The following is a 144,179-nucleotide window of genomic DNA, read 5'->3' as shown; positions in this document are numbered from 1 at the left end:
GAATGTTCGGAATAAAAATCAGAATCACCGCAGGAATCGAACCAAAGCATTCTGAGTGGCAGTCAGGTATTCTACCACGGAGCCATGCCAGGTCTTAAAACTGCCTTTGAAAAAAAACCTTATCCACGCGTCATGTTGGTGCAACGTCAATTGTCGTTGTAGTGCTGGCTGTCTGATTTTATAACAAAGGAATAAAAATTACACATGTACTCCTATGATACAGGTGTCATGTCGGATTGACGTCAATTATGGATACAGTGTTTGATCCGCCTTTAGAGCAGTCTAATGAACAATAATTTGTATTCCTATAATTTAGCAAGCTACATTCAAGCGTTGCTGGACCCCGGAGGAATACACTAATGAAAGTTACGTATGATATTCACATCATCGCACCGTAAAGTGTACTTCGTTTAAATAATACTAACGTCTGCGCTCTAACGGGAGTTCTGCCGCCATAAGTTACCCTTTAAACGCCAGTGTTGTCGATGTTCCGGTAAGCCCACGAGGTGGACGGAACTATGCTACAGTTACAAGAACGCGGGGATCCAGCTCGTAACGCATGGCGAAAAAAAAATGCAGCACAGATAATTACTCGCCCAGTGCTTCACAAAAAACCGCAAGTGTTGAAGATTGGGCGAGTTGGTTCGTCGTACTTGAACTGGTATAGCGCATTACGGGCAAGAAACGGCCAAGGAGACCGACACAAGAGGACAGTGCGCTCTCTCTCCTTTTGTGTCGGTCTGCTCGGCCGCTTCTTCTTCCCCGTAATGCGCTATACCAGTTCAAGAACATGAAACCGATTGCCGCAAGGAGTGCGAACTGCAGAATTTTTAATTTATGTCCCAAGAAGAGCACATATCAGGCTCTTTCAGAAGCTGATCCCCATTCGGAAATATCCTGTATCCACCCCTGCCACAACACGGCGGTTAGTGGTTATGGCGCTCGACTGCTAACCCGAAGGTCGCGGCCGCGGCGGGTGCGTTTTCGACGGAGGCGAAAATGTTCGAGGCCCGTGTACTTATCCCTTTCAGCCCTGGATTTTTTATTTTGGCCGGATACATTTTTTGTGCATGTTTTCCTAATAGTTGGGACCTCAGAAGGCCAAAAACGAAAAATTAAGCCAGTGGTGCAAGTATTTATGGATTAATTAGCATGCAATCAAATTAGGTAATCAGGGCTCAGTGGTTGTGAAATTAGGAAAATGATTTTTTTATTTATGCTACTCACTAGAGTACACAAAATGTGAACCAGGTCTCATTTTTCAGTGTGATATTCCTTGAAACAGCTTCTGTACGACGTCCCGAAAACGGCGCTTTGCCGCCTCACCTGACCCGCCACGGCGTCAACGATCACGTCGGTCAAGGTTTTTCTTCTTTGTGGCTCCCAGCTCAGCAAATATGTCGCAATTTTGGTGTCAGTCACAGTGGGGATCACTGAAGAAGCATTTCCCCAAAAATGAGCAGTTTTAGTTTCATTTCCGAGATGCTAGGGGAACTTTTGTGCGGTGTCGTCAATTGACGACGCCAGGGCCGGAAGGGTTATATTTAGGTGTACGTAAAAGAACCCCAGGTGGTCTAAATTTCCGGAACCCTACACTTCGGCGTTACTCATAAACATATCATGGGTTCGAGACGCTAATCCCTGATATTTTTATTTGTATCCACTCTAAGTGCTATGAAACGTTAACAGCTGCTTGTGTGGCACTTATGGTATCAAACTGAAAAAAATGCTGTTTGAACAAATGCGCTACACTCGACAGTGGGTGCGTTACTGTTGCTTACGCGCAGAGGTTGTTTTGCAAGATTTCTTTCGGCGACGCAACACTGCCCCGCGGAAAACGGTTAAAATTCTAAGGCGCCAGTAGGCCCCAAAAGCGAAAATGTGAATGCGAATATTCTTCGAAGCACATGTCGGAAGCCTTTTCTACAAAATACGAGCCAACCGGCACCACTTCTTGCAGAAACTAACACTTTTCATATTCACTATTGAAGTGCATGAGAAGCGGATCTTTCTTTATTTTAATCGTGCGGTATACCTCTATACATAACATAAGTCGATGACGACAGCAGCGAAATATTTTTTGCTTCAAAAATACAAAAAGAGGATAGCGTTTTATTTAAACCTAAGAGCACTATACATCTGGTCGACGTAGGCTGTCCAATATGAAATATGCTTTAAAATAGGTCAACAGCCATTTCTTACCGCCATTGCTGTGCTTACCCGTGTCGCGCGCTGAAAAACTCCTCCCAACCATCCTACACTACAAGCATGATATTCAGATAGCTAACAATGCTTGATTCGCTACACTGAAAACAGTCGACATTGATAACCTAGCGCTAAGCTTCATTCTCAACGACGACGGGCTTACATGTGACTCAATGACACAACTTGTACCGTCTTCTCGTTGTAAGGCTGTTATTTACGCGTTATAATTGTAAACGTAATAGCTAGGAAATGCCGGCAACGTGTGCAGGCACTTACACACTCGTCTGATGCTTATATGCCCCAATTGCCCACTATCAAAGCAGATACAAGCAACATGCTATAGCAGCGACAGCAATACGATTCGGACGCAAGCCTCCACCATGGCGCCGAATCGATAGCTTCGTGAAACCTCCGACAGATGGCAGCACTTTTGCATAAGGTCTATAGATTGGAGCATTCCATTTGGGCTTCAATTAGCTCGTAAAAGAAGTCTAAAACAATTCGAATCTACGGTATAACAGTTGTTTGTATGAATATAATATCACCCTTGTGCTTCCATCGGTGCCGTCCTCTGTCGCATGCGAAGGACGTACTTGAAGAGCGGACTTGAGATCACTAGACTTGAAGAGCGAATGGTTTTTCCTAGCAAAAGGCGCAATGTTGAATCTGCCGCGGGAGACCCAAGCCGCGCAGAAGATGCGCGAAGAAGCGGGCGTAAGACGGGGCTGCTCGTGAGCACGGAATAAAAGAAAAAGAAGTGACAACAGTATGAAGTTGGGAATGTTGGTAATGCATAACTCATCACGTAGATATATGTGTACGCTTCTCGAAATAAACCTTGTTGGAAGTAAGCGCTCGTCTTCGTCCCTTCTCTTGTCCAGTGTCAAATTTTGCGCTACGTGATCAGTTATAAAAAAAAGAAGTGTTCAACCAGAGCAATGCGGGTACCGCTCTCTTCTCTGTCTCTATACGCACTATTCTGGATTGTCTGCAGCGCTGTATTGTTCTTGGCATCTATTGAAGGCCTTGGAAAATGCTACTGTTCTTCTTCTGAGCTCGTTTATTGCCGGGCCGTTGTGGGCCACTTCTTCTTTTTCAAAGAACAGACCGGGGCCCAATTTCATATTTCATATGTCAATTTCATGTCTTTTATTTGAAATGCACCGTCTAGGAGTGGAAGAAGGACATGATACTGTTACGTTAAACTCGAAAACGAGCGGTAAGAGGTCAAAAAGAAGTAGTAAAGTCGGCCTCTTTTCTTTATATTCAAGTTTTGCCCTACAGCATCATGTCCTTGAGTTAGTGCCAACTCGCCCTTGAAAACTAATTGTGCAACGTAAACACGATAGCAAAGCAACGAGGACACAAATGAAACAGATTGGATGAGACCACGTTGGTTTCTTTGGTCAAAATTATTTACGCAGCGCTGGTTCAATGAATGTGGCTCAGTTTGATTGAAATAGGTGCAGCATTTGGCTTATTTTTTTATTAAAAACTGCCTTTTTGAGTCCACGTTACCATCAAGAATTGCCCCATTTTGATTCCAAATGTTTTGGAGTTAAAGATAGACGTACTTTACCCTCCCGTGGAGTGTAGCAAAGTTTCGGTTTCTGCATTTAGCTCTTCAAAAAAAATGCCTAAAATGTATTTCTGAGTAAGCAGAATTTCGCGTGCATCGAAAAAAAAAGGTCGAGTGCGCAAGGGAAGGACACTTCACGTGAAGCAAGATTCAGAGGCGGTAAAGAAAAGCCAGAGAACTGCGAGAGTTGTTGACTTTGAGAGTAAGAATCATTTTGCTATTGTAATTCACTATATTGACACCGAGATTGTATCTTTGCAACAAAAAAATCAATAAATATTCTTTCGAGTATTCGTCAAAATAACAGATTGGGTGGTTATTTCATGGCCCTAGGATGTGCAACAAATTTTCATATGTCGCAAAACATGCGCGAGAACACCCACCGCTCCGAAATAACATGTATGTGTGTAGAGGTGCATACCACTTGATTGAAGAATGACCATGCGCACATATATAATTATCCCGTAATGATTGTATTCGTTATTCAACTCAGCTACATGCGCAGCACTCCAAGGTCATATGTAGTAATTTTGTGATAAATGTGGTCCGCAACTGCTAGGTGGAACACACAGAAAGCGACGGCACTATACCTGGCGACAACTTTCTGTGGCAGCACAGCCGACGCTACGGAGCCGAAGCACGCACTTTTTTTACTACGCTTTTGCATGTAGTCCGCGAACGCTAACTTTTCTATATTATGTAGCATAAAACAAAATAGAAAAGAAATAGGTATTATGTTCAAGAATATTAGCGTTTTAAATGAAACAAATCCTATCCTGTGAAGGATTTTTATTCTAAAAAGGCGGGGCGTGCAAACACGGACACAAGAGAGAAGTTAGGCCACCACAAACGCCGACTTACAACTGAAGAGACGCACAACGGCGGAAAAGAAAGAAGGCACGAAAACTTATCTGCCCATGCCCATGCAATAGGCGAACCTATAGATCCGGCACGCGTGGGGGTCTAGGTGGAAGATAACTGTTAAGACATTTGATTTTATCTTTGTGCACGTTAATCGACGGTTGGCTCACGCATGCGCTACCACTATTCTCGATATGCCATGCTTCAATCATAAGGTGCGTTTCTTCATTTCTATGGTGGTACAGTACTGCGCATTCATCTAATTTTGGCGTGCACTTACAATCTCGACAATGTAAAGATAGATTAGAAGGTGAGCCCTCTGCTAGCCATCTCTTATGTTCCAACAATCTCTGGTTAACGCATCGGCCCGTCAGTCCTACGTAGAAACGGCCACAGCTGAAAGGGACCTTATACACCACTCTTGTACGGCAATCAGTGAATTTATTGGTGTGTTTTACGAAACAAATATCGATCCGCTTCTTGTCTTTTACTCGCTCATTCTTCCTCTGCCCATCGGCACAAATTTTACCTAGCCCATTGGCAGCCGTGAAAACAACATTAACGCCGTATCTACTTCCTACTTTCGTTAGCCTGTGAGATACGCAATGAATGTACGGTATACATCCGAGACTTTTTTCCTATCGCTTTCTTTTTTCTTTGCACGATTTTCATTTGCTGCTGTTTCTGGTTTTCTGGTCTTGTCGCGTCAATTTCACGTTTTCCTGCCCCTGTAAACAACGATGACGTGGCTCTGCTGCGGCAGGTGCACATCGAAGCTTGTAAGTGAGCATGAGAGCGTGTTTGTGAGGTCATCTGTATTCATCGAACAGAAAGAAATTAATACAATGTGCGCTGTGAAATATCTTGGTCGCCCCGTATAATCATAAAGGAAGAAGTTGTGTGCAAGTCATAACGCCAGCGCAAGTGCGTTTCTCATCGCGAAAGCTCCTTTGACGTCGGCGACGTGGAAATCTTCAGCAAGAAGGGTTCTTTGAAAGCAAAACGGCGATTGGAAACAGCACATAAAGAAGACGACCAATTTCATAAATTGAGTTGCATACATGATTGGTATTTCGGTTGGTTACTACTGGCGATACAGTAACGTTGAAGATCGCATTCTGTAATGGCCGTCAGCATCTACGGCGGGAGTTGTTTTTGGCGCTTGGTAATCAGAGCGGTGAGAGCACTATACGGTAATAAGATTACGAGTGCAAAGGTTTGCCTGGGTAGCAGACGCGTTCGTGTCTATTATGGGGTTGACAGTGTGCTCTTCGCTCTGCAAAATAGCGTTCTTGAAACGGCGGGTAAGAAGCTCGTTTTACCTGCTTGGAACTACAAACGGGAAATGCTCGCGCCCGACCGGTAGTGGCTCAGATTTCTGCCGCCTGTTTATGCCTTCGCTTCCTCTGACAAAAGTAACGTAAGCGTCTCCAGAAAATTATTGCATCTCCAAAATTAGGGAAATGACGGTGCCGAGACGAAACTTTACAAATGTGTTGTTGTGTTTGCATATTATATCCAATTGCGCATTTCCTGCTTGGCCGCTGTTCACTGTTCCCCTTTTTTTTCATAAATAAAGCCGATCACTTCATAGAAGCCGCTTCCTGCGTTCTTTCGCAATTCAAAATACTTTACCGTTTTGAAAAATGTAAACATTACATGAACCACTAGTAGATTGCCGTTTTATGATGCGATTTGCGGAAGACCTCAGTAGTTACTGCGGACATCTGTTCGTTCAGGGATGCTTTCATAAGTGTATCGAAGTTTGTGGCAGCTTTCGAATAAAGTTATACATATAACCTAGCTTTCATAACACTACTTCACAAATACCTTCACAGGCCGTGGGTCTTCGTACGAAAGCGCACTTGTCGGATGCGCATGCGAAAGCAAAATCGAAACCACCCGCAAACGGACTACTTGACACAATGACACATGTGCAGAAGCTCCGCCATGTAGTTCTGGATGTGCTGCCACATAAAGTGGTTTCGATTGCTTGTTTTCGATTGTGGAGTTTGGAGTGTGGAGTTTAACAAGGTAGCATTTGGTGGGATGCTTGGTGCGCGTATTGCTTCACGATGCATATATTTCAAGCATTTCTTGTGATATCACTGCCAAATTCAGAGGCCCGGCCCGGATGGCCTGACCGCACCCCCCCCCCTCCCCCCGTTACTTTTTTTTGAAGCAATGCATTCTTTTTCGAACCTAAAGCACTTTGAACGTTTCTATCTACGTATCTATCCATCTAGCCGTTTACGTCTGGGTGCTATCATGATCGCCTCCATAAGTTGGTGTAGCCCAAAAATGTTGTAGGAGGGTTTGACAAATATGACTGTCTGGTCATGACCTGAATAACGTGTAAATCCTGTTGCGTACGTCCTCAAACCCTTTCTCCCGCCCCGTGTGGCACATGCCCGTTTACCACGGGCAGTTGTATACGGGCATACGCCACTGGCGATTGACAGTTATATCTATCCAGGAATGGCGATAACAGACATTGCTAATTGAAGTGCGAGAGCGTTAGGAAAAACCGCCATATGCAGCGCGTACGCGACGAATGTTCGGAATAAAAATCAGAATCTCCGCAGGAATCGAACCAAGGCATTCTGAGTGGCAGTCAGGTATTCTACCACGGAGCCATGCCAGGTCTTAAAACTGCCTTTGAAAAAAAAACCTTATCCACGCGTCATGTTGGTGCAACGTCAATTGTCGTTGTAGTGCTGGCTGTCTGATTTTATAACAAAGGAATAAAAATTACACATGTACTCCTATGATACAGGTGTCATGTCGGATTGACGTCAATTATGGATACAGTGTTTGATCCGCCTTTAGAGCAGTCTAATGAACAATAATTTGTATTCCTATAATTTAGCAAGCTACATTCAAGCGTTGCTGGACCCCGGAGGAATACACTAATGAAAGTTACGTATGATATTCACATCATCGCACCGTAAAGTGTACTTCGTTTAAATAATACTAACGTCTGCCCTCTAACGGGAGTTCTGCCGCCATAAGTTACCCTTTAAACGCCAGTGTTGTCGATGTTTCGGTAAGCCCACGAGGTGGACGGAACTATGCTACAGTTACAAGAACGCGGGGATCCAGCTCGTAACGCATGGCGAAAAAAAAATGCAGCACAGATAATTACTCGCCCAGTGCTTCACATAAAACCGCAAGTGTTGAAGATTGGGCGAGTTGGTTCGTCGTACTTGAACTGGTATAGCGCATTACGGGCAAGAAACGGCCAAGGAGACCGACACAAGAGGACAGTGCGCTCTCTCTCCTTTTGTGTCGGTCTGCTCGGCCGCTTCTTCTTCCCCGTATTGCGCTATACCAGTTCAAGAACATGAAACCGATTGCCGCAAGGAGTGCGAACTGCAGAATTTTTAATTTATGTCCCAAGAAGAGCACATATCAGGCTCTTTCAGAAGCTGATCCCCATTCGGAAATATCCTGTATCCACCCCTGCCACAACACGGCGGTTAGTGGTTATGGCGCTCGACTGCTAACCCGAAGGTCGCGGCCGCGGCGGGTGCGTTTTCGACGGAGGCGAAAATGTTCGAGGCCCGTGTACTTATATTTAGGTGTACGTAAAAGAACCCCAGGTGGTCTAAATTTCCGGAACCCTACACTTCGGCGTTACTCATAAACATATCATGGGTTCGAGACGCTAATCCCTGATATTTTTATTTGTATCCACTCTAAGTGCTATGAAACGTTAACAGCTGCTTGTGTGGCACTTATGGTATCAAACTGAAAAAAATGCTGTTTGAACAAATGCGCTACACTCGACAGTGGGTGCGTTACTGTTGCTTACGCGCAGAGGTTGTTTTGCAAGATTTCTTTCGGCGACGCAACACTGCCCCGCGGAAAACGGTTAAAATTCTAAGGCGCCAGTAGGCCCCAAAAGCGAAAATGTGAATGCGAATATTCTTCGAAGCACATGTCGGAAGCCTTTTCTACAAAATACGAGCCAACCGGCACCACTTCTTGCAGAAACTAACACTTTTCATATTCACTATTGAAGTGCATGAGAAGCGGATCTTTCTTTATTTTAATCGTGCGGTATACCTCTATACATAACATAAGTCGATGACTACAGCAGCGAAATATTTTTTGCTTCAAAAATACAAAAAGAGGATAGCGTTTTATTTAAACCTAAGAGCACTATACATCTGGTCGACGTAGGCTGTCCAATATGAAATATGCTTTAAAATAGGTCAACAGCCATTTCTTACCGCCATTGCTGTGCTTACCCGTGTCGCGCGCTGAAAAACTCCTCCCAACCATCCTACACTACAAGCATGATATTCAGATAGCTAACAATGCTTGATTCGCTACACTGAAAACAGTCGACATTGATAACCTAGCGCTAAGCTTCATTCTCAACGACGACGGGCTTACATGTGACTCAATGACACAACTTGTACCGTCTTCTCGTTGTAAGGCTGTTATTTACGCGTTATAATTGTAAACGTAATAGCTAGGAAATGCCGGCAACGTGTGCAGGCATTTACACACTCGTCTGATGCTTATATGCCCCAATTGCCCACTATCAAAGCAGATACAAGCAACATGCTATAGCAGCGACAGCAATACGATTCGGACGCAAGCCTCCACCATGGCGCCGAATCGATAGCTTCGTGAAACCTCCGACAGATGGCAGCACTTTTGCATAAGGTCTATAGATTGGAGCATTCCATTTGGGCTTCAATTAGCTCGTAAAAGAAGTCTAAAACAATTCGAATCTACGGTATAACAGTTGTTTGTATGAATATAATATCACCCTTGTGCTTCCATCGGTGCCGTCCTCTGTCGCATGCGAAGGACGTACTTGAAGAGCGGACTTGAGATCACTAGACTTGAAGAGCGAATGGTTTTTCCTAGCAAAAGGCGCAATGTTGAATCTGCCGCGGGAGACCCAAGCCGCGCAGAAGATGCGCGAAGAAGCGGGCGTAAGACGGGGCTGCTCGTGAGCACGGAATAAAAGAAAAAGAAGTGACAACAGTATGAAGTTGGGAATGTTGGTAATGCATAACTCATCACGTAGATATATGTGTACGCTTCTCGAAATAAACCTTGTTGGAAGTAAGCGCTCGTCTTCGTCCCTTCTCTTGTCCAGTGTCAAATTTTGCGCTACGTGATCAGTTATAAAAAAAAGAAGTGTTCAACCAGAGCAATGCGGGTACCGCTCTCTTCTCTGTCTCTATACGCACTATTCTGGATTGTCTGCAGCGCTGTATTGTTCTTGGCATCTATTGAAGGCCTTGGAAAATGCTACTGTTCTTCTTCTGAGCTCGTTTATTGCCGGGCCGTTGTGGGCCACTTCTTCTTTTTCAAAGAACAGACCGGGGCCCAATTTCATATTTCATATGTCAATTTCATGTCTTTTATTTGAAATGCACCGTCTAGGAGTGGAAGAAGGACATGATACTGTTACGTTAAACTCGAAAACGAGCGGTAAGAGGTCAAAAAGAAGTAGTAAAGTCGGCCTCTTTTCTTTATATTCAAGTTTTGCCCTACAGCATCATGTCCTTGAGTTAGTGCCAACTCGCCCTTGAAAACTAATTGTGCAACGTAAACACGATAGCAAAGCAACGAGGACACAAATGAAACAGATTGGATGAGACCACGTTGGTTTCTTTGGTCAAAATTATTTACGCAGCGCTGGTTCAATGAATGTGGCTCAGTTTGATTGAAATAGGTGCAGCATTTGGCTTATTTTTTTATTAAAAACTGCCTTTTTGAGTCCACGTTACCATCAAGAATTGCCCCATTTTGATTCCAAATGTTTTGGAGTTAAAGATAGACGTACTTTACCCTCCCGTGGAGTGTAGCAAAGTTTCGGTTTCTGCATTTAGCTCTTCAAAAAAAATGCCTAAAATGTATTTCTGAGTAAGCAGAATTTCGCGTGCATCGAAAAAAAAAGGTCGAGTGCGCAAGGGAAGGACACTTCACGTGAAGCAAGATTCAGAGGCGGTAAAGAAAAGCCAGAGAACTGCGAGAGTTGTTGACTTTGAGAGTAAGAATCATTTTGCTATTGTAATTCACTATATTGACACCGAGATTGTATCTTTGCAACAAAAAAATCAATAAATATTCTTTCGAGTATTCGTCAAAATAACAGATTGGGTGGTTATTTCATGGCCCTAGGATGTGCAACAAATTTTCATATGTCGCAAAACATGCGCGAGAACACCCACCGCTCCGAAATAACATGTATGTGTGTAGAGGTGCATACCACTTGATTGAAGAATGACCATGCGCACATATATAATTATCCCGTAATGATTGTATTCGTTATTCAACTCAGCTACATGCGCAGCACTCCAAGGTCATATGTAGTAATTTTGTGATAAATGTGGTCCGCAACTGCTAGGTGGAACACACAGAAAGCGACGGCACTATACCTGGCGACAACTTTCTGTGGCAGCACAGCCGACGCTACGGAGCCGAAGCACGCACTTTTTTTACTACGCTTTTGCATGTAGTCCGCGAACGCTAACTTTTCTATATTATGTAGCATAAAACAAAATAGAAAAGAAATAGGTATTATGTTCAAGAATATTAGCGTTTTAAATGAAACAAATCCTATCCTGTGAAGGATTTTTATTCTAAAAAGGCGGGGCGTGCAAACACGGACACAAGAGAGAAGTTAGGCCACCACAAACGCCGACTTACAACTGAAGAGACGCACAACGGCGGAAAAGAAAGAAGGCACGAAAACTTATCTGCCCATGCCCATGCAATAGGCGAACCTATAGATCCGGCACGCGTGGGGGTCTAGGTGGAAGATAACTGTTAAGACATTTGATTTTATCTTTGTGCACGTTAATCGACGGTTGGCTCACGCATGCGCTACCACTATTCTCGATATGCCATGCTTCAATCATAAGGTGCGTTTCTTCATTTCTATGGTGGTACAGTACTGCGCATTCATCTAATTTTGGCGTGCACTTACAATCTCGACAATGTAAAGATAGATTAGAAGGTGAGCCCTCTGCTAGCCATCTCTTATGTTCCAACAATCTCTGGTTAACGCATCGGCCCGTCAGTCCTACGTAGAAACGGCCACAGCTGAAAGGGACCTTATACACCACTCTTGTACGGCAATCAGTGAATTTATTGGTGTGTTTTACGAAACAAATATCGATCCGCTTCTTGTCTTTTACTCGCTCATTCTTCCTCTGCCCATCGGCACAAATTTTACCTAGCCCATTGGCAGCCGTGAAAACAACATTAACGCCGTATCTACTTCCTACTTTCGTTAGCCTGTGAGATACGCAATGAATGTACGGTATACATCCGAGACTTTTTTCCTATCGCTTTCTTTTTTCTTTGCACGATTTTCATTTGCTGCTGTTTCTGGTTTTCTGGTCTTGTCGCGTCAATTTCACGTTTTCCTGCCCCTGTAAACAACGATGACGTGGCTCTGCTGCGGCAGGTGCACATCGAAGCTTGTAAGTGAGCATGAGAGCGTGTTTGTGAGGTCATCTGTATTCATCGAACAGAAAGAAATTAATACAATGTGCGCTGTGAAATATCTTGGTCGCCCCGTATAATCATAAAGGAAGAAGTTGTGTGCAAGTCATAACGCCAGCGCAAGTGCGTTTCTCATCGCGAAAGCTCCTTTGACGTCGGCGACGTGGAAATCTTCAGCAAGAAGGGTTCTTTGAAAGCAAAACGGCGATTGGAAACAGCACATAAAGAAGACGACCAATTTCATAAATTGAGTTGCATACATGATTGGTATTTCGGTTGGTTACTACTGGCGATACAGTAACGTTGAAGATCGCATTCTGTAATGGCCGTCAGCATCTACGGCGGGAGTTGTTTTTGGCGCTTGGTAATCAGAGCGGTGAGAGCACTATACGGTAATAAGATTACGAGTGCAAAGGTTTGCCTGGGTAGCAGACGCGTTCGTGTCTATTATGGGGTTGACAGTGTGCTCTTCGCTCTGCAAAATAGCGTTCTTGAAACGGCGGGTAAGAAGCTCGTTTTACCTGCTTGGAACTACAAACGGGAAATGCTCGCGCCCGACCGGTAGTGGCTCAGATTTCTGCCGCCTGTTTATGCCTTCGCTTCCTCTGACAAAAGTAACGTAAGCGTCTCCAGAAAATTATTGCATCTCCAAAATTAGGGAAATGACGGTGCCGAGACGAAACTTTACAAATGTGTTGTTGTGTTTGCATATTATATCCAATTGCGCATTTCCTGCTTGGCCGCTGTTCACTGTTCCCCTTTTTTTTCATAAATAAAGCCGATCACTTCATAGAAGCCGCTTCCTGCGTTCTTTCGCAATTCAAAATACTTTACCGTTTTGAAAAATGTAAACATTACATGAACCACTAGTAGATTGCCGTTTTATGATGCGATTTGCGGAAGACCTCAGTAGTTACTGCGGACATCTGTTCGTTCAGGGATGCTTTCATAAGTGTATCGAAGTTTGTGGCAGCTTTCGAATAAAGTTATACATATAACCTAGCTTTCATAACACTACTTCACAAATACCTTCACAGGCCGTGGGTCTTCGTACGAAAGCGCACTTGTCGGATGCGCATGCGAAAGCAAAATCGAAACCACCCGCAAACGGACTACTTGACACAATGACACATGTGCAGAAGCTCCGCCATGTAGTTCTGGATGTGCTGCCACATAAAGTGGTTTCGATTGCTTGTTTTCGATTGTGGAGTTTGGAGTGTGGAGTTTAACAAGGTAGCATTTGGTGGGATGCTTGGTGCGCGTATTGCTTCACGATGCATATATTTCAAGCATTTCTTGTGATATCACTGCCAAATTCAGAGGCCCGGCCCGGATGGCCTGACCGCACCCCCCCCCCTCCCCCCGTTACTTTTTTTTGAAGCAATGCATTCTTTTTCGAACCTAAAGCACTTTGAACGTTTCTATCTACGTATCTATCCATCTAGCCGTTTACGTCTGGGTGCTATCATGATCGCCTCCATAAGTTGGTGTAGCCCAAAAATGTTGTAGGAGGGTTTGACAAATATGACTGTCTGGTCATGACCTGAATAACGTGTAAATCCTGTTGCGTACGTCCTCAAACCCTTTCTCCCGCCCCGTGTGGCACATGCCCGTTTACCACGGGCAGTTGTATACGGGCATACGCCACTGGCGATTGACAGTTATATCTATCCAGGAATGGCGATAACAGACATTGCTAATTGAAGTGCGAGAGCGTTAGGAAAAACCGCCATATGCAGCGCGTACGCGACGAATGTTCGGAATAAAAATCAGAATCTCCGCAGGAATCGAACCAAGGCATTCTGAGTGGCAGTCAGGTATTCTACCACGGAGCCATGCCAGGTCTTAAAACTGCCTTTGAAAAAAAAACCTTATCCACGCGTCATGTTGGTGCAACGTCAATTGTCGTTGTAGTGCTGGCTGTCTGATTTTATAACAAAGGAATAAAAATTACACATGTACTCCTATGATACAGGTGTCATGTCGGATTGACGTCAATTATGGATACAGTGTTTGATCCGCCTTTAGAGCAGTCTAATGAACAATAATTTGTATTCCTATAATTTAGCAAGCTACATTCAAGCGTTGCTGGACCCCGGAGGAATACACTAATGAAAGTTACGTATGATATTCACATCATCGCACCGTAAAGTGTACTTCGTTTAAATAATACTAACGTCTGCCCTCTAACGGGAGTTCTGCCGCCATAAGTTACCCTTTAAACGCCAGTGTTGTCGATGTTTCGGTAAGCCCACGAGGTGGACGGAACTATGCTACAGTTACAAGAACGCGGGGATCCAGCTCGTAACGCATGGCGAAAAAAAAATGCAGCACAGATAATTACTCGCCCAGTGCTTCACATAAAACCGCAAGTGTTGAAGATTGGGCGAGTTGGTTCGTCGTACTTGAACTGGTATAGCGCATTACGGGCAAGAAACGGCCAAGGAGACCGACACAAGAGGACAGTGCGCTCTCTCTCCTTTTGTGTCGGTCTGCTCGGCCGCTTCTTCTTCCCCGTATTGCGCTATACCAGTTCAAGAACATGAAACCGATTGCCGCAAGGAGTGCGAACTGCAGAATTTTTAATTTATGTCCCAAGAAGAGCACATATCAGGCTCTTTCAGAAGCTGATCCCCATTCGGAAATATCCTGTATCCACCCCTGCCACAACACGGCGGTTAGTGGTTATGGCGCTCGACTGCTAACCCGAAGGTCGCGGCCGCGGCGGGTGCGTTTTCGACGGAGGCGAAAATGTTCGAGGCCCGTGTACTTATATTTAGGTGTACGTAAAAGAACCCCAGGTGGTCTAAATTTCCGGAACCCTACACTTCGGCGTTACTCATAAACATATCATGGGTTCGAGACGCTAATCCCTGATATTTTTATTTGTATCCACTCTAAGTGCTATGAAACGTTAACAGCTGCTTGTGTGGCACTTATGGTATCAAACTGAAAAAAATGCTGTTTGAACAAATGCGCTACACTCGACAGTGGGTGCGTTACTGTTGCTTACGCGCAGAGGTTGTTTTGCAAGATTTCTTTCGGCGACGCAACACTGCCCCGCGGAAAACGGTTAAAATTCTAAGGCGCCAGTAGGCCCCAAAAGCGAAAATGTGAATGCGAATATTCTTCGAAGCACATGTCGGAAGCCTTTTCTACAAAATACGAGCCAACCGGCACCACTTCTTGCAGAAACTAACACTTTTCATATTCACTATTGAAGTGCATGAGAAGCGGATCTTTCTTTATTTTAATCGTGCGGTATACCTCTATACATAACATAAGTCGATGACTACAGCAGCGAAATATTTTTTGCTTCAAAAATACAAAAAGAGGATAGCGTTTTATTTAAACCTAAGAGCACTATACATCTGGTCGACGTAGGCTGTCCAATATGAAATATGCTTTAAAATAGGTCAACAGCCATTTCTTACCGCCATTGCTGTGCTTACCCGTGTCGCGCGCTGAAAAACTCCTCCCAACCATCCTACACTACAAGCATGATATTCAGATAGCTAACAATGCTTGATTCGCTACACTGAAAACAGTCGACATTGATAACCTAGCGCTAAGCTTCATTCTCAACGACGACGGGCTTACATGTGACTCAATGACACAACTTGTACCGTCTTCTCGTTGTAAGGCTGTTATTTACGCGTTATAATTGTAAACGTAATAGCTAGGAAATGCCGGCAACGTGTGCAGGCATTTACACACTCGTCTGATGCTTATATGCCCCAATTGCCCACTATCAAAGCAGATACAAGCAACATGCTATAGCAGCGACAGCAATACGATTCGGACGCAAGCCTCCACCATGGCGCCGAATCGATAGCTTCGTGAAACCTCCGACAGATGGCAGCACTTTTGCATAAGGTCTATAGATTGGAGCATTCCATTTGGGCTTCAATTAGCTCGTAAAAGAAGTCTAAAACAATTCGAATCTACGGTATAACAGTTGTTTGTATGAATATAATATCACCCTTGTGCTTCCATCGGTGCCGTCCTCTGTCGCATGCGAAGGACGTACTTGAAGAGCGGACTTGAGATCACTAGACTTGAAGAGCGAATGGTTTTTCCTAGCAAAAGGCGCAATGTTGAATCTGCCGCGGGAGACCCAAGCCGCGCAGAAGATGCGCGAAGAAGCGGGCGTAAGACGGGGCTGCTCGTGAGCACGGAATAAAAGAAAAAGAAGTGACAACAGTATGAAGTTGGGAATGTTGGTAATGCATAACTCATCACGTAGATATATGTGTACGCTTCTCGAAATAAACCTTGTTGGAAGTAAGCGCTCGTCTTCGTCCCTTCTCTTGTCCAGTGTCAAATTTTGCGCTACGTGATCAGTTATAAAAAAAGAAGTGTTCAACCAGAGCAATGCGGGTACCGCTCTCTTCTCTGTCTCTATACGCACTATTCTGGATTGTCTGCAGCGCTGTATTGTTCTTGGCATCTATTGAAGGCCTTGGAAAATGCTACTGTTCTTCTTCTGAGCTCGTTTATTGCCGGGCCGTTGTGGGCCACTTCTTCTTTTTCAAAGAACAGACCGGGGCCCAATTTCATATTTCATATGTCAATTTCATGTCTTTTATTTGAAATGCACCGTCTAGGAGTGGAAGAAGGACATGATACTGTTACGTTAAACTCGAAAACGAGCGGTAAGAGGTCAAAAAGAAGTAGTAAAGTCGGCCTCTTTTCTTTATATTCAAGTTTTGCCCTACAGCATCATGTCCTTGAGTTAGTGCCAACTCGCCCTTGAAAACTAATTGTGCAACGTAAACACGATAGCAAAGCAACGAGGACACAAATGAAACAGATTGGATGAGACCACGTTGGTTTCTTTGGTCAAAATTATTTACGCAGCGCTGGTTCAATGAATGTGGCTCAGTTTGATTGAAATAGGTGCAGCATTTGGCTTATTTTTTATTAAAAACTGCCTTTTTGAGTTCACGTTACCATCAAGAATTGCGCCATTTTGATTCCAAATGTTTTGGAGTTAAAGATAGACGTACTTTACCCTCCCGTGGAGTGTAGCAAAGTTTCGGTTTCTGCATTTAGCTCTTCAAAAAAAATGCCTAAAATGTATTTCTGAGTAAGCAGAATTTCGCGTGCATCGAAAAAAAAAGGTCGAGTGCGCAAGGGAAGGGCACTTCACGTGAAGCAAGATTCAGAGGCGGTAAAGAAAAGCCAGAGAACTGCGAGAGTTGTTGACTTTGAGAGTAAGAATCATTTTGCTATTGTAATTCACTATATTGACACCGAGATTGTATCTTTGCAACAAAAAAATCAATAAATATTCTTTCGAGTATTCGTCAAAATAACAGATTGGGTGGTTATTTCATGGCCCTAGGATGTGCAACAAATTTTCATATGTCGCAAAACATGCGCGAGAACACCCACCGCTCCGAAATAACATGTATGTGTGTAGAGGTGCATACCACTTGATTGAAGAATGACCATGCGCACATATATAATTATCCCGTAATGATTGTATTCGTTATTCAACTCAGCTACATGCGCAGCACTCCAAGGTCATATGTAGTAATTTTGTGATAAATGTGGTCCGCAACTGCTAGGTGGAACACACAGAAAGCGACGGCACTATACCTGGCGACAACTTTCTGTGGCAGCACAGCCGACGCTACGGAGCCGAAGCACGCACTTTTTTTACTACGCTTTTGCATGTAGTCCGCGAACGCTAACTTTTCTATATTATGTAGCATAAAACAAAATAGAAAAGAAATAGGTATTATGTTCAAGAATATTAGCGTTTTAAATGAAACAAATCCTATCCTGTGAAGGATTTTTATTCTAAAAAGGCGGGGCGTGCAAACACGGACACAAGAGAGAAGTTAGGCCACCACAAACGCCGACTTACAACTGAAGAGACGCACAACGGCGGAAAAGAAAGAAGGCACGAAAACTTATCTGCCCATGCCCATGCAATAGGCGAACCTATAGATCCGGCACGCGTGGGGGTCTAGGTGGAAGATAACTGTTAAGACATTTGATTTTATCTTTGTGCACGTTAATCGACGGTTGGCTCACGCATGCGCTACCACTATTCTCGATATGCCATGCTTCAATCATAAGGTGCGTTTCTTCATTTCTATGGTGGTACAGTACTGCGCATTCATCTAATTTTGGCGTGCACTTACAATCTCGACAATGTAAAGATAGATTAGAAGGTGAGCCCTCTGCTAGCCATCTCTTATGTTCCAACAATCTCTGGTTAACGCATCGGCCCGTCAGTCCTACGTAGAAACGGCCACAGCTGAAAGGGACCTTATACACCACACTTGTACGGCAATCAGTGAATTTATTGGTGTGTTTTACGAAACAAATATCGATCCGCTTCTTGTCTTTTACTCGCTCATTCTTCCTCTGCCCATCGGCACAAATTTTACCTAGCCCATTGGCAGCCGTGAAAACAACATTAACGCCGTATCTACTTCCTACTTTCGTTAGCCTGTGAGATACGCGATGAATGTACGGTATACCTCCGAGACGTTTTTTCCTATCGCTTTCTTTTTTCTTTGCACGATTTTCATTTGCTGCTGTTTCTGGTTTTCTGGTCTTGTCGCGTCAATTTCACGTTTTCCTGCCCCTGTAAACAACGATGACGTGGCTCTGCTGCGGCAGGTGCACATCGAAGCTTGTAAGTGAGCATGAGAGCGTGTTTGTGAGGTCATCTGTATTCATCGAACAGAAAGAAATTAATACAATGTGCGCTGTGAAATATCTTGGTCGCCCCGTATAATCAAAAAGGAAGAAGTTGTGTGCAAGTCATAACGCCAGCGCAAGTGCGTTTCTCATCGCGAAAGCTCCTTTGACGTCGGCGACGTGGAAATCTTCAGCAAGAAGGGTTCTTTGAAAGCAAAACGGCGATCGGAAACAGCACATAAAGAAGACGACCCATTTCATAAATTGAGTTGCATACATGATTGGTATTTCGGTTGGTTACTACTGGCGATACAGTAACGTTGAAGATCGCGTTCTGTAATGGCCGTCAGCATCTACGGCGGGAGTTGTTTTTGGCGCTTGGTAATCAGAGCGGTGAGAGCACTATACGGTAATAAGATTACGAGTGCAAAGGTTTGCCTGGGTAGCAGACGCGTTCGTGTCTATTATGGGGTCGACAGCGTGCTCTTCGCTCTGCAAAATAGCGTTCTTGAAACGGCGGGTAAGAAGCTCGTTTTACCTGCTTGGAACTACAAACGGGAAATGCTCGCGCCCGACCGGTAGTGGCTCAGATTTCTGCCGCCTGTTTATGCCTTCGCTTCCTCTGACAAAAGTAACGTAAGCGTCTCCAGAAAATTATTGCATCTCCAAAATTAGGGAAATGACGGTGCCGAGACGAAACTTTACAAATGTGTTGTTGTGTTTGCATATTATTTCCAATTGCGCATTTCCTGCTTGGCCGCTGTTCACTGTTCCCCTTTTTTTTCAGAAATAAAGCCGATCACTTCATAGAAGCCGCTTCCTGCGTTCTTTCGCAATTCAAAATACTTTATCGTTTTGAAAAATGTAAACATTACATGAACCACTAGTAGATTGCCGTTTTATGATGCGATTTGCGGAAGACCTCAGCAGTTACTGCGGACATCTGTTCGTTCAGGTATGCTTCCATAAGTGTATCGAAGTTTGTGGCAGCTTTCGAATAAAGTTATACATATAACCTAGCTTTCATAACACTACTTCACAAATACCTTCACAGGCCGTGGGTCTTCGTACGAAAGCGCACTTGTCGGATTCGCATGCGAAAGCAAAATCGAAACCACCCGCAAACGGACTACTTGACACAATGACACATGTGCAGAAGCTCCGCCATGTAGTTCTGGATGTGCTGCCACATAAAGTGGTCGCCTCGTACAACAACAGCTCACGCACGGCGCCACTGTGCCGCGAATCGGAAGTCGGCGCACAAGGATGCCGCAGCACACAATCTTTGCAAAAGTCGCGTTTTTGCTAGCCACCTATTCAAATGACATTTCGATGTCACCGCTGAGTACACACCGTGTTACATGCCCATATGTGTTTTTTAATGCGAAAATGCTTTATGCAGGGGTCCACCACGGCTCCACTGGCGTATTTCCGTCATGAATATGACGTTGTAAAACATATACACTCACAGATGGCAAAGAAAATATTACAAGAAAAAGTCCCGCCGCCGGGAGTCGAATCTACGAACCCTCGCTCCACAGCGCGAACCAACTCGACCACGGACGGCCCGTTCTTCAGCGTACTAACGGCGAGCTATTTATATATACCATTTATCGCTAGCGCTAATCAGAGATCGGTGGTACTTCAGTGCGTTTTTGTTATCACTAGCGAGGTGGCGCGAACGTCTCGAAGGGCGCGCTTTAAAGGTCGTCGCCCCGCGCGTTGCGATGGGCGCGCGACTCAACAGGAAGTGGTCGCTCGCGCACGCGCGCTTTTGTCGTGATGCGGGGTAGTTTGTACGTCTTGCGCTATCACCGCAAGTTTGCGTTGAAGTTGTAGAGTCCACGAAAATCACTACGCTCACTGCAGCAGCCGTTTTTGCGAAAGGTGTACGCTGCTCACACCTAAATAAGTCACACCTAAATAAGTTACAACATTGACAGTTATTTCACGCCCATGCTTTGTATACTTGTGCGTTCGTTTTGTGCGTTATCTTTTGTGTTTGAGCAGCGCGCTTTAACCGTCGAGCTGTGACAGTTGTTATTTCGCGTTCATCCTGCGTATGTTCCTTCCTTGCGTTCCTTCTGCTCGAGCAGCGCGTTGCAAGTTTCGAGCTTCTTGCGGTTCTTCGCATGACATTTCAATTTGTTGCTATAGCATTCATTCGTTCGCCCTCGTTCCAAAACAATGCATTAAAACGCTCACTCACGTCTGTTAAGACACGTTTCACTTTAGCGTTATACCGATTTCTATGTAAGAGGGATCAGCTATGCTTTTTTGCAGTTTCTAACAGAATTGTTATTGTTTTACACACTCAGCTGCCACTTCCAAATCAGTGGAAGATCATGCAGTAGCGCGAAACACATTTTGTCACCTTATTCATGACGCACCAGAAGTGCGGCGGCTCCCCCGCGCGTGTATAGCTCTCGGCGATGGCGTGGTGGCGAGTGCCGAAATGTGGAGGAGGAGTCGGCTATGCCCACCTCTGGAAGTACACTATCTCCGTGCGATTGGTACGGCCGGAGAGAAAGCTGCCAGCGCGCTCTCTCGGAGACCATGTCGAACAATGCAGCTGGGGCCGTTCAGAGAAGCGGTCCACCCGGATCCTTGACTGCACCCCTGCAACGCAGGGCATCACCAGGGCATGTGTTCATTGCGCTAACTTCACCGCAGTCTGGGCATGTTGGATCCATCTCCGCCCGTATTATACTGAGGAAGCCCTTTGAGGAATTCGAAACCGCTTGGAGCATATTGAGCGTGATCTACTAACTTTATGGTGAGTAGATGGGAACACCAGTCCAATCCCCCTGTAGTTCGAGGTAATCTCGCGAAAGATGACTAGTGAATGGCCGAATTCGAGCCGCGGCATTGGAATCCTCGCGCACAATTATGAGCTTTCTCATCGGGGTTCGGTTCGGTACAATATGGTTTATACGTGAATCGAAAGAGCAACGAATCACACAAGAACTTCAAATTGCATCATAATGCAGACAATCAGCAATCTAACCGTATGAAACACGCGCCCTTAAAATCTAAACACCGCAAAAGAAAAGACACGAAAGCAGACGAATTGACGAGCTTGATGTAGTTTTCGTAAACTGTTGCGCGTGAAAGAAGTAGACGGGGAACACAAAAAGACACACACGGAGCGTCTGTGTCTTTTTGTGTTCCCCGTCTACGTCTTTCACGCGCAACAGTTTACGAGAATGACAAACCAACAAGCCCAAGTCGACACCCTTCTTGATGTAGCTCTTGCTTACGCTCGTTTACAAATTTTTAAAAATAACAGTCCATGTCAGCCGTGTTCATACTCCGCTCTGCAATTTTTCCGGTTGATTCCTTTTGAAATGCGGTGAAGCCTGATTTTACAGCGAAAGCTGTAATCAGATCACAACGTCAGTGGGGTAGTTGTCCGCTGCCACCGCCGGTGTCCGTAACCATTATCGCGCGAAATAAGAAAACAAATCAAATAAATAAAGAGATCTAGGATTGGATGGGATTATAACTCGGGTCCTCTGCATGGCAGTCGAGTATTCTACCACGGAGCCACGCTGTATTTCTTTTTTTTTCACATGCGTAGAAAACCGGAGACAATAGATCACGTATTTTTGCACAGTTGGGAAGAGGTCTACTTCTGGGATGTTTTACAGAGAACGCTGAAGAAAGTTTCCTCTGCATCCACTTGGAATCAGGTTCTTGCAGATAGAAAACTAGGATGGGATACCTTTTGACATAATTATGCTTGTTGCCCTCCACTGCTTATGGCGGGCGAGAATGGCCGGATTTTACTGCGACCCTGAGAGGCTACCTGCAAGTGTGCTTTTTCGCGAGAGCATTGTTCAATACATAGATGTGATCCAATACTTTGTCCTGTCTGGCTGGCCAGGGTTAAATATCTGCCATACCTTAAGGAATTTTGAAGATGGCTGGTCTCGTTTTTTGTTCCCGTCTTCCTTATTTTTGTTGGGTAGGTTGACATTGTTGCAGTATTGTGTATTACTGTAACTGGTGTCTATTATTGATGTACATGCGACGTTAATAAGCCCGTAATAAAAACAAACAGAGCCTCGCAGGTGTTGATTCTCTTTTGCAAAAACATCCTATACAATTAAAAATATGGGTCAAGGAATTGCTTTAACATGTGTAATATAGCTCGTAAGAAGAGTAGAATAACAACCCGGAGTCGCACAATGCTAATTCCGCACTGAGTGTGTGGTTTAAACCTTCCCGCCCTCTACAAATTGCTCAACCATAAGTCTTTATCGTCATTGCCCACAGGCAGCATGAAGAAAGTTCACATAATGCCTTACAGATGTGTAGCGGGTACCTCGCTTATCCGCAGAAAGACGAAAAATGGCATAGTGAATTCTTCCCTACTTCACAAAAGTTATGATTTGTGGCGTAGTGGGTACCTTGCAAGTGTACTTATATTAGTTTCCCCAAGAGAGTTTAGAACGGGCTCTGGAAAGGCCGCTGTTCCAGTTTTCGCTGTGACCGCGCTGGGCGCTCCGCGCAGGCCCGGCGTTTTTAGATGCGAAGTATCTTAAGGCGGAGCTCAATCCGGTGGTGGTGGTGGTGGTGGTGGTGTGCGTTCTGACCACCCTTAAATGTAAACATTTCGACAGAAGTCTGTCTGGCTGGGTAGAAGAATTAAGAAGTTGAAATACCTCCAGCCACAAATTCTTGGAGGAAACCCGACGTTTCGAGACCGGCTTGGTCTCTTCTTCAGGGGTGACTGTGCTGATCAGGGGGGCTTCGTCGCAGCTTGTTTTTGGCTCCGCCTTTCTCTTTCCCTCACATTCCGGAGGCCGTGCACGTAGATCGGAGGCATTGTTCTGAGGGACCGGTTCACATTCGCAGGTGTGTTCTGGATGTGCCACGACTCGAGTAAGAGCCTCCTTCCCAGATTCCTTTCCGTTTCTATGATGGAAGCGCCCTCGAAGTCAATTTTGTGGTCGTGCTTCTCGCAATGCTCTGCAAGGGCACTGCGTTGCATTTCCATCTTTCTGACGTCGTTTTTGTGTTGGCGCATTCTTTCCAGGAAGCACTTACTCTCGCCTATGTAGCTCGCTGGACAGTCGGCACATGACACTTTGTAGACCACGCCCTGGTGTTGCTCCCGGGATGGTCGATCTTTCGGCCGCGGTAGTAAGCGAGCGAGCGTTGAGGCCGGCTTGTGAACCACCGTGACCCCAGCTTTTCCGAGAACCCTGGCGAGCTGTTCGCTAGTTCCCGGAACATACGGGATGACGACTCGTTGGGCTGGTTTCTTCGATACCATTGTATCCGGTGGGGTGGCCAGCGTGGGAGGAGGGTCGCGTTTGTCGTTCGCAGGTGCGTCTCCGCGGTGGGGAAGCTGATCTCTCGGCATGCGGCGTGCCACACGGCGGATGAAAGCTGTCGTGTATCCGTTCTTTCTTAACTCGGCCACGATCCTCTCTTCTTCTCTCTTTCTCTCTCCTTCTGATGTGCAAATGGCTCTTGCTCGTGAAAAGAGTGCCGACACCACGGAAGCTTTGTGGGCAGTGGGGTGACTCGAGGTGAAATGCAAATACCTGCCGGTGTGCGTTGGTTTTCTGTACACCGAGAAGGTCATGCGTTCGCCTTGTCGTCGTACTAAAACATCGAGGAACGGTAGCGCTCCGTCTTGTTCTCTTTCCACCGTAAACTGGATTGCTTGGTCGACGGAGTTAAGATGTTCGAGGAAGCTGTCTACCGCTGTTCTCTTCATGATGCAGAAGCAGTCGTCCACATACCTCACAAATACTTTCGGCCTTTCAATAAAGGAACGCAGTGCCGCCTCTTCTACGTGCTCCACTGCGAGGTTCGCAGCTGTAACGGAGACGGCTGCTCCCATCGCGGTCCCGTTGGCCTGTCTGTAGAAGTCCCCGTTGACACTAAAGTATGTTCCCTTGAGGCAGTACTCCAGTAGGCGGCACACCTCATCGGTGCTCAGGCAGGTTCTTTCACTCAGGAGTTCGTCGTCATTCAAAGCTGCCCGTGCGCAAGACACCGCTAGTGTTATGGGCACGCTGGTGAACAGGGACACGACGTCGAACGAGACGAGGCACTCATCACTGCTCACGGTCACTTCCTTCATGCGCTCCACGAAGTGGCTGGCGTTGCGTATGTGGGTTGGTGTTTTTCCCACGAGCGGCGCCAGAGTCCGGTGGAGATATTGGGACAGCGCACGGAGTGGAGAAGATGTAAAATCCACGATCGGACGGAGCGGGATGGTGCCATTTGCACATCAGAAGGAGAGAGAAAGAGAGAAGAAGAGAGGATCGTGGCCGAGTTAAGAAAGAACGGATACACGACAGCTTTCATCCGCCGTGTGGCACGCCGCATGCCGAGAGATCAGCTTCCCCACCGCGGAGACGCACCTGCGAACGACAAACGCGACCCTCCTCCCACGCTGGCCACCCCACCGGATACAATGGTATCGAAGAAACCAGCCCAACGAGTCGTCATCCCGTATGTTCCGGGAACTAGCGAACAGCTCGCCAGGGTTCTCGGAAAAGCTGGGGTCACGGTGGTTCACAAGCCGGCCTCAACGCTCGCTCGCTTACTACCGCGGCCGAAAGATCGACCATCCCGGGAGCAACACCAGGGCGTGGTCTACAAAGTGTCATGTGCCGACTGTCCAGCGAGCTACATAGGCGAGAGTAAGTGCTTCCTGGAAAGAATGCGCCAACACAAAAACGACGTCAGAAAGATGGAAATGCAACGCAGTGCCCTTGCAGAGCATTGCGAGAAGCACGACCACAAAATTGACTTCGAGGGCGCTTCCATCATAGAAACGGAAAGGAATCTGGGAAGGAGGCTCTTACTCGAGTCGTGGCACATCCAGAACACACCTGCGAATGTGAACCGGTCCCTCGGAACAATGCCTCCGATCTACGTGCACGGCCTCCGGAATGTGAGGGAAAGAGAAAGGCGGAGCCAAAAACAAGCTGCGACGAAGCCCCCCTGATCAGCACAGTCACCCCTGAAGAAGAGACCAAGCCGGTCTCGAAACGTCGGGTTTCCTCCAAGAATTTGTGGCTGGAGGTATTTCAACTTCTTAATTCTGACCACCCTTACTGCGCATGCGCATACCCTCTCCAAACACCTCTCCCCTCCCCTCTCCACACCTCCTCTCCACTTTCCCTCTCCCCTTCCCCTCTCCACTTTCCCTCTCCCCTTCTCCTCTCCACTTTCCCCCTCTCCCCTCCCCCTTTCCACTCTTCCTCTGAAACGCGGGCCAGACATGCCGAAATTCTCTCCTGCTCAACGCCGCGATGAGCTCGAGCGCATGCGCGTCCCCTCCCCTTCTCTCTCCTCTCCTACGCTGCCCCCCTCTCGCCCGCCTGTAGGCCGCGTTCCCCGCTCGCCCTGTGAGAATTAACGGCCAGGCTAGATGGAAGATACGACGCGCGTAGCGTCCCTCTTCGCGTTCCACAACGCGAGGTCGGTAGCATGCCCAACGAACGCCAACGGAACGCGATCGTGCAAGTGCTCCGGCTTCGCATCGCCTCATGGTCCCCTTTAGCGGGAGATGGTGTAATTTTTCATTCACAGCTTGGCAATCTCCTTCGACAAGTTGTAAATATGTTTGTCGAGTGGATCGCAGTCCAACAAATGAGACATCCTCAATACTAGCTTGTCGCCAAAGGAGTGGAGAAATTTGCCTTCTGTGGAACTTCTGCGCCGGCCCAAGCGACCACCCACACGTTTTCTGCCTGGAGCAATGTGGCTGTCGTCGGCTTCAGCGGCGGCGCGCCGCCTCCACTCCAGAAGTTTTTTTGAAACCTCCTTGACTGGGACACCCGTTACGGGCCGAAATGGGGCTTTAAAATTCTTTTTAAAAACTGTGGTCATGCCCAGATCGTAGTTAGGGCTGAAACACGAGCTCTGCGACCAAAAAAAAAAACACCTAAAAATATTAACGAGCCAGCGGGAGTGGAACCCACCACCTCGACGCACCGTTCACCCTTAGTCTGATACGTTACCGCTACGACACACCTGAAAGATGAGAGTCAATCTCTTATTTACTTATGTTATAACTACTTCCGGTAGCCAGTATATTCATTTGTCTCGTTTAGAAGCACAGATTTCAGTCTGTTTGTGCTCGCGAGAACCTTTCTTTCTTATGTGCTCTCTAGAATCAGAACGTCTATCTGGCACGTTATGTCGCAAAAATTATTAGCGTAACCGCAGATGTGTTGCGGCAATCGCACCGACTCGCTAAGCAGTTAGTCATACCTATGTAGAAAACAATGTTTATCCTAACTGCACACTGAACGCTTTAGTTTTCGTCACCCATTTGAACATATTATCCGTCCGCTTGGTTTATGTTCCGCGTAATATACACCCGCAGTAGTTCACCCTGGCCGAACCAACCGTTAGGCTTAGAGCTGTACTCCGTGCGCCACGATCGCTGTGAAGAACGTGGATATTCAAGTACAAAGAATGTAATAACCATTCAAATGAAGTTTCGATCATACCTGACTGAGGCGGTGATCGCGCTTTCGATTACACAAATCAGAAACTAAAAACGCCGAGATTGAGCGTTACATTGGCTCACTGTTGCCGGTGACGTGCGGCCATGGTGCGGCTTTCAGCGGTACGAGCCCCCATGGAAGGTACAATAGATTGATGTTATCATCAGACGAATACTAATGTCATATTTTGTTGCGAATGATCAGTTCTTTCGATGCAGTTATAAGAACTACAATCACGACACCCGATCACACAGTTCAGCGAAAGCGCGCGCGCTCGACAGATGATTGCTTTAGCGTATACGTCCGTCCGTCCGTCGCTTAACTAAAGCTAAAGCAAGATATGTGTAGGACACAGAATAGAATGATGGTTTGAAAATATTGGATAAGCTTTTCTTTCGACTTCTCGCGACCCAATACCAAATTTTATACGAATTCCACAAAGCGCGCCCAGTTTTTTTTTCAGTGTGCTGCCAGTGTTCCCAGTACACTGGCAGACACTGTAAAGCATGCCCAGTGCCTCCCAGTGCGCTGTAAGACACTGGGACATTGCGTACAGTATTTCCAGCGTCTTTCAGCGCACTGGGCGGCACTGGCCACGCTGTACAGTCTGTCCCAGTGGCTCCCAGCGCGCTGTAGTACACTGGGAAACACTGTACAGCGTTTCCATTGCCACCCAGTGCGCTGAAAGGCACTGGTAGGCACTGGAAACGCTGTTTTTTCCAATAGGGTCCCTTTACCCATCCGTCCGTATGTTCGTGATATCTTTAAACGCGGCATTTATTATAACTGCTGTTAGAAAAGCAACTGAATCATCATTGCTTAGAGCAAGTATTTCCTCCTGCGGCGTATACATAAGTTCTCGGAATATCTCCCAGTTGTCTAAGTGTACCATCCAGCAAGGAGTCTGCGGCAAACATTCATACTGCTTTGTTGCGTTGAGGAATATAAGAAAATGATCACTGCCGTAGGGATTTTGAGGAACTTTCCGCTACAACAATGGTATAAGTGTAGGGGAAACAATATTAAAATATGTGGATGTGTAAGTCTTTCGTTCAGTACAGTAAAATGTAGCCGATTTCTGACTCAGCATGCATGCTTCAGCAGAGGAAAATAAAGTTTTCTATTAATCGTCCTCTCGCATGACAATGACAGTCGCCCCACAGGGTGCTGTCTCTCTTTGAGGTGGCAGTTCTACGGTTGCCATCGCGCGAAAAGTTCTATCCAAGCCACCAGAAGGCCCCACTTAGTCAGGAGCAGGAAGACAACATTTGGGGAGGTGAAACTTTCAAACTTTTGCCGGCGCGCTACACTGGAGGAGGAGGAGGCACGAAGTTTGATGTTGCGGTTAGACGAAATGAGGCCCTGAGCGGCTAGGTTTCACATCGACATTATTGTAATGAGGTGGGAAACTGCTTCCTGGTGGGGAAATACAAAAGCGACAAGAAAAAACCGCTGACAGCGTAGTTTATAGATAGCTGTCACGTTAAGCACCGATAAAGTCCCAATAAATTGTTTGGAATGAAAACAATATACTTATTGTAAGAACACAACACTTACTGAGACACTAATACATATTTCATTCAAGTTAAACGAGGTTGGTCGCAGTTATGAAATTCTAAAGCAAACACTTCTGACCATAGGCGTTTGCTGCAGCATTATATAGATCTATAATAGGAATGTATCTGTTTATCGAAGTTTGTTAAGATTCAAATTGCAAGTATCGTATCGAATACAATCATGTACCTGAAATACTTCTTGCCCGAGTAAACTGTATTGTATCGCGATACAATATCAAAACATCTGTGCCCACCCCTGCATGTAAATGGGTAAAATACACTGAGGGCGCAAAAGAAAAGAAATTCCGGCATATCCCACGCACTGTGGGAATCGATGTAATGCGAATCAGCCAGCAAAGAGAAACAACGACTTCTTTCTCTTTGAGGAAAATCAAGTCATTCATGCAATGACCTCAAGTTCACTATATATCATATGTTTGTCATGCATGCATGCATGCATGAACATATAATTTTTTATACAATGAAATGTATATTCTGGTGTGTACAATGCATGACCTGGCATTTATGCTCGTCACGCACTCATGTTATGTCGGAGCAATTTTGGTGTATATCCAATTAACAAAACGGCCGGAAGAGCACCAAGACAGTGTCATGTATATCATGCTGTACACGACATGCATGTCCTGATTTTCATGTTACCAAGTGTCATTTATATTCGTCGTACAGTCACGACAAGAAATACCAATTTCGAGTTAAACAAAGCTAGCGAAACAATCGCGAATGCACCATGACCATCGCATGTAAATGATGCCCTACAAAGACAGGCATGTCATGATTTTTATGTTATCACCTGTCATTTATGTTCCTTTGCAGTCACGTGACGAAATAACAACTTCGGGTTATACCACGCTAGCAAACCCACCGCGAGCGCACCTGAGCATGGCATGTAAATCATGCTGTATATGATATGCATGTCATGATTGTCATGTTACCACCTTTCATTTATGTTCGCGATACAGTCTCGTCACGCAATGCCAATTTTGGTGTATTTCAAGCTAGCTAAACGGCCGCGAGGGCACCAACAACATGGCATGTATATCATGTCCTACACGTCATGCGTCTCATGTTTGACATGCTACGACTTGTCATTTACGTTCGTTTCATTGTCACGTCACGCAATGCCAATTTTGGTGTATATCAAGCGAGCCAAATGGCCGCGAGCGCTCCATGAGCGTGGCATATAAATGGCATCATAATGTACATGACACGCAAATCATGATTTTCATGTTACCACCAGTGGTTTATGGTCTTCAGGCAGTCACGTCTTGTTATACCAAATTTGGTACATGTCAAGACAGCGAAACTACCGTAGCGCAAGCGCTCGATGAGCGGGGCATATATCTAATGGCGTACAAGACATGCATATCATGATTTTCATGTCACCACCGCTCCTTTGTGTTCGGCATACAGAAATGTCTCATCATACCAGTTTTGGTATATATTGTCACGTGGTCGTGACGTCGACGAAGACAGCAGTCGGCGTTTACAGGATGAAACTGTTTATTTGGCCGAACTGTGGCCGGAAAATGAGAACTAGAACTACAGCAATACACGCTGTACAATGATAGCGGCGAACAGGGCGTCGTCCGTCGATCAACTGACAAGCGGTCAAGCGCGTCGGTTTTATACAGGCGCTATCGAACTTTCCACCAATATCGCTGGTGGCGGCATTATCTCTCGACAAAGCTAGAACATTCACGGGCGGCGCGCAATCTTCACAAAACGATCTACTACAATCGAGAAGCTTCTCGAACACTGCTTTGCGGACAGCGTCGATCCTTGATAAACGTACTTGCTGGTCGAACCCGAATAATTCAAAATAAAACAAGAAGTGGGCGTGGCATTGCCCCCCTCTGAAAAAAAGCATCGTCCCGATGCTTGTGAAAGAACAAAGAAGAGAGAAAAAAAACAAGTGCATATATAAATAAATTACCATAACAAAGGAAAAGTAGAGTCCCCAGGTTCGCTAACGCGCAAAAAACGGCTTAAGGCGCACGACATGAACGACTTCAGGTCGTGCGCGGCGTCGCTGGGAGTTCGTAATGCCGTCCGGGATGACCTCGTAGTCAATAGCGCCGAGGCGTCGTAGAACCTTGTATGGCCCGAAATATCGCGCAAGGAGTTTTTCGCTAAGCCCACGTCGGCGTATCGGCGTCCAAACCCAAACACGGTCACATGGTAACATGGCGTCGAGCGTCGTTGCCGGGCTCCGTCCGTAGACCAACTTGTACGGCGTCATCTGCGTCGTTTCTTGCACAGCGGTGTTGTATGCGAAGGTCACGTACGGAAGGATGGCATCCCACGTCTTGTGCTCGACGTCCACGTACATGGCCAGCATGTCGGCGATGGTCTTATTTAGCCGCTCGGTGAGGCCATTGGTTTGAGGGTGGTAGGCAGTGGTCCGGCGGTGGCTTGTCTGGCTGTACCTCAAGATCGCCTCAGGTAGCTCCGCTGTAAACGCCGTACCTCTGTCGGTGATGAGGACCTCTGGGGCGCCATGACGCAGAACGATGTCTTCAACAAAGAACTTCGCTACCTCGGCAGCACAGCCTCTAGTTAGGGCACTTGTTTCGGCGTAGCGGGTCAGGTAGTCGGTAGCTACGACGATCCCCTTATTACCGCTAGTCAACGTTGGGAACGGCCCCAGGAGGTCCATCCCGATCCGCTGGAACGGTCGCCGAGGTGGCTCGATCGGCTGAAGAAAGCCCGCTGGTCTTGTTGGCAGTGTCTTGCGTCGCTGACAGTCTCGGCATGTCCTTACGTAGCGAGTGACGTCGGCGGCAAGGCGCGGCCAGTAGTACTTTTCCTGTACTCTTGCCAGCGTTCGGCAAACACCGAGGTGTCCTGCTGTCGGGTCGTCGTGCAGGGCCTCGAGGACTTCTGGTCGCAATTCTGGAGGCACCACGAGAAGGTACTTGGCTCGATGTGGTGAGAAGGTCTTCTTTTGGAGAATGCCGTTGCGTAAGAAAAACGACGCCAGTGCTCGCTGGAACACTTTCGTAACGACGGCGTCCTTGCCCTCGAGGTATTCCATAACGCCTCTGAGTTCCTGGTCGGTTCGCTGTTGCTCAGCGAAGTCGTCGGCACTTATGGTTCCCAAGAAGTAATCATCCTGGTCGTCTTGCGGCGGCGGGTCCACGGGGACACGAGAGAGGCAGTCGGCGTCAGAGTGTTTTCTTCCAGACTTGTAAACGACGTCTTCGTCGAAAGGCGTCGTTTAAGTTCTTGAAATGCCTCCATTTGCGCCGTTTTCCACTTGAATGGCACGTCGGTCTTCCTGAGCTGCGTTAGTGGCTGGGCTATTCGTCTGTAGTAGGCGCACAAGCCGAGAAAACGGCGTACGGCCTTCTTATCGGTGGGTGGCGAAAAGGCAGCGATGGCAGCTGTTTTCCGCGGGTCCGGGCGAACACCATTTTTGCTGATCACGTGACCCAAAAACAACAGCTCCTCGTACGCGAAGCGGCACTTTTCAGGCTTCAAGGTGAGTCAGGAGGTCTTGATCGCTTGGAGTACAACTTCAAGGCGCCGAAGGTGTTCGTCGAAGTTTGAGGAAAACACAACGACGTCGTCCAAGTACACAAGGCACGTCTGCCACTTCAAGCCGGCCAGTACTGTATCCATAACGCGTTGGAAAGGCGCGGGCGCCGAGCAAAGACCAAATGGCATGGCCTTGAACTCGAACAGGCCATCTTCTGTTATGAAGGCAGTCTTTTCTCGGTCTCTCTCGTCGACTTCGATTTGCCAGTAGCCAGTCTTGAGGTCCATCGACGAAAAGTACTTGGCGTTGTGGAGTCGATCTAGGGCGTCGTCTATTCGTGGGAGAGGGTACACGTCCTTCTGCGTGACCTTGTTCAGGCGACGATAGTCGACGCAAAAACGTAGGGTTCCATCCTTCTTCCTCACTAACACCACAGGTGACGCCCACGGACTCTTGGACGGCTGGATGATGTCGTCGCGTAGCATTTTGTCGACCTGTTTCTTGACGGCCTCATGTTCTCGCGTGGAAACTCGGTACGGGCTCTGACGGATTGGTCGGGTACTTTCTTCTGTTATCATGCGATGTTTCGCGACTGGGGTCTGTCGAATTCTTGACGACGACGAGAAGCAGTCCTTGAATTGTAGGAGCTGGGTTTTTAGCTGGTCTTGATCGTGCTTCGGGAGGCTCGGGCTGACGTCGAAATCTGGTTGGTTTCGTGGATTCGTCGAAGCAGGTTCAGTAGCATCGAAGAGGGCGAGAGCATTGCTAGATTCCACGAATTCGTGGATGTAGGCGACCGTCGTACCAATGTTGAGGTGCCTATATTCGTGGCTGAAATTTGTCATCACTACTTTTGCTTTGCCATCACGCAGCTCGGCTATGCCTCTTGCGGCGCAAATCTGACGGTTGAGAAGTAGGTGCTGATCGCCCTCGATGACACCTTCAAGGTCTGCGTTTTCTTCGGTGCCGATGGAAATGATGATGCTGGAGAGAGGCGGAATGGTGACGTGCTCTTCTATCACATTCAATGCGGGCTTTCCTGGCGTCGTGTGTGGCGGCAGCGCTTTTTCTGAGGTTAGTGTTATTGACTCAGATCTCTGGTCTATTACGGCACCGTGTTCACTTAGGAAGTCCATCCCAAGTATCACGTCCCTGGAACAGTGCTGCAGATAAGAAAGCTCGCAGTATAGTTTCGGTCACTGATGCTTACTCTTGCTGTGCAGACTCCAGCCGGCGTTATCAAATGACCTCAAGCAGTGCGGATTTCAGGACCTTCCCAAGCAGTCCTAACTTTCTTCAACTTCGCGGCGAATGACCCACTGACGACGGAATAGTCGGCCCCAGTGTCGACGAGAGCGGTAACGTTGTGTCCGCCGAATAGTACGTCGGGGTCGCTAGTCCGCCGTGTTGCGTTGCGTGTACGTCGCGGCGTCGGGTCACGGCTACGTCGGTTTGCACCGCTGCTTCCGCGTTGCGTCGTCAGGTCTGCTTCCACGGGTCGCAAAGTTTCGTCTTCAGGATGTCGTTCGGCGTGCGGCGGGGGCTCGGAACTTCGTCGCTGCGTCGGCGTCGACGGCGGATGATCTTCAACGTTTCGTCGTACAGCAACCGCACTTCCATCGGTTGCTGCCCTTGGTATTCCGGATACGGGCTAGGCGACCGACCCCGGTTTGGGCCAGTGTACTGTCGGCGGTGCGGTGACATGTAGCGGCCGGGCGACGGCGAGCGGGAAGGTCGTCGTTGTTGCCACTGTGTGCCGGTGAGGTAGTCGTCGATGTCGCGAGGCCGTTCGCCTGGCTGCGGGTGCGGCGCGTTCACGGCGAATCCGCGTAGCCCCATCTGTCGGTACTGGCAGCGGCGGTACGTGTGGCCGGCCTCCCCGCAGTGGTAGCAGAGCGGGCGGTTTCAGGGGCGCGCCAAACGTCGGTCTTCCTCGGGGTGTAGTGCTGGCCGCCAGATGGGCGGTAGGGCGTCGATGTTGTGGCGGTGTCTGGCGACGGAAATGCGTCGATGCGGTGTCTTCACGCGGGCGCGGCGGGGAAGCGTAGCGTCGGGCTGCAACAGCGTAGCTCAAGGCTTGCGGCTGAGGCTGTGGCGGTTCAAGGGTGCCCAGCGATTGCTGGATTTCTTCTCGAACGACGTCTGCGATGGAGTCCACTTGAGGCTGGGGTGAGGGCAACAGCTTGTGCAGTTCCTCTCGCACGATCTCTCGGATTGTTTCGCGCAGGTCGTCGGAGCCGAGCGCATGAACAGCGGGGCTGTCTTGGATTGATCGGCGATTATATTGGCGGGTGCGCATTTCTAGCGTCTTCTCGATGGTCGTGGCTTCTGAGACGAATTCCTGGACGGTACTCAGTGGATTCCTCATAAGTCCAGCGAAGAGATTTTCCTTTACTCCTCGCATGAGGAAACGAACCTTCTTCTCTTCAGGCATATTGGGGTCAGCGTGGCGGAACAGCTGGGTCATTTCCTCCGCGAAGAGCGCCACGTTTTCTTTCGGCATCTGCACGCGGGTCTCGAGCAGAGCCTCAGCCCTCTCTTTGCGAACGACGCTCGATGATGATGATGATATGTGATGTTTATTGGCGCAAGGGCCACTTGATGGCCAAAGAGCGCCAGGTCATCGTAACGGATATGAACAATGATTATGGTAAGCGGCTGTAAAAGGGCCTTAAAATTCCACGCGCGAAAGGCGGGTAAAACATATATGTAATAAAATCATGAGCGTGACGTGATATGTATGGGTAGTGGGAATGAATAGCGAGAGAATTAATAGCGTAATAGAACTACGGGTATATGGCATGAGCACGAATGCCTCGTCAACGCCCTTGAGACCAAGGGCTGCGAGGCCGGTGCTTCTTTAGTGTGACTACCGCAGCAGCAGCCTCTGTTAGGAGGCCATGCTACGGAATGCCTGGGTAGATAACTTGAAAGTTACGAACTTCTTCTAAAAACGCGAATAGTGATTGGTGTTTAAAAACCGGTTCCCTACCGATGAACATTGATGGGTGTAATGGAATTTGTTGTTGGTAGGGCAGTGGAAAGTGTTTTTTCCTAAGTGTGTCTTATTCTTTACACTGTATTAAAATGTGAAGCACGGTTAGTGCTTCACCACATCGTGCACACAAAGGTGGATCGCCACCAGACAAAAGGTGTGTGTGTGTACTATGTGTGTGACCGATTCTAAGTCTGCAGAGTGTAACTTCTGTGTGGCGTGACTTCGATACTAGCGGCCAATTTCCCAGATGCGGTTTGACAACGTGTAGTTTATTTTGTGTCTGAATGTCCCATGTGTTCTGCCAAAAGGCCCTGAGCTTTCTTTTGAGGAAGGGTTTTAGGTCTAGTGTGGGAATAGCTATGAATGTATTGGGACTGTTTTCGTGGGCGGATGCTGCTAGCTGGTCTGCCAACACGTTGCCTTGAATCTCGCGGTGCCCTGGCACCCAGCACACTACGACATGTTGCTCGAGTGTGTATATCGTGCATAAAAGAGTGTATAGCGAGACAAGTACAGGGTTTTTGTGTTTCTGCAAAGTTTTTAATGCTTTGACCACGCTTAGGGAGTCTGTGTATATAACTGCCTTTTGTAGTTTTAATTGTTTAATGTGTTTAACGGCCCCAAGTATCGCGTAAGCTTCTGCTGTGAAGATACTTGAATTAGGTTGCAGAATACCGAAATCGGAAAAGGATGGACCAACGGCTGCATAAGACACAGAAGTATTGGACATTGAGGCGTCCGTAAAGAATTCTGGACAAGTGTATTTGTGCTGTAGTTCGAGAAAGTATGTACGGATATGTGCAATATGCGCGTGTTTCGCTACTTCCACGAAAGATACATCGCAATCTATGAGCTGCCGCCGCCACGGCGGTAGTTGTGCAGCAGGAGCCATTAGAGAGTGTTCGAAAAGTGGCACACCCATTTCCTCGGCTAAGCCCCTCATGCGAAGTGAGTAGGGCTGTCTTACCGAAGGACGGTGGTCAAAAAGGGCAGAACTGGATAAATCATTAATTGTGGGGTGTGATGGGTGTTCCTTGTCTGCGTTCACTTTGAGGTAATATAAAAAAGACATGTAAGATTGCTGCAGGTGGAGCGACCACTCGTTTGCTTCGACGTAGAGGCGTTCCACGGGGCTGGTGCGAAAAGCACCCGTAGAAAGACGAATTCCCGAGTGGTGGACAGGGTCAAGCATCTTCAACGCGCTCGGTGTCGCAGACTGATAAATTACCGCCCCATAATCTAGACGTGTGCGTATGAGGCTTTTATAGAGATTCAACAGGCACTTCTTGTCACTACACCACGTAGTGCGTCACAATACTTTCAGAATATTCATAGTTTTTATGCATTTGTTCTTAATATACTTTATGTGTGGTATGAAGGTAAGTTTCGTGTCTAGGATTACGCCTAGGAATTTGTGCTCCGTCTTCACAAGTAGCCGGTTACCATGCAGCTCAATGTCCGGATCCGGATGGATGCCTCTCTTCTTTGAGAATAATACACAAGTGCTTTTTTGCGGGTTAAGGTTGAACCCGTTCTCCTCTGCCCATTTGGTTACCTTGTTCAAACCAAGTTGCGCCTGCCGCTCGCACATTGAAAGGTTGCAAGATTTATAACCGATCTGCATGTCGTCGACAAATGTGGAATAAAATATGTTACGCGGGATTGACAGGCGCAAGGAATTCATTTTGACAATAAAAAGTGTACAACTCAGTACCCCACCTTGCGGCACTCCCGTTTCTTGGACAAATGTTCGGGAGAGTACATTGCCCACTCGAACACGGAATGTTCGATTGGACAAGTAACTTTCTATTATATCTAACATTCTTCCACGTACACCTAAGTGGGACAGGTCTCTTAATATTCCAAAGCGCCATGTGGTGTCGTAAGCCTTTTCCATATCGAGGAACACCGAAAGAAAAAAATTGCTTGTGGACAAAAGCGTCGCGAATTTGTGCCTCGATACGGATAAGGTGGTCAGAGGTAGATCTACCCTCTCGAAAACCGCACTGGTATGGGTCAAGCGATTTGTTTGCTTCGAGGAAATGTATAAGTCGGCGGTTTATCATCTTTTCAAAGAGTTTACAGAGGCAGCTTGTCAGTGCAATGGGCCTGTAGCTCGCAACGGAGGATGGGTCCTTGCCCTGTTTTAGAATCGGAATGATAATGGCTTCTTTCCAGGCCGAGAAGATCTCGCCGGAAAACCAAACAGCATTATACAGTGAAAGGAGGGCTTTTTGAGTTTCAGATGGCAAGTGTTTCAGCATTTCATATACAACACGGTCAGAGCCTGGGGCGCAATTATTGCAGCAATTAAGCGATGCTTGTAGCTCAGCTATGCAGAAAGGTTCATTGTATGCTTCGTGTTTTGTGGGTTTGCGCTCCAGTTTCTGTTTCTCGATTCGTGTTTTGTATCGTTGGAAAGTTTCAGAGTAGTGCGACGAGCTCGACACCTCTTCGAAGTGTGCGCCTAGGAAGTTCGCCTGGGCTTCCAAGCTGTCGCCTTGTGTGTTTACTAGAGGAAGTGAATGTGCTTGTCGACCTGCTACCCTGCTAACCATGTTCCACACTTTGGCCTCCTGTGTATATGAATTAATGCCCGATAGAAACTTCTGCCAACTTTCCCTTCTTGCCTGTCGGCGCGTTCTCCTGCCTTGAGACTTTATGTTTTTAAAACTGTCAAGATTCTCGGCTGTCGGAGAGTCCCTAAGCAACCTCCATGCTTTGTTTTGTTTTTTGCGTGCATTTTGACACTCAGTGTTTCACCACGGGACACGTCGTTTCCCGGGCAATCCAGTTGTTTGTGGGATGCACTCAGTTGTAGCATCCGTGAGAAAAGCTGTGAAGTACTCTACGGCTCCATCTATGTATAAGCCACACATATCAGTCCAACTTAAGCTAGAAACTTTGCGAAACTTTTCCCAATCGGCTTTTTCAATGTTCCATTTGGGAAACTGTGGGGGGCATTCATACGTTATCGGTTCACTCAGAACTATTGGAAAGTGGTCGCTTCCATAAGGATTATTACCGACTTTCCATTTGAATAAAGGTAGAAGTGATGGAGATGTAATGGTGAGATCTATGGACGAGTAGGTATTGTTAGCGAGGTTATAATATGTTGGCTCTTTCAGATTCAACAGACACGCACCGGAAGAGAAGAGGAACTGTTCAATCAGACGACCTCTTTGCATCGCAGCGAGAGTCGCCCCATAGACTGCTATGTGCATTAAAGTCCCCAAGGACCAGGTGAGGTTCTGGGAGTTCATTTATTAAAGACTGAAATTCATGTTCTTGCAGTCGGTAGTGTGGTGGTATGTAGAGCGAGCAAATGGTGACCAGTTTGTTCAAAAGAACCGCTCGAACAGCCACTGCCTCGAGGGACGTTTGGAGTGGTAAGTGTGTACATGCTATTCCTTGATTAACTACAGCGGCTACACCACCGGATGACGCCATGGCATCGTTCCGGTCCTTTCGGAAAATAATGTAACTACGTAGGAAGTTGGTGTGTTTCGATTTTAGGTGTGTTTCTTGTACACACAGCACTTTTGGTGAGTGTTTGTGTAATAGTTCTTGGACATCGTCGAGATTTCTAAGGATTCCTCTGACGTTCCATTGTATAATTTGTGCTTCCATATTGGAAGTTAGGTAGTGCTAGAACTTCACAATCGAGAAGCTTCTCGAACACTGCTTTGCGGACTGCGTCGATCGTTGATAAACGTCCTTGCTGGTCAAACCCGAATAATTCAAAATAAAACAAGAAGTGGGCGTGGCAATATCCATCTCATTAAACGACCATCACCCTGAGTCCATGTCATGTAAATCATGCTGTACATGCCATGCGTGTCATAATTTGCACGGTAGAACCTGTGTCACTTATGTTTCTAATACACTCTTGTCACGTCATACCAATTTGGGCATATATCAAGTTAACGAAATGGCCAGGAGAGAACAGTGTTGTATGTGGATAGATAGATAGATAGATAGATAGATAGATAGATAGATAGATAGATAGATAGATAGATAGATAGATAGATAGATAGATAGATAGATAGATAGATAGATAGGCTCTAAGTCGCAGATGTGTGCTATGAAATGCTTCGCATTTAGGTATTTGGCAGGTCCCATGCATTGCGGGAATCGGTTTCATGCGAAGCAGTCAGCGTGTAGCTCGCTGTGCTGCATTTTTTTCGCCTTTTAGTCTATCTTTACGCGGTGCATCCACATGTTTTAGTAAATGTTGTAAATGTTTAGTAAATTAGGCATGTTGACTACACTGACGTTTCAAGGGTGACTTATGGTCTTACGTGACGTCGGCAATCTTGTTAAAGCACAGACGTCGCCAATATTCAAGCGACGCGCACGCTGAGGTTCGATTCACATTTCATGTGCCATGCTGTGAATATCATACGTTGGATTCGTTAGTGCATTGTTCCGGGAGTGAGCGACGCTTGAATATAGGTCGCTGAGCCATAGGAGTACTTATGTAATTGTATTCAACTGTTACAGAGAGGGATTCTGAAGAAAATAGGAAAAAATGCGTCTCGATACCCTATGCGCACGAAATAGCACACAATCTGAACAAGGTTGCCAGCAGGTACGGCTTAAATGGCGTGTTTTCTGCGCCAAACAAACTCTGCAAAGATGGTGCCAAGCTGGCTCGTAAATTGTCAAAAAGGATCTTTTCAGTGCAACATTAAACATGCTTCTTCGTTTGTAGTGTGTAGGACTGCAGATTATTGTTTGCATATGTCATCTGGAAAGATGTACAGGTCGATCCACTGTTAGAGGGAACACGCGAGCGCGTGGCTCGCGCTCCGCGCAGCGCCACGTACGTGAAGCGGCGAAAACCAAGTGCATGCGCGGAAATGTGAAGGGGGCTGTGCATGGCGAGCGTCGTCTGCTTGCGAACCACCCCTTGGCTTAGCTCGCGCGCGCCGGCGTTGCTTCAGCCCGGCCGTGCAGTCGCATTTCAGTTGATGCGAAAGTTTTGAGTGACACTTTAGTATCTTCCGGCTGTGATACAAAATGGGAATTTGAATATTTATTGAAACTTTTCAAGAACAAAAGAAATGAACGCACAAGATACACACACTGATGACCTAGTAACGCATAAAGTCTCCGTTCACGTCCAGCACATCCCTCATTCTTCGCGGCAGGGACTCATACAGTGCTTCCGTGAGCGTCGCGTCCATTCTCACTCGATTCCATTCATATTGGACCGCTTTCCATAGCATTTCGGCTGACGCCCCATGCATGCTTCGGCATGCATGGGGCGTCAGCCGAACACATTTTCAATGATGTTCATGTCAGGCGACTGCGGTGGCCACTCTAGGACAGTGACACCATGGTTTTGCAGCAGTTTCTTTGCTTTTTTCGATGTGTGTATCGGAGATCTGTCCTGCTGAAAAATAACATCATCCTCACGAAAGATGCCGCTGGTGAGGTGTGGGAGCGCTACGTTCTCCAACAGGTCACAATACTTGTCTGCAGTAAGCTTCCCTTGTATTCGCAAGCGTGGCCCAAGGCCTTCGCTTGTGATGCAGCCCCACACAGCAACACTGGTTCTTCCGCTTGCTGTCACACGCTTCACGTATTCCGGGTTGTAGCTGGAAGATAGAAAAAAGAGTTGGGCTGTTTTTTGCTCAGCTAGTTAAAAAGACGTAAAATGAATTTAGCTAGCGCGATTTGCGTTGAAGGGCAGGAATGTATTATTCTCACAATTTGACGTCCCTATGCCCCCTATAAATGCAGGAATCGATGTTTGGCGTCAGCCTAAAATGTTGCGCGTGCGCAACACAATCAAACTGTATTTAAACTCGGTGGGCATGACGAAAATGAACAGTTATTATTAGCACCAGTTCTTCATCTGCTCTCCTTTTCTGTGTGCTCGTAGATTTTTAGCGCGTATTATTTTAGTGTTCATGGATAGCCAACTAGCCCAACAGTCTGTTCTACAGAAACGTTCACCATTTTCACTCAGCAAGAAAGTAAAAATAAATATTCGCTAGTGAACAAACGTAAAGCGAGAATAGGGCCAAAGACGAGGGAAGGGGGCGAGTACTGCAATCAGTCACATATCGCCGCTTCTAACAACTCTTGACAGCCAGAAAATTCTTACCGAGCATTTCGAGGTCGCCAACTTTCTGCTGTTGATGGCAGTCTGTCGTAAACATCCACACGTCGGTGAACACCACTAGCTTCCATTTTTGCACGGTCCAGTCACGGTGTTCTTGGGCGAACAGCAACCGTCTATTTGTTGTCGTTCCGCAAAAGCGGCTTTTTGACGGCAGTACAACTGCTCAGACCTGCTTCAGCAATCCATCGCTTCACCGTCGTTTTCGACGCTTGAATCCCTAAGTTAGCACGGATTTCTTGAACAGAGGCGCTTGGCTTATCAACGACATAAGCAACTTTTTCGCGATCTTTCTGATCTGTTGTCGCATGCGATCTAGGCTTAGGAGTAGCGTCCTTAATCTTCGCTCGTCTCTGTAGGCCTTCACGATCCTGTTCACCGTCTTAAGTGGTCGATTAGTCATGGCTGAAATGGCCCGTTGTGTGTAGCCTTGAAGAGACAGTTCAGCGACTTGTCTTCTTTGGTGGTCGGGCACCCTCCATCGTGTAACTGTCGAATTCCCAGGAGCAAAAAGCTGGTTTGCGAACATAGGCTTCCTTACTGGCATACCATAAAAACTGAAAGCAATACCTTCGAATGCTTCATCTTTAAATACAGATTCGTGTCACGTGCGCACGCTGCGCGCCGACAGAGCGAAGAGGTGGTTCACAAGCAGACGACGCTCGCCATGCACCGCCCCCTTCACATTTACGCGCATGCGCTTGGTTTTCGCCGCTTCACGTACGTGGCGCTGCGCGGAGCGCGAGCTACGCGCTCGCGTGTTCCCTCTAACAGTGGTGCGACCTGTACACCGGTCAGTCTGGCCGTTGCGTTAACACAAGGCTGTCTGAACACAAGAGATCACTAACAAATAATGCATATTCTCACATTAGACGGCATTGCATGGATTGTGGTTGCAAGCCGCTGTTCTCTGAAACGGAACAATCACAAAGATCAGCTGACCAGGGAAGTGACCGAGGCCTTCCATATCACAAAAAGAAAAGATGATTGCATCAGCCAAGCATCCGTAGTTCGTAGAGATAGTGAAGTGTCTTTTTTGGAAAATTATCGAAAACCGTTGTAACTTGAAAGTCATGGACACACGTGGTACACCTGTATGTATGTTTATTAGCTATGTTTTCTTCGAAATAAACTAGTTGTGAGCGCAGCGGTCGTCCTGTCTTTCTTCATTCCTTGTCGTGCCTTGTCTAAGTGCGCTGCTTCCCAAGTAAACATGAACCATCATGAACACTCTCAACTTTCTACTTTTCTCAACTGTTACAAAAGCGGAGCCTGCACTGAATCAAAAATTGACGTCATGCCAACATGACGTCTGTATCGTAGAAGTACGCAAGTAATGTTTCTTAGCTTCTTATAAAATTAAATAGCCAGCACGGCAACCACAATTGACGCTGCACCGACATCATTCTTGCGCATAGGTCCTTTTTCCAAAAAAGGTTCAAGACGGCGTGGCTCTGCGGCATAATACTTCACTGCCACGCAGAATGCCTGCGTTTGAATTCTGCTGGGATCCTGATTTTTGTTCTTTGTATTTGTCCGGGTAACGCGGTTAATGCCGCATTTTCTTGGCACTCTCTTTTAAATTAGCAATGTCTGCTCTGCCTTTCCAGGGTACTTTTAAAATGTGAATCACCGGTGGCGCATATCTGCATACCACGGCCCGTGGTATACCGATGTGCGCCACAGGCCACTCGAAAAAGGGTTTCATCAGATACACGCCAGGATTTTCGTTTCATTCATAATAAGACCAGACAGTCATGTACGTCATACTCCCGCACCCTCCTGTGCCAATTTTGGTCAATAGCAAATTAAGGAGGCGATCATGAGAGTGCCCAGACGCAGGCGGCTAGATAGATGGATAGATAGATAGATAGATAGATAGATAGATAGATAGATAGATAGATAGATAGATAGATAGATAGATAGATAGATAGATAGATAGATAGATAGATAGATAGATAGATAGATAGATAGAAACGCTCAAAGTGGCTTTCGTTCGCTAAAAAATGCTTCACATAAAAAAAGGACTATTTGCAAGTCTTTTGGACTGTCTTTTGCCACTTCAACTCCTAGGGTTAGTTCCAAGTTTTTGTCCCATGCAATTCCAATGCACGTTGTCCATATAAGTTATACGTTGTAGGTATGTTAAAATTGCAGTTGGATGCGTGTCTAGTGTTTCGTGATAGTACGATGAGCATGGTTATGCTGATTTATACCCGTTTACTGTCGCGCACTGGTAACTAGGTTATAGGGGCACCGCATCTGAACTGACATAGACAACGAACACAAGAGACAACGAAATTTGTTTTATCCTGAGGAGCAACGTTCAGGGCCCCCTTGCGAGAGGCCGTTGTGACCACTGGCCGCACCCAAGTAGAGGATAGAACGCCGTGACGCTCCACATTATCTTTGGCCCTGTTGATAGCCTGAGCTTGCTTTCGGAGAACTGTGCTTCTGATGTCCTCCTCCCATTCGGCTTCGCTGGAGAGAACGTCGTTGGGCAAAACCGGATATCGCCAGAGAAATTAAGGTAGAGAGACTAACTGATATGAAGACTTAGGTAGCGATCATTATAAAATAAAAACTGCGCACTCGGCAACTTTTGCAGGCAGCAGGAAACACAGTATAGTAGATTGGAATCTTTCCGCTAGATCTGTGAAGACGGAGTGTGCTGGCAGCACTTTGCGGATTTGAAACAGAACTGGTCTGGGGAAGTTAAGAGGACCACGAAGGTCCGAGAGATACAGCTAGAGATCGGGACCATGTATAACAAACTTGCTGACCTCTTTGAGAACAGAAATGGCCTTAGGGAACGCTGGAAACAGAAGCTCCATCTACGGTAAAGCGAACAGTCCATGACTTAGGCCGTGCAGCTCGAGAGAGCGCGATCGGGGGAGACGCACAACATGGTACATGGGCAAATGCGTGTTGGATGAAATTGAAACATACGTAAACATTTCATAGGACAAGAAAAAGGCAAGGGTAGTCAGCAGAGGGTACTTGACCGCATAGTCAGCGTGCCTCTCAAAGACAGCTTAGAAAAGTTTGCGACATGCGTGAAGGCAAACATTTGCCGACTACAGGGGTGGAAATCCCTTCGCTAGCCACCATCTGTAGCGTGCGTATGCAACGGCACCTTGATAAGAGCATCAACACAGCTGAACTTCCGATGGCAATAATTGATGCCATTGGGATGTCGGCACCCGTGGATGCCCAGATCACGAACAAGGCTTTGAGGAACTTTGGTGACGTCTCATTTGAACTTCTCACCGAACTTTTTAATGACCGTTGAGCCAATGGCGCTTTCCTCGACGAATGGAGGCATCCGGAGGTGGACCTGATGCCTAATCAGGGCAAAAACCTCAGCGTTGACAGTCTCCGCGCCACCTAACTTACATCCTTTGTTGGAAGGTCTATGAGTACATTTTGAACAACATGTCTGCGTTTATCTTGGATGAGGGTCTCCTCCCTCGGGATATGTTGGGTTTCCGTCCGCATATCTCAACGCAGGGCGTTATGTTTCTCCTTTAAGCTCACTGGTGACGCCAGAGCTACAATTGTTGTCGGTCCGGATAAGGCTTTTGCCCACTTACCTCATGCCCATATTTTGAAATTTTTAAACATCAACCTCGGTGCGCAGTTTTATCCTTTTTTCGAGGCTTTCCTCAGTGAGCGAACGGCGACTATTAAGTTGATGGAGCTGAAAAGGGACAACTGCGAATTATGTTCGCGTGGAGCCCCCAGGAAACTGTCGTCAGCGCACTTCTTTTGAATATTAGCATGCTTCGCCTTGCTCGGGAACTGGGGGAAATCGAGGACCTGTTGCGCCCTCTACGCGGAATGAATCACGGTCTGATTTCGAGGTGGTGTGGTAGGGCACCTTGGCCTATTGCAGTTACAATATGATAATTATTTTTTGGGAGTGGAAGTAGTTCGACTTTCTGCCACTGTGAATGATTCTAACGTGGTTCTAGGCGGATAGCGGCGATAATATCTGCGGTTTAACGTCCCAAAACCACAATATGATTATGAGAGACGCCGTAGTGGAGGGCTCCGGAAATTTTGACCACCTGGGGTTCTTTAACGTGCACCTAAATCTAAGTACACGGGCCTCAAACATTTTTGCCTCCACCGAAAACGCAGCCGCCGTGGCCGGGATTCGATCCCGCGACCTTCGCGCCAGCAATGGAGCGCCATAACCACTAGACCACCGTGGCGGGGCACGTGTGCAAATGAAGGACACATACGTGTATATATATATATGTGTATATATATATATATATATATATATATATATATATATATATATATATATATATGTGTGTGTCTGTGTGTGTGTTGTGTACTGCACAGCGACTGAGCTGCAGGGCCCGCGGCGACTAAGCGGCACCAGGACGCTCGGACGCGGCTTCGTTTCACATGCACCGCTTTAGCGCGGCGCGTGCCACTGCGATGCGCATTGATGGTTGTGAAAAGCGCCCGTTACCAGCGGGCTTCCTTTCTACGAGTTCGCTTGTTTTGGTGCACTTGGCTTGCTAGTTTCACCAGCCTTCTACTTCGGTGCTCTGTTTTCACGCGCCTAAACATTGAGTGATGAAAATGTGCAGTGTATCAGAGTACAATCAAGCAACTATTTATTTCTCAATCAAGAACAATTTATTTCTGTTCCAGCGTTCTTTTTTTTACCACGCAAGTGTTGTTGCACGCTCATAAACTTGGCCACGGAAAAGCAAAACAAAAATAAATTGATTTTTGTGGTTTAAACTTTCACAGCGCTTTCAGTGGCTTTTGCTCTCGAATGCCGCAAGACGTTGGTGCGCCTTCTGGGCCGCCAACCGGATACTAGAGGCCCAGTCGACGATATTGGGGGTTTGTGAAGGAGCTCGCATTTGTCGTCTTCGGGGTACGTGACCATACAAAAAAAAGAAAACAGTAAACTATTCGAACGTGCCGGGCCAGAGTAGTAAAAAAACTGAAACATGTGCTGCGAACAACAAGTGCGCACTGCCGTGGGGTCCTCCTGTCCGGACCTGTGTTGGTGCCACGATTCGATAAAGATACATGAGAACAAAATGACACGTGCAAACGATTTGTCTGCTCTGATGGAAGCGCAGTAGAGAGCAACAAAAGGAAAAGGACGGTGTTTCTACACTGCCAGTTCGTTACAGCGAATGTCGTCTGCTACGAAAGCGAGTTCCTCCTGGCGCACGCGTCCGCTCCTCGACTCCGCCCCGTGCATTGACGTGCTCCCTGTGAGGGATAAGGTTCGGGTAATCACGGCAACTTAAAGAATTGTTGCCGAGACGGACGAAGACATTTGCAGCTTGACGTTATAAGGCTCTAATGCCACAAAATGATGATGAAGCTTGGCGCGTTACAATGCAACAGCGACGAACTGCCCCATAGCTACTAGCACGACACACGTTCTTGAAGGACTCAAGGTCTGACCCTCAGCGTAGTCCCCCACTGCACTACACAAGATTTGTGTGAACACTTCACCGTGTGACGGTCGAGGGCAGATCAGTCGATGAGTTGTGCTGCATCTTACGCCGACAGCAGCGATGACACAGGCGTGGTCGGAGCGGAGCGTGCGGCAAAGCCGATGTGGCAAAGACGTCCCGGACAGCCAGTAGTAGGCCCAGGTCTGTAGCACGCCCGGGTCCGAGAACAACGGACCGGCGCCAGCTGCTCGAGCGCCTGGTAGACGGGAGCCAGGCTCGAGCGGTCACCAGGCACAGGGTAGGCTTCGGGACCAGGACCCGACAAGCGCTTCACCCTGCGACTGCTTCGTTCGGTTTTCGTTCCCGAAGCTCTCCTCGTCTTCTTCCACTTCTCTCTCTTCCACACGGCTTGGCTTGACTTGGACGACACGACTCCGCCTTTTTCATGTCTCGTCGTCGTCTTCGTCTGCGCACCGCACATCATAAAACACCAACGCCGTGCACCAGATGGGACTACCGCGCACACCATGACAAAAGCCCCCCCTTTCGAAAGTTTTTTTTCCAAAAAAAAACTGTCCAAAGTGCGCGGGAGACAAGACTTACGACAAACAAATGTACAAAACTGTTGCACCAAGACAATAGTCTGTCTGTGGGATTCCCTAGGCACATGGTACTTAATTACATTAATGTTTTAGAGCTAGCACCTACACCTGTAGCCTGCTCATATAATCAGCACCCACGTTCTCTGATCCTTTGATATGCTCAACACGAAAGGTGTACTCTTGCAATGCGAGACTCCAGCGTAAGACCCTGCTGTTCAAATGCTTGGCTTGAGAGAGGTATCGTAGCGGTTGATGATCAGTCTGAACGACGAACGAGGTTCCATAAAGGAAGATATGAAACTTGGCGATCGCCCAAGCTAGCGCTAAACACTCTCTTTCAATTGCAGAGTATCTCTCTTCCCGGAGCATAAGTTGGCGGCTGGCATATGAAACCGGGTGAAGAAGACCCTCGTGTTCCTGCATAAGTACAGCGCCTATACACCTATCAGAGGCATCTGTACGTAATACGAAAGGTTTCTTTATGTCAGCTGCCTTGACTACTGGTACAGATGCCAGAGACTGTTTGAGGGTTTCAAATGCCTCTTCTCTTTCGGTATTCCACACTAACTTGTTCTTTTCCATCTTTCTTGTCATTTCAGTCAGTGGTTTCGCTTTCGCGGCATAATGAGGTATGAGGTCTCGTAATATCCCGCCAAGCCGAGAAAAGAGCGAAGCTGCTTCTTCGTTTCCGGTCTTGGGGCTTTAGCGATCTTCGCTATCGTGCTCTCTACTGGGCGGATTGTACCCTCTCCGAGTTAATGCCCAAGGAAGATGACGGAAGTCATTCCGATCTCACATTTTTGAGGTTTGATCCGTAACCCTGCTTCTCGGATCCTCTGAAACAACTGGTTCAATGTCACTAGATGCTCCTCCCACGTAGCTGTGGCAATCAGAACATCGTCTATGTAATGCACTGTGTTTGGAATGCCGTGCAGTAGTGTCCTCATCAATCGTGTGAATATTGCCGAGGCTGTCTTAATTCCAAAAGGCATATAGAGAAAGTGGTAGTGTCCAGATTGTGTTGAAAAAGCTGTTTTCGGACGAGAACTTTCCTCTAAGGGTACTTGCCAATAGCCCTTTGTAAGATCTAACTTTGAGAAAACCGACTTCGTGCCGACTTCAGCAAACATAATGTCAGTTCTGGGTATGGGTTCAGCATCGGACACCAGAACATCATTAATGCGACGGAAGTCAATGCACGCGCGAAAGCTGTTGTCTGGTTTCTTAACAAGGGCCAAGGGTGAATTATACGGCGAGTGGGATCGTTCAATAACTACCAACTTCAGCATATCTTGAACCTCATTCTCTACTATTTTCTTCATTGCAAACGGCAGCGGATACTGTGACGTGCTGATTGGTTTCGTTGTAGTTAGCTCTAGCCGACACTCTAGGAGGTTCGTCTTCCCAGGAACTTCGGAAAATATGTCTCGGAATTCGTCCAAGAGATTGCACAGATCAGCGCGTTGTGCTTCGTCTAAACTACTTCCGAACGTGACCGACTCAATACCTATTCCCTCATTTATTTTAAATGTAGGGAGGGGTGAATCTGATTCTCCTTCTTCGACTACGACGAACGATGAAGCCTGACTAGTGACTTCTGGTTGACGTTCTTCGTAACGCTTGAGCATGTTTATGTGAAACAGTTTCGTGGCGTGTCCAAGGTCCAACCAATAGTCGTGGTCACTCTTTTTTCCTGCAACCGGAAATTGCCCCTTCCAGTGCATAAGAAGCTTGTTTTCCCTGGTTGGGAGCAATATAAGAGCCCGGTCACCAACTTTGAGCTGTCGTGTTTTGGAGGTTCGGTCATAATGCTTCTTCTGCGAGCTTTGAGCTGGGGCGAGATTTTCTTGAGCCAGCTTCAAGGTGTGTTCAAGACGTTCTCTCAGATCCAGCACACATCCGTAGGTAGTCTTGATATCTTCCTCTAGGGCTTCTCCCGTCCAGAGTTCCTTAAGAATATCCAGGGGTCCTCGGACGTGCCGGCCGTATATCAGTTCAAAAGGTGAGAAGCCCATGCTGGTCTGAGGTACTTCTCGATAGGCGAATAACAGAGGCGCAAGGAATCGGTCCCATGACTTCGGCTTCTCTTGGCACAACTTGCGCAACATCTGTTTCAAGGTGCCGTTGAACTTTTCGACCAAGCCATTGCATATAGCGTGGTAAGGCGTCGAGCTCAAATGTCGAATGGCAAGCAGAGCATTCACTTCCTCCATCAGGCCTGACGTGAAACAGGATGCTTGGTCACAGAGAATCTCCCGTGGGAAGCCTATACGGGAAAACATTTCCAGTAGCCCATCTGCTACTGTTGCCGAATCAATTGCGGGCAAAGCCACCGCGTCCGCGTACCGAGTGACGAAATCCACCAGGGTAAGAATGTATCGATTGCCCTTCTTTGAAATCGGCGTCAGAGGTCCAATGATATCAACGGCCACACGTTCGAATGGCGTGTCAATCAAAGGCATTCGTCCAAGAGGCGCTTTGCCTACTTTGCCTTTGGGATATGTCCTTTGGCATGCGTCGCATGATTTAACGAACCTTCGGACCTCCTCCTGTACACCGGGCCAATAAAACGACTCCAAAACTCGGTCCTTCGTCTTCTTGATACCCTGGTGACCAGATATCGGGGATTCATGTGCCAAGTTCAACACTTGGACACGCAACGCCTTTGGAACCACCGCTTGTTGAAATGATTTACCTGGAGCCAAGTGGTAAACGCGGTACAAGATTCCTTTCTCAAACATAAATGAGTGGTATATGGCTCCTTTGCCGCGGATGATGGTGTCGACTTTCGCCCTACAAACATCCAGCGACCGGTCTTCCTCTTGTTTTTGGCGAAAGGACTCCTGTGTCACCTCTAAGTTTCCAAATTTAGCAGTCGTGAGCTTCTGGTGATGTCCTTTGCTTGAAACCCCAACCATGATTGTGCTATTCGTCCCGCATCCATCCTTGGGTTTGTCTTCAGACTTGAATGCCTGATTAGTCACTGACTTCTGGCTCGCTGACTCCTTCCACGTTGAGTCGGGGTCATTAGCGTCACGGGCGCCGGGAACATTTCCTACGATGACATCATAAAGTGGTGACGTCATGCATTTGACTATCGCATTTCCGGTGAAATAGGGCGATAGAATCCGTACTTCTGCTTCCGGTACCTCGATGCAACTACCATCAGCCAATAAAATAGTGGCGGTAGTACCCGTCAACGCATCATCGGGAACAAGGGACCGGCGCACGACCAGGGTGTTGCTTCCAGTATCTCTCAAGACTGATACAGTATGTCCAAAATCTCCGTAACACCGGCAAGTTTCGTGTAGCTGCGGCGTTGCGTGTTCGGAGTGCGCTGGCAACGTATTCGTCTTGTGGCGAATCATCGGCACAACCGGGCGTCTCGGACTTCTGGTCAGTAGACACGATGCAAGATGTCGTCTTCTTTGACCCACCGTTGTTTGGGCATGCTCTTGCATCATGGCCTGGCTTCCGACAGTGCCCACAGAAGACTCGTTGGGGTTTCGTGCGGCAATCAGATGCTCTATGCCCAGTTCGATCACAGACGAAACATCTAAGAGGAGTCTGGGTATATGTACATTCATCTTGCTCCTTAGGAATGTTTCCGGACTTGTTAGAAATACCAACAAGTTTGTTTGCCGCTGGGCCTCCAAGAAGGTATCAGCCGCTTCTGCCATCTCTTCCACTGTCTTGCATTTCTTCTCCCTTAGGAAAAGTGCCAGGCGATCGTGACAGTTATTCAGGAACTGCTCAGCTACAATAAGGTTGCGCACGGATGCAAAGTCCTTGTCTGTTTTCGACATTTCCAGCCATCTATCGAATAAGCTGTGTAATCTCGTGGCGTACTGTTTACCAGTCTCGCCGTCTTCCGGCTTGCTTTGCCGAAACTTTTCGCGATAGCCTTCGGCTGTGAAACGAAACCTCTGGAGCAAGGCCAATTTCGCACTCTGGTAATCCATCGAGTCTTCTGGCGACAGACGACCGAAGACTTTCAACGCTTCCCCACTGAGGCATAAACTAAGCGCTGTAGCCCACTTCTCCTCAGGCCACTCTTGACCAACAGCTACGCGTTCGAACCTCTTGAGATACGCATCAAGATCGTCACGCCTCTCGTCAAACACTGGAATCAGGTTGTGAGGATTGATCAAGCATCGGCGGCTTTGACTTCTCTCAGGTTCTTGGTCTCGCGCTGCTGGCTCTCGGCTACCTTCGACCTCAGCTAGTCTGATTCGCAGTTGAAGAGTTCTCTCTTCTATCTCCAAACGTTCCTTCGCCGCCTGCCTTTCCGCGGAACGCTCTTCACGCGCTTGCACAGATTCCTCATGAGCCCGCTCTAACCGCGCGTCTACCCACGTCTTTAGTTCGGCTCCTTGAAGCCCCATGCGTTCCGCTAGCGTTATAAGCTCTTGCTCACTCATCTTCACTACAAAGGTTTTACCTCAGTGCAAACGGCTTCGTCCTGCCTCGCGGACGCCAATTGTGAGGGATAAGGTTCGGGTAATCACGGCAACTTAAAGAATTGTTGCCGAGACGGACGAAGACATTTGCAGCTTGACGTTATAAGGCTTTAATGCCACAAAATGATGATGAAGCTTGGCGCGTTACAATGCAACAGCGACGAACTGCCCCATAGCTACTAGCACGACACACGTTCTTGAAGGACTCAAGGTCTGACCCTCAGCGTAGTCCCCCACTGCACTACACAAGATTTGTGTGAACACTTCACCGTGTGACGGTCGAGGGCAGATCAGTCGATGAGTTGTGCTGCATCTTACGCCGACAGCAGCGATGACACAGGCGTGGTCGGAGCGGAGCGTGCGGCAAAGCCGATGTGGCAAAGACGTCCCGAACAGCCAGTAGTAGGCCCAGGTCTGTAGCACGCCCGGGTCCGAGAACAACGGACCGGCGCCAGCTGCTGGAGCGCCTGGTAGACGGGAGCCAGGCTCGAGCGGTCACCAGGCACAGGGTAGGCTTCGGGACCAGGACCCGTCAAGCGCTTCACCCTGCGACTGCTTCGTTCGGTTTTCGTTCCCGAAGCTCTCCTCGTCTTCTTCCACTTCTCTCTCTTCCACACGGCTTGGCTTGACTTGGACGACACGATTCCGCCTTTTTCATGTCTCGTCGTCGTCTTCGTCGGCGCACCGCACATCACAAAACACCAACGCCGTGACCAGATGGGACTACCGCGCACACCATGACACTCCCCACGTCACTGCTCTCCCATTGGGTTCCTTGGGAAGACGCTTTACCGCAAGCGAATTTTTCCAACTGTTGCGAAGAAGATGGCAGCGACCAGCATTCGCTGTAAAACATGTTTTCGGGCTCCTGCAACTGCAGCCGCTCCGCTCTTGGAGCGAAATCGCTGTCATGTGAAACGGGCTATAGGCTTTTATTCCGGAGCTGTCCTGTGTGTCACTTCTCGCTGCTGGGCTCTACCATCTGAGGACTTGGTTACCTAGAACGCGTCTTTACATTTGGTGGAGGTGCTGGGTATTTCGACACCTGGAACTCCGAAACCGGACGCTCCTTCCTGTACCTGCGATGCCTGAGAGCGCTAGCTGAGCGACCCCCCCCCCCCCACCCACAGGCATAGACTGCAGTCATCTATTCAGGTACGCGACGCCAACCAGATCCTCCCACCTTCAGTACAGCTGAAGATCAAGACGTCGACAAATGGTTTTTAATATACCACAAATTTAGCGTAGCTAATACATGTGTCACATGTAAGAGGTGACAGCAAAGACGCGGGAAAAGAAGAGGAAGATGCCAAGGGTAGCATGACGTATAACCGCACGACTAGAAGTAGAGGAAAACGATGTGACATAAAAAAATACACCATTTCCCGCTAAAGGGGACCATGAGTCGATGCGAAGCCGGTGCACTTGCACGATCGCGTTCCGTTGGCGTTCTTTAGGCATGCTTCCGACCTCGCCTCGTGGAACGCGAAGAGGAACGCTACGCGCGTCTTGTCTTCCCTCTAGCCTGGCCGTTAATTCTCACAGGGCGAGCGGGGAACGCAGTCGGCAGGCATACGAGAGGGGGGCAGCGTAGGAGAGGAGAGAGAGGGGGAGGGGACACGCATGCGCTGGTGCTCATCGCGGCGTTGCGCAGGAGAGAATTTCGGCATGTCTAGCCCGCGTTTCAGAGGAAGAGTGGAAAGGGGGAGGGGAAATGGAGAGGGGGAAGAAGAGAGGGGAAAGGGGATATATGGAAGGGGAGAGGGGAAGTGAAGAGGGTATGCGCATGCGCAGTAGGGGTGGTCACGCCACACACCACCACCGGATTGAACTCCGTCATAAGATACTTCGCATCTAAAAGAAGGTGAGGTGGCCAGAGGGGCCCTGAGTGTTCGAACCGCAGCGCGTGAGCTTGGAAAGCTGGGGACGAGCGTCGCCGGCCTGTGTTCCGGGCGCTCCAGCTCTTCCTCGTGCTACGGCATCGTACGGTAGCCACCGCCTGTTCGAGGACACGTCCACGGACCTGGGACTACCAGCAACGCCCAGGATGCGCCATCGCCTGTTGGTCCGAGCGCACCGACCTACGGCCCCGCTCCGTACGCTTCGACCGAGCCAGTTCTCTTCCCGGGAGACGCTGGCCATCTCAAGGACCTGCGACGCCCAGGTCACCGAACCTTGTGCTGCCCACCCTCACCCACAAGGCCAGCTCGCATTCTGCCACAGTGGCGAAAATAAGTGGCTAGCCTGCCAGGATCATTTTACTTATTTTGGTCACGGATCTCCGGACAGCAGTGGGCCAGAAAGAACGGACAAGGCAAGAGTGTTATACACAACTATTTTTAATTACACTCAAAAGAAAACACACCTTAACCCAAAAAACCCCTGCAAACACGAAAATGGAACACACTAAATAGAGCTAGCGCTAAACGTAGTTATCGCTCAAAGAACAATTGAGTAGGAGAAACAAACAACTAAAAGTACGAGGCGTGCATCGCGTACACCACTCACAGCGTTCTGTCCCGTTGGAAGAGACGAGGCGTTGCGGGGGGCACAGGCGTTGAAGCAGGCGTCCCAGTCGATGCCCCAGACTTTAACTGTGGCAGTATGTGGGCTGCCGTTGTGGGTGAGAGTGGGCAGCACAAGGTTGGGTGACCTGGGCGTCGCAGGTCCTTGAGATGACCAGCGTCTCCCGTGAAGAGAGACTGGCTCGGTCGAAGCCTACGGAGCGGGGCCGTAGGTCGGTGTGCTCGGGCCAGCAGGCGATGGCGCGTCCTGGGCGTTGCTGGTAGTCCCAGGTCCGTGGACGTGTGCACGAACAGGCGGTGGCTACGGTACGATGCCGTAGCACGAGGAACAGCCGGAGCGCCCGGAACACAGGCCGGCGACGCTCGTCCCCAGCTTTCCAAGCTCACGAGCTGCCGTTCGAACACTCAGGGCCCCCTTAGGCCACGTCACCTTCTTTTTTATATGTCACACTTCGCTTTCCTCTTCTTCTAGTCGTGCGGTTATATGTCATGCTACCCTTGGCATCTTCCTCTTCTTTTCCGGCGTCTTTGCTGTCACCTCTTACATATGACTTCATGGAATGATGCAGATAACCTCAGCTATGTCAGCTTCTAGCTCTCCGGAGTCACCAATATCTGGTTCCACAACCATGCATCGGAGTTTCCTACGATGACGGCGCTGAAAGGTAGAGTCCAAGATGTACTCGGTTGCCCAGCCGTCGGCAAGCTCCGGGCAGAGTAGCCGCTGCGAACCCGTGCTCAGCAGAATGGTGAAAAATCCACCAGCTACATTTTGTATGCGGTTGACATTCGCCAGCGCATTAACACTAACATGACCTGAAGACGAGAAGAACATCATAAAAAGCATACAGGACGACGCCTTCCAAACGCTGTTCGCGAAGAACCCTCAGGCGGTTAACGAAGTAATCACTCTTTGCCAGAGCTAACAAGAACTGCGCAAGCAACGACTTTATACGCGCCGCGATTTCACATTATATCCCGCGCTTTCAGCTCTTACTAACAATTCCTGTGCTGTACCTTCCGATCCGTCGTTTTTCCACCAAATAAAGATGTTTGTGCAAGAAGTCGGACGCCAACTGTCTCTCCTGCCATCTACCTAAGCGTCCTAGTCCCTCTTTACTCCTGAGATCCTTCAAGTCATACGAGAGCAAGTGGCAGACATTGTGCCACTTGCTCATCAACCGACTCATCATCATCGTCATTTATTTGACCCTTAAGGCCCCCTTAAGGGCCAAATAAGGGGGTAGGACATTTTGCTGAATAAAAAAATGAAAAAAAAAATAAAAAATAGTAGAAATACACGAGCAATACTTTTGCCAGTGGCAGTCGCTTGCTTACGCTGCCGCGTAAGAACACGCCACCCCCTGCGACTGTGCCATACGCACCTACGACCACCTTTAATTCACCTTTACCCGCGGCTGCGAATTATACTCTAAGAGACTACTGTCCGCCATCGCAACCCCTTCGCCCTACTCGACAATATTTCTCTCAATGTGCGCCTCCTGTTTTCAACCCGTGGCGCATCCGCGACAGTCGGCCCATCTGTTTCTCACGAAATGCTCAAGACGTCATTTGTTCGCTTCGAATTTATTTGCAGTATATGCCGAAGATATTGCCGCTCACGCGCTTGTCGATACGGGAGCAGCGTTATCAGTGATTTCTCACCAGCTTCGCCTTAAGCTTCGAAAAGTTGCGACGCCGTTTCCAGCAGTTTCGTTACGTACAGCCAGCGTCGAACCAATTGATCCCTTGGGAACGTTTACCGTTCGTGCTTGCATAGAAGGCACTCTTTATCACATTGAGTTGATCATTCTGCCTCGCTGCTCTCATGCCATAATGTTGGGATGGAACTTCCTGTCGTCTGATCATACCGTTATCGATTGCGCCCGTGCGGAACTTTCACTGTCTCCATTCGTTTCCAACATTTTTGAAGATTCCTCTGCCGCTTCTGGTCGAGTGTTAGTCACCACGGACACTACCATTCCTTCTTTTTTCAGCTTTTGCTCCTGTCCCCTGCGCTGCGTTTTCTGACTCTACAGCTCTTTTCACGCCGTCTAAGCTTCCTACTGACCGTCAGCCATTGTTTCTTCCTTTTGCCCTCCTTACCATTCGACAGGGTGTCAGCGCACTTTCTTTCTAACATGTTTTCTGGTCCAGCCAACTTGCATCACGATGAGTGCCTTGGTCGTGTAGACGAACTTGACCCAAGCTTTGTCTACCGTGTGCCTGACGACTCGGCTCCTCTACACGTTGACACCGTGGACGTTGACATTGCTCGTGCGCAGCCACATCGTGAACTGATATTTCCTCGATGCATTGATCCCAACCTCACTTCCAGTCAGCACATCCAGATTTCGAGCCCCTAGACCATTTCGTACGCCATTCGACCTACAAAAAGGTCCTTGAAGCAGCATGTCCACCGTTGCCAACCACGTCGACACCGAAGACCACGCGCCATTGCGTGAACGACCGCTTCGTGCGTCCGCAACGGAGCGCCAAATCATCGACGAGCACGTCGAAGACATGCACAAACGCGGCGTCATATAACCTTCGCACAGTCCCTGGGCCTCTCCTGGAGTGCTGGTTAAATTGAAAGATGGTAGAACTCAGTTTTGTGCGGATTACCGCCGGCTCAACAAGATAACCCGTAAGGGTGTGTATCTGCTCCCCCGTATTGACCACGCGATAGACTACATCCAAGGCGGCGAGTTTTTCTCGTACCTCGACTTGCAATCCGGCTACTGGAAGGTCCCGGTGGCTGAGACAGACGGTTTATATGAGTTTACCGTCATGCCCTTCGGCCTGTGCAATGCGCTTGCAACATTCGAAATATTGATGGATAACATTTTGTGAGGACTCAAGTGGCAAATACGCCTTTGCTATCTGGACGATATTGTCACATCTCCGCTGGACTTTCGTTCTCACGTATTTCGACTCTGGTGCGTCCTCACATGTATCGCCAACGCCGGCCTCCAGCTCAACTTGAAGAAATGTCCCTTTGCCGCTCGTCAGGTAGTCATCCTCGGCCATGTCGTATCAAAAGATGGGGTACTCCCTGATCCGTGGAAACTGCAAGCTGTTGCTGAATTTCTACAACCAAAGACCTGGAAACAACTTCGCAGCTTTGTCGGGTTACGTTGATAATTTCGCCGTTTCATCGGCAACTTGGCCACAATAATAGACCCTTTGATACAGCTTCTTCGTGCCGACCACAACATTTCGACCTGGCTACCGGCTTGCGACGCTGCGTTTACAACACTACGTGGTCTTCTCACCTCACCGCCGATCCTGCGCCATTTCGACCCAAGTTCTCCGGCAGAAATACACACGGACGCCAGTTGTGTAGGCCTTCATGCCGTTCTTGCTCAACAAAAGGCAGGCTTCGACGAGTAGGTCATCGCTTTCGCCAGTCGCCCAATGACGAAGCCTGAAACTAACCATTCCTAAAGAAAAAGAATGCTTGGCGATAATTTGGGCCATAAAAAATTTCGCGCATACCTGTACGGCCGTCCCTTCGACGTGATTAATGACCACCATTCTCTGTGCTGACTTTGTTCCTTGAAAGAGCCTTCTGGTCGTCTAGCTCGATGGGCGCTTCGACTACAAGAGTCCAACATTCACTTGCTCTACCATTCCGACAGAAAACAAACCGCTTTGTCAGCTCCCCACTACATGGCGAGACTAATCCCCCTTACGTCCCTTTATCTGTGTCGTCCCTGTCTGCCACGACCATTGCTTTTGGAGCAGAAGAAGGACGCATGGTTGTTTCTACATTCAGCATTCTGCAACACACATTGACACCCCCTAGCAGCCGTGCATTAGGTCACCAACCACAGCACTTCTCCGTTGGCGATGGGCTTCTATACCGCCGTAACTACCTTACTGACTGCCGCAAATTCGTTCGGCTCCGTTCAAATATCTGTGCGGCGTTTCACCATGACCCACAGTGCGCACATGCAGGTGTACTAAAGGCTTACACACTTCTACAACTTCGTCACTACTGGCGCGGGGTGTACCGCTTCGTCCGTCATTATGTACGCTGCTGCCTCGCGTGCCAACGCCACAAGGACACTCCTCCTCATTCCGCTGCCCCACTGCAACTTTGCCTTGCCCGGGACGTGCATTTGATCGCGTAGGAATTGACTTTTACGGTCCTCTACCAAACACTCGAGATGGCAATCGATGGGTATTCGTTGACACCGCCCCTCTTACACGTTATGCGGAAACTTTACCTTTGCCTAACGCTACTGCACGCGACGTTACCTCGTTTCTCCGACGCCGCATCACACTTCGCCACTGGGACCCAAGAGAATTACTCAGTGACAGAGGACGCGTCTTTTTCGCGGACGTCATAAAAGCTCTCCTCGAAGAATGGCGTATAATTCACCGCACAACAACTAAATATCACCCACAGACTAATGGAATGACTGAACGCTTCAACCGCACTCTTGGTGTTATGTTGGCTATGTATGTCGCTTCTGACCACAGCAATTGGGAATATGTTCTCCCATTTCTGACATACGCTTATAAAAGCGCTACGCAAGCCAGCACAGGATTTTCCCCTTTCTTCCTACTTTACGGGCGCCAGCCATCCTCCACAATGAATACCATTCTTCCATATAGCGCTGATACCACGGAATCTATTCCCCAGTCCGAAGCTGCTGCACACGCAGAAGGATGTAAAAAGCTCTGCCGCATGTTCACATCTGAGGGCCAGCAGCGTCAGAAGGACCGCCGGGATCCAGCCATCGCGTCTGCACTTTATGATCCCGGCTCACTAGTCTGGCTTTGGGTGCCTGTCAAGAGCCCTGGATTGTGAGCGAAACTCATTTCGAAGTACCAGGGTCCATACCGTGTGATGAATCAAACGTCTGTCATGAAGTATATCGCGAAGGCCCTTGAACAACATTTGTACAAACGTGGCCGAAAGCGCGAAATTGTGCATGTCGAACGCTTAAAGCGTTACTACGATCCGCCTGTGCTATCTCGTCCGTATTTCGCCGGGCCGGCTCCTTTTTCCCGGGGAAGTTAACTGCACAGGAGAGGGATGGGCAGTGGCAAGTGGCTTAGGAAGAAGAGGGCAACGGTTTTGGTATAGATCTGTATTCCTGTGCTCTCCTGTGCGTCACTCCTCTTTGCTGTGCTCTACCATACGAGGACGTGGTTACCTATATATACATATTATAACGAGGTTATTAGCGGCGATACTCGACGATACAGCGACAGTCAAGGCGGGGCCGACTCTCAGCGCGAGCTGCTTTCTCTTCGAAAAGAGCCAAAGAGGGCGACCCACTAAAAGTTTCTCGAGAGCACGACCCATTACCAAGTTCGAATGCTTCGCTACAATTACCCCGGGTACGAAAAGGGAGCCGCCTGGCGACCTAGCAACTTGTCAATATGAGGGGGTCGTGGTAGGTCTTTAGGCGCTCTACGTTGACAATGTCGCGCCCTCGACGGCGCATGTCCGAAGATGGTTCTATGGGTTCAATCAAGCAGTTGACCGGGGATGTGCGTTCGACGACACGGTAGGGGCCTTCGTATTTGGGCAGTAGTTTGGAAGAGAGGCCAGTTGCAGTGGTAGGGACAGAGAGCCAAACCAGCCCTTCAGGGAGGAACGTAGGCGCAGAAGTGGTGGTGTCACCGCGAATGCTCTGCTGCCGCTCTTGGTTATGCGTAGTGAAGGTCTTGGAGATCTCACGACACTCCTAAGCAAGTCTGGCTGTGGCAGAAATAGGCGCACATTCAGAGCGATCCGGCTTGTAGGGAAGGATTGTGTCGATTGTGTGCGACGGGTACCTGCGGTACAATAAGAAAAACAGCGAGAAAACAGTAGTGCTCTGAGGGGCGGTATTTTAGGCGTAGGTGACGAAGTGGAGAATGGCATCCCAATTTGTGTGGTCGGCGGCGACGTCCATCCAGAGCATGTCGCCGAGAGTGCGGTTAAAGCGTTCGGTGAGGCCATTCGTCTGCGCGTGGTAAGCAGTAGTTTTGCGGTGAACAACGTTGCACTCTTTGAGAATGGTTTCGACGACTTCCCACAAGAAGACACGGCCTCAAAAACTGAGCAGCTCCTGGGGTGGACCGTGACGCAGCATGAATCGGTGGAGCAAGATGGTGGCCACATCGTGCGCTGTACCCGCAGGGAGGGCGGCAGTTTCAGCGTATCGCGTGAGGTGGTCTACAGCGACGATGGCCCAGCGGTTACCAACGGACGTCAGATGAAGTGGCCGTACAAATCGACGCCAACGCGACCAAACGGTCGGTCAGGGCAAGGTAGAGGTTGCAAACCTGCCGGCGACAGGAGCGTTGAAGTTTTGCGGCGCTGACAATCAATACAGGAGCAAACGAACTTCTGCACGTAGCGGTACAATTCTCGCCAAAAGTACCGTTGGCGAATGCGGTGGTAGGTTTTCGATACCCCAGAGTGTGCACACTGCGGATCAGAGTTGAACGACTCGCAAATGTGAGAACGCAGACCGCGGGGTATTACTAGTAGCCACTGGCAACCGTCGCCGTCGTAATTGCGTCGGTGGAGGAGGTCGTCGCGAACGGCGAAATGGTGGGCTTAACGACGCAATACGCGAGAGGACGGTGTGGCCGAAGGATCAGTCAACAAGTGTATCAGTGAGGCAATCCATTGATCCTTGCACTGTTCGGTAGCGATGGTGTGAATGTCGAGGGAAGAAACAGGAAAGTGAGACACTGAGCTGTGGGCATTGTCGTCAGGCAAAGGAGAGCGGGACAGGGCGTCGGCGTCAGCATGATGGCGTCCATTGCGGTACAGCACACGCATGTCGTAGTCTTGCAGGCGAAGTGCCCACCGGGCGAGATGGCCTGAGGGATCCTTCAAGGACGACAACCAGCAATGTGGATGATGGTCGGTGACGACATCAAATGGGCGACCGCACAAATAAGGTCGGAACTTCGTAACGGCCCAGATGATTGCCAGGCATTCTTTCTCCGTAATGGTATAGTTGGTCTCAGCTTTAGTAAGCGTACGGCTTGCATATGCCACGACGTATTCCGGAAACCCAGGTTTGCGCTGCGCAAGGACAGCGCGAGGCCAACATCGCTTTCGTCCGTGTATACCTTTGTAGGGGTCGTAGGGTCGTAGTGGCGTAGTATCGGAGGAGACGTCAAAAAACTAGGGAGCTTTGCGAAAGCGTCATCGCACTCTGAAGACGAAGAATTGAGGGGCCCGTTGCTGCCAAGGAGCTTCGTCAGCGGCGACATGATAGTCGCGAAGTTGCGGGTGAGGCGCCGAAAGTAGAAGCATAGTCCTACGAAACTGCGCAGTTCTTTGACCGACGTAGGTTTGGGGAACTCTGACACGGCCCGAAGCTTGGCTGGATCTGGGAGAATTCCGTCCTTGCACCCGACATAGCCCAGTATTGTCAGCTGCCGTGCTGCAAATCGGCACTTCTTTAGATTCAGTTGTAGCCGGGCGTCGCGCACACGCGTCAACACATGCCGTAGGCGTTGAAGATGCGTGGAGAAGTGCGGGGCAAAAACGAACACGTCGTCGAGGTAAGACAGGCACGTGTGCCATTTCAAGTTGCGCAGAACGGTATCCATCATGCGGTCAAAGGTCGCGGGCGCATTACACAGCCCAAACGGCATGACGTTGAATTCGTACAAGCCATCCGGCGTGACAAAGGCTGTCTTCGGTCGAGCGTCATCAGCCGTGGGGACTTGCGAGTACCCTGAGCGCAAATCGAGCGATGAAAGGATTCTGCTCCTTGCAGGCTGTGAGTGGCGTCGTCTATTAGAGGTAGGGGATAAACGTCCTTATGGGTGATCTTATTCAGTCGTCGGTAGTCCACAAAGAACCGCCCAGAGCCGTCCTTCTTCGCAACGAGAACGACAGGAGACGCCCATGGGCTGTCCGAGGGCCGAATAACGTCGCGTCGAAGCATATCGTCCACTTGTTCATTAATGACCCGGCGTTCTGCTGGAGACACGCGATATGGACGTTGCCGCAGTGGTGGTTGGGCGCCAGTGTCGATGCGGTGCGTAACAGCGGAAGTGCGGCCGAGAGAAGTTTGCCCGACATCGAAAGAAGAACGAAATTCTTCCAGCAGGCACAGAAGTTGGGAACGCTGGACCGATGTGAGGTTGTCAGCAATGGAGGACCTGAGCACATCAACAGGTGACGAATCGGACGTGGAAACAGCACTGAGCGTACGGGAGCTGGCGCAGTGCGTGTCACCCGGTGCATCTATAACTTGTGCGTCTTCGAGGGGTTCCGCTCTGCCGAGACATTCCCCTCGCAACAACGTAACAATGAACGGGGATGGTTGGTCACAAAAATATCCGTGTCGCCCTGAGTGATTTCCACGGTCGCAAATGGCACCAGCAAGCCTTTCCTAGTGAAAACGCGGTCAAACGGAGAAAGGAGTGCAACGGCGTCGCAGAGACCGGTGCAATAGACTGACACAGCCGTTGACAAATTGGCAGGAACTGTGATGTCGTCTTCGACGAATACCTTGGTCGCAGCCGGTGGACTGTCTGCCGGCGTCAAATCTGAGAATGGTGAGAGCTCTATTTCGGCTGGTGCGCATTGAATGACGGCGTCGTGGCGGGCGAGAAAATCCCATCCCAGGATGACGTCGTGAGAGCATGAAGAAATTAAAATGAATTCGACGACGTACAGAGCGCCCTAAATGATGACACGGGCTGTGCATACCGCCGTCGGGTGAATACATTGGGCGCTGGCTGTACGGAGGGACAGCCCGGAAAGTGGCATCGTCACTTTTCGTAGAAGGCGGCTTAGTTTAGCGTCCATAACTGATACGGCGGCTCCAGTATTGATAAGGGCAGATGCGCGAACACCGTCCACAGAAACGTCTATCACGTTCGATGGGCTTCGCTGAGGGCTTTCGCAGTTCGATAGCGTCGCAGCCTTTGCCTCGTCGACTGCGACGACTAGTTTTCCTGGTCGCGTGGGAGCACACGTGGCCGCATCGGTGACAGCGTGCGGCGTCGTGGTGACGGTGAACGGCTGGTAGATGCAGCTGGGCGAGACGTCGGCGACGGAGGTGTAGGTGGGTCGTAATATGGGTGGTTCGACTGGCTGCTTGCAGGCGACACGTCCCTAGGCGGCTGCACGCGATTGCAATAGCGCGCCAAGTGGCCGGTGTAACCGCATACCAATCATATGGGGCGGTTGCCTGGTGTGCGCCATCGGTTCGCTGGGGCAGGGCCCGCCCATGGTGCAGGACGCGATTGAAGGGGCGGCAACTGATAGGACTGCATGCTGGGCTGCAGTCGTGGCCTGTGCGTGACGTCGGCGTACGTTACCGGTATATCCGCTTCGAAAGAGTGAGGTCGAGCGGAGGCTTCGGCGTAAATGTGTGGGGCAGCCGTAGTGATTGGTTGGGGCGTCCTTGCCACAACTTGGGTGTAACTCAAAGGTACAGGAGCCGGATGGTGCTAGTGGTACTCGGGCATGACCTCAGCGATTGCCTGCTCAATTGCTGGACGGAGGGGAGGCAGGAGGGTGGTCGACGGCTGTTGAGCGTACCGAGTGCGAGCAAAGTCCAGCAGAGAAAACTGGCGCGCGATTTCTTCGAGCACGAAGGTCTTGATCTCTGCGAGCAACGCGGAGTGGTCGGGTATGGTCGACAAGCCAGCGAGCTCAGCGTTGCGTCATGGAGCGTGACGGGTCATCGATCGCTGCCGGCGCAGCTCCTCATAGCTTTGGCAGAGCGTTATGGCCTCTGCCACTGTGCTGGGGTTCTTGGCGAGCAGCATGGTGAAGGCGTCGTCGTCGATGCCTTTCACGATGTGCCTGATCTTGTCAGAATCGGACATGGTGGCGTCGGCATTCTTGCAGAAATCGAGGACGTCTTCAACGTAACTGCTGAATGGTTCACCGGCCTGCTGAGCGCGTTCACGTAAGCGATGGTCGGCCTGCAGCTTACGAATAGCTGGCCGGCCAAACACGTTGATAATGGCGGTCTTGAAGTCGGACCACGTCGTAAAATCGGATGCGTGGTGGTTGTACCACAGACCCGCCACACCCGCGGCGGAGAAAACCAGGTTAATCAATTTTCCTGCCTCGTCCCATTTATTGGAGACACTCACGCGCTCGTAAATTGCGAGCCAGTCCTCCACGTCGGTACCATCGGCGCCAGTGAAGACTGGAGGGTCGCGAATACGAGGGACACCGGGACATGAAGTCGGTGCGGACGGGGGTGTTTGATGGGAGGCGAATTGAGGCATGGTAGACGGCAGGGTACGGGATCGAAGAGCCAGGGGCATCGAATGGGGGCCGAAGTTGTTGTGAAGGCCCAGCACACTCCACCAAATTATAAAGAGGCTTATTAGCGGCGGCGATGCTCGACGATACAGCGACAGTCAAGGCGGGGCCGACTCTAAGCGCGAGCTGCGTTCTCTTCAAAAAGAGCCGAAGAGGGCGACCCACTAGAAGGTGCTCGGGAGGACGACCCATTACCAAGTTCGAACGCGTCGCTACAATATACATATATATATATATATATATATATATATATATATATATATATATATATATATATATATATATATATATATATATATATATATATATATATATATATATATATATATATATATATATATATATACGTAGAGTGCTAAGAGTGTGTCTTCGGTTGCAGTAATATAATTAGGAAAAAGTATACGCTGCTAAAAAACTGTTTATTTGTCGAAAATCGGTCTCCGATTGAAACGTCGACAAAAAAACAGTTTTTTAGAAGCGTATACCTTTTTCCAATATATATATATATATATATATATATATATATATATATATATATATATATATATATATATATATATATATATATATATATATATATATATATATATATATCAGGCAAGTGTTTTCGTGGATCCAGTGATTATTAAAAATTGCCTTGAGCGAACGAACGTACGGAAACTTTTATTGTTCCAACGTTTCGGCTGGGGTCAGGCCTTCGACACGGAATACAATGCATACGTTCAATGTGTCGCTTATATATACGCAGGGGGCCCCCAAACACGTGTCTAAGCAGTATCTAATATGGCACATACATCAGACAAATCAGCATAGGTAAAAGTGCGGTGTGTTATTAACATGCATACATGACAAAAAATATATACGGCGAAGTGGGTGCAGTAATAAGGGGAATTTTTTCATCACTGTCACGGAAAGGAAAAACACGTGAATAACATGGGTGATTATGTACAGCGATGACATTTAAGAACAATGCGTTAAGAGCACTCGATGAACTTACAAGAAACATGTGTAAACAGCAAACAACAATGCGCTAAAAGAACTAACAAGGAAAAGGTGTAAAGCAACGAGAACAGCAATCTAAAGAAAACATGTGTGAAAAAGTCTGGCAATGTTGATAATGAGAAACCTAAGTGAAACTGTGGTACATGACCCTCATGAAAATGGAATATAGCAAAAACGTGGGTAACAGGGTGATAACTGGTGAAAGTGGCAGATACGTGACATATGAAATTTAGCATTGTCCGTGACAGAGTGATCCCGTAGTTTAACTCTTACGTGTGCAGGAACGTCAGCTTTCCTGCGCTATCGTTAATGTCGGATGATAATTCTTTAAACATGCAGATTAGAAATGATTCGCGTACTTCCCGTTTGTGGTGAGATTTAAAACCAGATTTCAATATGGTTGCCGTCAGGTGATTGAGTGCCCTGTTGTATTCAGGTGCTTAGATAAAGGCAGTTTAGGAAAAGTTGTGACATGCGCCTTGTGGTTATTGAACAGCAATCTGAGTGGTGTCGATGTCTGTCCTATGTACTGAAGCTTGCAGATGGAGCACAGGGCACTCACTCGATCACCTGACGGCAACCATATTGGAATCTGGTTTTAAATCTCACCACGAACGGGAAGTGCGCGAATCATTTCTCATCTGCAAGTTTAAAGCATTATCATCCGGCATTACCGAAAGCGCAGAAAAGCTTACGTTCCTGCACATGTAAGAGTTAAGCTACGGGATCGTTCTGTCACGGACAGTGCTAAATTCCATATGTCAAGTATCTGCCACTTTCACCAGTTATCACCCTGTTACCCACGTTTTTGTTATATTCTATTTTCATGAAAGTCATGTATCACAGTTTCACTTAGGTTTCTCATTATCAACATTGCCAGACGTTTTCTTTAGACTGCTGTTCTCGTTGCTTTACACCTGTTCCTTGTTAGTTCTTTTAGCGCATTGTTGTTTGCTGTTTACACATGTTTCTTGTAAGTTGATCGAGTCCTTTTAACGCATTGTTCTTGAATGTCATCGCTGTACATAGTCGCCCATGTTATCACGTTTGTTTGCTTTCCGTGAAAGTGATGAAAAAATTCCCTTTGTTACTGCGCCCACTTCGCCGTATAAAATTTTTGTCATGTATGCATGTTAATAACACACCCCACTTTTACCTATGCTGATTTGTCTGATGTATGTGCGATATTAGAAACTGCTTAGACCCGTGTTTGCGGGCCGCCTGTGTATATATAAGCGACAGATTTAACGTATGCATTGTATTCCCTGACGAAGGCCGGACCCCGGCCGAAACGTTGGGACAACAAAAGTTTTTGTACGTTCGTTCGCTCAAGCCAATTTTTATTAATCACTGGATCCACTGAAAACACCTGCCTGATATTCGAGTACTATGGATCCCGCACGAACAACGCCGAGAACTACTACATTGAAGTTGCCGAAGACCACCGTGAAAACTGCTGTCATAGGCGACTCACAAACGAAGCACTTCTTCCATTTCTTTGACCACGTACAAGACGGCACACCAGCCTTCATTTGCAAGCCTGATGCTGGCATAGACGATGTCCCGGAGCTCTTGAAGTTTATTCCACCCACGACAACAGACTTCATCATCCACATCGGCGTCAACGATTTGGTGAACAAAACCGGACGTGTGACATTCGGAAGGTACAAGCACCTTCTAAGTGTTGTTATCAGCGAAAGAGTCAACATTCAGCGAATATACGCTAACCTGATCCTGCCTCGGAGCCCTAACCGCCGCCGTGGGGGCCGCAACCTAGGTTTAGTTCGCCACTGCAACCGCGAGGCGTTCGACTTGAACAGCCGCTTGCGTACGTTTTTTTTGACATGCTCGACAAGTATTTTTTCTCGACCACGCCTTAGAATGGTTCCCGTCGAATCGCGTCTTTGCCGCCGACGGGTTTCACCCTAGGTTCGAAGGAGTAGCGTTGATGGCCAGTCATATTAAATGCTTGGCCTTCCGACGGCCCTCCTATTCGTCACCGTCTTCCTGGAGCGAGCGCGCAACCAGCCAGCCGCCACCGCGGGATTTGGCTTCTCGCTTGCTGCCTCCATTGGGTCAACACACTATCCAGCCTTCCGCCAGTGCACCGAGTCTACAAGGACCCTCTACCGGGGCCAGCTAGCCGCCTCAACCACAAAGGCAACCACGCAACGCAACGAAAAGGTCTGACATTGATTCTTCATGTTCCCATAATTATGCTTTAAGAAGTGCTAATCGCTCCACCTTGGTGACTACTTCCCTTGATTGACTAGCAAGTGCCCCCACCAGTGTAACTGTGTACTCCAGTAATTTCCTAAAGATTAGGAAAATTGTTCACAAACGTGTCTGGTGTGATATCCATGAGTCCACATTGTCTTCATACCTGTCTGCACAAAAAGTACCAAAAGGCCTACAATTTTCCCTCAGACTAGCTACGTCGGAAATGTCTAGTCATAACCTAGACCGTTGGAATGACACACTGCGGAAAGCATCTTTGGACTTTACACGCATTGTGATCAAACACTAAAGCTCATCAGTAAACAATTTGAGTAACCAAGAACGACAGCTATCAAGCGGCCATTCAAATAGTCATGAGGAACGTATTTTGCTTGAAGAGTATGAGCAAAAGATGCAATTAGAAATCCAAGCAAGGAAAGTACGAAAACGATTCGCGATAACGTTCTACCGCCACAACTACCAGTAACTCCATCAACCAGCACTTCAGTTATATCCGTCATGCTGTTCATGATGGACACCACTTTACTAACGTTATCAACATCTCGAACGTCACACTTTCTAACCCAGAAATGACCGTTCTTTCCCGTGGTCTTAACTTCTGCCCGGCAACTGAAGGGTACAATGAATTTCAACTTGTAAAAGACCTCGAAGATTTCGCGCGGAACATGAGGCTACGCGAATTCTTCCATGATCGATCCAGATCGAACGGCGTGTCATCCAGTCAACACTGGACACCGCCGGTACTACCTGATAAGTACCTTGATATGTACATTTCGGCTGTCCAGCACGACATTCTTGAAGCATATAATCAGAATAATTCTTTAAAACACAACTTGACCTCAGATGAAAGGACAGCCATTAAGACACTGCAGAATCGTTTAGACATTGTCATTAAGCCCGCCGACAAAGGGGGTGCTGTGGTGGTAATGAATACGTCTGACTACATCACCGAAGCATTCAGGCAGTTGGGCGACACCGCATACCATAAGCAGCTCGGCCAAGACCCGACTGACGAATTTAAACACATCGTTGCCGACACCCTCGGAGAACTTTTCCAAAATGAATGCATCAGTAAGAAGACGATGGAATGACTTATACATCTTAGTCCTGTTGCAGGAAGGTTTGATCTACTGCCAAATGTACACAAACGAAATAACCCTGGTCGTCCAATAGTTTCGGCGATTGGCACGGTTACTGAACCTCTTTCTAGCTACGTTGACTCCCTTATCAAAGGAATTTCCGCCTCATTTCCTTCGCATTTCAGAGACACTAATCATTTCTTAAGTGACATTGCTAATCTTGACATCCCCGACAAAGCACTGATAGCCACTCTAGACGTAGCTTCTCTGTAACAAATATACCGCATGACGACGGCATTCTGGTAGTGATACGTGCGTATGACGAATCCTCACTAGACAAACCCATTGACAGCTCAACTCTGGCCTCCCTTTTTAAACTTATCCTACGATTAAACAACTTTGGGTTTAATCGATCCCACTATCTACAGAGGAGTGGCAGCTCAATGGGCACAAAGATAGGACAGAACTACGCCAATATATTAATGGGCACACTGGAAGACAGGTTTCTGGCCACTTGCGCACTAAAACCACTTTACTATAAACGCTTCATAGATGATAACTTTCTGATATGGCATCACGAGAAAACTGAACTTTTATCTTACGTGGCCGACTTTAACAATTTTCATCCATCAATCTCCTTCTCGCCAGTCTACTCAGCTTCAAACAAACTTTCTCGACGTCACGGTATGCATATCAAGCAATAAACTAACGAAGAAACTTTACAAAGAACCGACCGACAAACACCGCAACCTTCACGTTCAAATCAGCCACGTGAGGCACAACAAGACGAGCATGCCGTACAGCCAGGCACTCCGTTTCAAAACGTTGTGCTCTGCACAATCAGATTTCCAAGATAATTGTGGCAAACTCAGTTATGCGCTAAGAATACAAAAGTACCCGCCTCAGGTAAATAACGATGCCATTAAACGGGCTAGTGCAGTAGACAGGAGCGAGCTTCTACACTCCAACAATCGTGCTCCACAGCGACAATGTACAAACCTAATAATAACGCATTCTGCATCTGTACCAAACGTTAACCACATCCTACGAAAGCACCATAACATCCTCATGCAGAGCGACCGTCTCAAAAACATATTTTCTGAATCGCCACGGGTAGTGTACCGTCGGTCGAGAAACTTGCACAATATGCTGACTTCATCTGTATTTACTCCATCTGTCCATTCAGGTTGCCACCCATGTGGCAAGCCATGTTGCAAGCTGTGCGCACGCATGATCACCTCTACTTCAGCCCATAGTTCGGCCTTAAATATTTCAATTAAAATTATGGTGATTACTATTGCGATACAAGTAACTGTGTGTACCTCCTTCAGTGCTCCGTCTGCAAGCTTCAGTACATAGGACAGACATCGACACCACTCAGATTGCGGTTCAATAATCACAAGGCGCATGTCACAACTTTTCCTAAACTGCCTTTATCTAAGCACCTGAATACAACAGGGCACTCTCTCGATCATCTGACGGCAACCATATTGGAATCTGGTTTTAAATCTCACCACGAACGGGAAGTGCGCGAATCATTTCTCATCTACAAGTTTAAAGCATTATCATCCGGCATTAACGAAAGCGCAGGAAAGCTGACGTTCCTGCACACATAAGAGTTAAGCTACGGGACCACTCTGTCACGGACAATGCTAAATTCCATATGTCACGTATCTGCCACTTTCACCAGTTATCACCCTGTTACCCACGTTTTTGTAATCTTCCATTTTCATGAGTGTCATGTATCACAGTTTCACTTAGGTGTCTCATTATCAACATTGCCAGACTTTTTCACACACGTTTTCTTTAGATTGCTGTTCTCGTTGCTTCACACCTGTTTCTTGTTAGTTCTTTTAGACATTGTTGTTTGCTGTTTACACATGTTTCTTGTAAGTTGATCGAGTCCTTTTAACGCATTGTTCTTGAATGTCATCGCTGTACATAGTCGCCCATGTTATCACGTTTGTTTGCTTTCCGTGAAAGTGATGAAAAAATTCCCTTTGTTACTGCGCCCACTTCGCCGTATAAAATTTTTGTCATGTATGCATGTTAATAACACACCCCACTTTTACCTATGCTGATTTGTCTGATGTATGTGCGATATTAGAAACTGCTTAGACCCGTGTTTGCGGGCCGCCTGTGTATATATAAGCGACAGATTTAACGTATGCATTGTATTCCCTGACGAAGGCCGGACCCCGGCCGCAACGTTGGAACAGTAAAAATTTTCGTACGTTCGTTCGCTCAAGGCAATTTATATATATATATATATATATATATATATATATATATATATATATATATATATATAAAGATACGACGATGTAGGGGACGTGCAAAACAGAAACATTTTATGACTCAGACGTTTCAGCGGGGGACCGGCCTTCATCAGGGAACACACGATACCGTATCGTGTGTTCCTTGATTAAGTCCAGTACCCGGCTCAAATGTCAGAAAAATATAAAGTTTTCATTTTTCACGTCCTCTACTTCGCAGTATTGGTTCTACTGGATCCGAGGACACTTCGTTCCTTAAATATATATATATATATATATATATATATATATATATATATATATATATATATATATATATATATATATATATATATTGTCATGCAGAGAAACAAGAGACAACGCCCGTTCGCTGGGCCGGCTGTTCTTATTCTACTACGTCGTTCTCTGCTTCGCCCTAGCCCAGCTCGCGCCAGTACCCGAGCGCCGCTCTTGGATCCTTACAATATATATATATATATATATATATATATATATATATATATATATATATATATATATATATATATATATATATATATATACACATTGTGAAGCAACGTTTAGGTCGCACAACAACTCTTCTTTTTATTCACCGAGCGAGAGCCCCACAACCCAGGCCAGAGTGGTGATGATGAGTATATACAGATGAGAAGGTGAAGCGCATGAATAATGCTCACACTAATTTTCCTTCAATAATGCATGTTGCTGGGCGAGTCGGTCGTACATCATGAAACAAGGTGCTGCGCGAAGTAAACACGGACAAGGAAGTGAACTGCGCCCGTCTTCGTTCACTTCCTTGTCCGTGTTTACTTCGCGCAGCACTAATTTTCCTCCCCGCGTGCGAGCGGCCAGCCCGGCTGCGGCTTAGATGGAAAAGGGACGTCGAACGAATGGCTTCAAACGCGAACATGAACTAGTTCAGCACCACGGCAACGGCGATCCGAAGGAAGCTCGGCGGGAGTAACACGATAGTTCACAGGAGAAGTTTGTTCTATAATTATATATGGTCCAATGAAGCGTGACTGGAACTTGTCGCACAGTCCTGGGGTACGAATAGTCCTCCAAAGCAACACTTCATCCCCAGGACTGAAGGTGACGTCGCGATGAGAACTATCGTAACGTTGTTTGCGATCTTGCTGACTGGCTTCTGTATTGAGGCGAGCACGTTGCCGACCTTCGCGAAGTCTTGAGATGAACTGCTCGGATATGGTTGTCGAGGCGTTATTTGGAGTATTCAAGAAAGAGACGTCGATGGTGAATGTCGGTGAGCGGCCATACACGAGGTAGAAAGGAACCAGTAGTTCGTTGGACAGCGGTGTTGTGGGCGAACGTCACAAATGGCAAAATTGTATCCCAGTTGTCGTGGTTTGGTCCGATATACATGGATAACATATCTGTTAGTGTTCGATGAAATCTCTCTGTCAACCCATTTGTTTGAGGGTGGTAGGCTGAAGTCGTCTTATGCTTTGTGCCACAAGTCCGCAGTAGGTCTTCAATGATGGTGGACAGGAAAGTCTTGCCGCGATCACTCAGCAGGACGCGAGGTGCCCCATGACGCAACAATATATATATATATATATATATATATATATATATATATATATATATATATATATATATATATATATATATATATATATATATATATATATATATATATATTGTAAAGGCGTTTATTGACGGCGGGATCGACGGCGACGATGCGCATCGACGACAGTAACGACAGAGAAGAGGCGAAGAGGGCGACCCACTAGAAGGCGCTCAAGAGGACGGCCCACTACAGCGTTCTAATGCTTCTGTACAATTACCCCGGGTACGCAAAGGGAGCCGTCCGGGGACCTAACAGCAGGTCACTATGAGCGGGTCATGGTAGGGCTTGAGGCGCTCCACGTTCACAATGTCGCGCCCTCGACGGCGCATGTCCGAAGATGGCTCAATGGGTTCAATCAGGTAGTTGACCGGGGACGTGCGTTCGACGACACGGTAGGGGCCTTCGTATTTGGGCAGTAGTTTGGAAGAGAGGCCAGTTGCAGCGGCCGAGACCGAGAGCCACACGAGCGCTCCAGGGAGGAACGTGGACTCAGAAGTGGTGGTGCCATCGCGAATGCCCTTCTGCCGCTCTTGTTCGTGCGTTGTAAAGGTCTTCGCAAGCTCCCGACATTCTTCAGCAAGCCTGGCTGTGTCCGAAATAGGCGCACATTCAGATCGATCCGGCCTGCAGGGAAGGATGGTGTCGATTGTGTGCGACGGGTGCCTGCCGTACAATAAGAAAAATGGCGAGAAACCAGTAGTGCTCTGAGAGGCGGTATTGTAGGCGTACGTGACGAAGGGCAGAATGGCATCCCAATTTGTGTGGTCGGCTGCGACGTACATTGAGAGCATGTCGCCGAGCGTGCGGTTAAAGCGTTCGGTGAGGCCATTCGTCTGCGGGTGGTAAGCAGTAGTTTTGTGGTGAACGACGTTGCACTCTTTGAGAATGGCTTCGACGACTTCCGACAAGAAGACACGGCCTCGATCACTGAGCAACTCCTGGGGTGGACCGTGACGCAGCATGAATCGGTGGAGAAGGAAGGAGGCCACATCGCGCGCTGTAGCCGCTGGGAGGGCGGCGGTTTCGGCGTATCGCGTTAGGTGGTCAACGGCGACGATGGCCCAGCGGTTACCAGCCGAAGTCAGAGGAAGTGGTCCATACAAATCGATGCCCACGCGCCCAAACGGACGGTTAGGGCAAGGTAGTGGTTGTAGACCTGCTGGGACACGTGCGTTGCAGGTTTTCGGCGTTGGCAATCGAGGCAGGAGCGAACGAACTTCTGCACGTAGCGGTACATCCCTCGCCAGAAGTATCGTTGTCGAATGCGGTGGTAAGTTTTGGATACCCCAGAGTGCGCGCATTGAGGGTCAGAGTGGAAGGCCTCGCATATTTCAGAACGGAGACTGCGGGGTATCACTAGTAGCCACTGGCGGCCGTCGGCGTTATAATTGCGTCGGTGCTGTAGGTCGTCACGAATGGCGAAATGGTGGGCTTGACGACACAACGCGCGAGAGGACGGTGTGGCCGAAGGATCAGTCAGCAAGTATATCAGTGAGGCAATCCATTGATCCTTGCACTGTTCGGTAGCGATGGTGTGAATGTCGACGGAAGAAACAGGAAAGTGAGACACTGAGCTGTGGGCATTGTCGTCAGGCAAAGGAGAGCGGGACAGGGCGTCGGCGTCAGCATGCTGGCGTCCATTGCGGTACAGCACGCGCATGTCGTAGTCTTGCAAGCGAAGTGCCCAGGGGGCGAGACGGCCTGAGGGATCCTTCAATGACGACAGCCAGCATAGTGTATGATGGTCGGTTACGACATCAAATGGGCGACCATACAAATAAGGTCGAAACTTTGTAAGGGCCCAGATGATCGCCAGGCACTCTTTTTCCGTGACAGTGTAATTGGTCTCGGCTCTGGTAAGCGTACGGCTTGCGTATGCCACGACATATTCAGGGAACCCTGGTTTGCGCTGCGCAAGGACAGCGCCGAGGCCTACACCGCTGGCGTCCGTGTGTACCTCCGTTGGGGCCGTAGGATCGTAGTGGCGTAGTATGGGAGGAGACGTCAACAAACGACGGAGCTTTGCGAACGCGTCGTCACACTCGGACGACCATGAATTTAGGGGTCCGTTACTTCCAAGGAGCTTCGTCAGCGGCGGTATGATGGTGGCGAAGTTTCGTATGAAGCGTCGAAAGTACAAACACAGTCCTACGAAACTGCGCAGTTCTTTGACGGACATAGGTTTAGGAAATTCGGCCACGGCCCGAAGCTTGGCCGGATCGGGAAGGATTCCGTCCTTGGACACGACGTAGCCGAGGATTGTCAGCTGCCGTGCTGCAAATCGGCACTTCTTCAGATTCAGTTGGAGGCCTGCGTTGCGCAAACGCGTCAAAACATACCGCAGACGTTGGAGATGCGTGGAGAAGTCCGGAGCGAAAACGACGACGTCGTCTAGGTAACACAAGCACGTGTGCCATTTCAAGTTGCGCAGAACGGTGTCCATCATGCGCTCGAAGGTCGCGGGCGCATTACACAGACCAAACGGCATGACGTTAAACTCGTACAAGCCGTCGGGCGTGACACAGGCTGTCTTCGGTCGAGCGTCATCCGCCATGGGTACTTGCCAGTACACCGAGCGCAAATCAAGAGATGAAAAGAATTCGGCTCCTTGCAGACTGTCAATCGCGTCGTCGATACGCGGCAGCGGGTAAACATCCTTGCGAGTGATCTTGTGGAGCCGTCGGTAGTCCACACAGAACCGCACGGAACCGTCCTTCTTCGCAACGAGAACAACGGGAGACGCCCATGGGCTGTCCGAGGGCCGAATAACGTCGCGTCGAAGCATATCGTCCACTTGTTCATTAATGACCCGGCGTTCTGCTGGAGACATGCCGCAGTGGTGGTTGGGCGCCAGTGTCGATGCGGTGCGTAACAGCGGAAGTGCGGCCGAGAGAAGTTTGCCCGACATCGAAAGAAGAACGAAATTCTTCCAGCAGGCACAGAAGTTGGGAACGCTGGACCGATGTGAGGTTGTCAGCAATGGAGGACCTGAACACATCAACAGGTGACGAATCGGACGTGGAAACAGCACTGAGCGTACGGGAGCTGGCGCAGTGCGTGTCACCCGGTGCATCTATAACTTGTGCGTCTTCGAGGGGTTCCGCTCTGCCGAGACATTCCCCTCGCAACAACGTAACAATGAACGGGGATGGTTGGTCACAAAAATATCCGTGTCGCCCTGAGTGATTTCCACGGTCGCAAATGGCACCAGCAAGCCTTTCCTAGTGAAAACGCGGTCAAACGGAGAAAGGAGTGCAACGGCGTCGCAGAGACCGGTGCAATAGACTGACACAGCCGTTGACAAATTGGCAGGAACTGTGATGTCGTCTTCGACGAATACCTTGGTCGCAGCCGGTGGACTGTCTGCCGGCGTCAAATCTGAGAATGGTGAAAGCTCTATTTCGGCTGGAGCGCAATGAATGACGGCGTCGTGGCGGGAGAGAAAATCCCATCCCAGGACGACGTCGTGAGAACATGAGGAAATTATGGTGAATTCGACGGCGTACAGAGCGTCCTGAATGATGACACGGGCTGTGCATACCGCCGTCGTTTGAATACATTGGGCGCTGGCTGTACGGAGGGGAAGACCGGAAAGTGGCGTCGTCACTTTTCGTAGCAGGCGGCTTAGTTTAGCGTCCATAACGGATACGGCGGCTCCAGTGTCGATAAGGGCAGATGCGCGAACACCGTCCACAAAAACGTCTATCACGTTCGATGGGCTTCGCTGAGGGCTTTCGCAGTTCGATAGCGTCGCAGCCCTTGCCTCGTGGACTGCGACGACTAGTTTTCCTCGTCGCGTGCGACCGGACGTGGGCGCATCGGCGACGGTGAGCGACGTCGGGGAGACGGAGAGCGCCGAGTAGATGGAGCTTCGCGTGACGTCGGTGACAGAGGCGTAGGTGGGGCGTAAAATGTGCGGTCTGACTGGCTGGTGGCGGGCGACACGACTTGAGGCGGCTGGACACGATTGCAATAACGCGCCACGTGGCCGGCGTGACCGCATGCGAAGCATATGGGGCGGTTGTCAGGTGTGCGCCATCGGTTTGCTGGAGCAAGGCCCGCCCATGGCGCAGGACGTGATTGACGGGTAGCGACTGATATGACTGCATCGTGGGCTGCGGTCGTGGCCTCTGCATTACGTCGGCGTAGGTAGCCGGCACAGCCGCTTCGAAGGACTGATGTCTAGCGGCGGCTTCGGCGTAACTGTGTGGGGCTGCCGTAGGTATTACTGGGGACGTCCTTGCGACAACTTGGGCGTAACTCAGTGGTGGAGGAGCGGGATGGTGCTGGTGGTACTCAGGCATGACCTCCGCGATTTCCTGCTCAATCGCTCGACGGAGGGGAGGGAGAAGAGTGGTTGACGGCTGGTGAACCTACTGAGGTTGAGCAAAGTCCAGCAGAGAGAACTGGCGCGCGATTTCCTCGCGCACGAATGACTTCACCTCTGCGAGCAAGGCGGAGTGGTCGGATATGGTCGACAAGCCAGCGAGCTCGGCGTCGCGGGATGTAGAGCGACGGGTCATCGACCGCTGCCGGCGCAGCTCCTCGTAGCTCTGGCAGAGCGTGATGACCTCGGCCACTGTGCTGAGGTTTTTGGCGAGCAACATCGTGAAGGCATCGTCGTCGATGCCTTTCATAATGTGCCTCATCTTGTCAGATTCCGACATGGTGGCGTCGGCTTTCTTACTCAAATCGAGGACGTCTTCAATGTAGCTCGTAAAGGTTTCGCCGGCCTGCTGAGCTCGTTCTCGCAAACGCTGTTCGGCCTGCAGCTTACGAACGGCAGGGCGGCCAAACACGTCGACGATGGCGGTCTTGAAAGCGGACCACGTCGGGAAATCGCATGCATGGTTGTTGTACCACATGCCTGCCACACCCGCGAGGTAGAAAACCAAGTTGCTCAGCTTGCCGGCTTCGTCCCATTTATTGGGGACACTCACCCGTTCGTAAATCGTGAGCCAGTCCTCCACGTCGGTGCCATCCGCGCCGGTGAAGACAGGAGGGTCGCGGATACGGGGGACACCGGGGCAAGCGGTCGGGGCAGGAGGCGGCGTTTGCTGAGCGGCGTCTTGCGGCATGGTAGATGGCACGGTACGGGATCGAACCTCCAGGGGCATCGGATGGAGACCGAAGTTGTGGGGATGGTACAGCACTCTCCACCACTTTGTAAAGGCGCTTATTGACGGCGGGATCGACGGCGACGATGCACAGCGACGACAGTAACGACAGTAGAGTAGAGTAGAGCCTGGAAGCTGTGGCTCATACCCACACTGGGGGATTGGCCAAGAACCGGTTAGTTCTTAAAGGAAAAATTGAAATTGAAGTTCAAACTTTGTTTAATTAATACGAAAGAAGTATAAATGAATTAGAGTTAAAATTATACTACTAATAATAATATAGAATAGAATTGAATAAATAAAACCGATAATTTTGGAGAAAAATAGAAATATTTTGGAAAGGTAAATTTTACAATCTAAATCTTTTTGAACCTTTAAGAAACTCCTGCAATGCATCAGCAATCTTCCCGTCACTGTGGCCCAGAGAAAAAGCGCCGAAAGACAGTACATTTTGTTCATTTAATTCTAATCTAAGCAGACGGAAAACAACACCTAAGGTATTTTTGCGCAAGGTAGAGTACCTCTTGCAGGAAATGAGAAAGTGCTTCGTTGTCTCATGTATTCCGCAAAAAGGACAATTAGGCGATGCTGCCAGACCAGCTCTGTGTAGATAAAAATTTAGATAGGGAGTTTGACAACGTAGTCTTGTGATTGCGACTTCTATTGCTCGTGATTGACATACTTTACTATTCCACTGATGATTTAAATGCTGGAATTCTAATATGGTCGTTAATGACGGTGCGGAAAATTCTTCTAACATCATTTTCCTCCTAAATCTACAGAGCGCAGACTCGCAGACTCTCACGAGCAAGAGCACGAGCGGCGTGCTCTCCGAGAAGAGGCGAAGAGGGCGACCCACTAGAAGGCGCTCAAGAGGACGGCCCACTACAGCGTTCTAATGCTTCTGTACAATATATATATATATATATATATATATATATATATATATATATATATATATATATATATATATATATATATATATATATATATATATATATATATATATATATACGTAGATTATGAAGAGTCTGTCTTCAGTTGCCGTAAAGAAATTAGGAAAAAGGTATACGCTTCTAAAGAACTGTTTATATGTCGAGGTTTCGATCGGAGACCGATCTTCATCAGGATGAAATTTACCAGGCTTCGATGCGCTTTTTTATCATCGTTCTCCGAGCCGAGAGAGAGAGAAAAAGGTTAAGAAAAGGTACATACAAAGAAAAAAAGGAAAAGAGAGAGAAGCATGAAACCTGACGAAAAAGAATCGCGAACACACGATATGCACATACTTTGACTGACATAAGAATAACACGTGTTTCCTGAAAAAAAACGAAAAAAAAAGAAAAAAAAGGTCGCGAGCACACCACGTGCACATACTTTGACCTACGAAAAACACGTGTTCCCTGAAAAAAAGAAAAAACAACAGCTACGCTGATATACACAGATCGTCCAGGTGAGGTACATTCCTGTAGTCACTAGTAGAGCTCCAGTGCTTTGAAGCCTTACCACAACATTGGTAGATTCCTCCAGCCCATTGTCACCCCTCACGTCTTCGGCTCCCCCCCTCCACATTTGCTCCTGTAGCCTGTGAGGGGATGAAGTTTCACAAGAAGGGATAAGCGCTTAAAAACAGTCCACTCAAAAAGCTTAGTAAAAGTCCGGGAAGAGTGTACAAAGGCACATTCACTAAAAAACAGGTGGCCACGATCTCATGTCTGTGGCTCAAGTTAATGCTTATGAACAAAATGGAGAATACCTTTAGATTGGAATGCGTGTGAGCATGATGTATGTCCGACAGCGTGCTCCTGAAGCGATGTCCGAAAAAAATAATAAAATAAAATATAATAAAAAAAGAAAACAAAAAATAAAAAGAGAGAGAGAGAGATCTTCGGTTAAGATTATCATTAACTTGAATCTTCCAGAGCACGAATTGAAGACAGTATGCCCGGATTGATATTTAGTCCAGCCTTCAATGTATTATATTTATAAATCATATATGATTCGCGCTGTTCACGCTCCCTTCTACTGGAGAAACCTTGTTGCAGGAGTGTAACCTTGATGGAATCAAATGGATGGTTTACGGAGTTTATATGCTGTGACAGAGGAAGATGCGGAAGCGAATTAACATGGCAACGATGGTTATTAAAGGGGGTGCGGCAGGCCTGTCTGTCTGACCTATGTATTGAATACTGTATACTCCGCACTCGAGAAGGAATACGACATTAAAGCTGTCACAGTTAAGGTTCGAGTGAAGAGAGTATTTGAAATTGGAATGTGTGCTTTCAACAAAATTGGTTGCCTGCATGTGTTTGCACACCTTGCAACAAGCTTTGCCGCATGGCTGGCATCCAGTTACTGGCGCCTTATCGGTTTTCGAACACACAAGATAATCCTTAATGTTTTTGGGGCCTCTAAAAACGACTCGCGGAGGCGAAGGAAAAATTCTTGATAGTCGTTTACTCTGTTGTAAGATGTTATAGTGTCTCTTTAGAATTTTGTTTACGTTAGGGGGGTTGCTTCCAAATGTTAGAACAAAGTTTTTCCGTCCCTCTTGTTTTAATTCTTTCTGCTGATAAAGTAGTTGTTGGCGATCTAGGTTTGCCCCTTTACGTATGGCGTCGTTGACTAGAGAAGGAGGATAGTGTTGCTTCGCAAGTACGTTGCGCAAGTTATTTGCGTTTGCCTCAGATTCTTCGGGGCGGGAGCAAATTCTCCTGAAGTGGTGGGCCTGCGAGTACGGGATGCTCGTCTTGCAGTGACGAGGGTGACAATTATCGATGTGAAGGTACTGCTGCCTGTCTGTAGGCTTTTTGTAAACGTTACTAGTCAAGGACCCGACTTTTACTTTTACGTGGAAGTCGAGGAAATTGATTTCAGTTCTTGAGTATGTATAAGTAAAAGTTATGTCGGGATGAGCTTTTTTGAAGGATTCTGTAAAATTAATGAGGTTCTCTTGTGCATCCGCCCAAATGATAAAAATATTGTCAGGTGCGCGCTATGAGAAAGACAAAGACGACAGCGCAAAGGCTCATACGCGTTATACAGGAGCCAGAAAGAAAAAAGAACTCGCTGGCGCGCGGTATTAGAAAGACCGGCCTGCTGTTCTTCTCTCGATCTTGGCGTTACGACCTCTCTCTCGACGTCGCGACACTGGTGGAGGTGCTGGAGCCTGCAACCTGATGCAGGAAAGCCTTATTCGGACACGTACCCCCAGTCCGGAGACTCAGCCTCTCGTCACCACTCCAGTACACCGATTCAGCCGGCGCCTCCTAGGCCTAAGTCCGGAGTTCTCGACTGTTCCTCCTCTTCCCAGCATGGCCGCTCCTACAACATCAGCTGATCTCCTTCCTTCCCAGGTGACTCTTGAGCATCCTCACGTGCCTGAGATCTTCCGTGGGGAAGCGTATGAGGATGTCGAGGACTGGCTCGAACAGTTCGAACGGGTCGCTGTGGTGAATCGCTGGAGCGAACAACTGAAGCTTGGCCGTGCCTATTTCGCGATGGAAAATAGCGCTCGCACATGGTACGAGAATCGGGAGCCTACTTTCCAAACTTGGGCCAATTTCCGCCACAAGCTCCTCGAAACATTCCAGAGCTCGGATCGGCGGGATCACGCGCAGCAACTGATTGAAGCCCGCGTGCAAAAACCCAACGAAACCGTTGCCATGTTCGCAGAGGACATGACTCCTCTGTTTCGCCGAGCTGACCCTGACATGCCCGAGTCGAAGAAGGTGCGTCATCTGATGCGGGGTGTCAAGGAACCGCTGTTCGCGGGCCTCATACGAAATCCGCCGACAACAGTCGACGAATTTATAAAGGAGGCGACTGTTATTGAGCGGGCACTACAGCAACGATGCCGCCACTTTGACCGCCTGCCCAACCACACGCCAATAAGTGCTGCGGCTCAGAACGCTGCCGTTGGCGAAACTTCCCTGCGACAAATGATCAGGGAGATACTGCGTGAGGAACTTCGGGCCTTCGGCGTTCCTTGTACCGAGCCGCCAGTTGCTTCTGTCGCTAAAATCGTGCGCCAGGAGTTGCGACAAGCCTTTACATCGCCCGCGTTATGTCCTGAGCCGCGTCCGTTCAGCTATGCTGATGTGGTCCGTCGTCCTCCACCTTCACCTGAGGCAGCGCCCTTCCAGCCACCGCCCGCTCTCGTGCCTTGGTGGCAACGGGATTCTGCGAGACGACCACCAGTTCGCAGAACGGACTTGTGGCGCACGGCTGACCGTCGACCCCTTTGCTTCCACTGCGGGGAACCAGGCCACATTTCCCGCTACTGCCGTCATCGAGATGCTGGGTTTGGCAACTTTTCACGTCCAGCTTCTTTTCGCTTTGAAGACCGTCGCGCCCACGATGGTGGCCGCTTGTCGACCAGCCAAGTACCTTCACCAAGTCGTCGTTGGCAATCTCCGTCACCTATGCGTCACACTTCCCCGAACCGCCAGAGCTATGCTGACGTTACCAGAGGCCGTTCCCCGAGCCCGCGCCGGGGAAACTAACTGCTGCGACCTCCGGGGGCAAGGTTGCCAATCGTCGAGACGCCGAAAAGTCCCCCCTACCGCCGCAAGAAGACGATATGACGACGACGACGAATACTAATGCCGACGACGTCGTACGGGCCGATCTCAGTGTTCTCACAGACGGACACCACGTGACAGCACTGGTCGACACAGGCGCTGACTTCTCGATTATGCGGCAAGAGCTCGCCAACCGACTTCGGAAGGTCAAGACGCCGTGGACAGGGCCGCACATAAGAAGTGCTGGTGGTCAGCTAATGACGCCAACGGGTAAATGCACCGCTCGGCTCGTAATCGGCGATTCCAGCTTCGTCGCTACTTTTGTCCTTCTAACAGAATGTTGTAAGGAGCTCATTTTGGGTATGGATTTCCTGCGAGAGTACGACGCTGCCATCAACATTCCGGACCGTATCGTGACGTTTTCCGCACATCCGTATGTCGACACAACCACGATCACCACTGACGACCGACACGAGCGTTTGCTTACGCAAGGTGTTTCCGTCGCGAGAGGCGTTCTGGCACTAGCTGGTGGGCAGGCAGAAGTACTCCTCACCAACTTCAGCAACGAGCGCCGTCACATCCAGAAGGGTACCGCGATTGCCTACTACAACGACATTGACCATACGAGGGATTGTTTCGCTTTGCAACCTCACGACGCGACCACGCCTGCCTCGACGCCTTTGTCTGTCGACGTCAGCTCTACTCTGTCACCCTCTGATAGGCAGCGCCTACTGGAAATGATACACCAGTTCGAGGATTGTTTTTCGTGTACATCAAAGGTCAGGCAAACACCATTGACCAAGCACCGAATCGTTGTTGAAGATAACACGAGACCGATCCGACAAAATCCCTACCGTGTGGCTCCAAAAAGAACGCGAGGAGATTCAAAAGCAAGTAGAGAAGATGCTCCAGGATGACGTCATTCAGCCTTCAAAACGTCCTTGGGCATCCCCCGTGGTATTGGTTAAAAAGAAAGACGGCAGCTTGCGCTTCTGTATAGATTACCGCAAATTAAACCAAGTCACTAAGAAAGACGTCTACCCGCTGCCACGCATAGACGATTCTCTGGATAGACTGCGGCATGCACGCTATTTCTCATCAATGGACCTACGAAGCGGCTATTGGCAGATAGAGGTCGAGAGCGCGATCGTGAGAAACCTGCCTTCGTGACGCCTGACGGTCTTTATGAATTTAAAGACCTTCCATTCGGGTTATGCTCAGCGCTAGACACTTTTCAGCGTTTGATGGATACCGTGCTATCAGCTCTGAAATGGCAAACATGCTTGGTATATCTAGACGACGTCGTTATTGTCTTCTCAGCTACATTTGAAGAACATCTAAGCCGGTTATTCACAGTTCTCCAAGCTACACGTTCCGCTGGCCTGACGTTAAAACCAGAAAAATGTCATTTTAGCTTCAGTGAGCTTTCCTTCCTCGGCCACGTCGTAAGCCACGAGGGTGTTCGACCTGACCCAGCCAAAATAGACGCTGTTGCAAACTTTCCTGCACCACACGACAAAAAAGCAGTGAGGCGCTTCTTAGGACTATGTGCCTATTACCGACGATTCATCGCGAACTTTTCGTCTATTCCTGCACCTTTGACACGACTCACACGAGAGCATGTTCCCTTTCTTTGGGGCGAAAAGGAACAAGTGGCATTTACCGACTTACGTCAACGCCTCCAAACACCTCCAGTTCTTGCGCACTTTGACCAGGAAGCGCCAACGGCACTTCACACCGACGCCAGCAATGTAGGCCTGGGCGCCGTACTGGTACAGTGGCAAGGCGGCACTGAAAAAGTGATAGCCTATGCCAGCAGAGCTCTCTCTCGCACCGAGGAGAACTACTCGACTACCGAGAAGGAATGTCTCGCTGTGGTGTGGGCAGTTATCAAATTTCGTCCATATTTGTACGGCCGCTCATTCAAGGTTGTCAGCGATCACCACTCGCTCTGCTGCCTCACTAACCTGAAAGACCCATCTGCCCGTTTGGCGCGCTGGAGCCTTCGGCTTCAAGAATTTGATATGAGCATAACTTATAAATCCGGAAAGAGGCATAGTGACGCCGACTGCCTCTCGCGCTCGCCCGTTGAGCCTGCCGCTATTGATGACGAATCCATGGACGCCGCATTCTTGGGAGTCGTCAACACGGCCACTATTTCAGAAGCGCAGCGCGGCGACCTATAGCTGTTTCCGCTCATCGATTTCTTGGAAGGACGACGTAAAGACGTGCCGCGAATTTTTGCCAGAGGAGTGCCGTCTTTTTGCTTACGGAACAACGTTCTCTACAAGAAGAACTTTTCTCCAACCGGCAGCGCGTACTTGCTCGTCGTGCCTTCATCACAGCGAAAAGAAATTTTAGAAGCCTGCCATGACGAGGCCACTTCCGGTCACCTAGGATACACCCGAACGTTGTCCCGACTGCGACGAAAGTACTACTGGCCCAAGCTACCTGCTGCTGTAAAACATCACGCCCAGATTTGTGCTGACTGCCAAAAACGCAAAGCGCCCCCCGGTAAACCAGCGGACCTATTACATTCTGTAGAAGTACCAGCACGGCCATTCGCCCAAATTGGAATGGATTTCCTGGGCCCATTCCCAACTTCTACTGCAGGGAACCGATGGATCATTGTCGCCACTGATTACCTCTCTCGCTACGCGGAGACTAAAGCTATACAGAGGGGCACAGCAGCAGAAGCGGCTCACTTCTTCATCGAAAACGTCGTCCTGCGGCACGGCGCCCCAACAGTGGTCATCACGGACAGAGGAACTGCCTTTACGGCGGAACTTTTGGAGTCGGTTCTCAGGCTTAGTGGTACAGCTCACCGGAGAACAACTGCGTACCACCCCCAAACAAACGGACTAACGGAGCGCCTTAATAAGTCCCTCGCAGACATGCTCTCCATGTACATCGACACGGAACATAAAACCTGGGACGAAATCTTGCCTTACGTGACCTTCGCCTATAATACCGCTCGACAGGAAACTACTGGAAGGCACCGTTCAGTTTAATCTATGGTCGCGAGGTCACGACAACGTTGGACGCTATGCTGCCGCACGAGGGTGACGACATTGATATCGACGCCGAAGAATTTACTCAGCGCGCCGAGGAAGCCAGACAGCTTGCCCGCATACGAATTTGTCGTCAGCAACATAAAGATCTATCTATCTATCTATCTATCTATCTATCTATCTATCTATCTATCTATCTATCTATCTATCTATCTATCTATCTATCTATCTATCTATCTATCTATCTATCTATTTATCTATCTATCTATCTATCTATCTATCCGCCCACGAGTATGTGCTCTCCTCGCCGTTTTGTTAATGGGATGTATACCAAATTTGGTATGGCATAACATGACTGTATGACGAATTTAAATTACAGGTGGTAACATGAAAATAATCACATGTAAACCATGATTTACATGCTACGCTCATGGTGCGCTCTCGGCCGCTTCGCTAGTTTGGTACACACTAAAGTTGGTATGGCGTGACAAAACTGTAAGATGAACGTAAGTTGCTGGTCATAACATGGAAATCATGAGATACATGACATATAAAACATGATTTACATGACATGCCTTCGGGGCGCTCGCGAACGTTTAAAGAAATGCATATATACCAAAACTGATATGATGAGATGTTTCTGTATGACGAACGTTAGTGACAGGTGGTAAGATGAAAATCATGACTTGCATGCATTTACAGCATCACTTACTTGCCACTCTCATGGTGCTCTGGCGGCCGGTTCGCTAGCTTGATATACAGCGAAATTGTTATAGCTCGAGGTGACTGTATGACGAACATGAATGACAGGTGGTAACGTGAAAATCAAGACATGCATGATATGTACGGCATGATATACAATATACTGTCTTGGTGCGCTTCCGGCCGTTTTAATAACTGTATGTATACTAATTTGGTATGGCATGACATGGGTGCGAGACGAACATAAATTACAGGTCATGCGTTGTATATATCAGATTCTACATGTATGCATGCATGACAAACATGCTATATATAATGAACTAAATATCATCACATGAATGGCTTCATCTGCCTTAAAGACGAACAAGGCGATATATGGACCTCTTTGCAGACTGCTTCGCATTAGATTGATTCCCACAATGCGTGGGATCTGCCGGATTGACACAAAGGGCACAATTATTCAGTCACGTCACGCGCTAGCAATCTTGGTGTATATCAAGCCAGCGTGCCCGCCGCGAGTGCACCATGAGCATGGTATGTAAATCATGCCTTACATGACATACGTGCCATTATTTTCATGTTACCGCCTGGCATTTATGTTCTTCATAAAGTCACGGCACGCGATACCGATTTTGGTGCATATCAAGCCAGCGAACCGGCCGCGGGTGCACCATGAGCATGGCATGTAAATCATGCCTTACATGACAAGCGTGCCATTATTTTCATGGTACCACCTGTTATTTATGTGCGTGATACAGTCACGTCACGCAATTCCAATCTGTAGCAGTTGGTTTTCATGGCGCACTGATTGTTATATGGGAGCCCAAAGGCGTCAATTTTACGTCAAACATAATTAAGAGCTGCCCGGCAATGTTAGTGTGCATGAACCTTCTGCGGCAACAATGCGAAACAAGCTGCACTAGTGCAGAGGAGACGCAACTATTCCCCGAAACAACATTTGCGAATTGTCAATGAAACGCTTCCCACGCAAAGGCGGGTATCAGTCGTCGGAACAAATTTTTCACGCCGTATTCTGTGCAGCCACACAGCCCGTCGCTTGGCATCCTTTTTCCCGCTGGGAATAGCAAAGAGGGCTTTGCCCGTTTCCCGCCGGTTGCTCCACCAAAGCGCAGCACCCAGGCATTCTTTGATGCCACGATAGGCTTGCGATGGAGTGTCAAAACGATACGGGATGTCGTAATGTTCCTGCACGCTTTTCTGAGGCTATAAAAACAATCGCCCTCGAAAGTGCCGTGCGTCGGCGGCCGGGAGACACTAGCGAGGCGCGCGAGCTGGACCCTTTACGTGGCGAAGCTGCCGAAAGGGCGCGGCGGCCAAGAGAAAACGAACGCGGTACTTTTCCCGTCCCAGTGACTTTACGTGCCCCAAGTTCGAAGCGCCCTCTAGGCAACAGAAATTGTTTTCCCGAAATATAACGCTGCAAAAAGTAATTCTGCCATTCACACATACCAGCCCAATTTATTTCAGCGTGATCCGAGATGGTAGAAAACTTAAGAGGTACACTTGATATTGAATGGCCCATATATATATATATATATATATATATATATATATATATATATATATATATATATATATATATATATATTTATATTTATACGTTTCTAAATAAGACTTATGTCGCGTCTCTACCGTCATCTTGTGCCCGCCAAGGTGGTCTAGTGGTTATGGCGCTCAACTGCTGACCCGAAGGTCGTAGGATCGAATCCCGGCCGCGATGGCTGTATTTTCGAAGCAGGCGAACATGTTTTAGGCCCGTGTACCTAAGTTTAGGTACACGTTAAAAAAACCCAGGTGGTCGAATTTTCCGGAGCTCTTCACTGCGACGTCTCTCATAATCATATCGAGGATTTGGGATATTAAACCCCAGATAAAAAAAATACTGTAATCTTGAGTTTCTTTTGTTAATGTGCTTAAGCGTCATTTGGCAAGCACCAATTAGCACAAGAACACATTCTCCAACATAAATATCATACTCAGATAACATGCATCTTATTCATGGGCGTGCCATTGAGCCATCTTTCGAAACAGTGGGCTCAGTGTGGCTGTATTCGAGCCCGTCGTGATACCAAAATCTCGCTCCGACATGCGGATGAGATGACCAGGGCTGTGGTGGTAGCTTTCCACGTAGATAAATTAGAAGATATGTGCGTTTGTGTGCTGTATCTTTCACTACTGCAAAGAATTTGCCTTATCTTGATTTGGCAATTTTTTTACATATGTGCGCCTGCGTAGTTCTTTTTCTCATTTATAAGGTTGTTTTTGTCGCTCTAGCAAATTATTCAGCTGATGGTCGACGCTCGTACTCCAAGCTTTGTTTATTTGTACTCTCCGTTTCGCGTAATTGTCATGAATGGACAATTGCGGGTCGTTGACATGTTTTTCGTTACACTCAGATGCGTAATCAGCTTTAGTGACTGTAGTAGAGTTAGGCAGCCGAGCTGCCGTACTCAAAGAAACAACAGTGTCAGTTGCAGAACAAGAAATATTCAGTGTTTATTCTTGCGCCACGCTTTTACAGGCATGCGGTTGCTTATCCGCTGCCACGTCAGCGCAGCTGATGACGAAGTGGAATGTCACGCAGTGGACGTTAGCACAGTGACGGACGAGTGCCAATGCTGTGTTTGTGTAGTTATAATTCGTATGCGACAGCCAAGCTGAATCCTGCTCTAAACACACTTTGTCAGCGTGGAAATGTGAAAATGTCTGCTGTCTTGGACATTGCTGTGAGCTCTTACACGAAATCAATGTATATGTAGATGAATTACTTTTTAAGAAAGTTGGCGAAGCGATGGAAACACTCAACAAGAGATCTGGTGTTCATGATGCCTGATCGGCCCTTCCTGATAAAACTAACGATCATCTTGCAGCGCGTCCATTCTGTTGACACATAAAAGAGTTGAGCTACACTTGCGAGACTGATTAGCCTACTAACTGAAAGGGGACCCCTTGCTCTACGGCAAGGAAATTATTCAACTTACCTGGTAGGACTCGCCATTCGTGCTGTCATAAGATCCGCGAACAGCAAACGAGAAGTATTTACCGTACCAGTAATAGCCCCCCAATTTGTAGATTGCATAGGCATCTTTACTGGCTGGGTGCGCGTATGTTGAGGCCCTGGCGTATTTTGGATCAATTTTCATCAATGCGTATGCAAGGTCTTTGCCTATTGCAAGCTCGTATCTGAAAAAAAAGAAACAATAAATTAACTTCTCGTACACGCACTGAGACGACTTGGTGAATGTTCTACGCTGATTCGACATGATGTGGCTGTAAGCCAATATGGAGCGCATGTGATCTAAATTCCCGACCTTGCTTTGCAGGAAAAGCCCGAAGACAGAAAGATTTTACTACGCTGGTATTCTTGAGTAACCGAAAGTACTCAAATGTCTGCCTCTTTTTTGACGTACCAGACTTCCACACTCTGGATAAAATATAACGGGAAACATGGTGCAATCTAACTGAGCACTTCAGAAAAGAAATGTTTTGTTGATATAGTGTTATGTTTATTACGTATGCAGTACCCCATGTTACCTACACTACGGTTTCTACGTTGGTGCACTACGTTTTATTATCTATTTCTTTTATCATAATTATTTATGGAGCTATTCCTACTGGCCCAGTTTTCCACCCTTCTAAACTTATCATGCAAGCGCTAGAAGCGAAGAGGTGCTCTATGGCCTATATTCACAAACCACATTATCCTTATCTTTTGCCCTCCTTACCTTTCCGGCAACTTAACGCGTTTCATAAAAAAAACCTTATGCCTCGATTCAACCCGTCCTTACCCTATCGCCGTGAAAAGGTGGCGTTTCATAAGGTAACCCGGCAGGTATCTTAGGCCACCACCTATACGGAGCGCTGTGGCTGAACTCATCAAAGAAAAGATGACGTACGCGATCGGTGTCCATATGTGCAATTAACGCTGCGAATGTTCGGCAACCATCAAAATTCCACGGAAGAGTTCAGCGACGGTGTGTTGCTGAGCAGACTTCATATCCCGAGCTTGCCGCTGGAAACGAGCCCCCGCTACATCGGTTTCCCCGTGCCACCGCTCCTTCAGTTGCTGCTGGCGCTCTGTTTCCATGGCGCAGGCGCTGTTCAAATTGTGAATAGTGACTTGGTGAATATACCCTAGACCACAATGGCCCGCATTATTAAACGTGTGAAAAAAAAATGTGCTGGTACGGCGCGGAAGCAAACGTGTTTCACTGCAGGATGGGAAATTTTCTTTTTATTCATAAGCGTATCTACCGGGGGCCCAAGAAGAACGCTAGCCCCCCCCCCCCCCCCCCGCACTGAGAAATGTACAGGGGGCGGATCCCCCCGCCCTTTCGATGGTGGTCATTGTCAGCTACAGCCTAGGAAACCATCAAGTCAGGCATTCAGCTCTGACGACTGTCCTCCGTGTGTTATGACCACGCACAGTGGGCTCTCTGCGGTGCGGGATGCCCATTCCACGCTTTCTGGTCTTGCGCTCGAGCATTGCGGAGGAGGCTATCGCTCAGCTGGGGCTCTATAACATGTCATGCCATCTTTTTATTTTGTTCTGCCTGTCCTGAAATTTACGTAACCGGCGATGCAAATACGGACGGGAACCAGTAAACGTTTTATAGCCCGATCAAGCGCTTTCCTTTTTTTCAGGAAATTTAGTTTCTTTCTTTGAAAACGATTAGCGTCACCACTGCTCCATATCCAAGCTGCTGTGAGTTGATGAGTGTGCAGAAGTGTCGAGCATTTTAGTTGTGCCTAGCCAGGAGAGCTAAAAAATATTCCCACATTAGTCTCCGATTAGCCAGCTTCATCTCGCTTATCATAGGGTAGCCTGCAGCGGTCGCGGCGGCTTGTAATGAGGCAGTAGAGTCGAGCACATTATCGAGCCCAGCTTTCTCAAGTTTGCCCCGTAAGCTGATCTGCCTCAGCAGGGAGATGATCAGCGTCCACGGTTTTCTGGACTAAGAAGGTCGCCCACCGGCAAAGGATTGTGTATGTTCTCAATAATATTTATTTTTCTCCCTACCTCTCTGTCAGCAACCATGAGTTCACAGAAAGTTGTATATGCGCAAAAACAGGCATATCCAGCAAAAACTGCCATAGCATAGTCCTTCGATACTTTTTCTGGTCATGAAACTTCGCCGTCACGCTATGGAGGAGCTTCATATGTTGCACAAAGATGTCGCACAAAGCTTAGAGACCAAACTTCGCCGGGTTTATTCTAGAGAAACCGCACATGCGGCGAGCGCGAGCGGAAAGTCTGCACGGGTACTTCGTGTGTGTGATTTCCTTTTATATGAGAGCCGAATTCTAGCAATGTACATTCGAAGCGGCACGTTCGCGTGACGATGTCGTTCAGGTGTTGTGTACCGGGGTGCCGTTCCGGCTACAATGGCACTAGCGAAAAGGTATCGCTATTTGGCACGCCGAGTGTTCGCGAGCAGTTCGAGCACTGGAAGCGAGCCATACAGCGACAAGAAGCGGACGACTTCAGCTTCGATTCGAAGCATGTGCGTGTGTGCGCGAAGCACTTTGACTCATAGGACATCATCCGTGCGGATGATTTCATGATAAACGGTGACGCCGTGCCGTTGCCGAGGGACAAGCCGAGCCACAGACCTAACGTCAGTGCCGGTGTTTTCAATGGCCTACCAGCATACTTCACGACGCCGAAGCCCCGACCACGGACAGTTCGACCGCCACTGAAACGACCTAGAGAGCCGTCGTGTGCAAGGGAAGAAGTGGAAGTTCCTGTGTTTCCTACGAGCACGTTGGTTACTGTGCTGGCTGACGACGGTACGTAATCTGCGTGTTTGCGCTAAAACGGCTGTTTGCATTCCTTGTGACCAACTATTTGCAATCGTTTCATGCTTTGCAGGACGCAGCCGTTGTCTACACCACGCAGACTGTTGCGTGCGCTGGCGCGTGCAATGCCAGTCATCTATCCCTTCCGTTGGAGCAACTTCACAAAGAGGACTCTACGACATATGACAACGCGGATGATACCTGTGTTACATTTCACAGCGACTTCACTGAAAGAATGCATAAACGTCACACGTATATAGAAAACTAAAACATTTCATTATCTTAGTTTTGTTTTTCGTTGTCGCATTGACTGCGAAACCAATGAAACACGCATGACATAATATTTTTTCGCGTGTTAATTTCCGTGCCATTTGTTGCTCACCGGGGAAAAAACACGCGGAAAAGTATTAAGCTTCTCGGAGAGTAACTGTAGAAAATCATCTCTGGGATTGACGGATTATTTGAACTGGCGATAAAAAGTTAATCCGAATATGATCTTTAAAAGGCGCGAAAAAAACCACAACGGACAGGTAGGAAGGAGACAGGACGACGCGCTACTAGCAACTGAAGCTTTAATCAAAGCGAAAGGAGATATACACACACATTACAAAAAACAAGGAAAAGAACCAGATCACCGCAGAATGAATATGCATACAAAAGATAAAACACAAGACACGTTTTTTGTCACCAGCTTAGGTTATATCAAGGTAATCTACCTCTCGGCTTGATAGCGCTACGGACGGACAGCTTATACAAGAAACACCCGATTTAGAAATATAGGCGGCTTCCACAATTTCACGAGTCCTTTGAACTCGGTTCGAAAACAAAATAGCTGCTTCTTTAAACAAAGGAAGACACCCACAAGCCTGACAATGCGCAGATAAGTGTGAAAGCTTGTCGGTCTTCAACGACCTTTCATGTTCACGCAAGCGTATGTTGGCGTAGTATATAACATACCTACAACTTGCAAACGCACATACATCGGACAAACTGGACGGTGTGTAAACATACGCTTGCGTGAACATGAAAGGTCGTTGAAGACCGACAAGCTTTCACACTTATCTGCGCATTGTCAGGCTTGTGGGTGTCTTCCTTTGTTTAAAGAAGCAGCTATTTTGTTTTCGAACCGAGTTCAAAGGACTCGTGAAATTGTGGAAGCCGCCTATATTTCTAAATCGGGTGTTTCTTGTATAAGCTGTCCGTCCGTAGCGCTATCAAGCCGAGAGGTAGATTACCTTGATATAACTTAAGCTCGTGACAAAAAACGTGTCTTGTGTTTTATCTTTTGTATGCATATTCATTCTGCGGTGATCTGGTTCTTTTTCTTGTTTTTTGTAATGTGTGTGTATATCTCCTTTCGCTTTGATTAAAGCTTCAGCTGCTAGTAGCGCGTCGTCCTGTCTCCTTCCTACCTGTCCGTTGTGGTTTTTTTCGCGCCTTTTAAAGATGAACTTCAACCAACTCGCCCAACTGTCCCTGCTAATTTAATCCGAATAGAATATTTGAGCAAACCGACCATTCATCCGGCGAGGTGCAACTCTGGGGAGTAACAGTAGCCCGGTATCGTGTAAATGTGCGGAATAAATGTTAGTCCATTGAGCTGATTTGTTAGGAGTAACTGTTGCCCGGAAAGGTGTATAAGTAAAGCCTAACAGTTAGCCCCGGTGCCGTTGGTACCTAAAAGGATTATTGCTTGTGGCAGCCCCATTTGTCCACAAAAGGACGAACCACACACCCATTTAACACTCTTTTGCCTTAGAGAGCACAGTGCTTGTTTGAATGGTACGAAGAGTAAACGGTACACAAAGAAAAAAAGTCTGCCGGCGCTAACTCTCCTCATCCACGTCGTCTTATCATAAGGAAGTACGTCTAGCATTGGTGTATCATACTTTACAAATTGATGAGAAGCAAGCCAAAAATTTAATAGAATCATTTAACGCTGACAGTTTATACCCATAAGAGCCATGAGAATCCTCCCTCCACAGCCCGGAAGAACAAGATAATAAACAAGACATCTGTCAAGCCGAAGTCGCTGCCAGAAGCCGGACGGGTTCCGACCGACAACTAGGGGGGAAGTAGACGGTGAAAGGGGCAGGTGCGCCTCACCCCGATCACCCATAAGTTCAGACGGGTGCAAGTAAAGTGCTTTCGCTCTCTCTCTCAACAGTTGCAAAATAGAACAGCATGGAGGACGAGACGAAAGACACAAAAACCACAAGACCTATAACGTCCCGTTCTTCGTGCTGTTCTATTTTGCAAATGTCGCACCAGCTTGCCCCGACAAAGTCTCTCAACAGATTAAGCAACATCTGTCTCTTAGGCGTCAATGGGCATTCCATTCGAAATCATCACCTACCTCATTCGTACGTGTACAACTTCTTGTAAAAGCACCACGTGGAAATATAAGCTGTGGTAAAATATCCAACATCGCTATTTCATTATCTGGAATCATGTGGGAAATTAGCGAATGTCGCTATTTTATGTATACTTTCAATTTCACCCACCTAATTTCCCGATTTTTATAACTTTTCTTGAAATCAACCCTGTCCAGTGGGATTTGTGGCGTAGGGTTCACGCTTTTTTGAGGGGGGAGGGGTGAAATTGAAGCGCTGATGTCTTTCGCATCTTAGGGCATCGACGGAAACTTACACACGTTTATATAATCGAACAATTCCTTTCGTTGATCAGCAACACGGACACACAAATGTTGATTCATCACATTCTCTCTCGCATGCGTGCAAACGCCTGTCTGTTTAAAAACGCGCATATATAAATTTCGCTTGACAAGTGTACACTGTCGCAAGCCAGGCAACTAAATCGCATGGGGAAATAAGAATTGACGGGGAGTAGCGCTTTTCCGCGCACCAGGAATACCTGAATCAAAGCGCAATGCGCTCGCTGACGATGCCAGTTGGTACTTTTGAACACAATCGATTAAAATCACAGTTAACATGTTACCGGCATTGTCACGGCTCCCTCGTTGCTTGAGTGCCGCACGAAGCATGGGCAAGTCATCGCAGAATGACTGCGAAAGCAGTGAAGCACGCATGCTTTGTCGCATGCTTTTAATCCATAATTTTGTAGCGTGTTTCTGAAAGAAAAGCGCATTATTTTGACAAGATGAGCAATTATAGTACAGCCGGTTATGACGCCTCTGTAATGCCTCGCATAATTATAACCTCTAATGGAGTTGAAAAAGATATCGAACGTTTGGCATCATACTCAAGTCCTTGCCCCGATGGTCCCAGCACAAAATTGCTAAAACTTAGAAAGGTTTACTCAGCGCTTACATTTGCACTCATTTTTCAACAACGATTAGATACGACCCAATATTCCTGACGACGGGAAACTTGCTCGCGTTGTGCCGATATATAAAAATGGTGATAAGAGTCAGTTTCATTAGCCTTAAAAACATGCAGACGCGCCAAAAAATGCAGGAAACCTTGGATGACAAAAGATTTGCACAGCCAAATAAAAAAACGAGACCGATTATATAAGGCATTCATCAAAAGTAAAAACCCTGAGGCTCTTATAGCGTTTAAAGAGTTTAGAAATCTGTTACAAAGCAGCTACGAAGGGTTAAAAATGAATACCTGCTACATCAATTTATTATGACTGCGGGACGCTCTGCTAAGGTATGGAAGACTCTAAGTACAATGCTTGGAAAATCACTAGAACAAAGATTCAAGATATTGCAGAACGGCGTAGAATTAACAGTTCGTGATTTGGCAAACAGATTCAATGAATCTTTTCTTTCTCTCGGCCATTCGTTAGATAATGATCCAGATTTTACTTATACGAATTCTTACACAGAACACACAAAATTTCTTACACCGGTGTCTGACAATGAAGCTATCTCGTTTTTTATGCCATTAAGCAACAGTAAAGCCACTGATATGTCGGGCATTCAAGTACAACCAGCGAACTATGTAATAAATATTCTGGTACCACTTCTAACACACATATTTAACCAAAGTTTGTCATTAGGAATATTTGCACGTGATATGGAAACCGCGAAACAGACAGCGATATTCAAAAAGGGGGATAAAAACGAAATGAGCAACTGCAGGCCAATATCCATATTACCAGTGTTGTCGAAAGGTCTTGAAAAAACAATTTCAGAGCGCTTGTCATTTTTTGTAGGCCGCCATAATCTGATGCATCCTGCGCAATATGGTTTCCATAAGAAGAAGTCTATTGAGCTTGCCCTGCTTGAACAGAAAGAATTTATATTAGAGAAATTTGAATGTGAGGAAATGGTACTGGGTATATTCTTAGGTTTTTCAAAGGCATTCGACCTTGTTAACCATTGCATTTGGTTGAGAAAGCTGGAATCGTATGGCATTAGAGGCATAGCACACTTTTTAATTTCCTCATATTTAAAACATAGAAGTCAGTCTGCAATTGCTAGAGGGGAAACATCAGACGAAAAACCGGTCGGCTGTGGTGTTCCCGACGGAAGTATCCCGGGACCATTTGTACTTTTACTCGATTTGAACGAAATTCTGACGATTTATGATGCAGCCAAATTCATTACATACGCAGATGACACCAGTTTATTTTTTCCAGGAAGCTCACAAATCGACTTAAATAATATAGGTAACGAAGCGCTCTCGAAAATAAATTACTGGACAACTCAAAACCACTTAAAAATTAGCATTAACAAAAACTAAGGCAATCTTGTTTCGACCGCGGAACAACACCGTTCAACAAGCAGCATTAACATAAAATAACGCAGAAATTGAGTTCGTACCATCAATGAAAACTTTAGGTGGCTATTTCAATGAACACATGACATGGGATGACCACATAATATACCTAATTAGTAAATAATCTAGTAGAATAGGTGTGACGCTCCGCGTCTCTTTCGATTGCCCTAGAAGCATCAATGTGCTTCTGTATAACGCTGTTTTCGTGCCAGTACCTAATTATGGACTGCTAGTCTGGGGTACTACCACAAACGAAAACATTGACAAGCTCGCAGTATTACAAACACGTGTGGTTCGATCAGCATGCAAGGTTTCATACCTCTCACACACCAGTGATCTCTTCATAATACACAACATTGTCCCGGTAAAGTGCATATTTAACTATAACCTACGTCGCCAGTATAAATCTAGTTTAAAGAAAAAAATAGCACTCTACAAACTCTAGCAGGATTACAGGCAACCCTAATGAAGTACAATATACGAAAACCAGATGAATGGCAAATTAGGAAATTCCCACTAATTACGGTAAACAAATCCTTCGGTACACGCTACCAGCATTGCTAAACAGAATTAGTAGAGAGCAGCTTTTTAACATTACAGAAACCTCATTTGAAGAACTTCGAACCCTGTTTACCACAATATGATTGTCTTGAACTTGCTTTCAAAACGTCATCGTTGTTTTGTTTTCGTTTTCGTTGTGTTCTCAATGGAAATATTCTTGAGTTTCTTTATGTTGTCTATGCAAGTACGCTTCTTTCTTGCATGAAAGTGAGCCATGTGCAATATATTATGTGTGCATCTTTTGTATTTGTTGTTGGTAGCCACCGTTTACGCTGACATACGTGTAGGGTGGCCACGATACCCTCAACCTGATTGATCAGCTTTTTTCCCTGGTCTCCCGCCAGATTATTGTTGTAAATAAATCAATAGATGAAAATGAAATGATTATGGCAAATTATCGTCCAATATCAATGACATCTATCGTTTTCAAGCTGTTTGAACACATTTTGTATTCTCAGATTAAGAATACATGGCTGAAAACAACATTCTATTTTCAAATCATTGTGTATTTCAAAGGGGATGCTCTTGTGAGACACAGCTTTTCGAACTAACTACTGAAGTTCACACCAATTTGCACGAACTAACACAAACTGATGCAATCTTCATTGAATTTGAAAAGGCGCTTGACAGGGTGGGCCACAAGCAATTGATATATGAAATGAGAATTATTCAAATTGACAACCAGGTCATTGATTGGGCTAAAGCGTATTTCAGCGATAGGCGTCAAGCGCTTTTGATTGAAAGCATTTTGTCCGACTTTAAACCTGTCATGTCCGGTGTACCCCAGGGTTCAGTATGGAGGCCAACATTGTGCGTAATTTTCGTTAACGACATTCACATCGGTGTAACTTCAAAAATCCGTCTGTTTGCTGACGATTGGCTTATTTATCGTGATGTTACTCACCATAATGATTGAGAAGAATTCGATAAAGACTTTCAGATATTGGGTGAGTGGTGTAATGACTAGCACATGAATATTAACAAGAATAAAATACAACTAGTGCGGTTTACTGCTTGTAATAATTTTGTGTCGCACACCTATACAATAATTAATTAGGCAATTGAACTATTCGAGTCATTTAAATACTCATGTGTTTCTTTAACTACTAACTTGACCTGGACCACACACATCGACTTGTTTTTGGGTAAAAGAAATCGCACCCTTGGTTTCCTCCGAAGCACACTTCGCCAAGCTAATAAACATACAAAACTTCTTGCCTACAACTCAATAATCTGGCCAAACTTGAATACTGTTCAGGTATTTGGAGCCCTCATCAAGTATACCTCATTAGGAGGCTAGAATCATTACAAAACAAAGCAGCTAGCTTCATTGTCTCTGATTATTCTTCCTATTCAAGTGCATCTAAAATCAAAGACAGCCTTCACCCTGCAACAGTACAAGGTACACGGAAGGTGTCTCGTTCAACATTGTTTCATTGTTGTATCACAACCGTACGCCTTATACTACCTCAGTAATGACGACGCCAGATGCAACGTTTCCACGCTTGGAACGCTCATTTAAAGTTCGTCAAGCATTCGCCCGTACTGATCTACTTCGTTTTTCTTTTGTTCATTTGACAATTCTGGAGTGGAATCAACTGCCGAGAGCAATAGCTGAAAAAGTAAATGTTGATAAAATTTCAGAGCCAATTAAGCAATCCCTATTGCCTAGCATAAACCATTAGCATATCCACAACATTCTCAGAGATTCTGACACATTTCTGCTTCATAACGGTCCAATCGCGAGTCTGCGATTGGACCGTTCGGACTTGGACTGATCCAAGTCCAATCGCGAGTCTGCGCCCGTCCTCGTTCACTTCCTTGTCGGGGCCCTCTCTTTTGTGTTCTGCGAACAAACTGTCAAGTATCATCTATAGTGAGTGCGATTGCTGCTGCGACCTGCCGTGCAATATTTTTTGGTTCTTGCGTGAAAAGAAGTCTACTCCCAACAGAAATCATCACTATGTTTAGTCACGTTTTGCCTTCGGTTGGCCATGTGAAGCGCATCTGCAGAATCTTTAAATCTGAGCATTGGCGACAAATTCGGCTTCTGAACGAATGGTTACGGGTGCTTGCCTACCAAACAGTCCCCGAGTGGATTGGTGAACAGAAGCTGCGGCCTTAGCGGCAAGAGACAGCCCAAACTGTGGCATTTTTGTGGAAGTGTGTTCTACTGCGTCTACCCAAAGATAAACGACGAGAGAGGCCCCATGGTAGTGTTCTTGTATTAGGCGACACTGAACTTCCAGCGAACATAAGTTACACCTTGAAGAAAGGCCCAAAGTATGCTTTGCAACCTAAGGTGCCGGCGCTTGAATCGCTGTCGTTTAATGGTCAAGTATCGAGGAAAGCGAGTAACGACGACCGCGAAAGGTGTCTCCTGGACGGTGTCGACTGCTTGTCCAGGTTCGCGTACGTGGGAGATCGGTGAGGTTGCAGATGGACGTGGGAGCGGTTGTCTCGTTTTTCGAACAAAATGAGCTCATGCTTTTACAAGCGGACAACAAAGGAGGCTTCGCCGTTCTTCCGGCTGCGATATGTCACGAGAAGGCCGCTCAAGCTGTCTCCAAGAACTTTGTACCCAGGAAAGTGAAAACGACCAAGCTAAAAACTCAAGATTTAGAACCGTGGAAAGATTTGGCATTAGAGAGACTTTCACGTGATGTTAAGAACTGCAAGAGTTATAGCCTAGAACTGCTCTTTTCTGTTAAAATGCATAAAGTTGACAAGCCTTTAAGGTGCATAGTTACTGAGAGGGGCACCTGGCAACGGGAAATCACACCTTTCTTATGAAGTGCTTGAATTCATTGAGAATTGAAGATCTTTTCAGGATTAAGAACACGGGAGAAGTGGTAACGTTCTTAAAAGGTTCGTCTTCTGTTGGTTATGCTGTCTGATTTAACAGTGAGAACTTGTTCTTTTCTATTCCCCATCAAGCCCTGTTTCGTGCCGTTATATCGTGTATCGAAAGTAATGGTGTCATACAGTTCCAGAACACCAGCGGTCTACCCCGGATAATTTTTGTCACTTCTTGAATTTTACCTTGATTCAACATACGGTACTTTTGGCAACCAGGTCCTTGTTCAACGGCAGGGCATATGTAGTGGGTCATGCGTGGCGCCTGTACTAGCTGATATTTTCATGGCCAGCGGTAATCGTGATCTGGCGTGCTGTTTGGACCAGGATACAATGCCTAAAGTTTTTAGATACGTAGATGACTACCTGGTACTTTTAAAAAAACAACCTGGTTTTACACACACTAATTCAGTGCAAGATATTTTAGTGATCTTTGAACGACACGGCTGAGGTTTAACCTTCACCTTCGAACTACCGGACCACAATAGAATTCATGTTTTAGATATTAACCTATTTTTGACACGAAACACGTGCTGGATGTACTCGCCGCGAGCCAGAAAAGACCTCTTATTTTACGATTCTGCGCTTTCCAAGACAGTTAAACGGACCATTGGCATGTTTTGTTTGAAGGGAGCCTTGAAAAAGTCATGTGTTCATCTGGTACATGACAGCCTAAGCAATCAGATTACCAGGTTGATGAATGCTGGTCACCCTACGGCTGTCGTGGTTGCTGTGGAGGAGAAGCTCTTACAAAGGTACAATGCTAGTGAGATTCAGGGTTGTCAAGGTCGTAAAAAAATGCGACCGGTAGTTGTCCCCTATATCCATAGGGTGTCTCATAACCTCAGGAATGTTGACAATCGTCAATGGGCCAGTGGTGTTTTCTGCCTCATGCACAGCGGCTTCACTGTGCCCCCGCATCGTCTCTGAAAATAGGAATGTGCAAGTTTGCACTAAAAGCCACGCCACTCATTTCGTCGAGTGCTCGACGGTGGTGGTATATGAAATCCCTCTCACATGCAGGAAAGTATACATTGGCCAAACGAGCCGGCGTAAAAATGAACGACGAAGGGAACACCAGCTTTCGATAAAGAACGGACAAGATTCTAATTTGCCTATTCACTGCTGCGCATGCCCGTCGGCTGCCTGTGGCAAACCGTGCCAGCCTTTCCTGGCAACAACGAAAATCATGAGGCGTAGTCAGAACCAGTTGGCACGTGAGTTTGCCGAGGCTTTCTTTATCAAGAAAAAAAGAGGCATTTGCGTCAGTGATAGCTCCATAACATTGTACAATAATTAAAGCAGGTTCCTCGCATGCGCACAGATGAATTTGCGGTTTGTGTCGCATAAATATGCGTGTTGATTGCAATAAAGTGCAGTCGCGAGTCTGCGCCGGACCTCGTTCGCTTCCTTGTTCGTGTTTCCTTTGCGCAGCACATTGTTCAATTATGTACGACCGACTCGCCATGCCACAGGCATTATACAAGTCCATCAATAAAATCATCTCAGTCTTCAGTGTATATATGTCCGAATCGTTGTAGTACTTCCTGGAAATACTTGTCTTTTTTGCTTGCTTTTCCCACAATTTTGAGTCAATTGTATACACTTTCTTCTGGAAGTGTTTTCTGTATAATTTTTCTATTTGTTTGCTTTTCCCACATTTGTAGGTGAATCGTATATACTTTTTATGCGAGTACTTTCTGTAAATACATTATATCTTCTTTTTCATAGCTTCACCTTCGCGACTGATTACACATATGCTTCTTCATACAAGAGTGATTATAGTAGTGTTATTATCACCGCTTTATTCTTTTTCTGTGCATCCAATTTTTGTGTTCATTGTATTAAATTATTCCCCCCCCCCACCTAATGGCAAACGGGCCTTTAGGGCAAATAAAATGAAAAAAAAAATGAAGACGACAAACCAGCGGCGAGAACCGAAAGTGCTCCAATATGCGACTGCTTTCGTTTTCCATCGCAGCAAAATATGGCGGATCAAGCTTCCACGCTTTTCAACATCTGGTGTTCAGCAGTTTAAACTTCGCATATTTAGTCCAAATTTCGTAACACTCCTCCAGTCACTGAGTTTCATATTACGTAGGGCGAGGCAGTATCGCGATACAAGAGTATCACTACAGTATTTCAGAGATACTTAACAGTATCTGTATTTCTATCTCAAGATACGTTGGAAAAATGTATTTGTGTCTCAGTAGTGAGATACTTTTACGATGTATCGATTGTATCGCGACACTTTGCATGACGCGGGTATCTCGTTACTTTCCAATGAAGGTTTTATTTGTGTGTGTGTGTGTATGTGTGTGTGCGCGCGCGTGCGTGTGTGTGTGTGTGTGTGTGTGTGTGTGTGTGTGTGTGTGTGTGTGTGTGTGTGTGTGTGTGTGTGTTTGTGTGTGTGCCAAGACAAGCAAAGGCGCGCCGCCGGTCGGCGACATAGGAAGCGCGGCGTTGGTTTCCCCTGAAGCACAGAATGGCCCATGTGGTAAAGCGCGCGACGCCGCTGACGGCAGAATCGCGAAAACAGGATTGTCGGCCTCTGCCTATGAAGGTGGCTGTCTCTCAAGGCCAGTGGAGCACGCCTAATTTTTTCAGGTGGCAGACCATTACTATGTGACTACCCGCGCGGATACCGCCTTGAAACGGATGCGTTGCAACGTTAAGCGCGAGCTCAGTTTTCAAAGTGAAAGCACTTCTAAAAGCAGTTCCTGTAGTGCCTGCGTATGTGACTAGAAGATGACTATCTTTGCCGCGCTGTCAGCCACCCCTCCAGCGTGTGAGAGTACGTTCCTATTTGATTTACAAGCGTGAAGTGCTTTCTTTTGTGGTACCAGGTTCCCCCACCGCCGGAGCCGACTTCACCTGTAGCGGCTTGCTCAAATGGGGGCTGGCAGCATTGCTGGTGGTGACATCTTTTATTGAAGAGTGACCCTTTTGGCCCCGGCGACGAGTGCTTGCTGTAGTCTCTAATCAGGTGCATTGAGCAGTTCTCCCTGTTTTCACGTCTCTTTTGGAGAGCTGGCATGAGCGACTTGGGTGGACAAACCCGCTCGCCCCCAAAGAACATGATTTCAGGAAGCCAATGTTTGAATAGTGATTTGACATATTGGGCTTCATTGCGCGTAGGTCATCGTGGCCAGGCTATATGGGCATAGGAATCCTCAGCCTTCTGGCCCGGCACCGACAGCGCCAGACGGCTGATGATTCCGAAGATGGGGACCGACTTTGGCTTCTCGACGGTCAGAACAGAGACACGTGAGGGCGGAAGCGTTATCGCCATGCTGCATGACTGTGCGGCTATGAAGGCGGTATGTGTTCAGTCTAACATGAATTTGTGCTCGTCTGCCGCGGTAGAGAGACCTTTTTTCTCTTTCGCGAGTCTTGTGTTGATGCCGTTCACCGAGGCTGTGTAATATGCGTGTCACTAATTCTTCCGATAGATGACACCACCACGCATATTGACACAAAATGTATAGCGCTAAAATACTAACTACTCAAACATTCTTACAGTACAGCTCCAACGTCAACATTGCCCCGAAAAGCTTACAGTTGTCCTAAAAAACTTTGAGATAGCGTCGGCTTCTCAATTCACTGGTGTTTGTTAGTGATTAGTGATTTGCTTGAACTATGCTATTTCTAGCACAGCTCATTTTGTTGTCACCAAGTATGCCGATTTCGTGGTCAGATGCTTGTTACTCTTGGTGTGATATATTGCACTTTTTATTGCAATTGATTCCTCTAAATATGCCATTATTACCAAATATGTACTTTGTAGCCCACCCTCCGCCTCTGCAATGTCTTAATCGCGCTGAGGGTACTGTGATAAATAAATAAAGTGCAAGTTGCAATGCGCTGCAAGTTTATTTAAAACGCTACGATGCACTTTAAATTGTTTGGAGTATGACAATCCCTGAAATAATGTATTCCAGTAACTATTGCTGTATCTGTATTTTGGGATACTTTTTGTTTTGTCTTTTTCAAGTTTCAAGTTTCAAGTTTATTCAACAACGACGTCAGTCACAGGAAAGTGTGTACAAGATTGGTAATACACAAGGAGCCCCAAAGATAGAAACTGTCAGGGGGGCTCCCATACATGATGTTAACGGGAGAAGAAACAAAATATACATCAATCAGGGTTACGGTATCTACGGTAAGAAAAAGCAAGGCAAATAATACTTTTTACAAAAGTGTTTCGGAAATATCTCGTCGCGTCAAAGGCAAATATGTCTCAATATCTGTATTTTAGGCTTCCAAATCATATATTTTGATATCTGTATTCAGGAATGCCTTTCCGAGTATATATGCCCAGCCCTGATACTTCAAAACCTAGAGAGGAGTCTGGTGATGGTGTCTATGCAGGCTTCTTGAGCGGCGCGTCAACTCCTTCACCACCTTGGGACTGATGGGGAGTACGCGCTTCGAATCGTCTTCGGATGAATTACGTTACTGAGATTTGCGGCGCTTAATTGTGGAGTGCAAAACAAAGAGTTAGGATTTTATCTTCCATTAAAACTTGTCTAGTTCTTCCGCATGAATCCAATTGCGGAAATTTGGCGCGACCGTTAGACTGAAAAAAAACATGGCTGCTGATCCCTTCGTCATAGGAATCGGCATAACACGAAAGTAAAGTGTGTCTTCACAGAAGAAGTGCTTATTGTGCAGTGATATATAAGAGCTTGTACAATCTATATTCGAGTTCGGCAGCTATAGCACCGTTTGGCATGGATGCACCTATGTTGACGCCTAGTGGCAGGTCTACAACACTGGTACCCGATATGCCCTTCTTCAAAACGTCGTCAATTAAAGATGCAAAAGGCACGGTGAACGCTTTCTAGTAATGGGTAACCGACGCCTGTGCTCATGCATGCACTTCCATACCGTGCATCAGCAACACGTAAGATAGAGGTTGGTAGCTTGAGCCGCAAACGCGTGCGTCCCGCTGGCCTGTCTCGCTCCACCAAGGCACGACATGCGCGCGTCGAAATCCTGTCCTTCCTGCAACGCGTATTGCAGCAGTTTTGTTTGTTAGTCGGTGTTCTCGCAATAGAATCAGTAGGCAGCGGAAAAATCCCTTTGGTGCATGTGGAAGCCGCACTACTCCGATGAGCCGGCGCACGCTAACACGAAGCGAAAGGCAAAGGGCGTAACTGCGTCTAGGGTGCCTCAGCGACCCGAGCGCGGCCCGTGTCCCTCGCTGATATCGAGACGCTTTAACCATGACCTCCGAGATCGCGTGCAATCTCGGAGTAAGCGTTAGTAAGTGTCGATCGTGACGCATTACTTGTTTTCACCTCTCACAGACGGCGGTACCTCCCCGCTGCGCGCCGCCTATACCTGCACCGCCACAGAGAGCACCGCTCGAGAGGGAATGTGTGAACAATATAAAGCGCGTTCGTGAAGTGTCGAGCAGCTGCCAAGGTAGCTTAGTCGGCTGACCGTCTGGCGCTTACCGTCGCGACCGCAAGGTCGCGGGTTCGACTCCCAGTGGTGAATCTTATTCTTGCTTTTTTTTCTTTCTCAACCGTTGGCGTACGTTTTATCAACGTCATATTCGCAGCAGATGTACTTGGTGGACGCCGGCATAAAACACTCTCGTGTTAATGAAACCGAGATAAATTAAACCACCAGGGTAATATGCATTGCTCTGCAATAGACGCTTTAGAAAAGTAGGTCTATCTACCGTGACAGTCGGCGTGCCGGCCATGTTTTGGGCTCTGTGAAGGGAGTGAAAGCTCGTTCTTGTTGTTCCTGCACGTTGGTTCGTGCTGTGCATGCGAGCATTGGAACGCTGTTATTTCAGCGTTCTTGCCATGCCAATCGAAAACGTGACTTGGCCTAGAGACCTTAGCGTGATTGCAGATTGCTATTCTGAATGGCGACTCTCCGTGTATTTCGACTGTGGGAGTGCGTGCGGTTCGTCGGGTCGTTCCTCTCAGCCTGGACACAAAGTGCTCTGAGAGTCGAGAGATTTCCGCCAACTTTCTTTGGTTGTGACGTGTTTTCTTATCGATTTAAATGTACCATCGCGACAAAAAGAAATGCGAACATTGCAGCGCGTTAGTGCTCCGCTCTTCGCATTTGTCTGAATCGCGCAGTCACCCTGGTGACAATAAATTAACGTAGAGGCTACCTTGATTGCATCATTCATTGCACTAGGGCTTCTTTGTTACCAGGCAGGTTGCAACCGTGTGAAAAGGAATGCGAAGAGCATAAATTCCGCACTGTTCGCATTATTTTATTCGCCATGGCATCATTGAAAAGCTTTGTCGTGATATCTTTTTTTATCTATTGAAGCGCGCTTAAGGTGCTTTGAATGCTTCTGCGTGCTTCACTTGTGTACAGGCGCGTCCTCGTCTGTGTACATCGCGCGAGAAGCCGCCCCACAGAGCCGTGGTACCTGCTAAATGCATGTAAGGCATTATGCGCACTTTGTTGATGCTGTACCTGATGACGATGAAGATTTATGGCGGAGCCCTTTGTAATGGGTTGGAAGCATTCAACAACCTACTCTTTGCGCAATTCGCATTGTGTGACGCCTAGTTACAGCATTCGCGTTGTGCGACGCTCGGTGGTTATTTTACTCTTCTACCACGCTATATTGCGTATGCTAATGTGGTTCCTTCGCGACATTAAGCCTGTATAGGGTCTTTTTGCACAGCAGTTTCAAGCACCGGCATGGCTCAGAGGTTGAATACTGGGCTCCCACGCAGAGGGCCCAGGTTCGAACCTAGTTTCATCCTGCAATTTTTTCTTATTTCTTCCTTTTTTTTTATTTTGAGCGATAGTGGTTACGGACACGGGCGGCGGCGGACAACTATGGCGCCAAAAACGGCCGCTGAAATGATCTCATAACAGCTTTCGCTGTAAAATGACACAGTGCCTGCTGCCCTACTTCTCAAAAATTACAGTGATTTATAGCGTAGTCGGTTCCTCGCAAGTGCACTTGTATTGGTGGCCAAGGAAGCCAATAAGCGCGTGATTTATTTCCTCGGGGTCTCAGTAAAATTACGATGATTTATAGCGTAGTGGGTTCCTCGAAAGTGCACTTGTATCTTGTATTGGTTGACAAGGAAGCCCATGAGCGCATGATCCATTTCCTCGGGGTCTCAGTAACGTTCTCCGCTCCCCCCCCCCCCCTCCTTCGCTCCCACGTCAACGTATGTTATACAACATGACCGGAGAGGGAAATAGCAACCGGGCGTCACCCAATGCAAATTACGTAACTGGTGGGCCGTCTAAAGCTTCCAACCCATTACAAGGGGCTGAGTCATAATTCATCGTCATCAGTCGTCGCGTCAACAAAGTGCACATAATGCCTTACAGAGGTGTAGCTGGTGCCTCGCTTCCCCGCAGAGTGCCGAATAATGGCTTAATAGGTGCTTCCCAACTTCACAAAAATTGTTATTTATGGGCGAGTGTGTACCTTGCTTGTGTACTTGTATTAGTAGCCCCAAGAGAGCTTACAACGGGCTCTAGAAACGCCGCTCTTCCAGCTTTCGCTTTGACTGTGCTGCGGATTCAGCGCAGGCCTGGCGTTTTTTCATGCTGTTTCGTAGTCATGAAGTCGCACCAACTAGCTCAGTCTCATACTCTTAAACGTAACTCATACGCCCACCAAGCTTGACTCTTCAGTCGTACTGAAAGAGGCCGAAGTTTTTTATACAGGGGTCCACCACGGCTTCACAGACGTATTACCGTCACGGATATGACGTTGCAAAATGCATACGCTCACAGGTGGCGAAGAAAAATGTTAGAAGAAAAAGCCCCGCTGCCGGGAGTCGAACCTCTCTCCGCAGCGCGCTGCGCGAACCAACTCGACCCCGGATGGCGCAATCTTCAGCGTTCTAACGGCGAGCTATTTATATACACCATTTATCGCTAGCCGTACCCAGCGATCGGTGGTACTTCAGCGTATTCTTGTTAATAAAGTGGTTTCTTGGGCGTGTGGGTACGAAATATTGGAGGGAGACAGCGCGAAAGACGAAGAAGCAGGCAGAGAGAATCACATAAAGCAGCGCTGTTGTATGTGTATTTCTGTGCTAGTTTTTCGTCGTTCGCGCTGTCTTCCTCCAGTGTTCTTGTTATCAATAGCGAGGTGACGCGAACGCCTCGAAGGGCGCGCTTTAAAGGTGTTGCGATGCGCGCGCTCCTTCACAGAGCGTGGTCGCTCGTGCACGCGGGCTTATCTCCTGATGGGTGGGTGATTTGTACGTCTTGCGCTGTCACTGCAAATTTCTGTTGAAATTACAGAGACCACGAAAATCACTTCGCTCACTGCAGCGGCCGTTTTTGCGAAAGAAGAGCGCTGCCCACACACAAATAAGTTACAACTGTAACAGCTGTTCAGGTGTTTATTTGACGGCAGTCGGCGATGACGTGCAATGGCGACCGTCAAGGCAAAACACGGACTCAGAGCGCGAGCGGGAAGAGCCAAAGAGGACGACCCACTAGAAGGCTATAGCGAGCGCAACCCATTACTCATCACAACGGCTTGGCTACAATTTCCCCGGGTACGAAAAGGGAGCCGTCTGGTGACCTAACAGCTCGTCACTATGAGTGGGTCATAGTAGGCCTTGAGGCGCTCCACGTTGACTATGTCGCGCCCTCGACGGCGCTTGTCCGAAGATGGTTCGATTGGTTCGATCACGTAGTTGACCGGGTATGTGCGCTCGACAACCCGGTAGGGGCTCTCGTATTTCGGCTGTAGTTTTGTAGAGAGGCCAGTTGCAGTGGGAGGGACCGAGAGCCATACGAGCGCTGCAGGGAGGAACGTGGACTCAGAGGTGGTGGTGCCACCACGAATGCTCTCCTGCTGCTCTTGTTCCTGCGTTTCAAAATCTTGGCAAGCTCGCGACACTCTTCCGCAAGCCTGGCTGTGCCAGAAATCGTCGCACACTTAGTTGAATCCGGCTTGTATGGGAGTATCGTGTCGATGGTGTGCGACGGGTGCCTTCCGTACAATAAGAAGAAGGGTGAAAAACCAGTTGTGCTTTGAGGTGCGGTATCATAGGCGTAGGCGACGAAGGGCAGAATGGCATCCCAATTTGTGTGATCGGCGGCGACGTACATTGGGAGCATTCGCTGAGCGTGCGGTTAAAGCGTTCGGTTAGGCCATTCGTCTGCGGGTGGTAAGTAGTTTTTCGGTGAACAGCATGGCACTCTTTGAGAATGGCTTCGACGACTTCCGACAAGAAGACACGGCCTCGATCGCTGAGAAGCTCCTGGAGTGCACTGTGACGCAGCATGAATTGGTGTAGCTGGAAGGAGGCGACATCGCGCGCTGTAGCTGCTGGGAGGGCGGCGGTTTCGGCGTATAGCGTTAGACGATCAACAGCGACGATGGCCCAGCGGTTACCAGCCGATGTCAGAGAAAGTGGTCCGTACATGTCGATGCCCACGCGCCCGAACGGACGGTAAGGGCAAGGTAATGGTTGTAGACCGGCGGTTGACATGTGCGTTGAAGGTTGTCTGCGTTGGCAATTGAGGCAGGAGCGAACGAACTTCTGCACGTAGCGGTACATGCCTCGCCAAAATTACCGTTGCTGAATGCGGTGGTATGTTTTTGATACCCCAGAGTGCGCACGCTGCGGTTCAGCGTGGAACGATTCGCATATGTCAGAACGGAGACTGCGGGGTATTAGTTGTAGCCACTGGCGGCCGTCGGCGTTGTAATTGCACCGGTGAAGGAGGTCGTCACGAATGGCGAAATGGTGGGCTTGATGACGCAACGCGCGAGTGGTTGGTGTTGCCGACGGATCAATGAGCAAGTCTATTGGAGAGGCGATCCATTTATCCTTGCGCTGTTCGGCAGCGATGGTGTCAACGTTGATGGAAGAAACAATGTTAGGTACCGAGCAGGGGGCAATGTCGTCAGGTAACTGACGCTGAGGCAAAAACCAGTCAAAAAGACGCCGGACAAGGGGAAGAAGTGACACACACAAGGACTGGACTAGCAACTGTGCCTTATTAGCTGACAGCACCTCCCAGAAGAACCACGGCGCATGCGCTAATCACGTAAAACCATGACGCCAAAACCCAAAACAAGAAAAAGCAAAAGCAGAAATTGGCCTACATAACGGCCAAGAATCTACCGCCTGAGTGACAGGAACTCGCATTCCTTCTGTAGTAATGAAATAGACGTATTGCTTACACAATCATCGCGGTGGGTGTTTATATGATAAGCCTCAAGGATTTCGCGCTCCTCCTTGCCCCCACCTCTACTTAAAATCTTAACATTTGAAAACAGCGGCACACAACCACAGATCTGGCAGTGGCGTGGAAGATTAGCCCCGTCTGACGTGTTCAATGAATTGTGGTGCTCGCGCAGTCGTTCATTCAAGCATCGGCCAGTTTGGCCGATGTATACTTTTTCGCATGTTAGCGGAATCGCACACACGTTTCGCACAGGTAGTGTACTTGGTTTTATGCCGAATAGAACACACCGGAGTGCTAGTGCTTCCGCGAGCAACACGTGCACACAGCGCAGAAAGTTTACAAGGCGCCGAAAACTGTACTGTGACACTGTACTGTACTGTTACACTGTACTGTGACGAAATAAAGCAATCAATCAATCAATCAATCTACGCCCTGTCTCAAAGCGACTTTTTTCACATTGTGGGAGACCTTATGTATGTAAGGCATCACTACAACACTCTTCCGCTGGGAAACAATTGGTTCTGGACGTCTATTCGCCGGCCTTTTCACCTTTTGCAGCAGCGTTTCTGCTACAGCTGTCAAGACCTGCCTGGGAAAACCCGCTGCTTCCAAGCGCTCAACCTGACAGTCAAAACTTGACTTAACGCAGTGGTGCCAACTCTTCTGCAGTGCATTACGAAAGCAGTTACTCGCGATCCCTCTCTTGACAATTTTTGAGTGCGCGGACGAGTAGGGTAACAAGGATTTCTTGCTTCTGGGAGAAAAACACCAGCACAAATGTCCATCATCCCTAAAAGTAAGCAAAAGATCCAAAAACATAATGGAATTGTCAACCGGAAGTTCATGAGTAAGAGATAGGGCGTTAGAGCAACGTCGGAAGTAACTCAGAACTTGTTCTGCCGCCAGTGTGACGGTGTCATTAGATGATAGCTCTAAAATGATCAAGAAATCATGAACATATCTAAAGATATGACAAACACGTGAATCATGAAGAGAGCCCTGAAGCAGGTTGTCAAACTTGACTAAAAATATCTGGCAAAGAATCGGTGCTACGCACGCCCCAATACAAATTCCTTTTTTCTGTAAGAACTGCGAGCCATTGAATTCCACGACCGTGGAAGAAAGATACATAGTTAACACTTCAAGGAACGCGTCAACGGACAACCCACAGGCATTTTGAAAGGAAACAGGACCTTCTGATCAATCAGTTCACGCACAGCTAAAAACAGTTCACCATGGGGGATGCTGTAAAACAAGTCCTCTATGTCAACAGAGAACGCACCATTGGCGCCTGGGAATCCTTTTCTGAGCAGCTAAACAACAACAGAGGAGTCCGCTACACTGTAAGGATCCTGCAAGGTCAAGGATCGCAGATAGCGCTGCAGAAACTGGCCCACAACTTTCTGCCACGTGTCCGCCTCTGTCACAATAGCCCTCAACGGGCAATCCGGCTTATGGGTTTTTGCGGTGAAAAACACCAGAAGAAGTTTGCCTTTGCAAGAACTCACCTTCTGTGACAAGGTAACCAGATTGTGCTCCTTTAGGAAGCTGACCACTGAGGACTTCAGTTTTGAAGGCTTGTGTTGTGAAGGCAAGAAATTCTTAGCAATGGTTTCCGAGGCTTTTTTACCAAAGCTTCCCGTGGGAAGAACCACGAACCCCCCTTCCATGTCCGCTTCAAGTAGCGTGAGGTCGTTGTCAACGAAATGATTCACAACGCGGTGAAGCGCCCCCGAGCTCTTCTTGGGTCGACAGTCGACGCCTTTGCAGAGAGCATCGATTCCTTCGGACAAAACACGCTGCTGCTCATCCTTCTCAGCCCTCTGAGCTACACGACGTACACTCGCAAGAAGTTCATGCCCGCTGATTCTTGGCTCCAAGCTGAACTTGGGGCCCTTCTGAAGAAGGTCATTCACAACTGGTGGTACCGAGGCTCCCTCCAGAAAGGTAACGCTGTCACTGTGGACCTGTGGCCGTATTTTCTTAGGTAAAGACCGCCGCACTTGACGCCATAACACCTCAGTAGCTTGGCTTGCCATGCGACGATGTTCTTGCAGGGAACGGACGCCAGCGGAGTCACTATGCCCAGAAAGGCACAAAATTCGAAGACAATCATGCAAGAACCGCACCTGTCTCCAGCACTCTGATTTCCAGATCTTGGTCATACGCTTCCAGTGGCCCGAAGAAGGCTCCGAAGAAGGCTGTTTTGGGTTTTGGCGTCATGGTTTTACGTGATTAGCGCATGCGCCGTGGTTCTTCTGGGAGGTGCTGTCAGCTAATAAAGCACAGTTGCTAGTCCAGTCCTTGTGTGTGTCACTTCTTCCCCTTGTCCGGCGTCTTTTTGACTGGTTTTTGCCTCAGCGTCATGTACCAACTGACCCAGACTTCGACGTTATTGTCAGGTAAGGGGGAGCGCGAGAGGGCGTCGGCGTCAGCATGCTGGCGTCCAGTGCGGTACAGCACCCGGATATCGTAGTCCTGTAGGCGAAGTGCCCAGCGGGCGAGGCGGCCTGAGGGGTCCTTCAGTGACGACAACCAGCATAGTGCATGATGGTCGGTGATGACATCAAATGGGGGACCGTACAAATAGGGTCGGAACTTCGTAAGGGCCCATATGACCGCCAGGCATTCCGTTTCGGTGACGGTGTAATCGGTCTCGGTTTTCGTAAGCGTACGACTTGCTTATGCCACGATATATTCAGGGAACCCTGGTTTCCGCTGCGCAAGGACAGCGCCAAGGCCAACACCGCTGGCGTCTGTGTGTACCTCTGTAGGGGCCGTAGGGTCGTAGTGGCGCAGTATGGGAGGCGACGTCAACAAACGACGGAGCTCGGCGAAAGCGCCGCCGCACTCTGACCACCACGAATGGATGGGCCCGTTACTTCCGAGGAGCTTCGTCAGTGGCGATATGATAGTCGCGAAGTTTCGAATGAAGCGCCGAAAGTACGCACACAGTCCTGCGAAACTGCGCAGTTCTTTGACGGACGTAGGTTTCGGGAACTCGGTCACGGCCCGATGCTTGGCTGGATCGGAGAGAATTCCGTCCTTCGACACGACGTATGCGAGTATTGTCAGCTGCCGTGCTGAAAATCGGCACTTCATTAGATTCAGTTGCAGACCAGCGTCGCTCTAACGCGTCAACACATGCCGGAGGCGTTGAAGATGCGTGGAGAAGTCTGGAGCAAAAACGACGACGTAGTCGAAGTAGCACAAGCATGTGTGCCATTTCAGATTGCGCAGAACAGTATCCATCATGCGCTCGAAGGTGGCGGGCGCATTACACAGCCCAAACAGCATGACGTTGAATTCGTACAAGCCGTGGTGCTTGTAGTGCATACAACACTACCCCGCACCTCCACCAGAAATGTCACGTTATTACGAACGGTACAGAACCTCTGTCTGTCGCGGCACCAGGACGTCGAGCTGAACCGACACAGGAAACACGACTTCTTCGTCTTTTCCACTTCCTTCTCCTCTTGTCAGTTACAGTGGCACATACACACAGTAGAATAGCGCAATGTCGTCCCATGCTCCTGGCAATATGTAGCTTATCATACTTTGTATTCAATGACCATCCATCTATTAAATATTTGTTTCTTGCAATTTGCAGTGATTATTGTATGCGCAATATTTTTATTAATAATAATAATACTCAAACGTGCCTAAATGATGCTTTAAACTCCAGGAGTCGTGCTATCTGTGCCGAAAACACCTATGGCTACTCCTCAGCACCATTTCAATCAATCAATCAATCAATCAATCAATCAATCAATCAATCAATCAATCAATCAATCAAATAACTTTATTTTCACCAAAAACAAGAACATTCACGGTGAAAAAAGGTGGCCGGGAAAAAAAGCTGCCCAATGACATCTTGACAAAGCCCCAGCCACCCATCGGCGGTGAAACGACAGGGTACAGCACTTGATAAAAGTGAAAAAAAATGCATATTAATAGTTGCTTACAATTACACGTTGATACCATAGTGTATTCACTACGGGCGCAGGTACACTAGTTTTACAAGGTTTTACAAGAAGAAAAAGAAAGTGAAAAAAAAAATGCAAGGAAATATACTAAGCACTTCAAGTACGTTAAAATGTACAATGCGCAGTTATGTACAGACATGCATGCGCATAGTATACACATAGATATATATATATACATACAGCATATGAATAACGAAGGAAAACACAACTTGCGAAATACGTGTGTACTCCAATATTGGAAAAGGCAAGTTTGAATTGTTACGTGAACAGACCTCTAATTTCTTTTTTTTGTGTGAAATAAAACATCTGTTCCTTGCGTTTCGAAGTAGTTTAATGTTCTTGGGACGATGTCTTGGATGCGTTGCGTTCCATAGTGTGTGCGTGAGAACGGAACGTGCCAAGGCGGTTGATATCGGATATGATAGGAAATTACGTTTTGTTTAAGGTTCGCGAGTTTGAGAAATGTGTCCGATTTCCCGAGTGCTGCCTTTTTGTAGCAGCACAGCAATTTGTAAGTATATAGATCTGATATTTTCACGATTTGGTGCTGTTTGAAAAGAGGGGCGGTATGTTCTAGAAAGGGAGCATTTGAAATAAGTCGAACCATTTTCTTTTGTAACACGCTCACTTTTGACATATTAAGAGCTGTAGTTTTACCCCATACCAGGAAGCAGTAACATAGGTGGGAATTAAAAAGCGCGTCGTAAAGTAATCTCTTTATTGTAGCTGGCAGTATATGTCGATGACGGCTAATTAGTCCTACACACTTAGCCAATTTCAACGTAACCGCGTTTACTTGGTCATTCCATGACATGTGCTCGTTGAAGATGATGCCAAGAATTTTAACGCATTTTTCAATGCCAACAGTGAACGGACCTAGGACAAGCTCCTTAGGTACTACAGCCAGCGGACCACGAGTACGATATATAACACACTTAGTTTTGGCTTCATTCAATACAAGGCTGTTTGCCTTGCACCAGTCATGCAGCTTCGAGCAAAACGCACTTGCTTCAGCTTGAATGCTACATAATTCATGGCCTTTAAAAAATACGGTGCAATCGTCGGCGTAAATGATGGAGTGACACGTGGTGTTTAATTTTATTATATCAATAATGTAAAAGAGGAAACGTATTGACCCTAAAATGCTGCCTTGTGGTACTCCACAAGAGATACGCCGCAGACGTGATCTGTGAGTGCCTATTTCGGTAAATTGAAGTCTTTCATCTAGGTAGGAGCGAAGAAGTTGTGATGCAACTCCCCGAAAACCATAGCATTCCATTTTCTGTAAGAGAATAGCATGATTGACACGATCGAAGGCTTTGCTAAAATCGAGATATAGTCCTACTGTCAATGTCTTGTTTTCTATGTTTTCTAATATGAGCTCTTTTTGAAGCAAGAGTGCGTCCTCTGAGGAACGATTTTTTCTAAATCCGAATTGATAGGTAGTTAAGAGATTAAATCTTCTACTAAAGCTCTCGATGCGGGTACTAATAACTTTCTCAAGGCCTTTCGAAAAAACTGGCAATATTGAGACTGGACGGTAGTTGGAGAACCTATTTTTGTCGCCTCCTTTATGAATTACTGTGACTCTAGCAACTCGCATGCTACTTGGAAAAACGCCACATGAGATTGCTTTGTTAAATATGTGTGCGATGACAGGGGCAATCAAATCTAGTACGTACTTAACGGGTTTGATTACTAACCGTCAGCATCAGGGCTACGACTGTTCCGAAGGCCGGAAAAAAGGGTAATCACCTCAGAAACAGAAGTAGGCTGCAAAAAGAAAGTCTGTGATGTTCTCAGAACATCTACAGAAGTAACCGGATAAGTATCAGTGCTTCCTATCTGTACAAAAAATCACTGAAACTGTTCGCGAGTGTTTCGCCGCTTAATAACACATTATCAACCACCATACAGTCAACGGCGTCTGATACTGGCTTTCTATTCAAGAGATTATTTAAATTTTTCCAGACTACGTCACTCTTTCATAGGCAGTCATTGTCGAAAATTGTTCTAAAATAATCTTCCTTTGCTTTCAAAATAGCTTTGTTTAATTTGTTTCTAAAACATTTAAATTTTTCTGCTCCAAAAAGGAAAATGTCGCTTCCATCACATGAATTGCATATTTATCACTCCTTTTGCGTTGCCTCTTTATTTCAATAATTGTGTTGTTTAAGCAAAACATTTGACTCTTGCTTATATTGTAAAACTGGATGCTGGATACCGTGTTTCATGTACAATAAAATGTAGTCGTATGGTACCTGAGGAGGTGAGAAGTCCTCAAGAAATATCTCTGCAGATTGTTTCCTTCAGCCACTTAAGCTTACCACTCTTTTCGTGCGTGTAAATGGAAATCTACAAGTGAATCAAATGGCTGGTGCTCCGAGTTACAGGTCATGAAACTAATGAACAACCAAACGCCATCATTGAAACGAACATGTTCTGTCATTAAATGAATTTTGCACATAAATGATTTTCTAAAGAACACTTTGAATCCATGATTCATGAACGTTACCATCCCGGAAACATGCAGTGTGTTATCGAACTTGCCTTGGACCACTCAATGTTCAGAAACAGTTCGGTCATGATTTCATTTTCTCAGCTGGCCTGATAAGAGGAGTCTGGAAGTTGGTGAGAAGTACACACACAGTCCATAGTTCACTGATAACTGGTCCTAAGGAGAGTGGAATCAGCTTTTCCAATATGTGATAGTTCTTGACGCGCTGTATGCAGCACTCCACATGTATGCGCAGCGTGGCAATTTTCTCTGTCTCTCCCACCTCTGATTCATTGAATTGTCCTCTAGTAGAAAAAGGGGGTGTGTTCAACTGAACAATAATGGCATTTAGCATTTCGCCGACGCGAAATCCCTTGTCAGCCATGACAACATCTTTATCATCAAAGGCAAGCTTGAATAAGCCACTCTGTCGCAATCATTCCTTGAGGGAAATGTAGTCTGGGAAAAAGTCAGAGACATAGGTGACTGAGCCATCAGGTGACACACCAGTCAACTCCTAGAAGGTGTTTGTGGACCTCAAGGATGAAAACGTAGCGGACTGAAGCGCTAGAAAACTGGCTACCTGGCATCTGATCAAGGGCAGAAATTCGGCCTTGTTTGTAAGATGTGAAGCAATACTTAGCGCAAAGTTACACGATGACCAGAAGACAGGACACAACACGTGAGCACGTGTTGTGTCCTCTCTTCTCGCCCTCACGCTACTCTGCGCTAAATATCGCTTCAGGCATCTGATATCAGTTGCATCAATGATGACGCAGGTTGAAAAATAGTTCCTTAGAAATGCAGGTGGAATCTCCCCCAGTTCATCATCTTTGGTCATCCAGATAGGTATCCGAGTCAAATTCAGAAAAGAAAAAACTCATCTAAGTGATACAGATTCTTGAGACAGTAGCAGTAGATATGCAGAACATGTCCGCAAGGTCCTTTTGAACAAGACCAAGCCGTAGCCTTGCAAGGAAAATGAAGAAGTTTTTTCTACGGTGAGGCTCCTTGGTCTGCCTTTCCTGGATGCGTCGACTCCTGATCATTTCGAGAATGATGCTACTATGTTTTCCCCTTCATCGCCTGGGTCAAGGATTTTAAAAATTACACCATGCCCCGCTAAAGGGAACGATGAGGCGATGCGAAGCCGGAGCACTTGCACGATCGCGTTACGTTGGCGTTCGCTGCGCATGCTACCAACCTCGCGTCGTGGAACGCGAAGAGGAACACTACGCGCGTCGTATCCTTCCTCTAGCCTGGCCCATTAATTGTCACAGGGCGTGCGGGCAACGTCGACAGGCGTGCGAGAGAGAGGCAGCGTAGGAGAGGAGATAGAGGGGGAGGGTACGCGCATGCGCTGGCCCTCATCGCGGCGCTGCGCAGGAGAGAATTTTGGCATGTCGAGCCCGCATTTCAGAGAAGCCAACCGAGGCAAGGGCTAGACTGAACGCGCTCAGCGCTCTACTGTTTGAAAGAGAGGAGACTAGAGAGTGAGAGTAGCGTATGCGCTGTGAGAGCAGAAGCAAGGACGCAGGAGAAGCGCAAGCAGGTGCTGGTAGAGAAGTGGAGAGAGTGACGCACAGCTGTTGGAGAGAGGGAAGGAGGAGAGTCGCGCATACGTAGTGTAAGTGCGGACATCAACGCTGCGTGCGAATTACCACGCCGCCTTACATACCCCCGAGCAAGAGATACTTCGCATCTAAAACACACCCTGAAACACAATGTACAGTGCGAGGCCAGTGTAGAAATGCATGACGTCATTCCTATGCTTGAAGCACTGCAAGGAAAAGTGTCGACCAACCTTGTTTCCCAGTTTCTTTTTTCATTATCTTTTCAGAGTTCGAGCTCCCTCGAAATTTGCAGCTTGGCGAACTCTAGCTTTTCTGCTCGCTGTCTTCTTCGTTGAAGTTTAATTTTAGAATACTGCAGCTTTGATTTTGTCAAGTTCAGTTCCTCTCTTGTTTCAGACAGCAATTTTTGAAGGTTTGTCAGTTCACTTTCACATTCCCTGGCTTCCTTCCACGTTGGCAATCTAGGCTACCAGAGGTAGGTTGGTACACAGTTGCATGTTCTTCTAGATCTGAAGTAGCGGATGACTTCCCTGGTGCACTGCTTTACGAGTCGTCCTGCTGTAACACAGTTTCACCTTGAGGCACATGTGCTGCAGGCTGATGAACATGATTCTTTGTGAGTGGCTTTCTTTGCGAAGCAGAACGTGATGTTGGAAAATTAAACTTGCTTGGCAGAGCGTTTCTTTCAGGTGCCTCATACTAGAGGCATAGATCGAGTAGAAGTCACCGTGTTTGGAGCACACTTTTGTGTGGTGGTTTACAGTGAAGTGATTTCCTTAATCTATTTTGATGACAACAATCCATTTTTTTAAGATTAGGATCCTTCGGGAACCCAAGGACTAAAATCTGCAGAAATATAGCAAAAACACTGTTAACTTAAAACACTGACCAAGCGTAACAAAAATGTGAAACAATTCCAGCGTTTGGAACAGTTCATTGCACTCATGTGCTCTTAGGAGGACTTTGACTCCAAAGCTTGTGTTTGGCAGCAAAGAAAGTTGCAAAACAGTTGTGCATAAAGCATATACATGTCTTCTAGGAGAAGTACACTTGAGCCAAATTGGTTATTTTTCATCACTTTCAGGGCTGCTACAAGTAGTATATAGCATTTCTTTTTTATAGTGTCGAAGAGTTTTCCGCATTTGTTGTGTTGTAGACTCCAAAATGGGGCAGTAATGAACAACGTAAACCCTTGTTGGCATTAGTTCCATGGTCCTCAACATCGGTTGCGCGTATGATGTAATAACATTTGATTTCACTTGATTTGAGTGTGCTGGCTCCAAAACTGTGGCATTGCTGTTACAATGCAAAGTGTAGCTGCTGTTGCTGTAGTAAAGCGCGAAGTGCAATATCTGTGCTGCTTCTGCAATGAGCTGAAACCCCGATGCATTCACTTTGCGTGCTACATCCTACCTACGACAGCGCTAAGCAGTGGCATAGCCAGAATCATTTTCCAGAAGGGATCGGGCGTGTTGAACCATAGTTTGAATATGTTCGTCCGCGCGTTTGTATGCGCGCTTAAAATTTCGGGGGGGGGGGGGGGGGGGGTTGAGCCCCAGGCTACACCACCGGTGCTACGTGAAAAGCACGTGTACATGTCGGTGTGGAACACACCGCACGAGACTGAGGGATTGAAATATCAAAACGATCTGAGGCGTCTCTTGCAAGCAAGGTGATCACAATGCAGCTGCTCCCTCATCCGATAACAATGGCGAATTAAAGCTGTTGCACACTTTTCCGCACGTAAGCTGCCTTTCGAACGTGCCTTACGTTCGCAAACACGGCACTTCCGTGTTGTTAGAACGATCTAACTCCGCGGAGCAAGCGACAAATGCCCGTGTTTCGGCAAGCCGCAGAGATACGTTTTCAAACATGAATAGGGGTGCCTGTGCACCTCCTAATCATTGCTCTACGGAGTCGTTAGCAAGTGCATAATGTTTGTAACGGTGCGAACATTACGAGAGTGCACGCGCGATCCACACGGACACGGCTCTGTTCGCGAGGCCACGGCTACAGTGCCGCGGCCGTACAGCAAAGATTTCAGAGTGCCGACACGTGCGCGCTACATACACAACGAATTACTGTTCTTACGCAATTATGAACAGGTTACTGGTTTTTCAGAGGCGCTTACAATAAGAATGAAAACATGGGTATCATTGATGTTACACCAGCTTACGCTCATCGGAATTGGTCTGTACGTACCTTGTTTCCGTGCGAGGTACTTACGCCACGCTGGGAACAGAATGGCATGCAGCAGCATCACAGGTGGCATCACAGGTGTGGCTTTTCTCTGAAGAATTCGAGCTCCTAAATGATTTGTAGATCTCCTGTATGCTGAAGTTCGTCAACGTGGTGAATGGGGTCCGGTTCTGTATCCGTACGTTGCGTACGCAGAACGGAGAGAACAAGCAACGGCGGAAGCTTGCAGTTCACGCTACTGACACTATGGGGCGCTGACTTTTCTAAAGGGTCTACTGTATTCCAGATTTCGCATTGCAACTTGTGTATTTTTGAAAAGGAGCTCGTGTATTTGTTTCGAAAGTACGCACCATTTTTATGAAAGAAAGTGCGCAGCTTTAACTAGTCTATTGACGCAAGGCTGGAACCGTCAGCGGGGTAGTATTCGGCCTAGCTAAGTTTTGCCAGTAATGCCAAGCTTTTGCTAGAGATGCTAAATTTTTGCTACTTGTAGTAAGTATCGTTAGACTTGGCTATACATTTCACGCGACTGCCTCTTACGGTTACCTGATGATGTGATCGTAGTCACGTAACTGGCACTTTGGCCGGGACATGTCACGTGACTAGCGGTTACGTGGTTGATGGCGGGATAATGTCTCGTGACTACGTGTTACGTGATGTGTAATTTTAGTCACTTGACTGAATGGCACTTGATTTTCAATCACGTGACTAGAAGTTGCCTGATGTTGCGTGCTCTTTAGTCACGCTAGTAGTTGCGTTATGTTACGTGAGTCACGTGACTAGTTACGTGACGTCACGTGACGTTTTGTCACGTCAGTACTGTTACGTCATTTATAGCACCTGACTAGTTCTTACGTGATGTTAAGCGATTTCAGCCCTGTAACTAGTTGTTACGAGATGTTAGGCGATTTCAGTCAGGCAACACACTTTCATAATAGTTCTTGTAATCCATGCCGGAAAAATTGGCGCACATGCTGTGGAAGCCAGAATTTGAAGATGACTCTGAATCTGATAAAAACAAAGGGGATTCATCGAGGTTATTGGCCGTGGTACACTTTCCAAAAGCCAAAGCAGTCCGCCGACCTCCTCTGAAATAGCGCAACCAGTCTTCGTACTGGTCCCCTCTTTATTATTTTTTGTTTGTTCTGGGAGCAATAAAGATATCACCACCACCACACTTTCCAAATCGCGCTGCTGTGATATACGCCGACGTGGGCAATACAGACAAAATAGGGCCATCGTGGGATGCTATTGCCAATGCATCCGCATATTCATTGAGTGCTAAACTTCTATGGCCTGGTACTCACAGTAATCGAACCAGCCGCACATGTCTGGGAATTAGTGAATAGAATGTCTGTAAGGTACTCGATAAATTAGGTGCATTTAAGGCAGAACAGACAGACAAGCAGTCTGCTAGAACAACCACTGATGATAGACACTAGGGCAACTTACTAAATGCTAAGACTATTGCCTGTAATTAAGCCTGGTAAATAGGGGTGAAGTCCGGTAAGCGAATTGAGAAAGACCAGTCTAGAGAGAATGATACAATTCCCACACCTGCCTTCTCCTCACAAACGGAAGCATCAGTCGATAAGAAGGGTAGCGGCTTGGGCTAGTTGGTAGATCATGACAATTGTTATGACGCAAAAGCTGGACAAAGACAAAAGTTGCACGAAAACAAGCGCTAACGTGCAACTTGGTTTATTGTGCGGAACACGAAAATATATAGGTGGCACAATCAAGAAGGTTTAAAAAAAACTTCTGGAGTGGAGGTCCCCTATGCCATAGAGTCTCCTAAAATTAGCTAGAGGGAACTCTGGCGCTGCGATCGTTCAGCCACCATGGGAATGATGGGTAGTACACGGATTTGCCTAGTCTTCGTACTTTCGGGCTTCGAACGCGCTTGTGGCTTTGTTTATTGCTGTGTTTCGGTTTTCTTTCGGATAAAAGAATGGATTGTTGTGAACTCCGTGACCAGATTTGAATTGGTGAGCCTAAAAAAGTTAAAGTGGTGAAGTGGAACTGCTGACTTTTGCTGAACTGAAGCGGATGCTGAAGCGGATGCAGGCGACGCGGAGCCAAACGGAGCCGAAAGAACGAAGTTTAGACAAATGCGTGTACTACCCATCATTCCCATGCTGGCTGAAGCGCCATGTGTTGCAGCTCCCATAGACACTAGCGCCAGAGTTCCCTCTAGTAAGTATTGTAAGAAACTCTATGCCCTATACGCACCCACGCGAGCGGGTGAAGCCTGGGAAACAGGTTGGCAGCCATCTTGCTCCAGGCAAGAGGCAGAGCAGCTTGCGCGCGGGCAGCGTAATCGTGAGCTTCGGCGGAGGCGTTTCAGCCTGAGAACGGGACAGTTAGTGTCACTTATTTGACCGCCTTTTTTTTTGTCCTGCAAGATTGAAGAAGGCAGTTTTTTACGCCATAGTTCATGGGCTGAAACGTACTTCGGTCATTCCGCGCCAAACGTCCCAGACATTGCGCTCGACCCTCTCCAATTGTATTGTAAAAAATTGTGGACGTTCATATCAGTGCACTATTTGCCCTCGGAAAGGATTTTTTGGAAAAAAAATTTTCTTGTCTGTTACAGCGATTTGAATTTTGCCGTAGTGGGTGAAACATAGGTTGCGAAAAAATACTCTAAAAAATACAATACTTTACGGAACGCCCTAAATATCTGCTGTTTACTTAAAAAGGAATGGCACTATCTTATTATCGCCCATTGACGACCACTACTTTGTCTCACGATGTGCTTTGTGGTGAAGCAATGCTGCAATTCTGCGCCCATTTTGATCATTTTTTCAAAATTCTACGAATATTACAGACAAAATAGGAATAAATCACATGGCTGGATAGTTGGCAGTAAGCGTGTCAAAAAAGTATTGAAGTCGATGACCGAGTAGTTTCGAAGTGGAAGGGGCGCAAACATTGAAAAATGTGTGAAATGCTCCACGTTCAGGCACATGTAGAGTGGTGATGCAGTCCATGTAAAAATGCACGCTTGGTCTCGTTAGGAAGAGTAAACAAAGGAGATTTATTTGTAAAGGTTAATCGGAGTGTTTTTTGTTTTTGGCGAGAAACAAAAATTTATATAGAGCGTTCGCGGCGTGCCTGGGCGCGGGCCCGTAAGTCCGCTTCACTGCGCCGCCACTGTTCCTTGGGCAACGGAAGTATGCAGCGCCCACGCGGGTGGCACGATCGTGTGCTGCTGTGAGTTTTCACGTTTCGACACGCATTCTTCGGCTTTCCGCAGTGCCGCCGACGAAGTGTCAGGGAAAACGAGTGATGGTTCGATTAAAATAAATTATTATATAATAAAAGTGGCTAACAGGCACCGGGAATACACTTATAATTCTTTTTTATGGGCAGCTCGCTTGAACGCAACTCGCGCCATTCGTGCCTCGGAGCCGAATGGTGCTACGCATTCTTACGCTCGGATCTTCGACAGAGGTGAACTTTGCTCCGGTGATCGCGTCGCCGAGAGAGCACGCGGCACTCGAAGGTTCGTCTTTCGGCCGCATCCCTTGGCAGCGCGTAAGATAAACATTGCGAATGGTGAGTATACTGCTATCGTGTCATATTTTAGACGGAGAGCCTGTACAACGGAAACCGAAAGCGATAAATATACAAAAGGACGAAGCCGCCTTAAAGGCGGCTGCGTCCTTTTACATGTCTATCGCCTTCGCTTAGTAATCGCCTTGTGATTAGTAATATGAAAGCATCGCATGCAGCGTGGCAGTAAGTTGAGCTCTCAGGAAGGTTTGAGTCTACAATCTCCCTCAAAGGTACGCGCACGTTTCACCTTTTCGTGCCATCATCACTGACCACTCTTAATGCCGGGCTCACCACCTACTCAGCATCACAGGCATTTCAAGTGGCGAAGACCATACGTCGGCAACGGAAGTAAGAACTGCAACCTCCGCAGAGATCGAAAACACAACCCAAGCCCTGCGCCTGTCGTACGTGTGCATGCAGTGACGTGGCAACGAAATCGTGCTCTGCTCCGACTACTAACCGGCAGCCTTTAGTGCCCTTCCGAAACATTCTGCCAGCCATATACACTGTTTGCAAGATTTCAGCAACGTGAAAACTCACAGCAGCACACGATCGTGCCACCCGCGTGGGCGCTGCATACTACCGTTGCCCCAAGGAACAGTGGCGGCGCAGTGAAGCGGACTTACAGGCCCGCGCCCAGGCCCGCCGCGAATGCTCAACATAAATTTTTGTTTCTCGCCAAAAACAAAAAAACACTCCGATTAAACTTTCACAAATAAATCTCCTTTGTTCACTCTTCCCAACGAGACCAAGTGTGCATTTTTACTTGGATTGCATCACCACTCTACATGTGCCTGAACGTGGAGCATTTCACACATTTTTCACCTTCCACTTCGAAACTACTCGGTCATCGACTTCAATACTTTTTTGACACGCTTACTGCCAACTATCCAGCCATGTGATATAGTGCTATTTTGTGTGTAATATTCGTAGAACTTTTAAAAAATAGTCAAAATGGGCGCAGAATTGCAGCATTGCTTCACCACAAAGCACTTCGTGAGAAAAGTAGTCGTGGTCAATGGGCGATAATAAGATAGTGCCATTCCTTTTCAAGTAAACAGCAAATTTTTAAGGCGTTTCATAAAGTATTGTATTTTTAGAGTATTTTTTCGCAACCTATGTTTCACCAACTACGGCAAAATTCAAATCGCTGTAACAGACAACAAAAATTTTTTTCCAAAAAATACTTTCCGAGGGCAAATAGTGCACTGATATGAACGTCCACAATTTTTTACAATACAATTGGAGAGGGTCGAGCGCAATGTCTGGGAGGTTTGGCGTGGAATGACCCACTGGATAACACGTAGAATTCGCTTCCAGCATTCCCGAAGTAACGCACATGGTGGAGTTAATAAGTGGCACATAAAAGTTTATTCAGCCCCGGTTTTTATACAATTTCAAAAGAAAGAAGAAACGTATACAGTGTTGCTTATACGTGAATCGATACAGCAACAAATTCCACAAGAACTTCAAAATGCATCATAATGCAGACAGTCACGAAACTAACCGTATGAAACACGCGCCCTTAAAAACTAAACACAGTAAAAGAAAAGATACGAAAGCAGATTATTTGACTAGCTTGCTGCAGCTCTTGTTTACGCTCGTTTACAAAATTTTAAAAATAACAGTCCTTGTCAGCCGCGTTCTTACTGCACTCTGGGAGTTTTAAATGCGAAGCATTTCTTAGCGAACCTTTGGCACATTCAGCGTTTCTATCTATCTATCTATCTATCTATCTATCTATCTATCTATCTATCTATCTATCTATCTATCTATCTATCTATCTATCTATCTATCTATCTATCTATCTATCTATCTATCAATCTATCTATCTATCTATCTATCTATCTATCTATCTATCTAGCCGCCTACGGGTGCTGTCATGACCGCCTCCTTAACTCGGTGCAGACCAAAATCGGCATGGGAGGCTAAGAGGATTTGACGAATATGACTGTCCGGTCATGACATGAATAACAGAAAAATGCTGTGGCGTACGTCGTCAAACGAAACCATTTCCTCCAGACACGTGTGGCCCATAGCCGTTTACCACGAGCCGCGGTGTACGGTTATGCGCCACAGGTGACTGACAATTTATATCTACCCAGGAACGGCGAGGACAGACATTAGTAACTTAAATGCGACAGCGTTAAGAAAAACCGACATCGGCAGCGTTGACCCGACGAATGGAAAGAATAAATATTAGGATCACAGCACGAATCGAACCCAAGCATTCTGCGTGGCAATCAAGTATTCTACCACAGAGGCACACTAGGTATATAGTTTGGAAAACAGCCTATGCATGCGTAACATCGGTGCAATGTCAAGTGTGGTTGTGGTACTGGCCATCTAATTTTGCACGAAAGCAAAACAGTACGTGTGTACTACTACGATACCAGCGCCATATCAGACTAACGTCTTTGGTTCCAGTGTTGGCTCCGCTTTTATAGCAGTGTAATAAACATTACATTTGTATTCCTATGATTCAGCAAGCTATATTGAAGCATTGCTCGACCCCAGAGGAATACATTAACGAAAGTTACGTATATGATATCCACATAGTTGCACCATAAAGTGCACGTGGTTTCGATAATACTGACGTACGTACTTTGACGTGAGGGCTGACGTTACGTTGCACCATAAGGTTACCCTTTAAACGCCAGTGTTGTTGACGTGCCTGGTAAGCCCGCGATGTTCACACAGCTACTACACTTACAAAAACACGTTGATCCACCTCATAACGTTTGGCTCAAAGACATAAAATACAGCAGAGAAGTACTCGCTGACAACTTCGCATGAAACAGATTCCCACAACGCGTGGGATCTGCCCAATTTTTTTCCGGTCGATTTCTTTTGAAATGTGGTGAAGTCTGTTTTTGCAGCGAAAGCTGTTGTCAGATCACAACGGCAGTGGGGTAGTTGTCCCCCGCCGCCGCAGGTGCCCGCGCGAAGTAATAAAAAATGAAATGCATAAAAATAAACAGGCTCAGATCGGATTTGAACCCGGGTCCTCTGCGTGGCAGTCGAGTATTCTACCACAGAGCCACGCTAAGGACAGGAACTCCTTTGCAAAAACATCCTTACAGGCGTCCTGCCGGGAAAGGAATCGCGTTAAATGTGTAATATAGCGTGTCAGAAGAGTAAAATAAAGACCAGGCGTCACACAATGCTAATTTCGCAACAAGTGACCGGGTTGTTAATTGCTTCAAATCCATTACAAAAGGCTCGACCATAATTCTTCGTAGTCATCAGCCACAGGCAGCATCAGCAAAGTTCACCTAATGCCTTACATATGTGTACCTCGCTATCCGCAGAAAGATGAATAATGGCATAGTGAATGTTTCCCTACCTTACAAAAATTATGATTTGCGGCGTAGTGGGTACCATGGAAGTTTACTTGTATTGGTTTCCCCAAGGTAGTTTAGAACGGGCTCTAGAGAGGCCGCTCTTCCAGATTTCGCTGTGACTGCGCTGCGCGCTCCGTGCAGGCCCGGCGTTTTTTATGTACAGCTTGGCAATCTTCGACAAATTGTAAATGTGGTTATCGAGTGGATCGCAGTCCAACAAACAGGACATCTACAACAATCGCTTGTCACCAAAGGAGTGGAGAAATTCGCCATCTGTGGAACTTCCGCGCGGGCTCAAACGACGACCCACACGTTTTCTGCCTGGAGCAATATGGCGGTTGTCGGCTTCAGCGGCGGCGCGCCGCCTCCACTCCAGAAGTCTTTTTTAAACCTCCTTGGGCACAACCACGTGACAAAAGATGAGCAAGGCAAACAATTCAAACACCAAAAACATACACAAAGAAACCAAAGAAAACATCAAGGAAAACCAAGAAAAGCAAAAAACACTAAAAAAACACAGAAAGAAAACACAAAAAACACAGAAACACAAAAACCACAAAAAGAAAACACAGAAAAGCTATCACTAGTTGCTCGCACCGACACTTTCCAGCCACCTATATATTTTCGTGTTCTGCACAATAAACCCAGTTTGAAGTTAGCGCTCGTCTTCGTGTACCTTTTGTCTTTGTCAGGCTTTTGCGCTATAACAATTGTCATAAGTCGCTATCACAGTGTTTGTTTTTGGATTGGCCAAATGATCTTCCACAATGCCATTTAGATATTGATATGGTAAATTTTTCGCGTTCTTGGGATATATGTAATCAAATTCAATTCTAATTGTTTCTACAGTCCTGAGTATATGTACTTCCCAGAGGTGAACTTTTAATGGTTCCAAAAGTCTCTGTGTATAAATGACTTGGGGGCAACGTATTCGAGACCACTGGGGGTTAAAAAATGAGGCGTGCTGGTTAATGAAAACATACTGTGACCTCCGCTGTGGGAATGCATAGATTTTTAGGAATGTATGTACGGTTAAAATTTGAAATCTTTTGATAAAAAACGGCAGGCGTGATTACTCATATAGAATATTGTTTGCAACAAATTTAAGCATCCCCAGACATAATCGTAACGATTCCCGTTCTAACATAACCAGGGGTCGAACTTCATAAGCCGGAGTGCCAGAACACGAAACGCAGCCGAATTCTAGTATCGGTCGAATGTACATGCAATAAATGACGAGCACGTCTCTGCGCAAACGGACACGTTTATTACTGAGTCGACGCAGCATCCCTACTGCGCGTGCTCCCTTAGTAGCCATGTCTTTTATATCAAGACTCCAGTTAAATTTTTCGCTATAGGTTATCCCTAAATACCTAACTGACTCGACCTGAGGTATGACGTCTTGTCGGTAGAGTAATGATATTTGCACTGGGACATTTTGTGCGAAAACTACAGTTTCGCTTGAATTAATATTTAGCGGTAAGTCAATACCCTACAGCCACGTTTCTAGGCTATTTATATATGTTTCCAGAATTAGGTAAAGTGTGTGTATGTCCGCTGACGTAGGGAAAAATGCGATGTAATCGGCATACACATACAACTGCACGTCCTGCTCTATGGGGATAGTACATAGTAGAACGTTAAATAGTAAGGGTGATAACACTGACCCTTGCGGGAGGCATCTCGATTGTTTATATTTTGAACAATTGACGCCTGATTGCGAGCATTAAAGTTATGTATCACTTAAGAAAGCATGGACCCATGCCACAAAGTATCCTGGCAGTCTTAATTTCTGAATCGAATCTATCAGTTTTACATGCTCCGCACTGTCATAGGCTTTGGTGATATGTAAGGTTACTAAAGTGGAATATTGTGTCTGATATCGAGCAAGCTGTATTCTATTTTCGAGATCAACATACACACACCAATGGAGCAACCACGCCTGAAACCAGTTTGACATGACCTAAGTGCCATTTTTTCTGACATCCAGTGATCTACCCGACTATGAAAAATTCTCTCGACGAGTTTTACTAGATTTGATGTGAGTGCTATAGGCCTGATATTATCTAAGGGAAACCCAGCGCCTTGCTTTTTTAATTCAGCGGAGCTTGGCGGCCTATGCACTTCGCTTCGTCGTCGCTTTGCAGCCACGCTAACCGTTTCTTGGCAAGACGACAATATATATATATATATATATATATATATATATATATATATATATATATATATATATATATATAGAGAGAGAGAGAGAGAGAGAGAGAGAGAGAGAGAGAGAGAGAGAAGTCTATGCAGGGAACTGCATACATTTCCGGACGCTACGTAAGTCGGGACCGGTGAGTGAACGACGCTCTGCTAAAACTTTCAAATGCAACCTGTGAAATCTCAACGTCGCCACGAACCAAGAGACCTAGCGTGCTCCAGCCGATTTCAACAAAATTGGAGAGGGGCGAAAGCATGTAGGGAACGGTGCTTCAGCTCTACAATCGTCAAACCTGTGGTGGGGCATAGCATGCAGCGTGCGCCGGTGCTTCCCTAAGTAAAGTCTCTGCTAATGGGCAATGAAATACAGAACAAAGATTAGACACACTGACCCGCAGTGCACTATTAGTTAACGTGTAGGCTGAGAATCTTTATTGTTCAACCATGCACAGGAGAAATCTACCACCGGCACTACATTGCATGTCAAGATCCAGTGCCTATATATACAAGCCCAGGCAGCACAGCACATTGGTCCAATATTGTTTATACGTTGGCAAATGATGGCCCAATGATGGCCCATACAAACCACTATAAAACCAATGTTGGCAAGCCAGCCTACAAGGATGCCAATAATGGTCCATCTTTGCCAGCCAACATACAATATTGGTCGTGCTATTCTTTGAGGTTGGCAACAACGGCCCATCGTTCCCGATGTAAATACGATATTGGCAGAACCAGGCCGTATGGATGGCAATATTGGGCCAGCTTATCCGTTGGTAAAGCAATATTGGTTAGGTAATGTCAGTAGATTGGATATATTGTCCAGTCAATCTGACTGGTTAAACAATATTGGACGGCCAATGCTACGCGCCGGACAATATTGTCCAGACTTACACGTTGTCGCTCCAATGTCTTAAACACTGGCAAGCATATGCATGATTAATCGGCAAGAATGTTTTTTCCCCTTTTACCATCACTGAGGGAAGGTTAGCCCGAATCGAGCCACCACCTGCATGCACGCTATTATGAAAATCACTTTGTCCGGCATCCAGCGCACCTCAAAGAAGATTTCTGGTTACTTATCACCATAGGCGTGCGCAGGGTTCCCCATTAGGGGGGGGGGGGGGCAAAGGTTCGTCGCAGCGTCCCCCACCCTACTAAGAGGTTCGTCCGAATTAACCGGGTTGCGGACAGGTATGGCCGAATTAACGAGAGTGTGATGCCGTTAAACAATAAACATGCTTGCAGGGACCAGAGAACGCGTCCTAATTATCCGACTTTCCGAATTAATAAGTGTGGAATTAACGAGCTTTTACTGTATAAAGATGGCAAAAACAGTCCATCGTTGTCAGCCAACAAACAAAACTGCAAATTCCAATCTATAAGAAAGGGAACAATGGCGCACACAGGGTCTCGATTTTTAGGTTGGCATTTAGTGTGGCACAAAATATATGCAAAATAGTTGGACAAAATTCGTTTTACAGGTGTTGAGCAATGTAATATAAGTACCAAGTTCTCAACTGAGTTTTGCGCGCTGTTGGAAATACATCTATGAGAAAGGAAACACAAAACAAAATCTCACTTTGCAATGCTTGGTTGAAAGTTAACGTTAATTGTGTGATACAGCCAGCGTATACATCGCAACTGTATAAAAACAACCAAAAAACCCTACTTTTACATTAATTGAAGCTGTACATAGCGTTGACGAGTTAATGGAGTAGAATAGAAGTCATCTGCTTCGCAATGGGCCTCTGCGCTGGTGCGCCTTCTGCGCACCGCACACGCACCGAAATTATTCTCACGGCTTTATTAGCGGCAAACAATCAAAACATTTCATGTGACTTCAACCACGCTGTGTATTTTCGTGTTTGCTACAGGACTGGTTGAATTACAGGATTATAACTTCTTTGTGTGCGCGCAACAGCGACGTGCTGTCCAAGACTACGGTATCGCCCGCGGAATCTTTAAATGATCGATGAGTTATGTTTGCACTTTCAACGCTTCACACAACCAGACGTGTTCACTTTGAATAAATGTTCTCGGTGATCGGGAGGCCGGAGAAGCAGCGCGGCGCCATGTTTTGCTCCGGAATTCGTCCTCTCCTCGCGGCAGTGGGGCAGCGCGGTGGTCGCTGGTCATAAAACACTTGTCACTTGACGGCTGCTCCGCCCACGACGGTTCGCTTTCAATTCCTGTGACAACGAGGGGGGGGGGGGGGGGTTGAGGGAGATGGCGGGAGACAACGGCAGCTCGGAAGATGCGTACGCGTTTCGGCCCCTTCTGGCCGGCGGCTATTCTTCGTCAGTCAGTGGCGGGTAACTTTCCCTCGTTCGGGCTCCCAGCTTCGGCGGGCGCGCGCCCCTCAGTATTCAGTCGAGAGTCATCGGGAAAAAACGGAGTCGGATACCGAGACAGGATGCCACGATTCTACGGATACCGAGATTCGACGGCGATGCCACATTGAGAAGGCAGCTGCCCTGTTCTTCATCGGACCTGACTGTTTTGACTTTTGAAGAGCGATCCGCAGATGAGCGCCGATGTGTTCTGACAACTCGCAAACTTTCCGCCGGATTTTTGTGTTCGTATCGCGTTCAGTAAGTCGTTTTTCTCCTTCGTCGCATGTTACTTTCCGTGTTGTTCGTAAGTGAAATGTGTGCTGCGTTTATTATTGTCTACATTACCGCGTAAGTTTTTTTTTAAATTTGCTAGTTTGTGAATACCGATGTGGGGGGCTTTATTGTGCGCTTCGAAGTAGGTTGGTTAAGTTCTCGCCCTCAGCGATGTTGTCAGCATTTGCGTGTGCTATTTTGTTCTTTTCTCGCGTTGTAGTGCGTCAGCTTAACACCCTTTTTTCATTTTCCCTTCGCCGCTGGATTCGCGCAAAGAAATGATGGATTTGTAACACACAAATTTTTATTAGTTGTGAAGTTGTCGCAGACTTTCAAGCTCTTGCCGCAGTCACCTTTTAATTAATAAATAGGCGATGAACTTTCTGGTAGTTCAAGGTGGTTATGGATCTCGGCTGTATCGAATGTCTGTTCACGTGTACATGTTCATTTATTTCATTTTGTATCACGCTTCGCTTTTCACTGAATTCCTTTTGAACCTTCGGTGAACTGACAAATCAAATAAGCGCTAACACCTAGGGAGGCTGTGTGTGTTTGTGAGTGGTCCCGTTTCCCCGATTTCTAATATAAGGACGTTATTGAAGGTAATTAGTGTAGGTTTTGTGCAGCTGTTATCTGCCAGCAAGCGGTCAGCAGAACAAAGCGCGAAATGCGAAATTATTTTCAAAACTTGCAGTATCTTTGCCATATGTATACATGCAGAATAAACTTGTGTGTACTCTCAGCTTTTGTACGCTGATTATCCCTGCTGCTTGCCTAAAAGCAAAAGCGTGGGCAACATGCATTTATTTACGTGCACAAAAATCTACCTCACGTTAAACTACACATTCAGTGGAAAATGTTTTCATTTCCAGCGTTAAACGCTGGAAATGAAAGAACGATGGTGCAGCCAACGATAAAGGCTGGCAAAAAATATTGGAGCTGCCAATATTTATACAATGTTGGCGATACGTACGACGAACAATGTTGGCTACAGCCATCCTTGCCATTATTGGCGATATGTTGGACGGACAATGTTGGCTACAACCATCCTTGCCATTATTGGAAAATCATTGGCATCCAATATTGGACCAATGCACATTTAGGTGTAGCAAACCCCCAAAAGCCAACGCAGGACCAATATTTCTGCCAATGTTTACCAACATTGTTCCGAGATTGGTCCAATGCCGGCGTGCTGCCTGGGAGGATGTCCGGTGAACGGTTGTGCAGCGCGAGCAGTCGTTTTTATTTTTTTCAGTCAATAAACTCGCATGTAGACGCTACCTGCGTCGGCGTTGTCTCTCGCAGGCGAGGACGTGTTCTCGTTCCTTGCGAGCTGGTTGTTCAGCGTCTATCGAAGAAATAGCGTTTCCATGGTCAACGCGCGCCATTCGCTCTCTTTCGCCACTCGGCCCGCTGAGTTGGTGGCGCCCTCTCTTGCGCTCAAGCAAGAGGCATGCCGACACGCCGACACCCTATGGTGGTTCGCCCCTAAAACAGCGCTTCAGTGTTTTGCGCCGCACCCTAACAACTACACACGCCAGACATCACAGGTACTGCGGCAGGATACAGCTGCTGCGGGCTGAACGAAAATGAAACAGTGGAAGACTTGCAGGCAGTTTGCTAGGTAACGCAATGCAATCCAAAGCCTGTGCTTCTCATCATTCTCATGGTGGTTGAATTATGGTAGCGCAAGATTGCACTCTACGCTATTCAATGAAACTCTAGGGTTTCAGCATTGTTTTGTTCTCAGAACAAGTGGACACTGGGCTTCAGATCTTAACGTAACTGTACCCAAGTATAATCATTCCCTCTAGCCTGCTTTGCGACTGTTATTATAGCCAGCTTAAAAGGTCGACCAGATTGTGCTGCATGAAACATGTCGAGTCACATCTGCACGCCGTCAACAAATTCAATATGAAATATGCTTCCAGGATTGTCTAAGTCCACATTTCATTTTCACCTCTAAGCGGGATGTAGCTATGGACCTCACCGTACGACACCCGTCTTCAGCATAAATTCTCCTAGAGATAACATTGCTTACGATCGTTCGGTGCACATCGCTCCACAAGTAGATTATGTAGTCAATACGCTTCCTCGAATACCTATTCCGTACATTTCACGCATGATTGAAAATGATTTTGTGTAACTTGTAACTAAATATATATTTTCAAACAAATATGCAATTTATTGTGTGAATTCATTTCAATTGATGTCACTTTATGGAAAAGGACGTGGGCAGAATAGCATACCGATTGCAAGGTAATAAGTAGTGTACCAGTCTTCTCAGAACCGAGTCAGAGTAAAGCGAGCACTTCGATTCCAGTCTGCGCAAAAGGCGGCAATTTATTTTATTTTAGAAATACTTTCTGTGCTTTCGGAGGACAGGTTGTTTTACGACTAGATTTTAAACTTATTGTAAAACTATCTGTGATATACCCTCCGCTGGGCTGCTTGAAAGTACACTGTCACCGAGATGATACTAAAAATTGCAAGTACTTTAATTGGCGATTTAGCATGGAACTTTGTGAGTATGCCGTTCGTAGCGGTGTATATTTTGAGCGCAGATTTTGCATGTGGCCAAAATAGCATTTCTCAGCAATCGCAGAATGACGCTTGTTTGGTTCGCTTTATCTTTATTTACTGCCTACGCATTATGTTATTCAATTTAATTTTGTTTAAAAATAACAGTGAATAGTCATTGAACGAATAAGAAGCTCGAAATGTTCGCGGAGATTATTGGCCTTATTTTTTCAGACTTCCCATGTATAGGTCACAGCGAATGGAGACTGCTACCAACTGCCTTCGCGGGAGTTAACGCTTATCTCACATTTCATTTCCTTAAAGGAGTGCTGAAAACTCTCCACTGCAAAGAGTAGGCACACTCTCTTGACAGGGTCCCGGTACATTGGCTGAACGACAGTCATGAAGCTCTGTCGTCATAGTAAATTCGCGGTTGTGAAATGGTGTACATTCACTCTCTGCAGGAGTTAATACGCGCATTTCGCTTCTCTCTATGATACCCCCTCACATCGCTTTAGGATACCGGTTGGGGTGCAGTGCATGACTTCATGGCAATAGTTAAACCACTCTTGCTTTTAGGACTAACGAGAAAAAAGCTGTCGCACATTTCCTACATTGTAGCAGTGAACATGCAAAGTGATAATGACTTAAGCTTCCATCACATATACATAGCGGACATCTGCACAAGCCATCATACACAGCGCATCAACAAATAACTAGGGGTGTGCGAATATCAAATTTTTCGAATACGAATCGAATACGAATATCCACCTTCGAATTTCGAATCGAATATCGAATATCAAAGGAAATTTGTCTCCACAGTAACAATATTTTATTTACCATGTAGCTATTTGAAAAAAAAAACATAACCAGCCTGACTGGCAACACAACAAACACTGCTATCTCCAGAACACAATGCACATCACAACACAAGCAAATATCACGGCACAATGAAAGTAATGACTAGATGTTATCATGAGTTGCTCCACATGATCAGGCAGCAGGCGCTCCCTTCTAACAGAGGCACCCCCCCCCCTGCCACTGAAAAGGCACGCTCGCTTGGAATATAAGTGGCTGGTATAGGGAAGTACAGTCACGATCATAAGTTTAGAGACCACGCGATCGCGTGGCAGTGTGCATGCGCGCGCCATCTAACAGCTCGTTGCCTACAGTCGAGAGTCTCGCAGTGCGCATGCGTGGCCATTCTATCTCGCCGGCCTGCTTGCTCGCTTGCTGCACGCCGGCGCGCGGGCCGATTATCCGAATTAGCGATCGCTTCCGCCAGTAATGCTGACGGCACAGCAGCCACGGCCCAAACACGGCCCTTTCGCGATAACTGGCAGTGTCTCCTAGCAACGGGAGTTGAGACGTCTGCCGAAAAGGCAACATTTCGCGACGCTTGTAAAAGCGAGTACTTTATATTTGTTATATACGCGCCCTCCGAGACATCCTTAACACATTGCAGATCTGGCGCTGTGGTAGGCCCTCGAGAAATAACTACTAATCGCTTTCTTTCCTCGACCGGCACTAGTGGCGGCATTCTTGCAGAAGGCTAACCGGCAAGACGTGAAATCCACTCAATACCTTTCGCTCTTGGAGACTTTCAAAGATCGTGTTTGTTCGCCACTATAGGGAGACGCGATGATATGATGAGCATAGTCGAGTGAACGGCTTGGGCTATTTCGATCTTGACATTCTGCCAGCGATAACGATCTGCGCCGGAAACCTTTCAATTTTATGTTGTTTGGAAACAGCGCCGAGATCGGACCAAGGAGTTCCAGGCTGCCGCGCCGCTGCTTCGTGTTAAAGCACTACTGGTGGCGGCAGCCACAAATTCCGATAATCGGCCCGCGCGCCTTCGTGCAGCAAGCGAGCGAACAGGCCAGTAAGATAGAGTGGCCGCGCATGCGCACTGCGAGACTCTCGACTGCAGGCAACGAGCCGTTAGATGGCGCGCGCATGCACACTGCCACGCGATCGCATGATCTCCAAACTTGTGATCGCCACTGTACATGGGGCAAAGCTTTGCCAGACTGGGGTATCTGAAGGTGCCTACAGCCCGCCACCAGTCACTTGGATCACTGTCTTTCTTCAGACGTGGTCCCGCATAGAGAACGAATGGTAGTGCGGCACGTTACGGCCGCATAATATTGAAAATGTATGGTTACATGATCGCCAACAGCGCTGCACGTCGGAGACGCACCAGCAATAAATCATACGTATTGGGGCACTCGTCGCAGGCGGACATCGTGCTTCCGTGTACTCACGATGTTTATCGCTCCTCTCGGCAACGTTTTTAGCTATACGAATGCAGCAGAAATATGGAAGACGAGTCATTTTATGCATGATAATTGAATCCCATATCCGAATTTTTCGAATATTCGAAGTCATCGAATATTAGAAATTTTTCGAATACGCAATTTCCGAATCGAATACGAATTTTTCGAATGTAATATTCGACGAATATTCGAAACTTTCGAATATTCGCACACCCCTACAAATAACATATAAACGGCTAATCCTACCAACCGTCTCGAATTTTTCGGGACTGTCCCGACTTTTCACACAGCGTCCCGAGTACTGTGCCGTCTTGGTCCGGAAAGCTATACGTCCCAATTTTCATCCGGCCCATACATTTAGAAATATATATTTTGAAACAAGCCTCTGGAGGCAACGTAGCCACATCTGGCAGCGCCTGCTGTAATCACTGATTGTTTAAAGTGTATTCCTAAATGATGTTACAAGGGTATATGCGCGAAGGGTTCAGTACCTGAGAAATAAGTGCCATTTGAAAGCTCTCTGTTGAGGGAATTTTCGGTGCACGGCCTGAAGTAGGGGTTTAGTTTGTTTTGATAGCACAGCACCCATGCCGCGTGTGATTGTCCGCGTTACCTCGCGCTGTCGCCCTGATGTCTGAAATGTTGTGTGTCCGAGACGGCACTTGTCACATGAGTGTTATGTATATAGGTATCCTGCTGGCATGAAATAAAGGCTGTTGTTGTTATCTTGGCCGCCATAGGAGTCAGGTTGAGTTCATTGCTGCCGTGAGCCCGGCTGCGCTCGGCATCCGGCAAGAACCGCAACCCCACATGGCGTCAGAAGTGGAATCATCCGGTATACGAGGGGCGTTGCACCACCTTCGTGAACCTACGCCATATCAGAAGACAACATAGTCAAGCCATTTCACCTCATGCTTGCGGTTCAAGCTCGACCAAGCATTTCCTTCAACCGGACGTCCGAATGGCCTTCTTGGAGCAAACACTTTCTGGGCTACCGGTTTTCCTCAGGCCTAATATCAGCGGAGTGAATAAGCGCAGGTCCGAACTATACTTTATTTGATGGGCAGGCAAGCAAGAAAAATCTTGTCAACTTTTTCATTATCTGAAGAAGAACAAAAACAGTACGAAGTCGTCAGAAAGATGTTTGACGACCATTTTCTCGCTGCAGGAAACCTTGTTCATGAGAGCGCGTGCTTTCACCGACACTTTCAAGAACCTTGAGAGTCAGTCAACCAATTCATCGCCGCGTCGCACACTCTGGTTGGCCGGTGCGACTTCAAGGAAAAAGAGCGCATAATTCGCGATAGGTTCATTGTTGGCCTCAGTGATGGTACGCTATCTCAGTCACTTCAGATGGATGCCAATTTGACTCTCGTCAGCGCTTTGGCAAGCGCACTTAAAGAAGACTGGCCAATGATAGCAGCAGCAGCAACAACTGCGGAAAACAGGCGACAAACCCTTAGCCGCGGCAACCAGCGACCTTTACACGGTCAACAAGCAAGGGCAGCATTCGGGCAGCTCCTCAAGGAACTGTTCACCTAGCAGGGGCATATACACGCACACATACAAACGCACGCACGAACATACATAAATTATGGTTGAACCCCCGCCCCCGAAAAAAATTTCTGGCTACGCCCCTGTCACCTAGAATATGTGGTCGGCACCCCAGACCATAGTCCTACCGACCAGGCACCCCCGGGTCGTTCCCCAATTGGGGTTCAGGAGCGCACGCCAGGGCCTCAAGGAGCGCAGGCCAGCGCACGCCAGGGCCAGGGGTCAATAAGCGCACGCCAGTGCAGCGAAATGCAACTGCTGTGGTAGTTCCGGACACTTTGCAAAAATGCTGCAGGTAACCGAAAGAAGTTAAAACTTTCGTATCTCAATGCGGTCAATGGGACGCATTTTGTTGGCTCGGTGAATGGGGAGTACCCTAATTCCCGGTATGTACAGGTCGTCGATAAGGACACTCCGGTGTTCGCTAAGTATATACCGGTGCCAAAATTATCATTGTACCATCAACGTTGCCCTGGTTGCCCACCAGGTTGGGCAAGTGCGCCCTAACCATCACATGCCCTTTAAAATGTTCTTGGAAAGTATCATCACACTATTCAGTGGAAGCAAAGCACTGCCCAACAAAGCGTGTGCATGGTCTCACCATCACGTTCCATACTTTTAGGTCTCCCAGCGCTTGAGCCTTCGGAGCTTATAGCTTGCATACTCCGTCAGCAGCGCTAGCCACCATCACGCTCCGCACTTTTCTGCCGCCCAGCGCTTGAGTCCCTTCAGCTTATTAGTTTCGCACACTCGGTCAGTAGCGCTCCAGACTGAATGTTCTCGGAAATTTTCATGCCATTATCCAGCGGAAACAGCGCACTGCCCAGCAAAGCGTGTACCAGGACTCACCACCGCGCTCCGTACTTTTGGGTCTCCCAGTGCTTGGGGCCCTGGAGCTTATGAAGTTAGCATACTCGGTCAGTAGCGCGCCAGCCATCAAAGCGTCCCACCCACAGATTTTCGGTGATTTAGGCGTTATAAATAAAAACACATTACAAATTTACCTAAAGACTAAGTCGATACTTATTGCGAATCATGTTGCGCGTCGCATTGCCTTGTCCTTGCGTGTCCATGTTTAGCAGGAGCTCGAGCCTATGGAGCTAGATGGTGTAATCCGCAAAGTAGGTGAACCAGCAGAATGGTGCCCAGGAATGGTGGCAGTATTCTAATCATCTAGAGCGGTTCGAATTTGCGTTGATGCGATGCAGTTGAACAAAAGTGTACTTCGCGAGCACTGTATCATACCGACGGTGTATGATAGCCTCGGTCTTTTAAGTAGGGTATCTGTGTTTTCGAAGTTGGAAGCCACCTCTGGATTTCATCAAATTAAGATGTTGCCCGAAAGCCAGTTATTGAATACATTCACAACACCAGTTGGGAGATACTGTTTTCAGAGACCGCCGCTTGGAATGACGTCAGCACTCGTGTTCTTCCAGAAGAGAATGTCGCAGATACTTGAATGAATACCCGCGACGGTGATGGTCTAGTGCTTACGGTGCTCGCGGAATCGGGATCGCATCCCGGCGGCGGCGACCGCCCTTTCGATGGCCGCGCAAACGATTCAGGCCCGTGTGTTTAGATTTAGGTGCACGTCAAAGAATCGCAGGATGTCTGAATTTCCGGAGCCCTCCACTACGTCCTCTCTCTTAATCACATAGTGGTTTTGGGACGTTAAACCCCAACAATTGTCATTGTACTTGAAGGAATTGCAAGCGGGATGAACATGAACGACGATGTGCTCATTTTTTGGCAGTGACAAGATCATGTCCAGGAATTCGGGACATCGACAACTAGCGCCATCTGTTGCGTTGGCTGCTGAGTGGAAGCGTCACTGAATGGGAAACGACCTTTAAACATTTATTGTAGTGCAACGCCTCAATATAAGCTTAAATCACTTCGTCCATATAATCTGGGAGTCATCATCTCACAGTGTGAGAAGTTTTGTTTTATTCCCATAAACTTCCTGGGTTCGAGAACCATTTTTATGTGCTATGTGAAACTCCATAGGAGAGAATTAAAAAAATTATATAAAAACAATGCGCCCTCACCTGCTTAAATCACTAAAGTGATCCAATCTAGACGATTCAGTCTTCGTACCTGCGAAGTTTGCCTGATGTTGGCGAAGTTTCCGAGGTTCGACGGGAACTTTTGTAAAAAGGTGCATTGCAGCGAAACCACCTTATAGGGGTGCATGCGCTTCATAGTGTTTTCGGTGGCCCGAAAACACGGGAAAATGTCAGTGTTTTTATACAAGTTTGTTTTTCTTGAAGCTGCTCAAGATATCTAGGGTATGAATACTGTGGCGTTCTTCCGTTGATAATTAGCAATGAGAAATCGTAGGTTAATTAGAGCAGATGATCAAAAGCGATAATAGTTCCTCGTAATTCAAAGCAAGTAATAATTAACAAGAGACATTAATACGCATGCGAATTTTCCTCTATTGAGTATATGTAATCAAAGGTACTAATGAATTTACCAATTTATTTAAAGCTCATTGGTGAAAGCGGTCAGTACAGAAGGACATGTATCATATATATATGTATAGGTGGTATTGCAACGTACACCATTGATACTAGATGACTATCGCTTGTAACTAGCAGTAGCTACTGTTATAGCTAATTACTCATAAAAGATATAAAAGAGATGGTAATCGTACTCTGGAATTATTAATACTTACACTTAGTGTTAAATAGGAAAGGGGTAAATAAAAATCAACTAATCGGAGGATCGCGTTGTGATGTATCACATGGAGGGGAGACGAAGAGGATGAAAGATATAAGAATCTTAAGTTGCTAGTTAGTGATTAAGGGTATTTTAGCTTAATTAGATGTAAGAATCTCAAGTTGCTAATTCGTCATTAGGGGTCTTTTAGCCTAATTATTATGGATAATTAACACAATTGACAATGACGTACCCGCAAGTATTCACACTGACTAAGGTTTACTCGGCAACATTATGCACATTTGCACCCTGACCATATAAGTCATCACTTGTAACGATGAAATCATCAATTTTAAGCTCACAATAGAAGGCTTTCAGTATAGAAGCATACGTACATGAAATGTATACGGTATTCAATGTATGAAATTACAATCAGGGATAGATAATAGCAGGCAATTATCTTCAGTGGTAGTGATCGACGGTTAGTAGTCAGGGATGATTTTGGGGGAAATCTATGGAACCGAGTGATTAAAGGTGACAAATGAAATTTTATGCAAGAGAAACATATTTTATCGTTTATTTGTGATCGTTGTAGGCAATTATCAAGTGTGGGTAGATGGTCAATAAATTAATAGGACGATATCATTGTAATGAATCAAATGAAATCATAGAGGGAGAGGCTAAATACATTTAGAATGTTTTGCTAATTGGCAATTAAGCACTCTGCAGCAAAATTAAAATATTTATTTTTACAGCAGAGCTGTTATCCGACACTCTGACTCGCAATGTACACAAACAATCATCATCATGTCGGCGTGGTCAGCATAAATGTGCCTAGTTAAGCCAAGTGAATCATAGCCAATGCTAATTAAGCCTAGTTGAGCAGGGCAAAGTCTAATTAGCCAGGCATAATTACTCAAATGCTAATTAACCATAATTAGCACGAGTTGAGATTCTTGTTGCATAGTCATGCCACGCTAGGCAAATGCTAATTAAGACTAAATAATACTGGGCTAAATAGCGTTCATTATGCTAATTAGTTCATTAGGCTTATATTGACTTCGAATGCAAGTTAGTCGAGGCGGAGCCTCGACTAATTAAACTAATTAAACTAAAAAGGTTAATTAAACTAATTAAGTTATAATTAAGGCGAGTCTGACTTGGGATGCAAGTTAATGGAGACCAATTCTCCAATGTGCCACTAAGACCTATTAAGCTATTGCAGTTGGGTGGGCTCGTTGGTTTGGTAGCATTGTAACGAAAAAACAGCGGATGAATACAGGGACGGAAGGGGTACACACACGAGCGTTGTGTGTATGCCCCTTTCGTCCCTGTCTTCTCGCGCTGTTTTTCCGTTACAATGCTATTAAACTAATTATTATAATCAATCTGCTTAAGCAGATTCATTTGGTGCTGTGATTTACTTGTGATTGGTACTTGTGATTAATTTGGTGTTTTGATTTACTGGTGTTGTGACCGACTTGGTGTTGCGATTGCCAAGCGATACCCAATCGAACCCTATCAACACCTAGTCTATACTCGTGATTTACAATGTGATCCTGTGAACACGTCGTGCATCGGCGTGTGAATGCACGTGTCGACACTTGGCTGGTCAAGCCAGGACCAGCCAAGTGTTGACCAGCTCCCCTCTAGCCCAGCCTTACGCGACGGAGTGCAAGCTGCGGGAATTTTCAAAATTAGGTTAGCCCAGAATTCACATTAGGAATGACTTACTATAATGTTGATCTACATTATACTTCAACATTTTATTCTTCTAGTTACAGATTAGAAACGTTCTCCGGGGCTAAAAGCTAATGAATGGCGACGATACTAATGAATGGCGACGATGAATTCAACATATTTTAAATGTAGGGGTGAAAGCTGTCAGTGTAGGACATAATTAAGATAGATAGTATATTGTCACGTAGTCGTGACGTCGACGACAACCGCAGGCGACGTGTCCAAGATGAAACTTTTTATTTGCCCGTACTTGAGGCTGAGAAACGGAACGTAATTTACAGCAATACACACGGTATACACTGATTGCGGCGAACAGAGCGTCGACCCTCGATCAACTGACAAGCGCGTCGGTATTTATACATGTGCCGTTGAATATTCCAGCGTTATTGCTGGCTTTCGCGCAAGCTCTAGAATAAGCTCGAGTGTTCGCGACTTGCGCGCAATCTTAACAAAACGATCTACAATAATCGCGAAGTTTCTCGAACAATGAGGCGCGGTTTGCGCTGAGCGTTGCTGACAGTCTTTGTGGGCGAAAACCGAATACAGCAAAAGTGATAAGGAACGCTCGTGGCAGTATGAATCTATGCAGTTATAGTACGATGGCGGAAAATAAATAGAATATTGTTAATTATTAGCAGCGATAAATATCATTATAATTTGTCTAATACCTATATTAGACGAATTATAATTATTCGTCTAATATAGGTGAAATTAATCACTGACATGTGCCACAAGAAACATTTACGAGAGATCTCGATTTAAAGGAGCACTGCTTTGAAAACAGCGCGAAAACTGGACAAAGGCTAAGGAAAAAAATTCGGCAGATCTCACGCATTGTGGGAATCGGTTTCACAGTCATCGAGTACTTTTATACTGTATTTTATGGCTTTGAGCCAAGCGTTACGAGGTGGATCGACGTGCTTTTGTAAGTGTAGTAGCTGTGTGCACATTGTGGGCTTACCAGGCACGTAGGCAATACTAGCGTTTAAAGGGTAACTTATGGTGCGACGTAACGTCAGCCCTCACGTTAGAGCACACGAGCACATAAGTCAGTATTATCGA

Source organism: Rhipicephalus sanguineus, chromosome 9 (genome assembly GCF_013339695.2).
Source record: "Rhipicephalus sanguineus isolate Rsan-2018 chromosome 9, BIME_Rsan_1.4, whole genome shotgun sequence".
Lineage (NCBI taxonomy): Eukaryota > Metazoa > Arthropoda > Arachnida > Ixodida > Ixodidae > Rhipicephalus > Rhipicephalus sanguineus.
The sequence above is the reverse complement of the archived record's forward strand: the minus strand, read 5'-3'. Positions refer to the sequence as shown.